Source organism: Nerophis ophidion, linkage group LG15, assembly GCF_033978795.1.
Source record: "Nerophis ophidion isolate RoL-2023_Sa linkage group LG15, RoL_Noph_v1.0, whole genome shotgun sequence".
NCBI classification, from domain to species: Eukaryota; Metazoa; Chordata; class Actinopteri; order Syngnathiformes; family Syngnathidae; genus Nerophis; species Nerophis ophidion.
Window position 1 is genome coordinate 24,572,481 of NC_084625.1, and position 142,500 is coordinate 24,714,980.

The 142,500-nt window shown below is 41.0% G+C and overlaps 6 protein-coding genes and 1 long non-coding RNA gene across 9 annotated transcripts in view; 4 read left to right on the forward strand and 3 right to left on the reverse strand.

Annotated features, from left to right (window-relative positions):
- Positions 1–2,650: 2,650 nt before the first annotated feature.
- fen1 (flap structure-specific endonuclease 1) lies at positions 2,651–18,988 on the reverse strand. Its single transcript, XM_061921903.1, has 12 exons — positions 18,845–18,988; positions 14,329–14,429; positions 14,135–14,237; positions 13,964–14,066; positions 13,786–13,849; positions 11,252–11,361; positions 9,258–9,394; positions 3,579–3,645; positions 3,378–3,509; positions 3,159–3,310; positions 2,971–3,085; positions 2,651–2,853 (listed from the first exon to the last, which is right to left on the reverse strand). Exons 2-12 carry the CDS (start codon positions 14,408–14,410, stop codon positions 2,776–2,778), a joined length of 1,143 nt encoding a protein of 380 aa, XP_061777887.1. The 5' UTR covers positions 14,411–14,429; positions 18,845–18,988; the 3' UTR covers positions 2,651–2,775.
- Positions 18,989–19,026: 38 nt separating this feature from the next.
- On the forward strand, positions 19,027–38,935 carry tm9sf1 (transmembrane 9 superfamily member 1). The gene is made up of 9 exons (XM_061921901.1): positions 19,027–19,445; positions 24,364–24,578; positions 29,208–29,339; positions 33,767–33,889; positions 33,973–34,289; positions 34,933–35,087; positions 35,190–35,375; positions 35,500–35,773; positions 37,048–38,935. Exons 1-9 carry the CDS (start codon positions 19,370–19,372, stop codon positions 37,439–37,441), a joined length of 1,872 nt encoding a protein of 623 aa, XP_061777885.1. The 5' UTR covers positions 19,027–19,369; the 3' UTR covers positions 37,442–38,935.
- Positions 38,936–39,477: 542 nt separating this feature from the next.
- Positions 39,478–46,397, reverse strand: nanog (nanog homeobox). Its single transcript, XM_061921902.1, has 4 exons — positions 45,860–46,397; positions 41,034–41,407; positions 40,846–40,965; positions 39,478–40,643 (listed from the first exon to the last, which is right to left on the reverse strand). Exons 1-4 carry the CDS (start codon positions 46,254–46,256, stop codon positions 40,311–40,313), a joined length of 1,224 nt encoding a protein of 407 aa, XP_061777886.1. The 5' UTR covers positions 46,257–46,397; the 3' UTR covers positions 39,478–40,310.
- Positions 46,398–53,132: 6,735 nt separating this feature from the next.
- Positions 53,133–69,477, forward strand: ipo4 (importin 4). The gene is made up of 30 exons (XM_061921904.1): positions 53,133–53,537; positions 53,704–53,790; positions 54,004–54,083; positions 54,171–54,212; positions 54,364–54,493; positions 54,572–54,751; positions 56,143–56,208; positions 56,287–56,388; positions 56,453–56,536; positions 56,616–56,771; positions 56,851–56,904; positions 57,896–58,005; positions 58,103–58,211; positions 58,299–58,428; positions 58,596–58,709; positions 61,014–61,127; positions 61,195–61,318; positions 61,394–61,505; positions 61,573–61,697; positions 61,771–61,848; positions 62,192–62,249; positions 62,334–62,439; positions 62,534–62,727; positions 62,819–62,863; positions 63,223–63,348; positions 65,339–65,565; positions 65,647–65,779; positions 67,112–67,216; positions 67,323–67,392; positions 68,885–69,477. The coding sequence occupies exons 1-30, from the start codon at positions 53,472–53,474 to the stop codon at positions 69,013–69,015; spliced, it is 3,258 nt and encodes a 1,085-aa protein (XP_061777888.1). The 5' UTR covers positions 53,133–53,471; the 3' UTR covers positions 69,016–69,477.
- A 14,318-nt stretch (positions 69,478–83,795) lies between these two features.
- On the forward strand, positions 83,796–118,127 carry pdcd6 (programmed cell death 6). 2 transcript variants are annotated; one of them, XM_061921905.1, is made up of 6 exons: positions 83,796–84,021; positions 100,013–100,074; positions 112,998–113,042; positions 113,261–113,431; positions 117,160–117,269; positions 117,347–118,127. In XM_061921905.1, the coding sequence occupies exons 1-6, from the start codon at positions 83,939–83,941 to the stop codon at positions 117,443–117,445; spliced, it is 570 nt and encodes a 189-aa protein (XP_061777889.1). In that variant the 5' UTR covers positions 83,796–83,938; the 3' UTR covers positions 117,446–118,127. The 2 variants fall into 2 exon arrangements, with proteins under 2 accessions (XP_061777889.1, XP_061777890.1); XM_061921906.1 differs by having other exon boundaries at positions 113,261–113,419.
- Positions 88,143–90,641, reverse strand: LOC133569843 (uncharacterized). Its single transcript, XR_009809935.1, has 2 exons — positions 90,501–90,641; positions 88,143–90,405 (listed from the first exon to the last, which is right to left on the reverse strand). It is a non-coding gene; the product is annotated as an uncharacterized LOC133569843 (long non-coding RNA).
- Positions 118,128–124,347: 6,220 nt separating the features above from the next.
- Positions 124,348–142,500, forward strand: part of zgc:101569 (uncharacterized protein LOC449822 homolog) — a 48,399-nt gene continuing 30,246 nt past the window's right edge. For both annotated transcript variants that reach the window (XM_061921909.1, XM_061921908.1), the window contains exons 1-3: positions 124,348–124,602; positions 126,991–127,161; positions 138,566–138,663. In XM_061921909.1, coding sequence (XP_061777893.1) covers positions 124,515–124,602; positions 126,991–127,161; positions 138,566–138,663 — 357 coding nt within the window. In that variant the 5' untranslated portion in view covers positions 124,348–124,514. The remainder of the gene's footprint in view (positions 124,603–126,990; positions 127,162–138,565; positions 138,664–142,500) is intronic.

The following is a 142,500-nucleotide window of genomic DNA, read 5'->3' on the forward strand; positions in this document are numbered from 1 at the left end:
AGGCCATATTAAATAATGTGGAAGAGTACGTTAATTATGTGGCAGGTCACATTTAATAACAAGACTCTCCTCACAAAATAAAGTGTCGGACCACTTAAAAGATGTAGCAGGCCATTTTAAATAATGTGTAGGAGTACATTAATTATGTGGCAGACTATGGTAAATGATGTGGCAGGTCACATTTAATAGCAAGACTCTCCTCACAAAATAAAGTATTGGACCACATAAATGACGTGGTCTGCCTGTAAAATAATGTGGCGGGCCACATAAATTATGTAGCAGAGTACATAAATTATGTGGCAGGCCACGTCAAATATTGTGGCTGACAATGTTAAATTATGTGGCAGGCCATTTTCTGATCTTGAATGGGATTGTGCCGAAAATCTTAATTTCCCCTCAGGGATTAATAAAGTATTTCTGATTTGAATAATGTGTGGCTCACCACAAATGGTGTGGCCTGCTCGTAAAATAATGTGGCAGACCACATAACATAACAGGGCAGGCCACATACATGAAATAACATGCTCATAAAATAAAGTAGCGGATCACATAGAAGAATGTAGAATATAAAAGATGTGGCAGGCTACATAGAATAATATTGTGGCCCACATAAATGACCGGACGGGCCACTTAAAATGAAGTGGCGAAACACATAGAACAATGTAGTATATAACAGATGTGGCAAGCTACATAGAATAATGCGGTGGCCCACATAAATAACCGGACGGGCCGCACAAAATAAAGTGGGGTACCACATAAATGAAGGCACCTGTTCGTAAAATAATGTGGCGTCATAAATGACATGGTGGGCCAGTAATGACAAGGCAGGCCAGATCTGGCCCCTGGGCCTTGAGTTTGACACCTGAGTTAGGGTAACAGGACTTGGGGAAACCCCAGACTCACAACAAATGTGAATTTTAATTTCAGAAAATAAACTATTCGAGGTAAGGACTAACACAAATTTGAAAAAAAAATATACAACTATAATAACAAATTAACATAACATTAATTCAAATATATTTAAATTACATATCATGGCAAAGTTTAATATTAGATGGCGGGGACAGGCAACAAATGACATTTTTCCCAGTCTTCAAGAAATATTTGATTTGGAGCAGCTTCTTTCACAGCATCTTGAAAAGGCTTTCAAAACACCGTCATAGCGATGCTGGCGACTGACAAGGTTTGATGTGGTGAAGCCTAATGTTTGTTTTCCCCTCCTCGCAGAATGTTTGCAGAACATTTGCAAACAGCAAGTGAAATATATTTTTATTCAAGAGTGGCGAAGTCCTACCCAATTGACGCTAAGTTCGTTGACAGTGAGCTCAGTGGAAGTTGGTGACATCTGGCAGGTCCAGGTAGGAGAAAAGGAGCGCTTGATTTGCTCACCCTAACGTGTGGGTAATCTTGAACCATTGGAGTGTTTTTTTTTTTTTTACAACGTTTATTTTTACTATTTAGATTTATGATGGCATGATTCTTCATATCAACCCAATAATTATTTGTGATATTTATCATGCACTCCTACTTTTTGGAGTTAAAAAAACATAAAGCAATCAAAACTGCAGCTTTCAATGCAGTTAATAATGCTTGAGTTTATACAATCTGACCATGTACGATTAATAATTCTGAAAATTCAAAGTACGGTATGACAACTTAACCCCATAATGGCAAACAGCAGATGTGAACAATGTAATGGCAACATCAATACTTTAGTAATCTCTTGTCTAAAACCACAATGTAAGAGTTTGTGTGTGCGGCTTTGTCTTCACTTCATTTGTCTTTTTTTTTTTCATAAAATAAGACACTTTTATGACCCTTTATGCATTCTCGGGGTTTGCTGGGGATGTCTCCAAACGCCCAACTTCTCCGTGAATAGGACAAAGATTGCTGTCAAGTTTGGAGATCACCAATTTATGTTGCATTTGTCCTTTGCCAAAAGTTACTCTTCAAACAGGTTTCTTTTGGTATTGTGACTGTCTGTCCGATGCTTAATCAAAACATTCCAGGTTTTGTCTTAATATTATAATCAAATAAAGTGTGCTCTGCTCATCTTCCTCCTACTCCCAGGGTGAGACATTGTAGCCCCAAGCCCACTCATTCCCAAAGGCTATTAGGTTCTGGAGAAGTTATTTGCCTCTCACTCCGCTTGTTTCTTTTTGTAGCAGCGTTAACCTTCTCGTTTGTAATCTGATGTTATTTGAGTATTCAAATAGCTACTTCATAAAATCTTAATGGTCTCTGGACATTTGTTTGTTCCAAAACAATGTCCAATACAATCTCTCCACATAACTACCATTTCTTCATATAATGCATGTAACAGGTATCAACTACGTCGCTTCAATATCAGGGTTTTGCGATAAGTATTCAAATAATAACAAGCTTTGACGGCTATAGGTTTAGTCATGTGGTTTTTAAATATTTTCAAACGAGTCAAAATTGACCAAACCCACAAGTACTGTAATTGAATTTATATTTGATCATGTATTCAAAACACTACCCTGTCTTACTTGTTGGTAGCAGAGAACATATTTTAGTTGACTAAAGCTCTTTGCTGAAAATAAATATAGTACTTGGTCTATAACTTACATTGCTGTATTTGTCAAAACAGCAACACAAAAGTCACCTAAATCTAATAATTTGAATGAAATGATACAAAACTCCTTTAATACTTCTATTCGAAAACAGATTTACATCTCCCTTTAAACATGAGCTAAAAACAAAAAAGTCAAGCGTTGTCATTTTGGGTCGATAAACATCAAGATTCGTTATATTTCATTTGCCTTTTTTAAATTTTCCCCCTGCTCCTCCGGTCTTCATTTTCTTTTTAGCCGATCCTTTCACCTCAGGTTCCTACGTGGGACATGAAAATGATTGAAACATTAGACTGTATAGCAGGAGTTTTATGATTGGGGAAATTAAATTTCAAACTTTTGAATCTCAGAGATTCCAGGAGCCACACTATTTTACCTTCCGCTTGGACGACAGAGACCCGGTGACGGAGAAGAATGAGTCCAGTCGTCCCTGCGTGCTTCCCTGGCGACTCTTCACGATCTTCTTACACCCATTGCGGATCCTGTCCTCGCTGCAAGAAAGCGCCATTATTTCATCAAGACGAGGATCAGACAGTAAGATGACGTAGGACATTTGTGTCGTACCTGAATTGTTTCTCCTCACACATGAACCGCACCAGCCCGTCCTCGTCCGGCTCGTTCCACTTCAGCTCCACTGCGGAACAATCCACCACGTCTGGCTTCAAGAACAGCTCCCTGGCCTCCTTGAAGAGCCAGTCCTCCGGAGCCGGGTGCTTCTACGTGCAGGCAGAAGAACACATCAGACACAAACTATCTTTTTTGGTCCAGGTTCAGCGGGTTTACATTGGAATCGATGTTATCCAAGATCTCCTCGATGCTGCCGTGCTGCTTGATCAGGTCGATGGCTCGCTTGGGGCCGATCCCCTTGATGGTGCCGCAGTAGTCGCAGCCCAGAAGGATACACAGGTCGATAAACTTGAAGGGAAACAAGGTATGAAGAAGGTCTCATAGTGGGAAATTTGGATATATGCCAAAAGACTTTACCTGTTCGTTGGTCAAGTTGATGTCCTGCAGGATGCGAGTGAAGTGAAACTCTTGGACTGGAAGCTTCCTATGAACATTTCATTATTTTCATTGCATTAAATACGATATTGAATTGCTGTTTACCTGAATATAAGACAGCTGAGGCTCAAGAACTGTCATGCATGCTAATATGATAAATAAAAAATTGTATTTGCTTGACTTTAAAAAAGAGGGGTTGTCTTATATTTTGGTTACTATTGTACTTCCACAGCATTAATATTCAATTAAATCCTTTATAAACACCACAATTAATATTTTACACTTTGTCTACATCATGGGTTTTGAACCTCGGTGCCCAACTTTTCCACTACGGAGGGACCCACTCATATAACACTGACTTAGTAACCTTATGCTAATCGCACTCAACAGTTATAGCTAACCTACTTACTGTTTACAACATTCTCAAATAATATGAAACTATTAGTTCATCACAAAGATTATTAATTTATTTAACCATAGGCTAATGTCAGGCTGATTAGAATAGGTACTAAACAAATATACTGCATAAGAAGGAACTTATAAATACCTGACGAAAAATAAATTCAAAATTATCCATCCATCCATCCATCATCTTCCGCTTATCCGAGGTCGGGTCGCGGGGGCAGCAGCCTAAGCAGGGAAGCCCAGACTTCCCTATCTCCAGCCACTTCGTCTAGCTCTTCCCGGGGGATCCCGAGGCGTTCCCAGGCCAGCCGGGAGACATAGTCTTTCCAACGTGTCCTGGGTCTTCCCCGTGGCCTCCTACCAGCTGGACGTGCCCTAAACACATCCCTAGGGAGGCGTTCGGGTGGCATCCTGACCAGATGCCCGAACCACCTCATCTGGCTCCTCTCGATGTGGAGGAGCAGCGGCTTTACGTTGAGCTCCTCCCGGATGGCAGAGCTTCTCACCCTATCTCTAAGGGAGAGCCCCGCCACCCGGCGGAGGAAACTCATTTCGGCCGCTTGTACCCGTGATCTTATCCTTTCAGTCATGACCCAAAGCTCATGACCATAGGTGAGGATGGGAACGTAGATCGACCGGTAAATTGAGAGCTTTGCCTTCCGGCTCAGCTCCTTCTTCACCACAACGGATCGATACAACGTCCGCATTACTGAAGACGCCGCACCGATCCGCCTGTCGATCTCACGATCCACTCTTCCCCCACTCGTGAACAAGACTCCTAGGTACTTGAACTCCTCCACTTGGGGCAGGGTCTCCTCCCCAACCCGGAGATGGCACTCCACCCTTTTCCGGGCGAGAACCATGGACTCGGACTTGGAGGTGCTGATTCTCATTCCGGTCGCTTCACACTCGGCTGCGAACCGATCCAGTGAGAGCTGAAGATCCCGGCCAGATGAAGCCATCAGGACTACATCATCTGCAAAAAGCAGAGACCTAATCCCGTGGCCACCAAACCGGAACCCCTCAACGCCTTGACTGCGCCTAGAAATTCTGTCCATAAAAGTTATGAACAGAATCGGTGACAAAGGACAGCCTTGGCGGAGTCCAACCTTCACTGGAAACGTGTCCGACTTACTGCCAGCAATGCGGACTAAGCTCTGACACTGATCATACAGGGAGCGGACTGCCACAATAAGACATTCCGATACCCCATACTCTCTGAGCACTCCCCACAGGACTTCCCGAGGGACACGGTCGAATGCCTTCTCCAAGTCCACAAAGCACATGTAGACTGGTTGGGCAAACTCCCATGCACCCTCAAGAACCCTGCCGAGAGTATAGAGCTGGTCCACAGTTCCACGACCAGGACGAAAACCACACTGTTCCTCCTGAATCCGAGGTTCGACTATCCGGCGAAGCCTCCTCTCCAGTACACCTGAATAAACCTTACCGGGAAGGCTGAGGAGTGTGATCCCACGATAGTTGGAACACACCCTCCGGTCCCCCTTCTTAAAGAGAGGGACCACCACCCCGGTCTGCCAATCCAGAGGTACCGCCCCCGATGTCCACGCGATGCTGCAGAGTCTTGTCAACCAAGACAGCCCCACAGCATCCAGAGCCTTAAGGAACTCCGGGCGGGTCTCGTCCACCCCCGGGGCCTTGCCGCCGAGGAGCTTTTTAACTACCTCAGCGACCTCAGCCCCAGAAATAGGAGAGTCCACTACAGATTCCCCAGGCACCGCTTCCTCAAAGAAAGACGTGTTGGTGGGATTGAGGAGGTCTTCGAAGTATTCCCTCCACCGATCCACAACATCCGCAGTCGAAGTCAGCAGAACACCATCCGCACCATACACGGTGTTGATAGTGCACTGCTTCCCCTTCCTGAGGCGCCGTATGGTGGTCCAGAATCGCTTCGAAGCCGTCCGGAAGTCGTTTTCCATGGCTTCCCCGAACTCTTCCCATGTCCGAGTTTTTGCCTCCGCGACCGCTAAAGCTGCACACCGCTTGGCCCGTCGGTACCCGTCCACTGCCTCCGGAGTCCTATGAGCCAAAAGAACCCGATAGGACTCCTTCTTCAGCTTGACGGCATCCCTCACTGCTGGTGTCCACCAACGGGTTCTGGGATTACCGCCACGACAGGCACCAACAACCTTGCGGCCACAGCTCCAATCAGCCGCCTCGACAATAGAGGTTCGGAACATGGTCCACTCGGACTCAATGTCCCGCACCTCCCTCGTGACATGTTCAAAGTTCTCCCGGAGGTGTGAATTGAAACTCTCTCTGACAGGAGACTCTGCCAGACGTTCCCAGCAGACCCTCACAATGCGCTTGGGCCTGCCAGGTCTGTCCGGCATCCTCCCCCACCATCGCAGCCAACTCACCACCAGGTGGTGATCGGTAGAAAGCTCCGCCCCTCTCTTCACCCGAGTGTCCAAAACATAAGGCCGCAAATCCGATGACATAACTACAAAGTCGATCATGGAACTGCGGCCTAGGGTGTCCTGGTGCCAAGTGCACATATGGACACCCTTATGTTTGAACATGGTGTTTGTTATCGACAAACTGTGACGAGCACAAAAGTCCAATAACAAAACACCACTCGGGTTTAGATCCGGGCGACCATTCTTCCCAATCACGCCTCTCCAGGTTTCACTGTCGTTGCCAACATGAGCGTTGAAGTCTCCCAGTAGGACAAGGGAATCACCCGGAGGAGCACTTTCCAGTACTCCCTCGAGTGTACCCAAAAAGGGTGGGTACTCTGAACTGCTGTTTGGTGCGTAAGCACAAACAACAGTCAGGACCCGTCCCCCCACCCAAAGGCGAAGGGAAGCTACCCTCTCGTCCACTGGGTTGAACTCAAACGTACAGGCTTTGAGCCGGGGGGCAACCAGAATTGCCACCCCAGCCCGTCGCCTCTCACTGCCGGCAACGCCAGAGTGGAAGAGGGTCCAGTCCCTCTCGAGAGAACTGGTTCCAGAGCCCTTGCTGTGCGTCGAGGTGAGTCCGACTATATCCAGCCGGAACTTCTCTACCTCGCGCACTAGCTCAGGCTCCTTCCCCCCCAGTGAGGTGACGTTCCACGTCCCAAGAGCTAGCTTCTGTAGCCGAGGATCGGACCGCCAAGTGCCCTGCCTTCGGCTGCCGCCCAGCTCACAATGCACCCGACCTCTATGGCCCCTCCTATGAGTGGTGAGCCCATTGGAGGGATGACCCACGTTGCCTCTTCGGGCTGTGCCCGGCCGGGCCCCATGGGAACAGGCCCGACCACCAGGCGCTCGCCATCGTGCCCCAACTCCGGGCCTGGCTCCAGAGCGGGGCCCCGGTGACCCACGTCCGGGCGAGGGAAATCTGGGTTCATTTCGTTGTAATTCCATAGAAGTCTTTGAGCTGCTCTTTGTTTGATCACTCACCTAGGACCTGTTTGTCTTGGGAGACCCTACCAGGGGGCATGAAAGCCCCCAGACAACATAGCTCCTAGGATCATTGGGACACGCAAACTCCTCTACCACGGTAAGGTAGCAGCTCAGAGAGGAGATTCATAATTCAAAATTATGTTGTGTTAAAATTAATTAAATTATTAATGAATGTTTCTTAATTAGACTGTCAATAAAATTAGCATGCAAAAGAAAATACAGCTTCACCACCTTAGTTAAGAAACTTCTCCGACTAGGTCCAGACTTTGTGTAGTTTGATATTGTCATTACTGCCCCAAGTGGTGGAAAGGTGTTTTACAACAAAGTACCGCTGCAGCTGAAATGGACCACAGTTGAGAAACATATTTTTTGTCAGCCCTTTATGTGGCCCATATGGTTATAAAACACTGGCCTACAGTTTGGTGATACCTCGGTTTTCATTAGTAATCTGACTAAGAAGATCAGATCAATTTTTGCTGCAAAAAAAATTTGATAAGAATTAATTTCATATGCAGAAAAAGTCAACTCATTGTATGAACCTTTTGATTTACAAACTAGACCAGATAAAAATATGCTTGGGTGTCCAAACCTTGTCTCAGAGTATCAACGTTTCATCCACCCATTTTGTGCCTGACAGCACATGCATGGCTGCCGGGTTTATCAATCTCCGGTGCTCAGTACAGCAGTGGTGCTGTTTCATACACAGTTGTGTACTTTTAATGAGTTTTTAATCTTTTTAGATTTTTTTTTCTAGTTTTGCGAGTTCAATATGAGTTCAAAGAGAGCAATGGAGAAAGTAATGTGTGGTTTGAAACATTGTCAACATTTCTTCTCCTCTCCCCCTTCTGCCGCATACGAAGAAGATTAAATAAGGTTTTATGCTTATCATTGTAGTGACATGGCTGTTAAAGTTAAGGATTCTGGTCATTTTAAACTGAGTACAACAAAGGGCTATTGACTCTGTAAGTGTGTGTGTGTCTCGGCAGGGCGGCTCCAAATGAGGACAGTTCAGCTCATTGTTGTTTAGGCTTTGTTAATAAATAGAATAATGATGAATCACCCCCTTGTTATATTGGTTTGATATTGTGATCAAAATGCATAAATTATTTCAAAAATATGGAATTTGTTTTTTATGATGAAAAATATACAATGTTTTTTTATTAATGAACCCTGTTTAAGAACCAATTAAGTATGTCAATCGAAGTTCCACTTTAGATATAAATGACGTACTAATCAGTTTTATCTTTACTGAAAACTTTTGTTGGCGAAGAGGGGAAGGGGTGAGGAGATAGCCACCTTTCTACTTTGCTTCAGTAGTGTTTCTCACATCGTTTATTAAAGTGTTGTCGCTTGCAACTTTCTTTAGGCCCATATTTGCGGTCATACTCAAACAAAGCACCGAGGTTGAGGAACTGACGCGTGGGATATTTTTTCTGGTAACTTTCTTCCTCATAATACGTGAGCACAAGGACTAGTTTGTCACACACAATGTTTGGCCTTACGTCAACTGAGACAATACAAAAAACTGTGGCAAACTTTAGGCAAAAATGTGTTCCCAATCCTACAAAAATGGGTTGCACAAAAACCGAGGTTCCACTTGTATTATTTTGAATAGTTAAAAATGTTTTGATCATTTACGATATAGACCCCCCCTACTTTTTCCATTTGTGTGTGTACCGCTACAAATCCTACAAATGTATGTCCTAAATATTCAGAGCACTTGTGTATTCTTCATCCAAAATAGTACATTTACTATACTAGCATTACGATGTAAGTACGATGTTTTGAAAGATTCCACCACCTGAATGTGCTAGCATAAGGAGGATGCGTGTAATGACATTACTTGGCTTCACTGGCAGTGAGGTGTCTCAGCAGAACGTTTGTTCCAAAAGTCAGGCCGTCCATGTCCTCCGTCGCCGTGGCAAAGACCTTGCCCGCTTTAACCAGAGCGGCACAGCTGGCCTCGGCCTCGCACGGAGCCTGCAAACATAAGGTTGTACTATAGCCGAGGGCCCAAAGATCTTATCGATCAGGGATGAGGAGAAAAATCTATTCCCAAACTGGCCGCACTGGTAAAATAATGGCATATTAACTTAAAAATAAGACAACTTCAGATTTTCTTTTTTTTTACTCTGTCCAAAAATAGAACAACCACATTCTGAAAATGTACAAATCTCAAATAATGCTCTTGACAAAATCCTTCAAGTTAGTTGAAAAATCTGAGGGAAAAATGGTGCAGTTTTAAAAACACAATTAACTTAGCCATTAAATGTTAAGTCACAGTCCTTCCTGGGATTGAGCAAAATACAAAATAGATAATAGATAAAAAAAACTCTTCTAGGTATCAAATACCTCATTTGACATGTCCACTTATTAATCCTGTGCTAACTCAACGAACAATTAAGAAACTATTCAAGGGGGTTGAGTTACACAGTGTGGTCACTTTTCTCCTTTTTGACAAAGACATTTTGGGACAATGAGGGTGCCAAAGAACAATGTGTTCAAAGCAGAAAACGTAAAACGGCAGGTTTTACGTTTTATTTATAGTAGGTTGAGGGCGAGGAACTGCAGCCACGTTTTACTGTGTACCTCTTGTTTGGCCCCGGTATAAACCGTTTGCTTTCCTAACAGATATGCTATTGTGACATCCAGTGGACACATTTATAACAACAGTTTCTTTCATTAAAAAAATTCAGCTCATAGCAAACTCATCTCGAGAGCCCTGAGCCGGATTAAACCAGTTTGCGGGCCTGATTGGGCCGGTGGGCTGTATGTTTGACACCCTTGCTTTAGATCATTGATTCACAAAGTGGGGCCCGCGGGCCAAATTTGGCATGTTGTGTCATTTTGTTTGGCCCGAAAAAGGGTGGCCACCAAATGTCATACATATTTATACTGACCTCTTTCATGCAGCACAATCAATATTCAAACAACAACGAACGTAGATTTTAAGGTAAAAAAGTAGCCGCTCGGTCGCCATAATTCTGTGGTGAAAACAACAGTGGTACTGTTTTTTTTTTTTTACTTTCCAGTCATTTTAGAAACTAAAGTTCTGGTGACTGACTGAGCTGCCGGGTTTTTACCATAAAATCTATAGATTGTTTTACAGGCTATTGAGCTGCCATCTATTGAACCTGACAACCTCTACTGCCTTATATATCATATATGGCGGTATGAGGCTAAATTCTTCACTTGTGGTGTTGTATGGTATACATTGCTGTGTTTGGTCCACCAACATTGGCACATTTTCGCATTGACTCTTGGAGGCAAAACGTTTAGGCACCCTGCTCAAGACGCTCTCTGTAAAGACCTACTGCAAAGATTCTAGCCAAAGACCATCTATCTATATAACAGGACCTGGACCAGGACGGTCTATATGACAGGACCTGGACCAGGATGCTGTTTATAAGAACCGAGTGCCAACAATGATAGCCACACAAAAATTCAGATTTACTAAAAGTTTGCGTGTAGTAAAACGTGCAAACATGATAGCACACGCAAAGCTGATCTACTAAATGTGTGCAAAGTGGATTGCGTCTGTTAAGTGTAAGCAGAATAAGCATGATGACATGAATGCGAAGGAAATGATCAAGTGTCTCAGTGGTAAAAGCCTTCTATGCACGCAAAATCATCATTTAAATGAGGCTCTCTGCACCACTTTTCAATTGCGCACACAGTCTTAGTAGATCACACACAACACGCCCACTCATAGTACATGTTATCCTATTTTTTGCACATGCTGGTAGGAATGTGGTATTTGGATCTGAGTAAATCAGGCCCAAAGACAGCTCTGGTGTCTTAAAGGAAAAAGGTGAACGTTGATAAAGCAAAGCCAACCTCAATGTACGGCACTCCCATCAGGGTCAGCAGCTTCTTGCATTCGTCGTTGTGATGCTTGGTGACTTTGACCAGACGCTTTGTGAGTTTGTCAATGTTCTCTTGTTCTCCTATCAACACAAGATTCAATCAATGTTTATTTATACAGCCCTTAATCTCAAATGTCTCAAAAGGCTGCACAAACCACAACAACATCCTCTAACTACATCAGAGCAAGAACCCATTGTTAGTCTTAAAGTAGAATACAGCGTAACCAGCTTATGTTCAGTGTGTTGACATGCTTTTCCTCCGTTTGTGAATGTTTTTATTATGACTTTTCTGAAATGGAGTTATGTGTGTGGTTCTGAGCTGTGATTCAGGGGTTGGTCTTGCAGGGGGGGTGGCTTGCTAGTTAGAGTTAGACCAAGGAGAAGAGTTGGTGAGCTACCTTAAAACGAGGAGCGGGTTTTACTGTTTATGTCTGTTAAGTTTATTTCGAACATACATACAATACAATTACAATGTAATGCGTCACATATTCCCAGTTGTTTCATTACAGCGTGTCCAAAAATGAGCTAAAAGAAGCAGTGCTTATTTAACCCTAGCCCTTGTCATATCATAGCAGTTTTATCCCATTTCTTTGTTCTCTGTTTGTAACAGAACAGTAAATAAATACATAACAAATAAAAAAATATACCATGTGTAAACAAATATTAAAGACATAAATAATCATTTTAAGAAATAGTGGTTTCGTAGACGCTAATCCTGCCTTATTACAATATTTTTCATTGTACATGTCATATGTTGACTAGAACCTTAATAAACATTTCTTACATGCACAAATCTTTATTTCGCCAACAAAAAAAAAATCAATGGGTGTGCTGCCATGCTTTAATTGTGTCACTTATTTTGCACTGAACAGGAAGTCACTGCACATTTTAATGCTGAGTGAAAATAGCGAAGTTAACAATACACCTGGGCCAATAAATTTTGCTGGAAGATATATTGTCCCACAAATTATTACCACTAGAAAATATTGTCAGCATTATTCTAATGCCAATTAAAACACTAATGTGATCATCACACATAATGCAAATAACCTTTTTAAATGCAATATACATTTACTTATCATTGTTTTTTTTTGTCTAAATATAAAATGGACTCTCCATCTCTCAACAAAAATGTAACATCTTGAAGTGAATTCCTCCCCACTACTTGGAAAAACTGGTTTAAGTGGTCTGTTCTGTTTTTTGTTGCTCTTACGTTCCAACAAATTTGCAAGTTCGTCCGTGTTCATGCAGCTCTTTTGGTTTGAAGCCAAAATGTTTCCCACAACAGGACATTTGGCTTTGCAATCATCTTTTTTCATTCATATTGATATTCAGCCCAGGATTAGTTGATGGTATTAGAACGGAACACTGCTCACAGAAATGAACACTTTGGTTTTCAAATGTTATGGTTATGGTATGTTTATTACAAACATGCATACAATTATAATATGATACACCACATATTTATAGTTTCTTATAACAGCATGACCAAAAAGGAGTATGAGGAAGCTGAGTGTATTTAATCCTACCCCTTTTTGTATCACATTTGTTATTACCCATTATGTAACACAACAATGAATAAATAAATAAATCAGTAAATAAACAGACAATGAATAAGTCAATAATTATCAGATACCAATAAATCAAGTTGTCATAAATAAATAGTTAAGTAATTTATGGCTCACATTATGAGCTTAATAAGATTATCATATGTTAATAAGGTGCAATATTTTTATCAGGATTGTTCTTTTTTGTACTTTGTGAACACTTTGAGTTTGAACAGTTTACTAAAGTAGATAATATTATTACTTTGACTTTTTTTTGCTTAATCCATTCCATAATTTAATCCCACATACTGATATGCTAAAGGTCTTAAGTGTTGAAAGTGCGTACAAATGTCTTAAATTAGATTCTCTTTTTGTTGAGATGAATTGCTGTACATCCTTGGCTAGCAGGTTATAGTTTGACTGGTACCCAATCATTTACTTAATGTCGAGGAAAGCGGTTGATGGTGCATGTAGGTATTAACACTAACACTGTGAACCTGTTGGCGACATAAGCGGGATACATTGTGTCAATATTTATGTGAAAATATGAATTTGTAGGGCTTCATGGTGGCAGAGGGGTTAGTGCGTCTGCCTCACAATACGAAGGTCCTGCAGTCCTGGGTTCAAATCCAGGCTCGGGATCTTTCTGTGTGGAGTTTGCATGTTCTCCCCGTGAATGCGTGGGTTCCCTCCGGGTACTCCGGCTTCCTCCCACTTCCAAAGACATGCACCTGGGGATAGGTTGATTGGCAACACTAAATTGGCCCTAGTGTGTGAATGTGAGTGTGAATGTTGTCTGTCTATCTGTGTTGGCCCTGCGATGAGGTGGCGACTTGTCCAGGGTGTACCCCGCCTTACGCCCGATTGTAGCTGAGATAGGCGCAAGCGCCCCCCGCGACCCCAAAAGGGAATAAGCGGTAGGAAATGGATGGATGGATATGAATTTGTATAACTGTACCCATTTCCTGGGCTTGTGCAAGCATCTTCTCAGCTTCGGCTCTCCTCTCCCCTCTCTTCTCCAGCTGAGGCCAAAAAAAAAAGTTAGATCCTTTTTAGCATTGAATAACATTATGATTACTTTGGGTGTCTTTTTTGGTTCCTGCTCACAACAAAAAACAATGGCGCTGCCTACTAACCTCTCCGGACTTCAGCTGGGGAGGTTTTCCGTCAAACACGTAAACAGGCTTAATTCCGTGTTCCAGCATGCGGATTGTCCGGTAGAACATTCCCATGAGGTGGCTGCAAGTTGCAGCACACACACACACAAAAGTGAGAAATGTAAGAGTTGTTGTTATTGGAGGCCATACCTAGTAGTCTCGCCATCCTCGTTCTGCAGCACGTTTCCGTCCTGTCGCACAGCAATCAGGAACTGGTAGATGCACATGGATGCATCAATGGCAATTTTTCTGCCTGGAAGAAAACAATGATGACGCTTGTTAATGCATGGTCTTAATGTTCGTCCTTATGATTAATGTATAGCAATGATGCTTAATAGGTTTACCAAAGTAGTTTTTGATATCTTGCTCTTTTATGGCACCAGGAGCCTGGTCTGCTATCAGCTTGGCAAGTCCGTGAATTCCCATAGTGGACAAATGGAAAGCTCTATAAAACACAATCAATGAATAATTATATGGTTGCTACCATTTTTAACAGTACTGTCAACACTAGTACTACTACTACTGTTTTTGGACGTCAAAAAAGCATTTGATACAGTATATCATTCTGTTCTTCTTACCAAGTTCTCAAAATTCAACTTCTCTCAGAATGCTTCAAGCTGGATTGAATTGTATCTGCATGATCGAAGACAATCTGTATCAATTAACAACTGCAGATCTGACTCTCTTAGACTAACCTCTGGAGTCCCTCAGGAGTCAATAATAGGCCCCTTTTTATTTAGCCTTTATATTAATGATTTGCCCACTGTTTGTCTTGAAGCTGAATGCTTAATGTATGCAGATGACACGGTTTTCTTCCTTCATGGTCACACCAAAGACATTGTTGCTGCTAAACTCACTAAAACAATGTCCTATGTTACTCCCAAAAGGTGTAAAAGAGAGTACATCTCTATCCTTCTTCAAAACCGCACTAAAATAACACCTCCAGGCAGCTACAACCCTAGCCTAACCCCATCCACCCACCACATCCCACCTCGCCGGATTGCAAATAATCAAATGTATATACTTGCTTTATGTTTTCTGAGCTCACTATGTTCACCGCTCGCTGGACATATCCTACGAAGTGAGACCTACACTGTTACAATGTCAATTTCTCAGATTATATAATTGTTGATGACTGAAGTAGGCTGATAGCAACACAACCCCGCCCCTGATTGTAAATAATGTAAATAATTCAATGTATATAGTCTGATGAATAACTTGTGTGATGACTGTACTGTGCTGATATAGTATATATTTGTACAATGAATTGATTAATGTGGACCCCGACCTAAAAAAGTTGAAAAACTTATTTGGGTGTTACCATTTAGTGGTCAATTGTACGGAATGTGTACTGTACTGTGCAATCTACTATTAAAAGTTTCAATCAATCAATCAATCAATCAAAACTTGGTTGCAGGAGTGCAAACGTTTCTAAAACTGTAGGCATGTACGTAACTAAAACAAAAAAAAGTATCATCTGACCCCAACATACACATTAATGGAGAAAGAATACAAATCGTCAGTCAATATACATATCTTGGGTTAATAATAGATTCAGAGTTTTCCTTTAAAGCTCATATCGGCAAATTGTGTAAAATAATCAAGTTTAATCTTGCAAATTTCCGTGCATTTTGAAATGAAATGTCAACTGTAGGTGCAAAATTATATTTGCATGCGATGCTTTTCAGCCACTTTGACTATTGCCTTACCAGCTGGTCTCAGGCTGGTCAGAGTTAAAAAAAATAACAAAAAACATTGGAAATCTTGTCAAGCAATTAAGGTTATGGATACAAAATTCTAGGCACTATCATCACTTTGCCATTCCAAAAAAACACAGTATTTTAAACTGGGACAGTCTTCACACGTTTGCAGACCTAAAACTCACCTATAAAGTACTGCATGAATTGGCTCCAGATCCTCTGGCAGAGTTCATCAGCCAAAGAAACAGCTGTGAGCGTGTTACTCGAGGCTCTGTCGGAGGTAAATGTTATATTCCTCTGCGCAGGAGCACTTTCAGTAAGGTCAGTAAGGAGTGCAAATGTGTGGAACTCAGTAAGTAAATATGATGTACTTGTATAGCTGTAGAACTCAGTAAGCAAATGGGTTGTACTTGTATAACGCTTTTCTATCTTTTTATTTTTATTTTTAAGGAACTCAAAGCGCTTTGACAATATTTCCACATTCACACACTGATGGCGGAAGCTGCCATGCAAGGCGCTAACCAGGACACAATGGACATAGCTAGGATGGTAGAAGGTGGTCATTGAACCAGAAACCCTCAGGTTGCTGGCACAGCCACTCTCCCAACTGCTAAAAAATTTAAAATTCAAATATAGGGACGGCGTGGCGCAGTAGAAGAGTGGCCGTGCAACCCGAGGGTCCCTGGTTTAATCCCCATCTAGTACCAACTTTGTCACGTCCGTTGTGTCCTGAGCAAGACACTTCACCCTTGCTCCTGATGGGTGCTGGTTAGCGCCTTGCATGGCAGCTCCCTCCATCAGTGTGTGAATGTGTGTGTGAATGGGTGAATGTGGAAGTAGTGTCAAAGCGCTTTGAGTACCTTGAAGGTCGAAAAGCGCTATACAAGTACAACCCATTATTATTATTATTATCAACGCCTACAGCTGCGAGTACTAAAAGATGAGCCTGTTTTGGTGCTTTGATAAATGTTTTTTTGTGATGTTGTATTTTATTTTTTAACATATTGTATATGTATTGTGTGCTTTTTTTCTTTTTCCTCTCTCTTTTTTTTCTTTTTCTTTTAAATTGTAATTTTACTGCCTTTATTACATCATGGCCTGGGGACTACAGATGAAAATTAGCCTTCTGGCTTTTTTAAATTGCATTGTCCTCTTTGATATCAACTAATCTAATTTAACAAGACATGCACCTGGGGATAAGTTGATTGGTGTTGTAAGCATTTCACCAATCTCGCGCACTTTGCAAATTATACGTCATTTCCATTGTGCGCAAGCAATTTGCATATCGCAAGACAAGATTTTGTTTGAAAATGGCGCGACCGTGCAAATGGTTGGTTAGAGGATGGCTAAAAAGAATTTGCGGAATTCTGCACAGAAAGCTACATCGAACGGAAGAAGAACAGCAAAACAGTCTCCCAACACTGCGTAGATGGCATCAAGGGTTAGGGTTAGGGTTAGTAGCCTAACTTCCAACACAATCAATATATAGCTGGAAGCAATTTCCAAAATTGCCAACAAGATTGTGCATTATACAAATTGTGCATTATACAACTTGCGCCCATTGATTTGCAAAATATGCACCCACACATTATTCAAATATATAGCTGGAAGCAATTTGCAAAAAGATTGCGCATTATACAAATTTGCAAAATGCGCAATCGCATTTTGCAAATTGCTCACATTGGTATTGTGCCTAAAGAGAGGCAAAACTAAATTGGCCCTAGAGTGTGAAAGTGAGTATGAATGTTGTCTGTCTATTTGTGTTGGCCCTGCGATGAATGGCGACTTGTCCAGGGTGTATCCCGCCTTCCGCCCGATTGTAGCTTAGATAGGCACCAGCACCCCCCGTGACCACAAAGGGAATAATCGGTTGAAAATGGATGGATGGCTACTTTAACAAGTGATAATGGGATGCTAGCTTTCAGGGCGTTCCACTCATAAACACACGTGTGAGGCTTTCCATGTCCCAAAAATGGAGTGAATAATTTGCGTTGATGTCTCATTGCTGGCAGTAAGTCAGACACGTTTCCAGTGAGGGTTGTCCTTTGTCACAGATTCTGTTCATAACTTTTATGGAGAGAATTTCTAGACACAGTCAAGGCGTTGAGGGGTTCCGGTTTGGTGGCCGCGGGATTAGGTCTCTGCTTTTTGCAGATGATGTGGTCCTGATGGCTTCATCTGGCCGGGATCTTCAGCTCTCACTGGATCGGTTCGCAGCCGAGTGTGAAGCGACCGGAATGAGAATCAGCACCTCCAAGTCCGAGTCCATGGTTCTCGCCCGGAAAAGGGTGGAGTGCCATCTCCGGGTTGGGGAGGAGACCCTGCCCCAAGTGGAGGAGTTTAAGTACCTAGGAGTCTTGTTCACGAGTGGGGGAAGAGTGGATCGTGAGATCGACGGGCGGATCGGTGCGGCGTCTTCAGTAATGCGGACGTTGTACCGATCCGTTGTGGTGAAGAAGGAGCTAAGCCGGAAGGCAGAGCTCTCAATTTACCGGTCGATCTACGTTCCCATCCTCACCTATGGTCATGAGCTTTGGGTCATGACCGAAAGGATAAGATCACGGGTACAAGCGGCCGAAATGAGTTCCCTCCGCCGGGTGGCGGGGCTCTCCCTTAGAGATAGAATGAGAAGCTCTGCCATTCGGGAGGAACTCAAAGTAAAACCGCTGCTCCTCCACATCGAGAGGAGGCAGATGAGGTGGTTCGGGCATCTGGTCAGGATGCCACTCGAACGCCTCCCTAGGGAGGTGTTTAGGGCACGCTCAACCGGTAGGAGGCCACAGGGAAGACCCAGGACACCTTGGGAAGACTATGTCTCCCGGCTGGCCTGGGAACGCCTCGGGATCCCCCGGGAAGAGCCAGACGAAGTGGTTTGGGAGAGGGAAGTCTGGGCTTCCCTGCTTAGGCTGCTGCCCCCACGACCTGACCTCGGATAAGCGGAAGATGATGGATGGATGTCTCATCTCATTTATTATATAACACATTTTGCACGCAGAGTTGCGTTCAATTGTACGTAGGGCTAGCTAGCTAACCCGTCGTTCGGCAAACATATCCGTTTAGCACGGAGGAAAAACACGCATCGGCCCCCGCAGCGTGGACACGAATCGACCGCCTCAAAATCATCCAAATAATGAACTTGTATTGTTTACAAAGTACTTACAGTCGCGGCGTCTGCCAAGTGTTGTGCCGCGAGGACTTGCGTCGGTTTCGCGCGGAATGAACTCAAAGGCCTCACTAATCTATCCATCGAGGGATCTACCAGTAAAACGGGCGACGCGTTTTCTATCGATGTTTTAAATTCGATTAAGCAGGGCTTTTTTTCTAGCCAGGATCCTGATTGGTTCGCTGCCTTTTCACGGATATCCGGTCAACACACTAGCCAATATTTGACTCTGGTTCGTTATCGTGCTTGATTTTTTATTTTATTTTGATGGCATATAATTAATACATGCTCATTTATTTGTCCAATGCTCTGTATTGGGACGTGTTATTGGCAATAAGCAAGATGAACGCAACGGAGGCGTGTTGTGTTTCTCCGCCCACCCCGGAAAACTGAGGATATTTTTCTTTTCGAGGTGACGTGGAGTCAATCAAGACATCTCTTTGGTGGATGTTGGTTAACGTACTCAATGCTATAGTTCCTACGACTGTTTAAGACGTGACTTTTGCTCTAAAAAACAAAAGAATGTCGAGAATTCGGATCGAAGTACCGACGCAAAGAGGAGTCGGACGGGGCCTGGAGGAGTCTGACAGAGAAACAGGTTTGTTGGGCGAGCAGCACTCCTCGGTCACACTCAGCGATCTAATATAATAATATGTAATTTCACAACGACAACTATACATAGACGCAGTTGCAAAGCTCCCATTTCGTGTATTTGATTTGCGTTTTTTCACAGTAGGTCCCCTGTCCTCAAAAAGAGCAAATATCAATCAAAGTGTATTTACATAGCCTTAAATCACAAGTGTCTCAAAGGGCTGCACAAGCCACAACGACATCATCAGATCCCACATCAGGGAAAGGAAAAACTCAACCCAATGGGCTATATATATCAATCAATCAATCAATGATTATTTATGTAGCCCTAAATCACTAGTGTCTCAAAGGGCTGCACAAACCACAACACAAACCACAACAACATCCTCGGTAGAGCCCACATAAGAGCAAGGAAAACTCACACCCAGTGGGACGTCGGTGACAATGATGACTATGAGAAACCTTGGAGAGGACCGCATATGTGGGCAACCCCCACCCCCAGGGGAACCGAAAGCAATGGATGTCGAGCAGGTCTAACATGATACTGTGAAAGTTCAATCCATAGTGGATCCAACACAACCGTGAGAGTCCAGTCCAAAGTGGATCCAACACAGCAGAGAGAGTCCCATCCAAAGTGGAGCCAGCAGGAAACCATCCCAAGCGGAGGCGGATCAGCAGCGCAGAGATGACCCAGCCGATACACAGGCGAGCGGTCCACCCTGGGTCCCGGCTCTGGACAAGCGGTCCATCCTGGGTCCCGACTCAGGACAGCCGGCCCCTCATCCATGGCCACCAGACCGGACCCCCTCCAGTGGGACAGAGGAGAAAAAGAAAAGAAAAAGCAGATCAACTGGTCTAAAAAGGGAGTCTATTTAAAGGCTAGAGTATACAAATGAGTTTTAAGGTGAGACTTAAATACTTCTACTGAGGTAGCATCTCCAACTGTTACCGGGAGGGCATTCCAAAGTACTGGAGCCCGAACGGAAAACGCTCTATAGCCCGCAGACTTTTTTTAGGCTCTGGGATTCACTAATAAGCCGGAGTCCTTTGAATGCAGATTTCTTGATGGGACATATGGTACAACACAATCGGCAAGATAGGATGGAGCTAGACCGTGTAGAATTTTATACATAAGTAGTAAAACCTTAAAGTCACATCTTAAGTGCACAGGAAGCCAGTGCAGGCGAGCCAGTATAGGCGTAATATACAGCATATAGCCTTTACAACCCCTGGAATTAAAATATATAATCACCAGTTGGAGGGTGTTCATTCAGTTGTTTAATTTTATAGAAAAAAAAAGATAAGAAAAAACTATAGCCATTTCAAATGACAACTTCCTGGTTTTAAGACACACTAAAATCCATTCATCCATTTTCTACCGCTTGTCCCTTTTGGGGTCGCGGGGGGTCGCTGTAGACTATCTCCGCTGCATTCGGGCGGAAGGTGGTGTCCACCCTGGACAAGTCGCTACATCATTACAGGGCCAACACAGACAGACAACATTCACACTCACATTCACACACTAGGGTCAATTTAGTGTTGCCAATCAACCTATCCCCAGGTGCATGTTTTTGGCGGTGGGAGGAAGCCGGAGGGAACCCACGCAGTCACGGGGAGTACATGCAAACTCCACACAGAAAGATCCCGAGCCCGGGATTGAACCCAGGACTACTCAGGACCTTCGTATTGTGAGGCTGATGCACTTACCCTTCTGCCACTATGCTGCCGACACACTAAAATAAATCAAGAACATATATTGTGATCGTCTGTAACATTTTCTACCACGACCCCGAACGGGACAAGTGGTAGAAAATGGATGGATGTAACGGTTTCATTTTAAGATCAAGATCCACCGCCTCTGGCTTTTATAGCTGTTTGCAGTCTCGGAGGCATGGACTTTTAACAAGGACTCTTCATCAATCTTGCTCCAACTTTCTCTGATTGCTGTTGTCAGATCAGCTTTTCAGGTTGGAGTAATGTCACCGACCAGCCGTTCATCCATCTTCAACTGCTTATCCGGAATTGGGTCGCAGGGACAACAGCTCCAGCAGAGACCCCCACACTTCCCTCTCCAGAGCAACATTAGTAACTTTCTCCTGGGGGACCCCGAAGCTTTCCCAGCCAGAGAGGAGATGTACAGTGACGTCCACATGTATTTGAACACCCTAGAATTTTGCAAGTTCTCCCACTTAGAAATTAGGGAAAGGTCTGAAATGTTAATCATAGATGTATTTCTACTGTTACAGACATAATCTAAAAAGAAAAATCTGGAAATCACATTGTATGAATTTTTTTTTAATGATTTATTTGTATGTTACTGGGGTTCATTAGTATTTGCACACATGAAAACATCAGTGTTAATATTTAGTGCAGAATGCAATTACAGAGGTCAAACAAAGTAGGTTTGCACACACGGCAACATGGATTTTGGCCCACTCCTTCACACAAATCTTCTTTAGATCTGTCAAGTTTCGGGGCTGTGGCCGAGCAACACAAAGTTTCAGCTCCCTCCAAAGATTTTCTATTGGATTTAGATCTGGAGACTGGCAAGGCCACTCCAGAACCCTGATATGCTTGGTATGAAGCCACTCCTTGGTTATCGTGGATGTGTGCTTCATTTTGGAAAGCCCAGCCACGACCCATCTACAATGCTCTGACTGAGGGAAGGAGGTTTTTGGCCAAAATCTCTCAATACATGACCCCGTTCATCCTCTCCTTAATACAGTGCAGTCGTCCTGTCCCTGTGCTGAAAAGCCCCCCAAAAGCATGATGTTTCCCCCTCATGCTTCAGTGTAGGGATGGTGTTCTTGGGATGATACTCATCCTTCTTTTTCCTCCAAACCCTGCGAGTGGAGTTTATACAAAACATTTATATTTTGGTCTCATCTGACCACATGACTTTCTCACATGACTCCTCTGGCTCATTCAGATGGCCATTGGCAAACTTCAGACATGGGCTGACTTTCAAGCAGGGGAACCTTCTGTGCAATGCATGATTTTAAACCACTGATAGTAGCCTTGGAAACAGTGGTCTCTTCAGGTCATTCACCAGCTCCTGCCGTGTAGTTCTGGGCTGATTCCTCAATTATCTTATCATGAGTGATGCCCCACGAGGAGCGATCTTACATGGAGCCCCAGTCTGAGGTAGATTAGCAGTCATGTTTAGCCTCTTCCACGTTGTAACAATTGCTGCAACAGTTGATCTATTCTCACCAAGGTGCGTCTCGTTCTCTACCTGGACTGTACAAACCATCGTTTTCTTGCTGAGAACCATGGCTTCAGTTTTGGAGATGCTGATCTTCATTTCAGCCGCTGAACATTCTGATGCAAACCAATCCAGTGAGAGCTGAGGGTCACAAACCTATGGTGCCATCAGGACCACATCATCTGCAAACTGCAGTGACGCAACCTTAAGCCTCCCGAGACGTATACCCTCTCCGCCATGGTCACGACTCTGCCTAGAAATCTTGTCACCAACCATTTTCTATCATTTTTACCATAGATTTGCAATCGGATTGAGAGCTGGACTATTTGCAGGCCATGACATTGACCTTATGAGTCTTTCTTCGAGAAAAGTTTGTGCATTTCTTGCTCTCTGGCAAGATGCATTTTCATCTTGAAAAATGATGTCATCATCCCCAAACATAGTTTCGATTGATGGATTAAGAAAAGTGTCCAAAATATTAATGAAAACCTGTGCATTTATTGAAGATGTGATGACAGTCATCTTCCCAGTGCCATTACCTGACATGCAGACCCATATCATCAACGGCTGTGGAAATGGGCATGTTTTCTTCAGGCAGTCGTCTTCATAAATCCCATTAAAACGTCTGCAAAAAAAGTTCCAGCATTGTCACCTTGCCCAAATTTTGATTCGGGATTCATCCACTGAATATGACTTTCATCCAATCATCCATAATCCAGAATTGCTTTTCCTTAGCACATTGAACATTGTTTTTTTATGGTATTAATAATAGCTTTTGTTTAGCGTTTCAATTTTCTTTTAAGTGGGTTCTTACAGTTCGGTCACAGACGGTGATTCCAGTTTCCACCTATTTTTTCTTCATTTGTTTTGCTGTGCATTTTTTGGTTTCAAGAAATATCGCTTTAATTTTTCTGTCTTGACACTTTGGCCTACCAGTATGCTTGCCTTTTACAACCTTCCCATGTTGTTTGTACTTTGTTCACATTTGAGACACAGCTGACTGTGAACATAACATATTTTGCAACATTCTTGAAGACGCTAGATAATCCTCTCCTTTCTTGCACCTGACATCTCTCGTATTGGAGCCGTGATTCATGTCACTCCACCTGGTGCAACAGCTCCGAGGTGTGAACAGTTCTTTTTAATCACAGACTAATGAATATTTCAATTTGATGCAGAAGTTATCTTTGGAAATGCACATTTACAGGGTGATTCAAAAATGTTTAAATTCTACTTGGTCTAAAAATAAAACGGTTACTTAATGACAATATACTTTCCTGATTTTCTTCGGGGGTTTTTAAGCCAGAAAGTTGACTTTAAAGGTCTGTAGTTTGGTGTCTTATTATAATATATACTGTAGGTCCCTAAAACAATAGGATCCATGATTATAATGATTAATTTTAAATCAAATTGAAATCCATCCATTCAGTAAACAATGTGTTTGCTTTTATTTACACTTATTTTACATTGACGTCACCTCAGTCACAAAACCACATTCAATTGACATGACAGGTTTCGTCTTACACTGCCAAACTGCTTTTGAGGTATGCTTAGTCATTTTGGTGGAAGTCCTTAACGACACACCCAGTATAAACATAATGAGTGCTGTCGAGGTTTAAAGATATATGCACGTTCATTGACTTGGCATTACAATACATACTGTAATACAGTAAGTGACAGAAGTTCAAAATAACATTTGTAACATTTGCGTTTGCACCAGGCGTTTTTCACCGTGGAAGAAGACACCTGCCTGGGCCCTGCTGGATGACGACGATGAGCCTGCACTGCGTCTTGATCCTGGGCTTCTTCTCAGGCGGTACACTGGGCTACAAGCAGGGGGACAACGTGACCCTGTATGTCAACAAAGTGGGTCCTTATCATAACCCCCAGGAGACGTATCACTACTATACACTGCCTGTTTGCAGGCCGGACAAGGTCAGTCTTTGTCAGAGCAACACATTTGTAGCCATCATTTTACACAAAAATATAAAGATCATTTCAAATTGAGTGTATTAAAGGGTGTGTTTGTAACATTTACACAAATGCCTGGAGGGAGCTAACTTTCCAATGTATTTTACACAGTATAAACCGCCCTTTTACGGCATATCGTACGTAAAGACGTAATTTAAGTAAGTATACGTAACACATGCACACGCATTAGTTTTAGCATTAGTTGTAGGTGTTGTTGGCTAATAATATAAATTGTTGGCTAAAAATATCATTAGTATGTGTGCACGTGCTCCCTGCGCGTAGGTGGTGACGGGACTGGGTGAGTGACCGCCGTAAACATCAATAATTTTATTCTGGCCGGTAAAAAAGATATTACATTAACTTTGCAATTGTGAAAAATATAGAAAGTTGTCAAACAAATCTGTCCTGTTAAACCACTAACATAAGCTAGCCGGTGGTGTTCTTGTTATATTTTTTCCATCCATCCATCCATCATCTTCCGCTTATCCGAGGTCGGGTCGCGGGGGCAGCAGCCTAAGCAGGGAAGCCCAGACTTCCCTATCTCCAGCCACTTCGTCTAGCTCTTCCCGGGGGATCCCGAGGCGTTCCCAGGCCAGCCGGGAGACATAGTCTTTCCAACGTGTCCTGGGTCTTCCCCGTGGCCTCCTACCAGCTGGACGTGCCCTAAACACATCCCTAGGGAGGCGTTCGGGTGGCATCCTGACCAGATGCCCGAACCACCTCATCTGGCTCCTCTCGATGTGGAGGAGCAGCGGCTTTACGTTGAGCTCCTCCCGGATGGCAGAGCTTCTCACCCTATCTCTAAGGGAGAGCCCCGCCACCCGGCGGAGGAAACTCATTTCGGCCGCTTGTACCCGTGATCTTATCCTTTCGGTCATGACCCAAAGCTCATGACCATAGGTGAGGATGGGAACGTAGATCGACCGGTAAATTGAGAGCTTTGCCTTCCGGCTCAGCTCCTTCTTCACCACAACGGATCGATACAACGTCCGCATTACTGAAGACGCCGCACCGATCCGCCTGTCGATCTCACGATCCACTCTTCCCCCACTCGTGAACAAGACTCCTAGGTACTTGAACTCCTCCACTTGGGGCAGGGTCTCCTCCCCAACCCGGAGATGGCACTCCACCCTTTTCCGGGCGAGAACCATGGACTCGGACTTGGAGGTGCTGATTCTCATTCCGGTCGCTTCACACTCGGCTGCGAACCGATCCAGTGAGAGCTGAAGATCCCGGCCAGATGAAGCCATCAGGACTACATCATCGGCAAAAAGCAGAGACCTAATCCCGTGACCACCAAACCGGAACCCCTCAACGCCTTGACTGCGCCTAGAAATTCTGTCCATAAAAGTTATGAACAGAATCGGTGACAAAGGACAGCCTTGGCGGAGTCCAACCTTCACTGGAAACGTGTCCGACTTACTGCCAGCAATGCGGACTAAGCTCTGACACTGATCATACAGGGAGCGGACTGCCACAATAAGACATTCCGATACCCCATACTCTCTGAGCACTCCCCACAGGACTTCCCGAGGGACACGGTCGAATGCCTTCTCCAAGTCCACAAAGCACATGTAGACTGGTTGGGCAAACTCCCATGCACCCTCAAGAACCCTGCCGAGAGTATAGAGCTGGTCCACAGTTCCACGACCAGGAGGAAAACCACACTGTTCCTCCTGAATCCGAGGTTCGACTATCCGGCGAAGCCTCCTCTCCAGTACACCTGAATAAACCTTACCGGGAAGGCTGAGGAGTGTGATCCCACGATAGTTGGAACACACCCTCCGGTCCCCCTTCTTAAAGAGAGGGACCACCACCCCGGTCTGCCAATCCAGAGGTACCGCCCCCGATGTCCACGCGATGCTGCAGAGTCTTGTCAACCAAGACAGCCCCACAGCATCCAGAGCCTTAAGGAACTCCGGGCGGATCTCATCCACCCCCGGGGCGGATCTCATCCACCCCCGGGGCCCTGCCGCCGAGGAGCTTTTTAACTACCTCAGCGACCTCAGCCCCAGAAATAGGAGAGTCCACTACAGATTCCCCAGGCACCGCTTCCTCAAAGAAAGACGTGTTGGTGGGATTGAGGAGGTCTTCGAAGTATTCCCTCCACCGATCCACAACATCCGCAGTCGAAGTCAGCAGAACACCATCCGCACCATACACGGTGTTGATAGTGCACTGCTTCCCCTTCCTGAGGCGCCGTATGGTGGTCCAGAATCGCTTCGAAGCCGTCCGGAAGTCGTTTTCCATGGCTTCCCCGAACTCTTCCCATGTCCGAGTTTTTGCCTCCGCGACCGCTAAAGCTGCACACCGCTTGGCCCGTCGGTACCCGTCCACTGCCTCCGGAGTCCTATGAGCCAAAAGAACCCGATAGGACTCCTTCTTCAGCTTGACGGCATCCCTCACTGCTGGTGTCCACCAACGGGTTCTGGGATTACCGCCACGACAGGCACCAACAACCTTGCGGCCACAGCTCCAATCAGCCGCCTCGACAATAGAGGTTCGGAACATGGTCCACTCAGACTCAAAGTCCCACACCTCCCTCGTGACATGTTCAAAGTTCTCCCGGAGGTGTGAATTGAAACTCTCTCTGACAGGAGACTCTGCCAGACGTTCCCAGCAGACCCTCACAATGCGCTTGGGCCTGCCAGGTCTGTCCGGCATCCTCCCCCACCATCGCAGCCAACTCACCACCAGGTGGTGATCGGTAGAAAGCTCCGCCCCTCTCTTCACCCGAGTGTCCAAAACATAAGGCCGCAAATCCGATGACACAACTACAAAGTCGATCATGGAACTGCGGCCTAGGGTGTCCTGGTGCCAAGTGCACATATGGACACCCTTATGTTTGAACATGGTGTTTGTTATCGACAAACTGTGACGAGCACAAAAGTCCAATAACAAAACACCACTCGGGTTTAGATCCGGGCGACCATTCTTCCCAATCACGCCTCTCCAGGTTTCACTGTCGTTGCCAACATGAGCGTTGAAGTCTCCCAGTAGGACAAGGGAATCACCCGGAGGAGCACTTTCCAGTACTCCCTCGAGTGTACCCAAAAAGAGTGGGTATTCTGAACTGCTGTTTGGTGCGTAAGCACAAACAACAGTCAGGACCCGTCCCCCCACCCGAAGGCGAAGGGAAGCTACCCTCTCGTCCACTGGGTTGAACTCAAACGTACAGGCTTTGAGCCGGGGGGCAACCAGAATTGCCACCCCAGCCCGTCGCCTCTCACTGCCGGCAACGCCAGAGTGGAAGAGGGTCCAGTCCCTCTCGAGAGAACTGGTTCCAGAGCCCTTGCTGTGCGTCGAGGTGAGTCCGACTATATCCAGCCGGAACTTCTCTACCTCGCGCACTAGCTCAGGCTCCTTCCCCCCCAGTGAGGTGACGTTCCACGTCCCAAGAGCTAGCTTCTGTAGCCGAGGATCGGACCGCCAAGTGCCCTGCCTTCGGCTGCCGCCCAGCTCACAATGCACCCGACCTCTATGGCCCCTCCTATGAGTGGTGAGCCCATTGGAGGGATGACCCACGTTGCCTCTTCGGGCTGTGCCCGGCCGGGCCCCATGGGAACAGGCCCGACCACCAGGCGCTCGCCATCGTGCCCCAACTCCGGGCCTGGCTCCAGAGCGGGGCCCCGGTGACCCACGTCCGGGCGAGGGAAATCTGGGTTCATTTCGTTGTAATTCCATAGAAGTCTTTGAGCTGCTCTTTGTCTGATCACTCACCTAGGACCTGTTTGTCTTGGGAGACCCTACCAGGGGGCATGAAAACCCCCAGACAACATAGCTCCTAGGATCATTGGGACACGCAAACTCCTCTACCACGGTAAGGTAGCAGCTCAGAGAGGAGTGTTATATTTTTTGCTTTGCAAAATGTAACTTCGAGGAAGTTGCAAAGGACACCTTTAATTAGACAAAAAGTGGGTAATACCCAATCAATTGGACTTAATCACTTAAAAATGAGTTAATACTTATGTCGTGCTCGTAAGGTTTAATTCTCGAAATTCACACAATGAATACGGCATATTCCAAAATAGTTTTTATTATGATTTTTATTTTATTTACTGCTTATTTTCTGGTTGGAAATACCTTAAAACAATAACAGAAGTCAGTATTTTACCCACAGGACTGGATAATACATTATCTGTAGTGGTGGTTTTCAGGGCAGGTCCAAATTTATTTTTAAAACATAAATGAATGTAAGGAAAACATAGAAACATTTTTTGGAAATATTTAAACGTGTTTTTCGTAGAAATATACTCATATTGGACCATTTTCAGCACAATCACAAACTAAATTCTGGTATATTTTGAAAACATTTTTAAAAATTGAGATTTCAATGTATCATGTAAAGATTTTATGCCAAAAGATTGGGAAAATTGTTGTAATCATGGAATTGTTCATTTTTATTTTTATTTTTGGGAAAAAAGAACACTCTTTTACTGAGTACCTCCAGATAGAGCCTGTGTACTACCATTGGTAATGATATCACAGCTTAAAATATAACAAATTATTTAACTTTTGAATTTTGAAGTATACAATATTAAACAGACTTTTAAACTATTGTTATTTAAAAACAAATGCCTAATTGTCCTCCAGGTGCATCACAAGTCCTTGAGTCTGGGAGAGGTGCTGGATGGCGACAGAATGGCCGAATCGTTGTATCACATTCGCTTCAGAGAAAACGTTGAGATGAAAACCCTTTGCGAGCTCACATTGTCTGAGGAACAGGTATGCTCAGGAACATTTTTCAATGCACTGATTGACTAACTGTTTTTTTCCTTTGCATTAACAAGTACAGTCTGTGTAGTTTTACATGGAGAACATGACAACGACAATCAGTACATTTACATGCACTAAGATGCTAAAAACCCTGCGATGAGGAGGCGACTTGTCCAGAGTGTACACCGCCTTCCGCCCGATTGTAGCTGAGATAGGCACCAGCGACCCCAATGGGAATAAGCGGTAGAAAATGGATGGAAGATGCTAAAACCAATCCACTGCAGGTTAAATACCTCACTTGTAATGTGTACTATGTGTTTTGGGGTCAACGGGTACATAGCTGTACTCACATCAAATCAAAACTTTGTGTTTTGTGCTTTACAGCAGTTTAAAAGGGGGTAACAAGAACACGCGCCCATTGATTGATTTATTGAAACTTTTATTAGTAGATTGCACAGTACAGTACATATTCCGTACAATTGACCACTAAATGGTAACACCCGAATAAGTTTTTCAACTTGTTTAAGTCGGGTCCACGTTATTCAATCAATTCACACTGCATCATTGACAATAACCATTGTCATACTAATGAATACCTCAAAATTACCGCTACTTAATAAAATAATGAAAGAAGTATTTTAATAGATATATAAAATATAAATTAACATTTAAATAGTAAGAATGGTAGTAGCAATAGTAGAAATAAAAAAAAATAACAAAATAAAAATTAAGAACCTAAGAAGAGTTTCCAATGTTCAGTAAAAAGCCCGTAATAAAAGGATGGGCCTTTATCATTTTTCTTTTTAAATATCAACAGTCCTGTTCCACAGGACCCCAGGAAGACTAGTGGGTTGTTGTGGCAACCAGCTAATGGGGATCCTTAATAAAAATAAAATAAATAAATAGTAGCTAAATCTGTTCTGGTATTTGGACCAAGGCTTGATATCGTTAAAGCTGACGCAAGGCCATTAAGACATTTAAAACTAATAACATAACTTTAAAATCGACCCTTAAATGGACAGGGAGCCAATTCAGCAACTTTTAAACTGGTTTAATGTGGTCCTGCCCTCTGGTCCTCATTAACACACGTGCAGGAGAGTTTTGTGCAACCTGTAGATTTATAATATTCTTTTTGGGAAGACCAGAGGGCAGGGCATTACAATAGTCTTGTGTTTTTTTCACCAAGTACCACCTCAGAAAAAACTTGGCTTTCTAAATACCACCATAATGACCGACATTAAAATACAGTACATTAGCGACGTGCTCACAAGTATTCATTAAAAACGAGGCGAGGTATAATTATTATTTGTGGACTCTGTAACAATACACACAGTTTGAACAGTAACACTATCTTTAAATATAGGTATTTCTCGTGCCTAACAACAAGAAGATCCTGGGTTCGATTCCCAGGCTCTGGGTCTTTCTGTGTGGAGTTTGCATGTTCTCCCCGTGACCGCGTGGGTTCTCTACTGGTACTGTGGCTTCCTCCCACCTCCAAAGACATGCTCCTGGGGAAAGGTTAATTGGGAACACTAAATTGGCCCTAGTGTGGGAATGTGAATGTCGTCTATGTGTGGTGGCGATGCATTGGCAACTTGTGCAGGGTGTACCCTCACCCTCCGCCCGAGTGCAGCTGGGATAGGCTTTAGCGCCCCCAAGAGGGATAAGTGGTAGAAAATGGATGAATGGATGGATTACTCTAAAGCCACTGTTTTGTCTTGGTTGAGATGTAGGAAATTCACTGCCCCTCATGACTTCATGTCTAAAACAGTGTTTCTTAAACTTATAGTTGGGCTGCCAGTGCCCCGTATAGGGATGCCAAAAAAGAACTCTTTATCAGCTGTGGTCCGTATGGGCTGATGCAATACTCAGTTGCAATTCAGACATGCTGACGGATGGAATTCTTTTAATGCATTCTAAATATTAAATACCGTAAATGCAATCAAAAGTCTGCTTACAATGGAGCTTATGGGAGCCGCGCAATTCCGCCTTAAAAAACATCCAAACACCTCCATTGAAGTTTTATATACGGTACATGATGTAAATATATATACAATGTAGTAACGGGCACATTTAAAACAACACTTAATGTTTAAGTATTTTGATCATTTTAAGCAAACATAGCATATTTATTTAAAAAACGCATCACAACGTTTGCTTTTTTTTCTCTTCATCAGTGATTTCTGCTCACTGCAGAATTTATGAGAGCCAACAAACATGATAAAACATCACTTACTGTACCAGGTCTGCTTCCATTAGGATGCAGACTGCTAGGATGTTCATATATTCCCATTTGAATGAAGAATGACAATAATCTTCACAAATAAAACAGGGTGGAGCGGGGGGCAAGCGTCTTTTCGTGTCATCTTTGCCAGTTTTGGGTCCTAAATGGCTGTCAAAGTGCACCAACTTGTCGGAATACCTACTCAGACTTCTTCTGTCTAGGTGAAAGGCATGATTTATGATCTACAATAAACTTACAGGGATATAGGGAAGCAGCAGACCACTCGATTATGTGAACATAAGGACAAACTATAAATAGTTTGTCTGTGTTGGCTCTTATAATTACGATTATCACAAATACTTAGTTAATATTCAAGTCAAGAAATGTAAATGGAGTATTGTTGGCACTTTTTGAATGGTCATTTATTAGATTTTATGGGCAAAATAGACATGCTCTCATTGGCTCTGCTTAGAGCAGAGCCAATGAGAGCTGTATAAGTTGGGAAATTGTGTTAGATGTAAATATAAATGGAATACAATTATTTGCTAATCATTTTCAGCCCATATTCAGTTGAATATGCTACAAAGACAAAATATTTAATGTTCAAACTGATAAACTTTTATTTTTGCAAATAGTCATTACCTTTAGAATTTGATGCCAGCCACACGTGACAAAGGAGTTGGGAAAGGTGAAAATAAATACTGATAAAGTTGAGAAATTCTCATCAAACACTTATTTGGAACATCCCACAGGTCGGCAGGCTAATTGGGAACAGGTGGGTGCCATGATTGGGTATAAAAGCGGCTTGCATGAAATGCTAAGTAATTCACAAACAAGGATGGGGCGAGGGTCACCAATTTGAAAGCAAATTGTCGAACAGTTTTAGAACAACATTTCTCACTGAGCTATTGCAAGGAATTTACGGATTATACCATCTACGGTCCGTAAAATCATCAAAAGGTTCAGAGAATCTGGAGAAATCACTGCACGTAAGCGATGATATTACGGACCGTTGATCCCTCAGGCGGTACTGCATCAAAAACAGACATCAGTGTGTAAAGGACATCACCACATGGGCTCAGGAACACTTCAGAAAACCACTGTCAGTAACTACAGTTAGTCGCTACATCTGTAAGTGCAAGTTAAATCTCTGCTGTGCAAAGCAAAACCCATTTATCAACAACACCAAGGAACGCCGCTGGCTTCCCTGGGCCCGAGTTCATCTAATATGGACTGAAGCAAAGTGGAAAGGTGTTTTGTGGTCTGACGAGTCCACATTTCAAATTATGTTTGGAAACTGTGGACGTGGTGTCCCCCGGAACAAAGAGGAAAATAACAATCCGGATTGTTATACGCGCAAAGTTCAAAAGCCAGCATCTGTGATGGTATGGGGGTGTATTAGTACCCAAGGCATGGGTAACTTACACATCTGTGAAGGCACCATAAATTCTGAATGGTCCATACAGGTTTTCAGCAACATAAGTTGTCATTCAAGCAACGTTATCATGGACGCCCCGGCTTATTTCAGCAAGACAATGCCAAGCCACGTGTTACAACAGCGTGGTTTTGTAGTAAAAGAGTGCTGGTACTTTCCTGGCCCGCCTGCAGTCCAGACCTGTCTCCAATCGAAAATGTGTGGCGCATTATGAAGCGAAAAATACGACAGCGGAGACCCCGGACTGTTGAACGACTAAAGCGCTACATAAAATGAAACAAGAATGGGAAAGAATTCCACTTTCAAAGCTTCAACAATTAGTTTCCTCAGTTCCCAAACGTTTATTGAGTGTTGTTTAAAGAAAAGGTGATGTAACACAGTGGTGAACATGCCCTTTCCCAACTACTTTGGCACATGTTGCAGCCATGAAATTTTAAGTTAATTATTATTTGTAAAAAGAAAAAAAAAAAAGTTTATGAGTTTGAACATCAAATATCTTGTCTTTGTAGTGCATTCAACTGAATATAGACTGAAAAGGATTTGCAAATCATTGTATTCTGTTTATATTTACATCTAACACAATTTCCCAACTCATATGGAAAAAGGTTTTGTAATTGATTTGCAAAAATTATTTTTGGACCATTTAGGTGAAGTTGCATAATTTCCCACGGCACACCAGACAATATCTCACAGCACAACAGTGTGCCGCGGCACAGTGGTTAAAAAAAACTGCCTTATATAATTTATGATGTTGAATGTGTATTTTTTTTTTTTAAGGTGGATCAGCTTCACAAGGCCATCGAAGAGCTCTACTACTTTGAATTTGTCCTTGATAAAATTCCAATCTGGGGCTTTTTGGGGTACATCGAGGAGAGTGGCTTCCTGCCTCATAGCCACAAAGTATGACGTGTTTCATGTCCTTCTGAGGGTTCGTGGGAAGATCTTTTCTTTAAAGCGAGCTACCTTGTCGTTCCTCTCATTAGGTCGGCCTATGGACTCACCTTGACTTCAACATCGACTACAATGGCGACTCCATCACGCTCGCCAGTGTCTCCGTAAAGGACGTCAAACCCGTGCCCTTGGAGGAAGGGAGCGGAGGCCTGAAGGTTACCCACACGTACAGCGTGCGCTGGTTCGATTCTCTCCCGCTGAACCCCGAGCACGTCCGAAGCAACTCGTTCTTCCCCAAAACACTGGAGATCCACTGGCTGTCTATCATCAACTCCCTGGTGCTGGTGGTACTGCTGCTGGGCTTCGTCATCATCATCCTCATGAGGGTCCTTAGAAATGACTTTGCCAGGTTGGTCGAAATTTGCCAAGCAGGGAGGTAATGGGTCCCATTTTTATAGTCTTTGATATGACCCGGCGGGGGTTTGAACTCACAACCTACCGATCTCAGGGCGGACACTCTACGTAACTATAGCGTTGCTGGAGGTTGTTTGCTTCAGATGCAGTTAGTAATTATTTGTTCAACTGCGTTGCTTACTGTATACTAGTGGTGTTCCTCAAAGTTCCATCTTAGGTCCACTCTTTTTCATCATTTGGGCTGTTCATCTGGTTGTTCGCGAGTTCAGTTAAAAAATCTTGTGAGGGACTCACATTTTTGCAGCAAATTCTTAAAAACGTGAGTTTTGTCATATAGATGATCTTTGACTAGTTTTTGTGCACAAGGTCCTTAAAAACCGCAGAGTGCTCCTGTAATGCCGACAAAATAAATAGAATAAAATCAAATGTCTACTGTAGAGGAGACTGGTTCTCCGGAATACACAAAATAAGACTAATAGTTAAAGGAGAAGTCCGGATCTCCGGTAGGTCCTTAGATTTCTGTAACTGTGGCCCTCAAAACAGTTTGGTTGAATATCCCTGTGTTTCTGTGTGTATACGCTGTACAATGGTGTATATATATACTATAATGTAACGGTATACATATGATGACATAACAGGTATAATGCGACGGAGGAGGCGGGCTGTGACGACCTAGACCAAGGAGACAACGGCTGGAAGATCATACACACTGACGTCTTCAGGTTTCCTCCTTACAAAAGCCTACTCTGTGCCATTCTCGGAGTGGGAGCTCAGTTCCTTACCCTCGGCACAGGTGGTTATCACTTCTTAACCACACACACATACACACACACACACACACACACACTCTATGATCAGTCACCAGATACAGGCGTGTCCTGCTTCCGTGTTACAGGAATCATCGTAATGGCACTCATGGGGATGTTCAAAGTTCACCACCATGGCGCCATCAACTCGGCGGCCATCGTCTTGTACGCCCTGACAAGCTGTGTGTCGGGCTATGTGTCGTGTAGGTTTTACACGCAGATGAACGGCAAGCGGTGGGTGTGGAACATCGTCCTCGCCTCATCTCTCTTCTCAGGTAAAAATAATCATCTTTGATAGTAATAAAATCTTTGTATGATAATTTATTCATTTTAATCACTGCAGTGATAGTGATACTGTAGTTTTGCGAATGGCTGAACTGGGACATCTTCATCCCTCAGCTCCTCTGTTCCTCACCTGGAGCGTGGTCAACTCCATCCACTGGTGTAGCGGCTCCACTCAGGCCCTGCCGGCCACCACCGTGCTTCTCCTGCTGGGCGCCTGGGTGCTGGTGGGGTTCCCCCTTACCGTCATCGGCGGCATCGTGGGCAAGAACCGAGCAGGCGGCTTCCAGGCCCCTTGCCGCACGCGCAACATCCGCCGCCAGATCCCCACCCAGCCTTGGTACAAACACACGGTCGTGCACATGGCCATCGGGGGCTTCCTCCCGTTCAGGTGAGATCCATGCTTACCTGCCTGTTAGAGATGCGCGGTTTGCGGTCACATCCGCGGAGTCCGCGGATAAACCGGGGGTCGGGCGGGTGACATGATGAAAAAATAGGCTTTAAATAGATTCGGGCAGGTGGCGGTTGAACCAGTCGGAAATATTTAATATACATAGTTCAGGGATCGGAAACCTTAACCACTCAAAGGGCCATTTTGACCCGTGTCACAAAGTAAAGAAGATAATAGGAGCTGCAAACATTCTTGTGAATATCTGCTGGCGGTCACCCAGATAACAATAATAAGGGCGTACTATGAAGCCTTTGACGCCTTCTACAACATGTACAAACTGCTTGCCAGTCCAGCAGCATGTTGTATGCAGCTTCCGCAGACACACGCACACGACTGCAAGGCATACTGGGAAACACAGAGTACACTGATGGTTGTGATATAAACAACTTTAACACTCTTACTAAAATGCGCCACAATGTGAAGTCACACCAAACAAGAATGACAAACACATTTCGGGAGAACATCCTCACAGTAACACAACATAAACGCAACACAACAAATACCCAGAATATGTTGCATCCATGACTCTTCCTGACTATATTATACACCCCGCTAGCACCAGCTTGCGTCGGTAAGCTGGGCGGGGTTGGGGGCGCGGCGGTGTAAAATATAGTCAGGAAGAGTCATGGATGCAAAGGATTCCGGGTATTTGTTGTGTTGCGTTTATGTTGTGTTACTGTGAGGATGTTTTCCCGAAATGTGTTTGTCATTTTGTTTGGTGTGGCTTCACAGTGTGGCGCATATTAGTAAGAGTGTTAAAGTTGTTTATATCACAACCATCAGTGTACTCTGTATCACCCAGTATGCCTTTCAATCTTGTACGTGTATCTGCGGAAGCTGCATACAACATGTTACTGGACTGGCAAGCAGTTTGTACATGTTGTAGAAGGCATCAAAGGCAATGGCTTCATAGCACGCCCTTATTCTCGTTAACTGGATGAGTACCAGCAAATATTTGCGAGAATGGTTGTGGCTCCCATTGTCTTCTTTACTCTGTGAAACGGGTCAAAATAGCTCTTTAAGTGGTAAAGATTGCCAACCCTTGACATATAACAACGGGCGGTTGCGGTTTTGATAAAATGTTGGTTCGGGTGAATGGCGGGTGGATGACGACTCTAGTGATGCGGTTGCGGATAATATGATTGCCTATCCGCGCATCTCTACTGCCTGTCGTTTTTCCCCGGTAAATGGCAACATTTCTTGTTTATTTTCAGTGCCATCTCCGTGGAGCTGTACTACATCTTCACCACCGTCTGGGGCAGAGAGCACTACACGCTCTACGGCATTCTGCTGTGCGTCTTCGTCATCCTCCTCTCGGTGGGGGCGTGCATCTCCGTGGCGCTCACCTACTTCCTGCTCTCCGGCGAGGACTACCGGTGGTGGTGGCGGAGTGTGCTGAGCACCGGCTCCACGGGCCTCTTCATCTTCGTCTACTCCATCTTTTACTACACGAACAGGTCGTCCATGAGCGGGCTGGTGCAGAGCACGGAGTTCTTCGGCTACTCCCTGCTCACGGCGCTGGTCTTCTCGCTCATGCTGGGCAGCGTGTCCTTCTGGGCCTCGCTGGCTTTTATTCGCTACATCTACCGCAGCCTCAAGATGGACTAGGTGTGCTGGAGGTTATTTTGGAGTAATGGGAGGAGAACATGGGGCCCCCCATGGTGGAAGCTGGTACAGCATAACGGGATATTACAGTAGATACGGAAAGTATTCAGACCCCTTAAAAATGTTTCAATCTTCAGCTATTTTCTAAAATCAAAAATGTTAATTTTATTTTGTATTTATGTACACTCAGCACCCCATCTTGACAAAAACAGAAATGTAGATATTTTTGCAAATGTATTCAAAAACTCAAAAATCACTTGTAGGTAAGTATTCAGACCCTTTGCTCAATACTATTTTTTTTTAATGCAATGCCACAAGCTTGGCACACCTATCTTTGGGCAGTTTTGACCGTTTCTCTTTGCAGCACTTCTCATGTTCCATCAGGTTGGATGGGAACTGTAGGTTTTCATCCAGGATAACTATATCGCTGCATTCATCTTTCCCGACTAGTTTCCCAATTCCTGCCACTAAAAACCATCCCCACAGCATGATGCTGCCACCACCATGCTTCATTGTAGGGATGGTATTGGCCTGGTGATGAGCGAAGCCTGGTTTCCTCCAAACATGATGTCTAGCATTTACGCCAAAGACTTCAGTCTTTGTTTCATCAGACCAGATCATTTCGTTTCTCATGGTCTGAGAGTTTTTCAGGTGTATTTTGGCAAACTTTATCTAAGAAATGGCTTCTGTCAGGCCACTATACCATACAGGCCTGGTTGGTGGTTTGCTGCAGAGATGGCTGTTTTTCTGGAGGGTTCTACTCTCTCCATAAAGGAATAATATAGCTCTGACAGAGTGACCATCGGATTCTTGGTCACCTCCCTGACTAGACTAAAATGAATGCACCAATGTACATCATGGATGAAAAGCAACAAGTCCCAGACAATCTGATTGAGTTCAAGAAGTGCTGCAAAGAGGAATGGTCAAAACTGCCCAAAATAGGTGTGCCAAGTTTGTGGCATCATATTCAAAAAGAATACATCAACAAAGTATTGAGCAAAGGGTCTGAATACTTACATAAATGTGATTTTTCAGTTTTTGATTTTTAATAAATTAGCAAAAATATCTACATTTCTTTGTTTTGTCAAGATGGGGTGCGGAGTGTACATTAATGATAAATAAAATTGACTTTTTTGATTTTTGCAAATAGCTGCAATGAAACAAAGAGTGAAACATTTAAAGGGGTCTAACTACTTGTACCCACTGTATAAAGGGATAAGCCCCATCAGGAGTGAACCTTCTGTGTTTGGTTCTTTTTACACTTGTCAGCATCTGTCTTGTGATAAGCGAATGAGATTAGATGCCTTGTAGAGGTGACGGGAGCAATATTTACTGTGATGTAAATACCATCCATTTTCTACCGCTTATTCCCTTTGGGGTCGCTGGTGCCTATCTCAGCTACAATCGGGCGGAAGGCAGTGTATACCCTGGACAAGTCGCCACCTCATCGCAGGGCCGTGATGTAAATATTTTTTTCAATAAAATATTTAGTAATAACTGGCCTTGGTGGCTTATTTGGCTGCCAATCTGTCACGATAGACTCTTAGCTAGGGCTGCACTATTAATTGACATTGAGGTTTTAGTTTGCGCGATGTGTAATAGTAGAATTGACAGAACACTGAGCCCTCTTCAGTCATTCACAATCTTTGTCTGAGCGGGGCGCCAGCTATACAAAGGAAGTACATACAGTCAACCTCCCTACTCAAGACTTGCCAGTGAGAAATGCCGCAATGTTAGGAGAAAAAAAATATGATTACAAAGCCATATGCCCCGTTGTGGGAATATTTCAGCTTCAAGTTGGATGGGCAATATGAGCCCATCAACACGGACAAACAAGCAAGAATGACAACGATGGTTAACAATTTGACAATGAGAAGTCTATATTTTAAATGGTTTCTTGCATTAACATATATTAAATTATACTCACTGTATAGTGTTCATCAATTTTTTCTTCAGTTAAAGCACCTAATGTAGACACACCCTCTGTCTGTCTGCACAAAACCAAATATTTCTTTGAGGCATTTTCATACCAGAACATTGAATGACAGTTTAAAAGTAACATGCCTTCCTTCACTGGTTTATGCATTTAATGAATAAAATATAAAAATCACAAATTGAACCACAATGGCAATTTTGGAGAAGAAAATCGCAAATAGGTTTTTGTCAAAATCGTGCAGCTTTACTTTTAGGATAAGGAACTTCGATTGCTTATAATTGAAACCACAATTTTTTGGGCATTTGCACGTCTGGTTTTGTTTAAAAAAAAAAAAAAAAAAAATCAGTTCTTTGACTCCCATGGTTGTGATCTGTTTGAAAGAAACATCCTTCTGATCTTCTTCATGGTAAAACTTTTAAAAGAGTATCAAGACAAAAAGCCAGTTCTTGCTTCACAGTGGTTTTCTCACATTGAGTGGTATAAAAAAACACTCATCTAATAGCAAAGTTTACATTTTTGTGCAGCTCCAAAAGCTAAGATATTTTTTAAAAATCTGCATCAAAGCCATAACATAAAAAAAAAAAAAGGCACTGACATCAGGTTTTAAACTTTTTTTCCCCGCAAATGTCACCAGTATTATATTTACAAAGTTAAAACTACCAAAAGATAGACAAGCCATTGTACATGTTGCTGTTTTTATAGAAAAGTGTGTGGACATAATCTGTCCCCTTTAAAAATAAAAATAAAAAAATGCTGTATTACAAAGCATAAAAGGACACACTAACCTGTACTAAGTAGTTGTGTAAAGAAAACATGGTGGTGCAAAAAAAAAAAAAAAAGTAATCGAACAATGTACACCCACCCTGAAAAAAAAAAAGAATCTAATTACAGTTAGAATTTTTACATGACCATGTAAACAGTGCCTCCTCTTGGCAGTTATGTACAGTGACTATTTAAAATTATTCTGTTGGTAACAGGGTCTACTCCATCTTTGACCTCAAAGTGGTTGTCAGGCTCAACATTAACGCTCGAGTGGAAACCGTTGGGGTTGTATTCGTATTGGTTGACGCTCGGAGGCATGGACCAGGCCGGGGGCATGGCAGCTTGGCCGGGCATCCAGGGGGGGTAACCTGCACCACCTCCGTTGGTGCTGCCCATGGAGGCCAGATAGAAGGACAAATTCTGGGGGGTGGTCGTCTTAAAGGCTGTGTCCACCATGGGGTGAGTGTAGCGCTCCTTCACAGGTGGTCTTTGGCTCTCAGGTGGGTACTGGAAGGCAAGAGAAGAAGTAGAAGTCAGATTAATATTTATGTCTTCTTTCTTGTTTAAATGTTACGTCTCGCCTTTAAGGTCTGAACCAAACTATAGTTAGACCTCCATTATGGACGTGTTGTTTTTTGTCCAAGCCATTGCTTCTCTGTTATGAGCAAACAGGAAATTAGACAGGACAACTGCTAATAAATGTGCTTACAGGTGGACCGTGGTTGACTAAAGCGGAGCGGCGACCCTTGTTGGCATAACGTTCTGACACCCAGCTGTCCTTCTGGTGCCTCCTCAGCTTCATGCGTCTGTTTTGGAACCAAGTCTTCACCTGTTCAAGCGAGAAGAATATAAAATGAGACAGTTCTTTTGTAGTCCCAATACATGCACACCTCTCACCTGTTTGTAAGTAAGCTCTGTCAGCTCAGCCAGGGTCTTCATCTCGGCCGGGGTGAGGTATCTCTGCACGCTGAAGCGCTGGACCAAAGCGTTCATCTGGCTTTCCGAAAAGGCCGCGCGCACCTTGCATTTGGGCTTCTCGCTGGGAGTGCCTCCTTTCTTCGGGGTGGCTAAGGGAACTTGTACGGGGAAGGTGTCACAACTCGGATTACCAATGTTGGTGTAAGACGATGGCTCCCCCATGAGCGAACTGGAAACATCTCCGGCGTCCGGACTCCCGCTGTCTGCCTCGTCGCTGAGTTCTTTCTTTGCCCATTTGGTGGGGTCTGCCTGCGGGAGACTTCCCTCTCGGTTGCAACCGAAACTCCATGAATCTGAAAGTTAGGATACCATAACATATAATGATTCTTACAATGCTATTGCAGCTATTAAAATCACAAAATCCATAAACACTTTATAGGGCTTAATTGGCCCTAATATGCAAAACCAACTTTTCCTACCTGTTGTACCTCTTTTGTGTATTTGGGATCACCATGGGTCATGAAAATGTGAACTAAAACCATGGAGGCATGGCGGAGATATCTTGCCTTCTTCCAAACTTGTTACAAAAATGAGCCGTTTGGAATTTCAGACTTTAGTGGGATATTTTGCCTTAAGTTACCTCAGCAAATATCTCCATGTATGCAATGGACAGTCAGAAAGCGGCTTGAAGATGTCTGTAAATCATAGTCCATGCACCGTTTTGACCAAAGCGCCACTATTACATGTTATGTAGACAAGAAAGTTATTGAAACGCAGGAGTTTAAAAAAAAGTTGTAAAATGATCCCTTTAAGTGGATGTATATGAAATCGGTAAGTAAACCTTACATTTCATTTCAAATTCTTGGATAGACTATTCCACTTATAAGTGATTCTTGATTAAACAATTGTTGCAATATGATAAAATCTTAAAGCAGGTTACAAATGTTCTTCTTGGCTGTTGACTATGATATACATGTAGCTAGTAAGCGTGTGGGTGGCCTAAAACTTTTTTTTTTATAGTTTTATATCTTTTCAATATTTTTATTTAAAAGTTAACTGATTTTTAAATTACAATTAAAGAACAATAAATTAAATTTGAATTAAAAATAATATGTTTTTTCATTGAATCTTGAACATTTTTAACTGCTTTACAATCGGTAAGAATAAGAATTTGCTATGGATGTGAATCTAATTTTTGAGCACCCCTAATATGAGACATGTACAGCTTTCAGAGAAATGTGTTAATCAAAACCAGGGATGCTACAAACAAATCGATTGTTGCTTCAATTAATCGTTTAATTTATTTTTTAAAAATTCAGAAAATTAGTGCCCGACAAAATACGTGGACAGTTTTAGACACATTTTTCTTCTTATAAATGCACTTAACATTGAAATGGCACTTTTAAAATGCGTGCATTGATTTAGAAAAATAAATAAATGCTGCAATAGAGCGTGCATGAGAGTCGTGGTGTGCAGCGGAAATGGCGGATATTTTTTTATTTAATATTTTAATTAATGCACACATGTTGAAAGTGCAACTACAGTGAGTATGCGGAAAAAGGAAAAAAATATGTTTACGGCAAGCTGAAACATCTAACATACATAAAATATTTATATACTATGACCGCTTATATAATTAATCTAACTGATTAGTGTATTAGTGACTATTAAATTATATGATAGTTGCGGCCCTAATCAAAACGACTGTAAGGATGATTAAAAATATACGATGCCTAGAGATAGGCTAAAGCACACCCCCGCGAACTCGAAAGGGACAAGCAGTAGAAAATGGATTGATGGATGGATAACCGAGTCTAAACTAGTCATAAAAATGTCAGTCAAATATTGTATATGTCAGGGGTCGCCAACCTTTTTGAAACCAAAAGCTACTTCTAGGGTACTGATTAATGCGAAGGGCTACCAGTTTGATACACACTTAAATAAATTGCCAGAAATAACCAATTTGCTCAATTAACCTACCTTTAATGATTAAATATATATATATATATATATATATATATAAAACGGGTATTTCTGTCTGTCATTCCTTGATACCGAATTACATGTCAAACTACTTCCTTAATGACCACCATAACCACAACACCAGGGGGAGCTCCACAAACCACGTTAAACCCAGATTCCGATATAACAAAGGTCTTAACTCATTCTCTTTCTATGCCACTTCAATGTGGAATGCACTCCCAACAGGTATAAAAGTAAGTGCATCTCTATCCTCTTTCAAAACCGCTCTAAAACAACACCTCCAGGCAACTTCAACACTTTACTAATACCCTCCTCCATTCACATCCCATCTCCCCGGATTATAAATAACTCAAATGTACTTCTAATGTATATACTCGTTCTTATGCTATCTGAACTCACTATGTTTTCTGCTGGCTGTACATATCCTACTAAATAAGACACACTGTTTCAATGTCCACATTCCTCTGTTGATGCAATTGTTGATGACTGAAGTTCTGATATCAACCAAAGCTCCTCATCCCACCCCCCGTATTGTAAATAATGTAAATAATTCAATGTACATACTATGATGATTAACTTGTGTGAAGACTGTATTATGTTGATAGTATATATTTGTACCATGAATTGATTAACGTGGACCCCGACTTAAACAAGTTGAAAACTTATTCTGGTGTTACCATTTAGTTGTCAATTGTACGGAATATGTACTGAACTGTGCAATCTACTAATAAAAGTATCAATCAATCAAAAAAAAAAGTCGTACATTTTTTTTCCTTTTACGTAAGGCTTTTTGTAGAGAATAAATGATGAAAAAAACACTTAATTGAACGGTTTAAAAGAGGAGAAAACAGGAAAAAAATTAAAAATAAATTTTGAAACATAGTTTATCTTCAAATTCAACTCTTTAAAATTCAAAATTCAACTGAATAAAAGAAGAGAAAAACTAGCTAATTTGAATCTTTTTGAAAAAATTAAAAACAGAATTTATGAAACATCATTAGTAATTTTTCCTGATTAAGATTCATTTTAGAATTTTGATGACATGTTTTAAAAAAGTTAAAATCCAATCAGCATTTTGTTAGGGTGCCCATTACGTCGATCGCGATCGACTGGTCGATCTCGGAGTGTGTGTCAGTCGATCTCAAGCCAGGCATTAAAAACGATACATAAAAATGAGCAATCATCAATCATACCAAGACTTCACTTTCGTCAGTTGTTTGACATTCTCGGCACCCGAGGATCTTGTGAGATGACGCTGGCTGCTGCGAGCTCATATTTAAGAAAAAAATCACTAACAGGGCGGACGCAGAGAAACACATTTTATTTCTAGAGACTCCGTACTTACTGTCAAAACTCTAAAGACCGACTGCACAGTTCCTGTCTTCACCATAAAAGACCTGCTTCATCCTGCCTGTGCTAACAAAATAAGAGTCTCAGAAAGCTAGCGTGCACAAGCTAGCAAGCTACGGAATTTGATGCCAATGTATTTCTCCCCCGCCCTCAGCGACCGCTTTTTCACTCGCTTGCCCACCCGCACACTCACCTGCTGCCAGACATTAAAGGGCCACACACATATGCTACTCGTTTAAAAACGAGTATGCAAGTTGGACAAATGAGATGCCAAATCCAACCACTTTCATGTGGTATTGGACAGAAAGGAGGACTTTTTTTTCCCTCCATTTGAAAATGCGGACGTTATCAGCACCACTGTCTAATTCCAATCAATGCAAGTCATCAGAATCAAATACACCAACTTATATTCTTGTCTTCATGAAAGAATCTATGTGTGTTAAACATGCTTGTATTATCATTAAACACCATTAACTTGTTAACAAAAATGTCTCTTTCATAAATAAATAAATATAAATTATAAATAGGAATGAGGTAGATCTCCTCGACTTGGTCAATTGAAAAGTAGCTCGCCTGCAGAAAAAGTGTTAGCGCCCCTGGTTTAAGCTATATTTCTAAGAAAGACAAATCATTATTTCTTCTAGATTTTCCAGAACAAAAATGTTAAAAGAAATTCAAAAGACTTTAAAATAAGATTTAAATTTGATTCTAAAGATTTTCTAGATTTAACAGAATAATTTTTTTGAATTTTAATCATAAGTTTGAAGAAATATTTCACAAATATTCTTCGTTAAAAAAACAGAAGCTAAAATGAAGAATTCAATTATAATGTATTTATTACTCTTTACAATAAAAAAATTAATTTACTTGAACATTAATTTAAATGTTCAGGAAAGAAGAGGAAGGAATTTAAAAGGTAAAAAGGTATATGTGTTTAAAAATCCTAAAATCATTTTTAAGGTTGTATTTTTTCTAAAAAATTGCCTTTCTGAAAGTTATAAGAACCAAAGTAAAAAAGATAAATGCATTTATTTAAACAAGTTTAGACCATGTCTTTAAAATATTTTCTTGGATTTTCAAATTCTATGAGTTTTGTCTCTTAGAATTAAAAATGTTGAGCAGAGCGAGACCAGCTTGCTAGTAAATAAATACAATTTAAAAAATAGAGGCAGCTCACTGATAAGTGCTGCTATTTGAGCTATTTTTAGAACAGGCCAGGGGGCGACTCATCTGGTCCTTACGGGCTACCTGGTGCCCGCGGGCACCGCGTGGGTGACACCTGGTCTATGCTATGTTGAATGCCACTGCACTGCTGCAGTTCCACATCACGTCGATAGATGTCGTCCACGGTCCAGTTTAGAGAAGTTCCCCAAAAAGCTCCGCCAAATAACACTAAAATGTACAATCCTTGTTGTCAAACCTGTGAAAACGCCAGTTGAGTGTCGGTGCGAGCCGCAGCTGTGCTAACATACCCGGCGATGCGTGAGCTTCTGAGTCACTGGTGGAGTCGCTCCCCGCCCTCCTGCCCTCCTCCACCGGCGTATCACACGCAGCTCGGTGGGGTCCAGCCAGGAGGAGGCGGCTCGCTTGGCTTTCCCCGAAGTAGACGACCGCGGAGCTCTGGTAGTGGCAATGGCCGTTGGCGACGTGTTGCTCCGGACTGTGAGGCGGAGACTCTTCGCGGGCCCTGGCACCTGCGGCGTAGTAGACCTGCGTCATCCCGGGGGAAAAGTTGGTGTATTCGGCGGGGGCGGCGTCGCTCCAGCCGGGGTGGTTCTGTTCGGGTCCGGGCTGGTAGACGAGGCCGTAGGCATAAGCGTGGAAGGACGGGTTGTAATTGTAGCTTCTCTGTGTTTTCCAGTCTGCCATTTTTTCTTAGTTCAATTTTTAAAAGAATGTTTAAAAAGTTTAAATATCTCAAATCCCCGACCCAGCTTGCAAGGCCAAACCACTTTCGTAAATCGCGCCACCTTGTTGGCTGCTGGTTTTAAGGAGGTGCCTCGGTGGTGGACAGGTGTGGAGGCGGGTGTTGAAATTCCAACCAATCAGCTGCCTTCATCTTTCACGGACGCTCTCTCATTGGCTCACCCCTTCACAAGGTAAAGTAGTTCAACATGAAACTGATCTAACACTTTACAGTCACATACTATGTTTGTAATTTATAATCTCGAGATCTTTTAAAAAAAAATCAAAGATAATAAGACAATTACATATTTAATTCTAAAAATAAATTCAATTTTACCTGCTTATTCTCCATCCATCCATTTCCTACCGCTTATTCCCTTTTGGGGTCGCGGGGGGCACTGGTGCTTATCTCAGCTACAATCGGGCGGAAGGCGGAGTAAACCCTGGACAAATCGCCACCTCATCGCAGGGCCAACACAGATAGACAGACAACATTCACACACTAGGGCCAATTTAGTGTTGCCAATCAACCTATCCCCAGGTGCATGTCTTTGGAAGTGGGAGGAAGCCGGAGTACCCGGAGGGAACCCACGCATTCAAATTATATATAAAAAATAATAATTACATACACATTATGTTATAATTCAGGCAGCACGGTGGAAGAGGGGTTTGTGCGTCTGCCTCACAATACGAAGGTCCTGAGTTGTCCTGGGTTCAATCCCGGGCTCGGGATCTTTCTGTGTGGAGTTGTCATGTTCTCCCCGTTCCCTCCGGGTACTCTGGCTTACTCCCACCTCCAAAGACATGCACCTGAGGATAGGTTGATTGGCAACACTGACTTGGCCCTGGTGTGTGAATGTGAGTGTGAATGTTGTCTGTCTGTGTTGGCCCTGCGATGATGTAACGACTTGTCCAGGGTGTACGCCGCCTTCCGCCCGATTGTAGCTGAGATAGGCACCAGCGCCCCCCGCAACCCCAAAGGGAATAAGCGGTAGAAAATGGATGGGTTATAATTCATTAGAAATGTTTCTGACTGTTTTTCCTTTTCAATTACATTTTACACTACACCTAATTCTTAAAATGACTTTATTGCAGTGGTTTCACAAAATTATACAATGTTGTGCTTCTGTTTTTTTTTTTAATAAACAATAATTACAGCAAATAACATTTTTAAAAATAAATAAATGAAGAGAAAACTTTTATACATAAAGGGAGGAATACATAAAAGTGAAAATAATAATAATTTAGAAGAAACAATCAATCAGTTCGCAGCTCAATGTGAAGCGACTGGGATGAGAATCAGCACCTCCGAGACCGAGTCCATTGTTCTCGCTGAGGCAAGGGTGGAGTGCCATCTCCGAGTTGGGGAAAATATCTTACCCCATGTGGAGGAGTTCAAGTACCTGGGAGTCTTGTTCACGAGTGGGGGAAGAGTGGATTGTGAGATCGACAGGCGGATCGGCGCGGTGACTTCAGTAATGCGGACGCTGTATCGATCCGTTATGGTGAAGAAGGAGCTGAGCCGGAAGGCAAAGCTCTCAATTTACCGGTCTAGCTACGTTCCCATCCTCATCTATGATCATGAGCTTTGGGTTATGACCGAAAGGACAAGATCACGGGTACAAGCGGCCAAAATGAGTTTCCTCTGCACGGTGACAGGGCTCTCCCTTAGAGATAGGGTGAAAAGCTCTGTCATCCAGGAGGAGCTAAAAGGAAAGCCGCTGCTCCTCCACATCGAGAAGAGCCAGATGAGGTGGTTGCCACCCGAACGCCTGCCTATGGAGGCCACGGGGAAGACACGTTGGGAAGACTATGTCTCCCGGCTGGCCTGGGAACGCCTCGGGAGAGGGAAGTCTGGGCTTCTCTGATTAGGCTGCTGCTCCCGCGACCCAACCTCGGATAAGCAGAAGAAAATGGATGGATGGATAGAAGAAACAAACTCTCATCTCGACATACATCCATACATAAAGAAAACCATTTGTAAGGTATGTAATGTCATGCTCATTACTTCATTAATAAGTTATGTAAGTGGGAATGTTGTCTGTCTATCTGTGTTGGCCCTGTGATAAGTGGAGACTTGTCCAGGGTGTACTTCGCCTTCCGCCCAAATGCAGCTGAGACCCCCGAGACCCCAAAAAAGGACAAGCAGTAGAAAATGGATGGGATGGAAGTAGAGATGGCGAGAATTTTCTTTAGCAATTGGGCAGATTATTTTGCTGATTCTCAGTAATATATACCATGTTTTATTGCACAATACATAAGATGAAAATAAAACATGATTTTTAGGCCTACACTCTGTTTTGCGATGTTTTGAGGTGGACAACTGACCTTTGACCTCCTCCACAGCAAAAAAAAGTATTTTGGTCTGTTAAGATACGCTTTCAAGTTCTTTATGATTCAAGATACATAATTTTTCCCCTCAAATACCAGCTGTAGCGCCTTCAAATATCCCTAAAGACACTACAGTAATACTCTGATTTGAGAACCAGTGCAATCGATGATCAATTTGATGAAATGTCTGGTTTATGTTCTTTTCCCACCTAGAAATTGTATTTCCTAGAGCTTTTAATGTATGCATTTTAAGTGTGTGAGCTCCTTTACTGTTGTTGTCTAAGTAGAAATAGCAGTTCTAAGCATCTTTCCTTTTCATGAGTCAGTTCAACACAAATAACACCGCCCCACTTTGAACTTGTTGACACAAAGTGCAAATGAAGATAGACCTCATTTGCACTTCCTTTTCTTAAAGATGATTTAGATTAGGCGGTACGTTTCCATCAAAGTTGATGTTTGTGTTGCTCTTGGCTTGGTGCTATTGACGTGGTAATGATTCATTTAGAGGTGACGTGATGAGCCTGATGGCCCCATCAGCGTTTTAGAATCTGTGACTAGACAGAATGTGTTTGTGTGTGATTGACATTAGCATTGTAATGTGCTCAGAAGAGTCCTTTGTCTCAAACCATCTTGAAGTTTTTAAAAGATTGCATTTTCTGCTACTTCTAACTTTACTAATTCAAGCAAGAAACGTATAAGAACATGCTCAATGGTTTGGTTTAAAATATTTGGAACAACACTGCATCATACTAACAAAGTTTTGTTTTGATGACTTAAATCAGTTTTCATTGTGTTTTTTTTATAATTTAAATTCTCTGGGATTTTAGGGCATGGGACCATTTGGGTATCATACAATACATTTTAACAATAAACAAAAAACTAACACAGGAGGATCAAAGCAGTCTTTTTATGAAATTAAAGTCAAAATAGAAACCAGTTGTAAAATTAGATGAGGAAAAAAAAGAAAACTATGTTATTTTCTAAAAAGTATTATGATAAACAAACAAAAAAAAGTAATATGATTCCAGTTGTTTGAATAAGGTTGGGAAAACATTAGGACATTGTGGGAATAAAGTTCAAATTTAATGGGAATAAAGTCATGATATTATGAAAAAACACAAGTTTAAATGTTTGGCAAAAGCAACTGCAACTAAAATAAATAAAACATTTTTTTATGAGAAATGATAATAAGAGAAAAAAGTCCCATATTATGTAATATTATGAGAGAATTATGTAATTTTGAACGTCCATCCATCCATTTTCTACCGCTTGTCCCGTTTGGGGTCTTGCGGGTTCGCTGGATCCTATCTCAGCTATAAAGTTTAAATATATAAAGCACTTAAATAATATTATGTGAAACTAACTGGCTTGTAATGTTTCAATGTTTTTATGTTTGTTTTCATTGTGTTTTTTTTAGGATTTAAATTCTCAGGGATGTCCAAAGTTCAGCAGACAGCCATTTGAGGATCATTGTAACAATGCAATTAAAATAGAAAGCTTAATAAAAGGGAACTCACCAGTAATTTCATAAGAATGAAGTCGTAATGTTAACAAAAAAAAGTTGAAATCTTAAGAGAAAACATATTGTCATAAAGTCATAACTTTCTGAGGAAATTAATGTCATTTTGGAAGTATAAATATCCATCGATCAGTTTTCTACTGCTTGTACTTCTTGGGGTATACCAATAAGTTGTTTGGTAGCTAATATCATGAGTAACAAATACAACAAAATAATACATTTGTACTCTTTTGATTATTATGGTTGAGAAGAAGTAAGGATATTTTGGGAAAACAATCCAAGTAGTATGGGAAAAAATAATATCATGATAAAAACATTTTTCACATATTGCATTTTGAAAAAACAACCAAAAAATGGAAAAAAACAACAGTATTTTTTTTTAATAAGAAAAGACTCACAATAATAAGGGAAACAAGTTTAAATGTTATGACTTAAAAGTTTGCAAAGGTACAACCGTAATATTATGAGGAAAACATTTAATTTTAAAAGTATATAGTTAAAATACTAAAGGAATAACATAATATAATATAAGAAACAAACAAACAGAGAATAACCCGACTACAAATAATAAAGTTGCATTTTTTGCTTTAAATAGGCTGGGGAAAAGTCAAAGTCTGCCATTTAACTTATATCACAAAATTGAGATACAGGCAGTTTATTCTTGAAAATAGAAATACTGTATAATTTCTCAGTATTTCTACATGATTTACAAAGTCCTTTGATTTTTCTGTAGGCCCTCAGTGGAAACTTCTTTAGACACTCTGATTTACCTTCTGCTTTTTTGTGTGCAAAACATGAGACTCCCTCCACTTTAAAAAATAACTTTTAGAACATTTTAAAAACATTTGCTATTTTTACTTTCTCGATTAGATCTTAGCTGTGTACCTTTTTATCATACTTGAGTAAAATTTCTGCACGCTTTGCTTTTACATGAGTAGAATGTCTTAGCACTCTTTCACATAAACACTTGATTGATTGATTCAAACTTTTATTAGTAGATTGCACAGTACAGTAAATATTCCGTACAATTGACCACTAAATAGTAACACGTTTTTCAACTTGTTTAAGTCAGGGTCCACATAAATCAATTCATGGTAAAACACATAAATATTATAAATCATGATGATATGGTTGACAAAACTTTGTATTCAGAGGAATAAAAAAAAAAAGTGCATACATAATTAAAATCTGATGAAAATGTAAAATTGTTTTTTTATTATTATTGAAAAACAAACAGCTTCACGGTGGAAGAGGGGTCAATGCGTCTGCCTCACAATACGAAGGTCCTGAGTAGTCCTGGGTTCAATCCCAGGCCCGGGATCTTTCTGTGTGGAGTTTGCATGTTCTCCCCGTGAATGCGAGGGGTTCCCTTCGGGTACTCCGGCTTCCTCCCACTTCCAAAGTCATGCACCTGGGGATAGGTTGATTGGCAACACTAAATTGGCCCTAGTGTGTGAATGTGAGTGTGAATGTTGTCTGTCTATCTGTGTTGGCCCTGCGATGAGGTGGCGACTTGTCCAGGGTGTGCCCCGCCTTCCACCCCATTGTAGCTGAGGTAGGCACCAGTGCCCCCCGCGACCCCAAAAGGGAATAAGCGGTAGGAAATGGATGGATGGGAAAAACAAACATACATTTCTAATGCACACAAAAGTCAAGGCACTATCAACATCAGCGAAACATTTAAAGGAAATAAAACAAAAGCAAATACAGATAGAGTATTAAATCCATAAATTTTATTTTTTTATTTTATTTTTTTGTCATGAAAAAGGGAGGTTTTTTGGGTTGGTGCAGTGTATTTTGTGTTTTTTATGTTGATTTAATAAAAAACCCCAAAACAAAAAATAAAATAAAATAATATATATATATATATATATATATATATATATATATATATATATATATATATATATATATATATATATATATATATATATATATATATATATATATATATATATATATATATATATATATATATATATATATATATATATATATATATATATATATATATATATATATATATATATATATATATATATATATATATATATATATATATATATATATATATATATATATATATATATATATATATATATATATATATATATATATACTGTATATATATATGTAGGGCTTCACGGTGGCAGAGGGGTTAGTGCGTCTGCCTCACAATACAAAGGTCCTGCAGTCCTGGGTTCAAATCCAGGCTCGGGATCTTTCTGTGTGGAGTTTGCATGTTCTCCCCGTGAATGCGTGGGTGTATCCCGCCTTCCGCCCGATTGTAACTGAGATAGGCGCCAGCGCCCCCCGCAACCCCAAAAGGGAATAAGCGGTAGAAAATGGATGGATGGATATATATATATTATTATTATTTTATTTTTTTTTCCTTTTTTAAATGAATGAAAAATTCTTCTGCGGCCCTGTACCAATTGAGCGTGGTTGGGGACCACTGTTTTAATCCATCCATTCGTTTGTATCGCACCTGTTCAAGAAGTTGCAATAATGGTCAAAAGTATTTTATTTATTATTGGTTACCTTCAGAATAACAATGTTATCAAAAAGAATAAGAGATGCACGCATTTAGTTGTTGTAATCAGGGAAAGTCCAAATAAAAGAGGAGGCGTAAAAATCTCTTGTCAGAGCGTGGGACGACACTGTACAAGGGTACAGGTCTACGCATTTCTCCTCATTGAGCTAAATAGAATCCAGTCTCTGTTTAATTCTTTGCTTCTTGTCTGTTTAATGGATGTCATCAGTGTTTGATCCTGACAGTTGTATTCAGTGTTAAAAATACTATACGGCTCTCACGGAAATACATTTCAAAATATTTGACTTTCATGGCTCTCTCAGCCAAAAAGGTTCCCGACCCCTGCGCTAAGATTCGGTTAATAATGTCAAAGAAACAAAGATTAAATAGAGAAGCGGTTCATAGTGTTGTACATAGAACTCCAAGCCAGCTGGGGGCGCTGTTTAGTTCTATGCGTGTAACAAAGCCTCCTGTTCCTTTAACGCCGCTCACGTTGCACTGCAGGCTGGGTCTCTCCTGCATGCTGTCTGTCAGCTGAGGCTAAAGCTTTGCAAACATCGCTTCCTAACTTGTCAAACTCACCTTTTCAACACCACCAATTCATTGAAATCCGCCTAACAACGAACTAAGTAACAGCCAAGTGATATAAACCCATCGTTTCCTTTGATAGCTTGTAGCTACTGGAGACTCGCCTCTCTGTGAGCCACACCAAGAGAACATAACTTAAGTATATTCAGTTATATTATAAATATTTTTTGCTTTTTGGGGGTATTCAACCCAACCTTCAGTCTTGACAATGACAGAAGAACTTGAGCAGATCCTCCTCCAAATGACACAGCCTGACAACGCCGTTATTCAGCAGGTAAGACATAAAAGTCTTACTTTTACAAATGGCTAACATAAGATAGCTTCATACATATATACATACACACACATATGTATATATATATACATACATACATATATACACATACATATGTATGCTCTCCTTTATATGCATTGATCTGTGTTGTTTACACTCTTTTTAGGCCACAATCCAGCTGAAGCATGCCTTTAAAGACCCAGGCATCATCCCTGCCCTTTGTGCTGTCATGAGTGGCTCCCAAAACACTCAGGTATGTGCTGGAAAGTAATTATAACCAGTGGCACTTATGTGCCATGTCCAAAATATGCCTCTCATAATCATGAATTGATTAACGTGGACCCCGACTTAAGTTGAAAAACGTATGTGTTACCATTTAGTGGTCAATTGTACGGAATATGTTCTGTACTGTGCAATCTACTAATAAAAGTCTCAATCAATCAATCAACCAATTTGCCTCTCCCAGGTCCGTCAGTCGGCTGCGGTGATGCTGAGGCTGAGAGTGAAGAAACGGTGGATAAAGATAAGCCCAGCTGACAGAGAAAGGTCCGCTGTTTAGATGATGATGTCGCTGGAAAGACTTGTTGATTTTAAGGCGAGTTGGTGACACATTTGTCTACTTTCTCTATGCAGCCTCAAGGTGGTGGTGTTGCAGGCGTTCATGCAAGAGACAGAGTAAGCTATACCAAACATTTCATATACAGGAATGGACACTTCATTGGGTTGACTTGCACCCACAAAATGATCACACTTCCCTTTCAGTATTATTGTGACAAAAGCATAAAATCGTTGATTGTCATTTAACTTTTAATGTTTTGTGTTGCAGACACACAGTGCAGCACTCGCTGTCTCAATTGTGCGCGGTCATGGTCAAACACGAGACGCCCGACAGCTGGCCCGCCCTGCTGGAGCTCCTCAATAAATCTACCAAGAGTGTTGACCCGCATGACAGACAGGTTAAGCACCATTCTGACAAAACCTCTAAATACACATGGTTCGGGTACAAGACAAAAACACCTCTCCCCCGCATGCAGGTCGGACTCCTGCTTCTTAACAAGGTGATCGAGTCCAACCCTGAGCCTTTCCAGCCTCACTACTGCCAGCTGTTGAAGCTCTTCAGCACCGTGCTGAAGGACCACAACAATCCCACTGCCCTCTACTACTGCATCCTCACCCTCACCGCCATAACGACCTACACGGGCACAGAACACATGGTGAGACTATGTTGTATTTTTAGTACACAACATTACATCTAAATTTGTATTGGGATTGAAATTATTGTGTATGGTGAACTTAATTTTTAATTTTTTTTTTCTAAATAATTTTACAGTAAGAGAAGAAAAATGATTGTCCTTATTTTTGGATTAATGTATGATATTTTTTCTTAGAGTTTGTGAAACTGCAATTTAGGTTATTTACTTGTCTTCCCTAAAATAAGATAAGTCAAATTATATTTGTATTAATTTTATCGGATCTCAATCTGAGTTGATATAATTTTCTAAATTTATTTCAATGTTATTCTTATTGTTTTTAATTAATTTAATACAAATTTGTGATGAAGACTGAATAATGCACTATCACAAATTTTTAAATATTTATTGCTATTACTAAAATGGAATAAAACGTACTATTGTAATTTGATTTAATATATAGTTTACTTCATTTTAGTTTCTATTGTATTTTAGTTTTATCAAATATTCATTTATCTGTAAAATAAAATTAAACAAATTCAATATATTACAATCAAATTTTTATTTGAATATAATTTTGTTTCACTTTTTTAAATTTTATATTAATGTCGATTTTTAATTAAATAAAAATTGGAATGAAGACTGAATAAAAGCATAATCAGAATTCAAAAACATTAACTTGTCTTTAACTAAATAGAATACAACAAACTGCTATAGTTCAATATAAATTGTATTTTATTTTACTCCAGTTCTTAATTTTATGTAAATTGTATTTTATTTTTAAAATAAATTTAAATTTGTTATGACTGACTAATAGCATTATCAGAATTCAAAAATAGTTGTCATTATTAAAATATATTCAATTTATCCAAATTTTATTTTAATTTAATTATATTTCTTTTTTTTTTCCATTTAATTTTAACTTTAAAAAAAATGTTTTGGATGAAGACTCAATATTAGCATAGTTTCTAAAATATTGTTTTTATGTATTATAAAATTAAAATAAATGTGATAAAGTGAAAGTTAAAGTACCAATTATTGTCACACACATACTAGATGTGGCGAAATTATTCTCTGCATTTGACCCATCACCCTTGATCAATTCTGGGAGGTGAGGGGAAAGAAAGACTATAGCCATTTTAAAAAAAAAAATGCAACTTTGGAACAAGAGAGCAATCTTTTTTCTTTGAAACTCAATTTATTGGCTTAATCCGCTATTATTTTCCGTCTGCTTGAAATTTTGTTAATTTTAGTAATGCATAATAACTTGACTGCAACTTAGATGCCCTGTTTATGTACAACATATGTTTCAAACAACAGCTCTATAACACATTTTTCATACAGCTCTTGTGTATGATTATCATTAGAATAATGTTTGTGGTTATAAATAATAAATGCAATTTGCTTTTTTTCAGAACCAAATGCGCGCCATCATCCCCAGTGTGATCGAAGCTCTAAAACATCTCATTAAAGCCGATCAGGTATAGCCGTTAATGCTCTGTGTGTCTATTTATTGACGTTTCTTTACCACGGCCATGCTGTGTCCTGCATTCCCTTAGAGCCAAGCCAGCGACGCCATGGAGGTGTTCAACGAGCTGATGGAGAGCGAGGTGTCCATCATTGTGCCTCACGTTGCCGACGTGGTTGGCTTCTGCTTAGAAGTAAGCACTTTGTCTTCATTTGCAGGAATTTGAGGCTTAACTTTGAATGTGTTTTCCTTGCTAGGTGGGCAGTGACCCCACACTGACTGACTCCCTGCGAGTTAAAGCTCTCTCTTGCATTTCCTTCCTCATCAAGTTAAAGAGCAAGGTTTGGTCAGACGTCAACTGCAACGATGCTTATATGAATTTGTTAAAAAAGATTTTGGGTATATTTTTCTTCACTGTAGGCGGTGCTGAAGCAGAAACTGCTGCTTCCAATTCTGCAGGTCATCTTCCCCATTTTGACTGCAGCGCCACCGCCTGGAGAGGAGGACCCGGAAGATGCGGAAGATGAAGATGGAGACGGCACAGACAATGACAGTCCCAAACATTGTGCTGCTCAGGTTTGAAAAGTGTATGTGTTGCTACCAAGTCTATTTTAATAAAACATATTAATGCTTTCATTTGTTTGTCAATTCATAGATTATTGACACTATGGCGCTCCGTATGCCTCCAGAGAAGCTCTTCCAACATCTGGTATGTGATTTTGAATACATTTCTGATGTCTTCATTAGAGCAGAATAAAATATGCATTTTTCTCTAAAAAAGAATCCGAACATTTTTGGTTGTCTTTATTTTTGGGATTTCGGAGTTTAAACAGGCAAATCAACAGGACATTGCACTTTTTCTCTTATACATTTGAGATTTTCGCCTGCTTTATTGCTGAAATGTCAGAGCAAAAGAATGGTTGTTATATGTGGCTTTGAGAAGTTTATACATGCAAACCAACAGACTGACAGCACCTTTTCTTTTTTTTATGTTGAAAAAGATTATCCGTCTTATATTTAGGGTCTAAAAAGTAATTGCATTGCCAAGACAGTGACATTTCTCTTATATATTTATCATTATTGTCAGCTCCTAGCTGTAATTTTAGAGGAAAATAAGTGTCCCTATATATTTGGCTTTTAGAGATTTATACATGCACAGGCCAAGACAGTGACTTTTCTCTTATATAACTTGAATTTTCTCTGCTCTTTGCTGTAATTAAACAGGCTGTTATTTTGCAGAAACACCAACTTTTATTTTTTTATACTTGTCATTTCCTCATGTTCTTTGCTGTAATTTTACACAAAAAGTGTGGCTGTCTTATATTTGGGGTCTAGAAGTTTATACCTGCTGACCAGAAGGTCACTGTTGTAGCTAGACAATTAAATGGTAAATGGGTATAGCACTTTACTATCTTCAAGCTACTCAAAGGGCTTTGATGGTATTACCACATTCACCCATTCACACACTGACGATGTGAGCGGACATGTAAGGCCCTAACCATGACTCATTAGGAGCAAGGGGGAAGTGTCATGCTCAAGGACACAATGGACGTGACTTTAATGGCGAAAGCCGGGGATCTAACCATGCAGGAACTCTCAGGTTACTGGCACGGCCGCTCTGCTTTTCTGTGTGCTCTTTGCTGTATCTTATGAGAAAATTAGTAGCTGTCTTGTTTGATGCTAACTTGTTTCATTCATAGATGCCACTGACTCAGACCTGCTTTGCCAGTGATGATCCCTATCAGAGGAAGGGGGGCCTCATGTGTCTCGCTGTGCTGGCTGAAGGATGTGCAGATCATATACGCACCAAGTAGGACTATTTCTCTTAAATATAAGTTTATGAGGGATGGTATATTAAACATGATGTGAATGCATGTACTTGTGTGTTAATATCAATGCTATTGCAGGATGCTGTCGTCAGTGCTGCAGACAGTTTGCCAAAGTCTTTCTGATAATAATCAGGTGGTGCGCAGCGCCGCCCTCTTTGCCTTGGGACAGTTCTCTGAACATTTACAGGTGATGCCTTTTAATTTAGAGCACCGTTAACTTTTTTTTAAAAAGTTTTAATATGTTAGTGTTTTAACATGTTTCTGTTTTTATCAGCCAGAGGTTAGTAAATATTGTGAAGAGTTGATGCCTTTGCTGCTGGGCTACCTTTCCTCCTTGAACCAGGCCAAAGTTGGCCATGTCACTAAGGCTTTTTACGCGCTGGAGAACTTTTTGGAGAACTTGGGTAAGCTAGAAAAAAAACTTTCCACCATGTTGATCAACCTATTAACTTTCATATATGCCAATTTGGGAGTAAAGTGCTGAGAATTTGAAAGAGGGGCTCTTAGATTTAGGAAATTATTTTATGAAAATATATACAGTATTTACTTTTTTTGTGTGTGCGTGAACCAGGAGCAGAAATTGAACCCTACCTTCCCACACTGATGGACACGATGTTGTCTGCCCTCAACAGCTCGGACAGCTTGAAAATCAAAGAGCTCACTGTGTCTGCCATTGGCGCCATAGGTGAGTTTACTGAATAAAATACAAAAACTTTGAAGGCAGAGTTTTTCCATTCATCCATTTCTACCGCTTTTCCCTTACTGGGTTGAGGGAGGAGCTTGAGCCTATCCCAGCTGCACATGGGCAGAAGCTGGGGTACACCCTGGACATGCAAAAATAAAATCACATTGTGGCACATATACTGTAAAATACTGCCCAATATTGTACAGCAGGAATAAGGGATTATTTAGAAACGTTTTATTATGTAAAAAAACAAAAATAAAAACTCTAAAACCAATCCAATATGCTTTGAAGTTCCAGAAAAAAATAACATCCACATTTCAAGCTTTTGTCCATACATTAAAAGGGAACTGGAATTTTTTTTAATGTTGCCTATTGTTCACAATCATTATGAAAGACTTGACGACAGTTTTTTTTTTTGCATACAAAATATTAAATAAATGCAATCAAAATTCTGTTTACAGTGGAGCCTATGGGAGCTGTACAGGTCTGCCAACAAAGCCCTTAAAAAACGTCCAAACACCTCCATTATGGTTCTATATACATGTTGTAAATGTATATGTAATGTAGTAACGGGCACATTTAATATAACATTTAAAATTTACGAATTTTGATCATTTTAAAGTTGTGCAGCGCATCAAATTGAAAACGCATCACAATGTTTGCTTTTTTTTCTTCACTGATTATCACTCACTGCAGACTTTATGAGAGCCAACAAACATAATAAAACATAATTTACTGTTCAATAACTGCTGTCATTATGAGGCCGACTGCTACAATGTTAAGATTTTCCCCTTGAGACGATGAATGACTCATAAGCCACACAAAGAAAAGGGAAGGGAGACCAAGCGTCTTCACGCGTCGTCCTCATCAGTTTTGGGTCCTAAATAGCTGTCAAAAGTGTACCAACTTGTCGGAATACCTACTCCGACTTCTTCTGTGCAGGTGAGAGGCATGATTTAGATAGATAGTACTTTATTGATTCCTTTATGATCTACAATAAACTTAAAGAAAGCAAGGAAGTGAGGAAACAGCAGACCACTCGATGATGTAAACATAGGGAGACCTGGAAGTGATCACGGGGCCGCTATAGTTTTTCTGCCTTAATTCTTATAATAACATCACTATTGCTTAGTTAATATTCAAGTCATAAAATGTAAATTGAGTATGTTTTGTGCTTTTTGAATAGTTATTTCTTAGATTGTTGTGGAATAGTGCAGCTCTCATTGGCTCTGCTGTAAGCAAACTTTTATTTACTATTATTTAATATTTAGAATGCAATAAACAAAAATCCATCCGTTGTCATGTCTTTCATAATGATTGTGAACGATAGGCAAAATTCCCAAAAAAGTGCAGTTCCCCTTTCGGCCTTTTTGCGTTTTTTCCCCAGGTTAGCTTTTTAATTTTTTAAATTTTTAGAATTAACCAAAGATTGGCAGTGGGTCACAACTGACCGGCATGCAGTTTGATGATGATTATGAAGCTAAGTATTTTGTATTTGAAACTTTTTTACCATAATTTCCTGACTTTAGAGCACACCTAATTTATAAGTCATGCCCACTTAATTTTTGGCCAAATTTGTGGACATATAGGCCAGACATGTCTATAGGCTGCAGGTGTACACATTTAAACGTTTAATATTTACACAGGCGCTTGTGTTCATTCACAAATTTAACAAAATATAGAAAATTTAATATGACAGTGTCTGTAACACGGCATACAGTCTTTTTCATTCTCATCCTCCCCTTCCTATGTTCTGAAACCCACAGGAATGCATTATAAATGTGGCGGTGAGTGATGCATGGTATTATGTCATAGGGTAATTTGCATAGTAGGTATTGACCCGTGCATGTAATTTTTACGGACTTTATAGGGGACAAAAAGTGGGCAAAATAGTGACAAACGGGGGTGGGCAGCAGCAGCTGCTTGTTGAGAAGAGAGAGACTCTCTTCCATGTTGAACTCTCCAATACCCAGAAAAAGTCGCTGGATTTTTCACCAGTCGCTTTTTGGGAAAAACAGAATAGTCGCTGAATATAAGATAAGCTAAGTTGGGAGTACTGATTCCTCCTGCAATGTTTTTTTATGCTCTGGCAGACCAGGTGCTTATAATGTGTGTTTAGAAGCAGAGTTACTTCTGTACAGAGTTGTAACAACAAGCTACATTAAGAATCCATCCCATTAAATGTGTCTACAAGTGAGGGTAAACCAGTAGTAAAATAATTGGTAGCGGGCTACTAAAAATTAACGAATGTATGGGGAACACTAAAGCTCTTTGGTGTTCACCTAGCATTTTGTTTCTCACCAGCCAATGCTGCCAAGGAGCTGCTGGTTCCTTACTTCCCTCCAGTGATTGAAAGCCTAAAGGGCTTCCTGACCACCACCACAGAGGAAATGAGGGCTCTGCAAACCCAATCTTTGGGTAGGTGGACTCCACAATAGCGGTATTCAGTTTTTATTTGCATTTAATAGTATTTTGTTGTTTGTAGACACTCTCTCTGTGCTTGCACGGACCATTGGCAAAGATGTCTTCAGCCCTCTTGCTGCTGAGTGCGTTCAACTGGGCCTGAAACTCACAGACTCTATAGATGACCCCGACCTAAGACGCTGCACGTACGTTAATGTTGTTGCTTAACACCCTCTCCCAGTTTCAGACATTGGATATAATAGACTTCTTGTCTCCATCAGGTACAGTCTGTATTCAGCTGTGTCTACAGTCAGCCCTGAGTGTCTAACTCCTCACCTCCCTCCCATTACAACCATCATGCTACTTGCCCTTAAGTCCAATGAAGGCATCACAGTATGAAGCGTCCAACATAATAAATGTTGAAAAAGCTGAATCTGAGATTACGGTTTGCTGTTTGCAGGCACACATCGGGGAGGACAAGACGTTTGTCCTGCTGGACGACGACGATGACGACGATGCCAAGGAAGAGGAAAAAGAAGAATTTCTGGAAGAGGAGCCCGAGACGGATATCCACGATGTTGCAGGGTACATATTGAACAAAAGTCCTAAAAAATGTATAAAATATCAACAGTTGCTCAGTCTTCTTTTTATGTGCCAGGTTCAGTGTGGAGAACGCCTTCATTGACGAGAAAGAGGATGCCTGTGATGCGCTGGGAGAGCTTGCCTTCAACACCGGGTATGATGTTTAAACTATAGCACTGACAACAGAAATGCAATGTACTGCATTTTGGAATAGAATAGAATAGAAAGTACTTTATTGTTCCCTGGGGGAAATTCAGATGTCTAATGTCCTAAAAGACTAATATACACCATACATCAATTAATTATTATCCTTTATTTTTTCAGGAAGTTATTTCACTGACATTGAAAGTATTATTGAAAAAGAATATGCATGTTTTACCCAAAATTATCGCTTTTATAGATATGCTTGAATTTATCAATCTCCAACCTCGACTGCATACCTAAATGCCACATCTCTAGTTTTGATTTTTAATTAATGTTGAGGTTTTCCTTTTAAGTCTTGTTTTCCAGCCCTTCCTGGAGTCGAGCTTTCAGCAAGTTTTCGAGTTAAGAGACGTAAGTGGCAAATGCAGTGTCACCTCTTACTTTTGTTAACTTGAACTATTCATTCATGCTTTTAAAAATACCTATCTTGTCCAGTATCCACATGAGGATGTTCGCCGAGCAGCGTTTGGGGCCCTGGGCCAGTTCTGCAGAGCACAGCACAAAGTGTGGAAAGAGAATCCCAGTGAATTTAACCAACAAGGTACCACATGTGCATACTACTCATACCGTAAACCATAAAGATAAAAAAAAGGGCCAAGAAAGCGAGTATTTAAAAATCACATCCTTTTATCAAGCTTTACTGAAGATGCTAGATGTGGTGCTGCCATGCTTCTTGGAGACGGTGCGCTCAGAGCCCGAGCGCCAAGTTGTGATGGCAATCCTGGAAACTATGAATGCTGTCCTAAAGTCCTGTAAGGAGGAGGCTTTCAAGGACCCCACGCGCCTCAAGGAGATCAGCCATGTTATCCGCGATGTACTTAAGAAGAAGGTGAGGAGAAGACTGCCATCAGTAAATTACACAAGATAAAGTTATTGTGCTGCAATGTCAATTGTAAATATTATTTTTCATCTCTGTACAGACAGCATGTCAGGACAGTGATGATGCTGATGATGAAGAGCAACAGGTTGACCACATATCAACTAATAACATTTAACACAATGATTCTCAAACTTTTTTCACCAATTACCACCTCAGAAAACACTTTGTTCTCCAAGTACCACCATAATGACCAACATTGAAACCCAGGAGTGTAGTAGGCCTAAGTATTCATTAAAAATAAAGCAAAGTGTTTTTTCGCCACTGTAACATTACACACTGTTTGAACAGTAACACTGTTTGAATATTTAATTAAGTGATTATTTGTCGTACCACTAGATGGAGCCCGTACAAAACTTTAAGGATCACTGATTTAACCTTTTAGTATCATCTAACGTAACACTTCCTGCTGATGTGACTAATCTGTTCATGTGCTATCTGGCTCAGGCGGAGTACGACGCCATGCTCCAAGAGTTTGCGGGTGAAGGCATCCCCTTACTAGCCGCCTACGTGCCGGCGGACAGCTTCGCTCCTTTCCTCAATGACTTGCTGCCTCTCATCATGATCAAAACTGTGAGTCTGGACTGACTTTTTTTTTTGTAATGCCAACACAGAAAGGTAAGGGGATGGCAAAGAGGAAAACTGTGAAAATAACTATTGAATCAGAATTGCAACATTTGGCTACTTAAAGGGGAACATTATCACCAGACCTATGTAAACGTCAATATATACCTAGATGTTGCAGAAAAAAGACCATATGTTTTTTTAACCGATTTCCGAACTCTAAAAGGGTGAATTTGGCGATTTAAACGCCTTTCAATTGTTCGCCTGTCGGAGCGATGACCTTTCACCTGTGACGTCACAACATGAAGCAATCCGCCATTTTCTCAATCTTATTACACGCACCAAGTCAAATCAGCTCTGTTATTTTCCATTTTTTCGACTGTTTTCCCGTACCTTGGAGACATCATGCCTCGTCGGTGTGTTGTCGGAGGGTGTAACAACACCAACAGAGACAGATTCAAGTTGTACCAGAGGTCAAAAGATGCGAAAGTCCCTCGTTTGTTCTGCACACTTTACCGACGACAGCTATGCTACGACAGAGATGGCAAGAATGTGTGGATATCCTGCGACACTCAAAGCAGATGCATTTCCAACGATAAAGTCAACGAAATCACAAAGGTGAGTTTTGTTGATGTTATTGACTTATGTGGAGTGCGCTAATCAGACATATTTGGTCACGGCATGACTGCAAGCTAATCGATTGAAGATGTTATTTAGACTAGCTGTATGTACATATAGTATCATTATGCCTCATTTGTAGCTATATTTGCATCCAGCCTTTCCCTCCACCCAAATTTAATGCCAAACAAACACATAGCAATCGTTGGTTAGAAGGCGATCGCCGAATTCGTCCGCGCTTCCTGCCGTGCCGCTGTCTGTCGTGATATGGCTCAAAAGCTTCTGTTTCTTCTTTAATTTCGTTTTGGCTACCTGCCTCCACACTCCAACCATCTGTTTCAATACATGCGTAATCTGTTGAAGCGCTTATGGCGCTGAAATCCGAGTCTGAATCCGAGCTAATATCGCTATACCTTTCTGTGCTATCCGCCATGTTTGTTTCTGTGTGGTCACGCTGTGACGTCACAGGATAATGGACGGGGGGATATAACAACGGTTAAATCAAGCACTCTTAAGCCGTTTTTCGGGATATTGCGTGATGGGTAAAATTTTGAGAAAAACTTAAAAAAATAAAGTAAGCCACTGGGAACTGATTTTTATTGGTTTTAACCCTTCAGAAATTGTGATAATGTTCCCCTTTAATGCTAGGGAATGGTACTGAATTTGGTACTTGTATGGTTTCCAGCCGAAGTTTGTCGGTACGAGCGGGAAACGATTAATGTAGAGTCAAACAATGCTGCATTTAAATATCTTTTGCTACCCGTGATGTCACGTCCATTTGCAAACTCGGCAGCCGCTCAAGCACCTGGCCGGTAAACAAGCAAACATGCTGAAGATTAACATCAACTGTTTTACATGGTGATTTTAACACCTCCCCATTTGCTAACTACAAATAAGATTCACATTACAATCCAAAAGCTTGTGTGTAATATGTACAATATTTAAAGTATTAACACTTTATAGGGCTTAACAAAGGACAATACTGGCACAGTCAACATAAGGGCAAAGACTACTTCCTGGCCAAGGCAACACGCCATAAACTATATACTACTGTTATCTCATACCTTGGAATTCCAACTACATGTAAAGACTTCTATGTATAATATTATAGTATTTGCAAATAAATATATATATATATATATATATATATATATATATATATATATATATATATATATATATATATATATATATGCCCTTTAAACACATTTAAACACACCCAAAAATATAGAATATTTGTATTGATTCCCAGGTCAATTCAAATGTGAAAGTTACCCATCCCTACTCAATACAATATAATAAATCAATATTTAATTACATTTTCAAATCAATTTTACTTCTAATGTAAATTTTATATACACTTTTTGTTTGTTCTTCAAAGAAAGTATCATGTACCGTGGCAGAAAAGTCCTTCTCTATCGGCACACTTGGGGAAATTCTTCAGGCTCTTATCAGCTCTCCTGGAGGTCAAGGACTGGCTGGCAGACTCTCCAAAAGACTTCTCCCAGTCTTTGTAGCCGGAGTGAAGGACGGCGATGCAGAGGTCCGCAACAACAGCGTGTTCGGACTGGGATGTCTTGCCCAAGCAGGTGGTCCTACCCTCATCCCGTATCCTTTTTATGATTGGTGGATGGTTAGCTGCAATGTTATGTCCTCTGAAAGTGTCTTCCTTAGTGGAGTCTTCCTCAGGGATTACCCCATGATGCTGTCGGTCTTTTCCAACCTGCTGTCCAAAGAGTCCGACCGCAGGGTGATCGACAACTTGTGTGCTGCCCTTTGCAGGATGATCCTCAGCAACATAGACATAGTCCCGCTGGAGCAGGTGACGTTGCATCCCACGCATAGCCTCTAGACTGGAGCAACTACTATTTTTACAATATAATATTTATATAAAATTTGACTTGCGTGTTTGCAGTACAAAATATATTTGTGGGGCTTAAGCTCCAAGACCCTCTGGAAATGGCAAAAAAATGCCAATTTGCAAATGCAAATTTTGTATTCTCTAAATCCTATGTTATTTATCAGTTTTATTAAATGCTTTTAACAAACAACTACAGGCATACAGTATTGCAGTACAGTAGTAACTCAACTTATGAGCGTAATTAGTTTTGTGACAGAGCTCTTAACTCAAAACACTTGTATATTAGTCTCCCAATGAAAAACAAAACGGCACTGGACAGCCTTAAAAAACTGTAGTTTTAACAGATAACATGCCTTTTAAAAGCAAAACAACCTTTTAAATAAATATCGTATAAAAACTATACAATAAAATGTACTACAAACAACTACAGTTGTTTAAGGAAAAAAATGTGTTAATGTACAGCACATATCTTGGAGAGTAGACTTCTACGGTATCTCCTTTCAGCTGCTTCTGCGTCAAACACACCATCAGCAGCTTCTCCACATTTTAATGAATACATGCCTGCCATTTAGATATTATTTTAACATTCTTGGCTGGCATTAGACTCATTCTGCTTTGGTATGGAGCATATTAGCAGAGGTATGGTTCGAATGGCTTCACCAAGTTGGCTCCACGCTCGGTCATATTTTTGATGATTTCTTTCTTTAATTCAATAAGTATCATCCACTTTTTTTCCAGCACTGTCCTTAACACTCACTTTCTTCCTTCCCATGGTTGGAAAAACAAAGTTATGTCGCTCTCAAGCTATAAACTAATGCTAGCTAGTAAGACCAGACTACAACTAACAGCGGGAAATGCTTTTAACTAAAGGTCTTGCTTGCAACTTGTACATAACAATTAGCCAGTAGACGGCTCTCAAAACACTCAAGTTGAGGTTAATACAGCTATTGTGGTAAGTATTGAGGGAATTATATGTGAAACAACTCCCTCTGCTGGATGACTGCAGCACTTTTATCATCCACCGTCAAACCTATTTAGAATTTAAAGCAGAGAAAATAAATCTGCTAGTATGTGGAAGAGCAAATGCCAAACAATAGGCGAGGATCCACTGTTGGTCCTTAAAAACATATGAGCAATTTATGATGGTATTTAGACTGTAATAGCCAATGTGTTTATAAAGTAAGAATAACCATAAATTGATAATTCCAGCTCTCCTAGTCCCCCTATCTCTGTTCTCGACTTACCTGACTCCCAGTTTTAAATATTAAAATTCTACTCTGTCTTCTCTGACAGGTTGTCCCAGCTCTGGTGGCTCGTCTTCCTCTGAAAGAGGACTTGGAAGAGAACCAGACGGTGTATAGCTGCCTGGCCTTGCTGTACTCACACAGTCCTGCTCTGGTAGCACATGCTCACTTTTTTTGCTCCGAACGCTTATTTATTGGGCAAAAAGGCCATTAACTAGCTGTAGTTTGGGCATGAATACCTAATCTTTGGTTCCTTCCAGATGGTGACGCTAATGAAACCAATAATCAGCTCAACCTGTCACGTGCTCGGCAACAAAGAGGTTGATGAAGGTAAACGTTGCAGCTGCGTTTGCATGGAGAGACATTTGTGTCTATTTATGCTACCAAACAAAAAACATTCAAAGCCACAAAAACAAGTTGTAACCCCAAAAATATTTTTGCAACCATTTTTTTCTTTTTTGAAAATATTTTTTTAAATAACAAATCCTGTTATTTTGGTTCCAAATTATTTTTTTGTTGGATTACAAATCAACTTCAATCTTGGGAGGAGGGGGCCATTTATTGAATGTTTTATTGCCCCTGATTTCCACAGGAGGTATCACTTCCATGTTGCATAATCGCCGCGGACCGGCAGCGCCATCTGCTGTCCGTTCTGTTACGGCACTGCTGTTGTGTTATAGCTCTGCCATGCACCGAAATAGCACAGACTTTTACGAGATCTTGTGAATCTGGCATAATCATGTGATAAAATAAACATTGAAGTAAACGCCGGAGAACGTCTTGAGCATTGCCATCCCTTAATATCTACAGGCAGGCGGGTCTGTGGCCACCTTGACTTGACTACTGAAAACGACAACAGTTTTCCATTGCAGGACAACGACTTTATTTTTTTTGTAGTTAACAACGACACAAAAGTAACATTAATGATTATGATTATGTTAATGATTCTTTAATTTTGGACCTTCAGAATCAGCAATTTGATCAACAAGGTGAAATTACCTCTGAAAACCAGTGACAAGTTTACTTCATGTCCGTCCTCGCCCACTAGGACATTTAAAAGTGTAAAATACGATCCACCTTGAAGACGGACTATTTTGTTTTTAAAGTAACTGATAAGATGTGTTTTGCGTGTGTGCATGACTTCCTATCCCACACAAGCAGATTTTAGCTGAATTGATCCGCCGTGTTGCGGCGAAGAGAACAAGTAGAAGCTCTGCGTATATTTAACGCATGGATCCGGAGGCCGCGGAAATGGACACATTGCCTTGGAATAAAATCGGAAAGAGTCTGCCGGCATTACACAGTGCAGCCAAGACGCGTCCTGTGGAATCGGGTTACAAGTCTTTTTATTTTTCAGTGTCCAAGAATGAACATATTGGCGAGACTGTTTGCTATTTCCACCTTTAACACATTTATAGGGAAAATACAAAAGATTAGCAGTGGGTGATACTGGCCAATAAAAAGGTTTCGTAACGTTTTGTTTCAAAGAGCCACCGTCCAAGAGATGGAAGTTGAGTCATAACCATTATAAGGGTTTGTAACCAAAAAAGGATTCGCAGACAAAAAAAACATAGATTTGCAACCCACAAAAAAGGATTTGCAACCCTCAATAAGAGATTTGAAGTCCCAAAACTTTAGTTTTTTGTTTTTTTTCATGTCCAATTTTTAGTGATTTCGAATCCAATATTTTAGTTGTTAAAACATATTTTGGTTGCAATTCAATGTTGTTTGGTTGCATAAAAAGACACCATTCTCTCTAAACTTTTGACGCTCTATGGATGCATTCAAAGCTTTCTCAACTCTGGCTCTGTTTATCGGGTAGATACGCAGCGAATGCTGGCAGCGTTTTTGAAGCAAATCGCTCAGCAGCACGCAGCGGACTTCCAAGGAGCTGCGACGTCTCTTCCACCAGAGCAGCAGGCTCATCTCAGCGCGGTCATTGGTAGCTCTTAATTCCTACAGCAAAAGTTAACATTTTCAGTTCCATTTTATACCAGCGGAAGAACCTCCCCCCCAAGTATAGAGTATAACTTGACAACAGAAGTTTGTGCCACTAATGTATTTGTTTTATTACGATAAGCATTACCTCTAAACTGTCACATCAGCCACCACATTTATGAAAAATTATTTAATCACCTCTGTAAGTGCTATTTAACTACCAAACTACATTTTCTATAAGGAATGCAATACCCAAATTTTGGGCAAGTTTGCTTTTTATTACATTATATTCTAGTAAATACAGAAGGCTTGGATATGAATTATGTCACAACATCTCAGATCTTTAGTTCAGTGTTAAGGGTCGGATGAGAAAAGAAGCCTCTTCAGTCATAGTGACATATTATGATGTAGATGTCTGAATTAAACCCAACACCCTGTGTTCCAATTAGTAACATGAATAAACACACATTTTCTCAACTTGTTTGATGGTGTTTTGATTGGAAATGGAAGAGGATTGCCTCAAGCTGTGACCATACTTGAGCTTCTGTGTTTCCAGGGTGAAATAGCAATTACCAGTAGAAGCCGTGGTGTGACATCTGACACCATTATTAGACTCATTGTTAGACAAAATGGTATCTAAATAAGGGCAAGTTCCGATTGTCAACAACATGGAGATGTCCCTCTGAAGCTTCTCATGCACAGTCTTGCAAGAAGCCTCCATCTCTGAAAGAAAGTGTGGTTCTTCCTTTAGTTTCTTAATCCCTCGATACCTCACTTACTCAGCCTGCACCCACCTCTGCAGGGCTGATGATTAATAATTTAGCTCCTTTGATGGTTAGTGTGAAGTCCTTGCAGCAGTTATGAGCATGTGTCACATAGGCTACATTCACACTTGTGGTTTAGTAAACAACAAAATAAGATACTTGGGTACACTTTATACTGGTATTTTTTCCATGGACCAGATTTGAAAAAAATATATACACAAAAGGGGATCTATCATGGAAAACCAACTATTCTTTCCTGTTACCTTTTCTGTGTATTTGGGTTTTGCATAAGTCCTGGAAATGTGAAATCAAACATTGGAGGCATGGCAGAGATATTTATAAAACAATCTTGCCTTCCATCATACTTCCTCTAAAAGAGCCGTTAGGAATTTGCCTAACCTGGGACGTTTTTCCAACTGGTGGCGTTAGTGGATACCTCCATATATGGTCAAGTTTTACCCAAAGAGCTTTGTCCGAGTCCATTGTTGTAGTCAATACGTTCTTCCTTTTTCTCTATCCCCTTGCTGTGGGAAAGATTGGCTCGTACTTTTATCTGTCAGTAGACAATGTTCGGAAGCGCTAAAAACGGGAAGAAAACGCTGTCGAAGTGGAGGCACCTACCACAAAATGGTGCATCCTCAAGAGACAGTCAGAAAGCGGCTTAAAGGTGGTCTGTAAACCAATCTATGTAAGATTTCGACCAAAGAACCACCATTAAATGTTATGTAGACCACAAGGAAGTGTTTTAAATATAGAAAAAAAAATCGTATGACCCCTTAGGACCAAGTGTCCTAAGTGTGTCCTGCGGACCATTTGCGACCCAATTTTTATTTTAGAAATGGGAGCCATACATCAAAAAGCCACAATGAAAATCAATTTTGTAAAGCTCTTTAACCCATTTTGTCTTTCAGTCATATTCCATTGTATTTTAGCCATCATTTTGTTGTCACTCAATTATACATGTGTTTTTCATGCAATCTTAAAAAATGTAAATGTCCGATTATTTCATAGGTTCTGGTCGCTATTTGATAATGCACGAAAAACCAAACAGGACATAAAAGTCCATCCATCCATCCATCTTCTTCCGCTTATCCGAGGTCGGGTCGCGGGGGCAACAGCCTAAGCACGGAAACCCAGACTTCCCTCTCCCCAGCCACTTCGTCTAGCTCTTCCCGGGGGATCCCGAGGCGTTCCCAGGCCAGCCGGGAGACATAGTCTTCCCAACGTGTCCTGGGTCTTCCCCGTGGCCTCCTACCGGTTGGACGTTCCCTAAACACCTCCCTAGGGAGGCGTTCGGGGGGCATCCTGACCAGATGCCCGAACCACCTCATCTGGCTCCTCTCGATGTCGAGGAGCAGCGGCTTTACTTTGAGTCCCTCCCGGATGGCAGAGCTGCTCACCCTATCTCTAAGGGAGAGCCCCGCCACACGGCGGAGGAAACTAATTTCGGCCGCTTGTACCCGTGATCTTATCCTTTCGGTCATGACCCAAAGCTCATGACCATAGGTGAGGATGGGAACGTAGATCGACCGGTAAATTGAGAGCTTTGCCTTCCGGCTAAGCTGCTTCTTCACCACAACGGATCGGTACAACGTCCGCATTACTGAAGACGCCGCACCGATTCGCCTGTCGATCTCACGATCCACTCTTCCCTCACTCGTGAACAAGACTCCTAGGTACTTGAACTCCTCCACTTGGGGTAGGGTCTCCTCCCCAACCCGGAGATGGCACTCCACCCTTTTCCGGGCGAAAACCATGGACTCGGACTTGGAGGTGCTGATTCTCATTCCGGTCGCTTCACACTCGGCTGCAAACTGATCCAGTGAGAGCTGAAGATCCCGGTCAGATGAAGCCATCAGGACCACATCATCTGCAAAAAGCAGAGACCTAATCCTGCGGTCACCAAACCGGAGCCCCTCAACGCCTTGACTGCGCCTAGAAATTCTGTCCATAAAAGTTATGAACAGAATCGGTGACAAAGGACAGCCTTGGCGGAGTCCAACCCTCACTGGAAATGTGTTCGACTTACTGCCGGCAATGCGGACCAAGCTCTGGCACTGATCGTACAGGGAGCGGACCGCCACAATAAGACAGTCCGATACCCCATACTCTCTGAGCACTCCCCACAGGACTTCCCGAGGGACACGGTCGAATGCCTTCTCCAAGTCCACAAAGCACATGTAGACTGGTTGGGCAAACTCCCATGCACCCTCAAGAACCCTGCGGAGAGTATAGAGCTGGTCCACAGTTCCATGACCAGGACGAAAACCACACTGTTCCTCCTGAATCCGAGGTTCGACTATCCGGCGTAGCTTCCTCTCCAGTGCACCTGAATAAACCTTACCAGGAAGGCTGAGGAGTGTGATCCCACGATAGTTGGAACACACCCTCCGTCCCCCTTCTTAAAGAGAGGAACCACCACCCCGGTCTGCCAATCCAGAGGTACCGCCCCCGATGTCCACGCGATGCTGCAGAGTCTTGTCAACCAAGACAGCCCCACAGCATCCAGAGCCTTAAGGAACTCCGGGCGGGTCTCGTCCACCCCCGGGGCCTTGCCACCGAGGAGCTTTTTAACTACCTCAGCGACCTCAGCCCCAGAAATAGGAGAGTCCACCACAGATTCCCCAGGCACTGCTTCCTCATAGGAAGACGTGTTGGTGGGATTGAGGAGGTCTTCGAAGTATTCCTTCCACCTATCCACAACATCCGCAGTTGAGGTCAGCAGAACACCATCCGCACCATACACGGTGTTGATAGTGCACTGCTTCCCCTTCCTGAGGCGGCGGACGGTGGTCCAGAATCGCTTCAAAGCCGTCCGGAAGTCATTTTCCATGGCTTCCCCGAACTCCTCCCATGTCTGAGTTTTTGCCTCAGCGACCGCTGAAGCCGCACACCGCTTGGCCTGTCGGTACCTGTCCACTGCCTCCGGAGTCCTATGAGCCAAAAGGACCCGATAGGACTCCTTCTTCAGCTTGACAGCATCCCTCACCGCTGGTGTCCACCAAAGGGTTTTAGGATTGCCGCCCCGACAGGCACCAACTACCCTGCGGCCACAGCTCCGATCAGCCGCCTCGACAAAAGAGGTGCGGAACATGGTCCACTCGGACTCAATGTCCAGCACCTCCCTCGTGACATGTTCGAAGTTCTTCCGGAGATGGGAATTGAAACTTTCTCTGACAGGAGACTCTGTCAGACGTTCCCAGCAGACCCTCACAATGCGTTTGGGCCTCCCAGGTCGGTCCGGCATCCTCCCCCACCATCGCAGCCAACTCACAACCAGGTGGTGATCGGTAGAAATTTCCGCCCCTCTCTTCACCCGAGTGTCCAAAACATAAGGCCGCTAATCCGATGACACAACTACAAAGTCGATCATGGAACTGCGGCCTAGGGTGTCCTGGTGCCAAGTGCACATATGGACACCCTTATGTTTGAATATGGTGTTTGTTATGGACAATCCGTGACTAGCACAAAAGTCCAATAACAAAACACCACTCGGGTTCAGATCCGGGCGGCCATTCTTCCCAATCACGCCTCTCCAGGTTTCACTGTCATTGCCAACATGAGCGTTGAAGTCCCCCAGTAGGACAAGGGAATCACCCGGGTGAGCACTTTCCAGTATCCCTCGAGTGTACCCAAAAAGGGTGGGTACTCTGAACTGCTGTTTGGTGCGTAAGCACAAACAACAGTCAGGACCCGTCCCCCCACCCGAAGGCGGAGGGAGGCTACCCTTTCGTCCACCGGGTTGAACTCCAACGTGCAGGCTTTAAGCCGGGGGGCAACCAGAATTGCCACCCCAGCCCGTCGCCTCTCACTGTAGGCAACGCCAGAGTGGAAGAGGGTCCAGTCCCTCTCGAGAGAAGTGGTTCCAGAGCCCTTGCTGTGCGTCGAAGTGAGTCCGACTATATCCAGCCGGAACTTCTCCACTTCGCGCACTAGCTCAGGCTCTTTCCCCCCCAGTGAGGTGACGTTCCACGTCCCAAGAGCTAGCTTCTGTAGCCGAGGATCGGACCACCAAGTGCCCTGCCTTCGGCTTCCGCCCAGCTCACATTGCACCCGACCTCTATGGCCCCTGCTATGGGTGGTGAGCCCATTGGAGGGGTGACCCACGTTACCTCTTCGGGCTGTGCCCGGCCGGGCCCCATGGGTACAGGCCCGGCCACCAGGCGCTCGCCATCGTGCCCCGGGCCTGGCTCCAGAGGGGGGCCCCGGTGACCCGCGTCCGGGCGAGGGAAATCTGGGTCCATGTTTTCTCTTCTTCATAGAGGTCTTCGAGCTGCTCTTTGTCTGATCCCTCACCTAGAACCTGTTTGCCTTGGTAGACCCTACCAGGGGGCATAAAGCTCCCGGACAACTTAGCTCCTAGGATCATTGGGAAACGCAAACTCCTCTACCACGATACGGTGGCAGCTCAGAGAGGAGACATAAAAGTCCTTCATTTTTCAAAGTGTATACAAACATTTTCGATTCATATTTTTTACTTATTCTGCTTGAATCTCTAAATCATCTTGAGCCCAAAACAAAATGACTCAACATATTGTGTGTTTTTATGTTAAACCTCTTAGATGCCCTTTGATCAAATGATGTCACAGTCAATTACTATACATTTGCATAACATTGGTTACTTTTTACTAATTTAAATGTGTGATATTCTGATCAAAAAGGTTAAAAAATATATATACATATATATATATATATATATATATATATATATATATATATATATATATATATATATATATATATATATATAGTGTGTGTGTATATATATATATATATATATATATGTGTGTGTATACATATATATATGTGTGTGTGTGTATGTATGAATATATCTATACACACACACATACATATCCAAATTCTATATATATATATATATATATATATATATATATATATCCATCCATCCATTTCCTACCGCTTATTCCCTTTGGGGTTGCGGGGGGCGCTGGAGCCTATCCCAGCTACAATCGGGCGGAAGGCGGCGTACACCCTGGACAAGTCGGCACCTCATCGCAGGGCTAAGATATATATATATATATATATACACACAGGGCTTCACGGTGGCAGAGGGGTTAGTGCGTCTGCCTCACAATACGAAGGTCCTGCAGTCCTGGGTTCAAATCCAGGCTCTGGATCTTTCTGTGTGGAGTTTGCATGTTCTCCCCGTGAATGTGTGGGTTCCCTGCGGGTACTCCGGCTTCCTCCCACTTCCAAAGACATGCACCTGGGGATAGGTTGATTGGCAACACTAAATTGGCCCTAGTGTGTGAATGTTGTCTGTCTATCTGTGTTGGCTCTGCGATGAGGTGGCGACTTGTCCAGGGTGTACCCCGCCTTCCGCCCGATTGTAGCTGAGATAGGCGCCAGCGCCCCCCGCGACCCCAAAAGGGAATAAGCGGTAGAAAATGGATGGATATATATACACAAACATTTTTTTACGACTTTCAAAAATTTGATGACTTTTATGTCCTGTTTGTATTTTTTTTTTCTTTCTAAAAACCACACATTATCTATTCAAAAAATATTTTCAAAGGGATGGCGTGGCCCAGTGGAAGAATGGCCGTGCGCAACCCAGGGTCCCTGGTTCAATCCCCACCTAGTACCAACCTCGTCACGTCCGTTGTGTCCTGAGCAAGACACTTCACCCTTGCTCCTGATGGGTGCTGGTTAGCGCCTTGCATGGCAGTTCCCTCCATCAGTGTGTGAATGTGTGTGTGAATGGGTAAATGTGGAATTAGTGTCAAAGCGCTTTGAGTACTTTGAAGGTAGAAAAACGCTATTCAAGTACAACCCATTTATCATTTATTAAAGCCAAGCAGAACATACAAGTCAAGTTTTTAAAGGGCAATATTTTAGGATAATTTTTTTAACTCATTTTTCTCAATGAATTTGACAAATTAATAAAATTTGATGTCCCCAGTGGGTTAAATACAGTGGGTACGGAAAGTATTCAGATCCCTTTTAAATGTTTCACTCGTGGCGCAGTGGAAGAGTGGCCGTGCGCAACCCGAGGGTCACTGGTTCAAATCCCACCTAGAACCAACCTCGTCACGTCTGTTGTGTCCTGAGCAAGACACTTCACCCTTGCTCCTGATGGGTGCTGGTTGGCGCCTTGCATGGCAGCTCCCTCCATCAGTGTGTGAATGTGTGTGTGAATGGGTAAATGTGGAAGTAGTGTCAAAGCGCTTTGAGTACCTTGAAGGTAGAAAAGCGCTATACAAGTACAACCCATTTATTATTTATTTATTTATTATTTGCAATGTTTCATTGCAGCTGTTTGCTAAAATCTAAAAAGTTCATTTTGGTTATTTTTAAGTTTGCTGCTCACTGCTCCCCTCACCTCCCAGGGGGTGTACATGAGAATGGGTAAAATGCAGAGGACAAATTTCATCTCACCCAGTGTGTGTGTGACAATCGTTGGGACTTTAACGAATAATTTGGTGATTTAACCCCCAATACCAACTTTTGATGCTAAGTGCCAAACAGGGAGGCAATGAGTCCCATTTTTTGTCGTCTTTGGTATGACTCGGCTAATGTACGCTCAAGACCCCATCTAGACAGAAAAAAAATGTCAACATTTTTGCAAATGTATTAATGGACAAAAACTAAAATATCACATGCAGATAGGTATTTCGACCCTTTGCTTAATACTTTTTGATGCACCTTTGGCAGCATTTACAGCCTCAAGTCTTTTTCAATATGATGCCACAAGTTTGACACAAATAATTTTTGGGCAGTATAGCACATTCCTTTTTGCAGCTCCTGTCAATCTCTATCAGGTTGGATGTACATTGCTACATTCACTTTAGTCTAGTTAGGGAAGTAACCATGAATACATGCGATTTTTGAGTTTTTCCAATTCTCATACATTTGCAAAATTTATGCATTTGTTTTTTGTTTTTTGTGGTCAGTGTACATTAACAAGAAATTAAATGAACTTTTTTTGATTTTAATTAAACCGATTGAAAAATGTAAAGGCGTCTGAATACTTTTCCGTACCCACTGTAGGCCTGGTCATAGTCTGGTGTATAGCCTTTTTACAAAAACAGAAAAGAAACATATCAAAGTGGCTCGTAAACATTAAACAAGGACTTGGTTGGGCAGTTTTCATGACATTTCACGTGAAGTAACAGCGTAACTCCAATATTCCAACTCCAAATGTATGCTGGTTTGAATACAAATACTGAACAAAAATATAAACGCAACACTTTTGTTTTTGCTCCTAGTTTTCATGAGTCGTACTCAAACGATGTAAAACTTTTACTGTATACACAAAATACCTTTTCCTCTCAAATATTGTTAAAAAATCGGTTTAAAATATGTGTTAGTGAGCATTTTTTCTTTGCCAAGATAATCCATGCCACATCACAGGGAGAAGGCCACTTTATTGGGGTCTTAATTGGGTTTAAAAAAAACAGTCAGTATCTGGTGTGACCACCATTTGCCTCACACAGTGCAACACATTTACTTCACATGAAGTTGATCAGGTTATTAAATGTAGCCTGTGAAATGTTAATCTACTCTTCTTCAATGGCTGTGCCAAGTTTCTGACTATTGGCAGGACCTGGAACACGTTGTCGTATACGCCGATGCACAGCATCCCAAACATGCTTAATGGGTCGCATGTCCAGTGAGTATGCTGGCCATGCAAGAATTGGGATGTTTTTAGCTTCCAGGAATTGTGTACAGATCCTTGCAACATGGGCCTGTGCATTGTCATGCTGCAACATGAGGTGATGGTCTGGGGTAAATGGCACAACAATGGGCCACAGGATCTCGTCACGGTATCTTTGTGCATTAAAAATGCCATCAATAAAATGCACTTGCGTTCGTTGTCCTAACATAAACTTGCTCATACCATAACCCCACATCCATCATGGGTCACTCAATTCTCAACATTGACATCAGCAAACCGCTCTCCCACACGACGCCACACACGCTCTCTGTCATCTGCCCTGAAAAGTGAAATCAAGGATTCGTCCATTTACCTCCAACGTGCTAGACTCCCATTGAATGTGAGCATTTGTCCACTAAAGTCGATTATAGGGACAAACTGCAGTCAGATCGAGATCCCGATGAGGAGGACGAGCATGGAGATGAGCATCCCTGAGACGGTTTCTCACAGTGTGTGCGGAAATTATTTGAAAATTCTATGCAAACCACTTGCTGCAGTAGCTGTCCGGGTGGCTGGTTTCCGACAATCATGGATGTGCAGGCCCTGGGCGGGTGTGAGGACACGTGGTCTGCGGTTGTGAGGCCGGTTGGATGTACTGCCAAATTCTCTGAAATGCCTTTGGAGACTGCTTATAATAGAGAAATTAACATTCAATTCACTGTCAACAGCTCTGTTAAACATTCTTGCAGTAAGCATGTCAACTGCACACTCCCTCAAAACGTTCACATTTTATTGTGGGCAGCCTAAGGCACACCTGTGCAATAATCATGCTGTTTAATCAGCATTTTGATATGCCACACCTGTTGAGGTGGGATGGATTATCTCGGCAAAGAAGAAATGCTCACTAAAACAGATTAAGACAGTTTTTGTGAACAATATTTGAGAAGAATAGGTACATGGTGTATATAGTAAAAGTTTTACATATTTGAGTTCAACTCATGAAAAATGGGAGCAAAAAAAAAAGTGTTGCGCTTATATTTTTGTTTCAATGCAAGTTATGTTGAAAGAATATTTTCCCTCTTTTGGCAGAATAGAATGCCCAAGAATTGGCCTTCATTCTGCTAGCCAGGATGAGCTCATCCCGTTTGGTTATCTATGTAGTCACATTAATATATTATTTAATTTAATTTAGTGATTTCATGAAGTACAAGCCTGAAGGGAGAGTGGAGGAGAATATGTGTGCTCATCACACACGTTAACTTTCAGTTTTTTTACCTGTCAAGGCGAACCAACCGAGGTGTATTAGAGACTGGCAACCATTTTAGAGATTCATTTGACCTTTAAGTAGCTTGGCTCTCTCTCTTCGTGCTGGTTTTACTATTAAAGGTAATGTCAAAGTACCAATGATTGTCACATACACACGCTAGGTGTGTTGAAATTTGGCCTCTGCATTTGACCAATCCCCTTGGTCACCCCCTGGGAGGTGAGGGGAGCAGTGAGCAACAGCGGTGGTCACGCCCGGAAATAATTTTGGGTGATTTAACCCCCAATTCCAACCCTTGATACCGAGTGCCAAGCAGGGAGGTAATGGGTCCCATTTTTACAGTCTTTGGTATGACTTGGCCGGGGTTTGAACTTACAACCTACCGATATCAGGGCGGACACTCTAACCATTAGGCCACTGAGTTGTTTTTTTACTTCTGTTTTGTAGAATTAATTGTTAAACTTCAATTCTAGTCACTTCATTTTAGACAGCCTTAGAACTAAAGTATATGGGTGAACTCTCCCCTTAAAGCTGGGGTCCTAGAATATGGATATCTTTATATCCGGCTGTATTTACTTGTTCACATTTTTAAAATACTGTCCACAATACACTTTTAAGAGCACTTATTTGCACACACACTTCCGGTTTTATGGTTTTATAATAAGATGATGACAGTAAAGCGTGATTTATAGCAAAATTTTGTTACGCTTTCAACCGGTTAATCATTATCAAGGACGGAAAAGTAATTCCTTTGATGTAAAGCCTTTTTATTCCAGCGCAATAGACCCTCCAAACTAGCACATTCTATGAGCAGATAATAAATCCCATCACTGGAAAAGCACAGTGATGTAGATTGTGTCACGTTTTGTATTGTACTTTCACATTTCTTTGGCTTTGCATGCAGGATTGTACTAAAACTACTCATCTGATTTCAATGGATTTTCCGGATGCGATCAGAGATGGACCACGGTAGAATCTATTAAACTCTCATGCTGATCCAGATAAAGATGCAGCAGGCAGATACATATCTTTTTGAACATACGGTATTCCCCCCATGCAATGTTGAATAATGTTATGTAATGCATGAATCTACAATTGAGGTATTACATAATACCCATATATTTGAGGTTATACAAATTGCTGCTGACTGATTAAAACGTGTGTCCCAGTTTTGTCTTTTACCTGTAGTTAGCTCATATTCTTTGCCGTGAGATTTGAAATGCTGAAGTGACTTGTGTGATTTCATTGAAGGTGTTAATTACTGTAGTAGTAATTACACCTCATTTCCTTACAAGTCATACTGTACGACGTAACGGCAAAACTACAGCTACAGACAATCCCCTTACAATCTGTTAAATGTGGAGTTGGTGAGCAAATGTGTCTGCATAGTTCAAGTATTTTGACTTCAGGCCAACTTATTTGAATTACAAAGCAGATATGGAACGTCTCAAGGCATGTGAGTCAGCCTGGCACGCTGGTGGTGTTGTGTTGATGCCACCATATTGAAAACATATCTGTATATCGAAACCTCTCTCACACGTCTTAATTTCTAATATTTTCATCCTCTCGTGTCGCAAAATATCACAAAATACAAATGTTGGTGAGCCGCTATTCTCCATTCGACTAATGGACCGAATGGAATTATTTTGAACTTTCTATTAGGTTGACAGCATCCTGATCGGTAATCAGCTGGATGCAATCTAAGGTGTCATGATGAAATTTAGGACCATGTATATGGAGAGAACCATTTAATCAGGAGGCTTTCATCAGTTCTGGGCCTGAAATTGTAGGCTTTTAGCAGAATATATGTGAATTCTACATCATACAGCCGCCCCTGATCATTTGCTTGTTGTGTTTAGTGCAGTTTATTTTGTATATTCCAAAAATATAACACCTCAGACGCTGTTTTGTCTGTCCTTTTAAGTTGCCGGTATTGGCTTTGAAAGAGATATGCTTGTCCTACTATGCAAATATTGGTCTACAAACACCCTGAAAGAGGCACAATGGGGTATGATATCACCAGAAGTGACACAACAAAGCATGAACATCCTTTAAAAGTGGTTTTAGTTATGCTACAACATTACACAATGATTTCTGCCTAAACGGGCTGCAGAAGACATTGTTACGAGAAGTGTATATATGTTCAGAAGTTGTTCTATTATTGTTATTTCAAAAACATGTGAAAATAAGTTTGGTGATAGACTACTTTTAACCCCTGAAAAATGCTGGCTGTATATATGTTTGCTGTCTAAACGGTCTTCAGAAACTCAGTCAAAATAATGAGATACATTTAGATGTTTATGCAATGTTTGTTGCCTAAAAGGGCTTCAAAATAAGTCATATTAATTCTAATTCAAAATAATGTGAGAGAAATTTGGGGGCTGTACCCTCCTGAACTCACTCTGTATTGATGTTTGATGCTGAAACAGGCTGCAAAAGAAGTCATAACAGAAAGTAAAAGCACAAATTATAAAGCTAATGTTAAATAACTACAGTGATGTTTGGTGTTGAACTAATATTACCCCCCCCCCCCCCCCCCCACACACGCACACAATTACAAAGTTTGTTAATGTAATGTTGCTGCCTAAATGGGCTGCAAAATAGATCATAGTGGGAAGTAAAAATACTAACGCTGAGGTAAATTACAAATCACTACATGGGAGGTTTGGTGTTGAACTTTTATTAACCACCCCCAAATTACAAGGATTATTTATGCATGTTTGCTACAAGAGTTGGGAATGTAAAGTTTGCTGCTTAAATGGGCTGCAGAAGACGTTCTAACGGGGTGTAAATACCTATCCATAATTAATCCATCCATCCATTTTCTACCGCTTGTCCCTCTCCGGGTTGCGGGGGAGTGCAGGAGTCTATCCCAGCTGCACTTGGTCGGAAGGCAGGGTACACCCTGGACAAGTCGCCACCTCATCGCAGGGCCAACACAGATAGACAGACAACATTCACACTCACATTCACACACTAGGGCCAATTTAGTGTTGCCAATCAACCTATCCCCAGGTGCATGTTTTTGGAGGTAGGAGGAAGCCACGCAGTCACGGAGAGAACATGTAGAAAGACCCGAAACCGGGGGTCGAACCCATGACCTTCGTATTGTGAGGCACACGCACTAACCTCTGTTCCACCGTTTTTCCCTCTATTGTGATTGTGCTGAATATATTAATTTCCCTTTCAGGATTATGAAAGTATTTCTGATTCTGATTCTGATTCATAATTGGTTCTATTTTATTTAAAAAATAATGTGAGAAAAGCTTGTTGTTGTACCATGCTTGTTAATTTAATTGTTGCTTAAACGGGCTGCAGAAGAAGTAATAACCGGATATCAAACTACGTTTCACCCAATGGTTGCCTGAATAGTAGGGGTGTGTGAAAAAATCGATTCGAATACGGATCGAATCGATTCTCTTTTTTCTTTTAAATTGATTTATTATTATTATTTTTAATCAATCCAACAAACCACTACACAGCAATACCATAACAATGCAATCAAATTCCAAAACCAGACCTGACCCAGCAACACTCAGAACTGCAATAAACAGAGCAATTGAAAGGAGACACAAACACGACACAGAAGAAACCAAAAGCAGTGAAACAAAAATGAATAATATCAACAACAGTATCAATATTAGTGATAATAGCAGCATAGCAGTGATTAAAAATCCCTCATTGACATTATCATTAAACATTTATAAAAAAAAAAAAAGAACAATAGTGTCACAGTGGCTTACACTTGCATCGCATCTCATAAGCTTGACAACACACTGTGTCCAATGTTTTCAGAAAGATAAAATAAGTCATATTTTTGGTTCGTTTAATAGTTCAAACAAATTTACATTATTGCAATCAGTTGATAAAACATTGTCCTTTACAATTATAAAATATATTTTTTACAAAAATCTACTACTCTGCTAGCATGTCAGCAGACTGGGGTAGATCCTGCTGAAATCCTATGTATTGAATGAATACAGAATAGTTTTGAATCGTAAAAATATCGTTTTTGAATCGAGAATCGCGTTGAATCGAAAAAATCGATATATAATCGAATCGCGACCCCAAGATTCGATATCGAATTGAATAGTGGGAGACCCAAAGATTCGCAGCCCTACTGAATAGGCTGCAAAATAAATTACAGACATTGAGAGACAGATGTAAAGAGACTCCAGTCACGAGTACAGTCTACAATAACACCAGAAAAGATACTTGGTTTGTGGAGTCCTTTTGCTGGAAACTTGAATAATTCTCAACAAATGATGTTGTACAATAATGCAACTTTTAGGATGGTGTCATGTTGACCACGCCCCCATGGCCACAATTATATCGGCAATCTGGGGGAAACCCTGCACTGTTTTATCATCCATCCATTCATCCATCCATCCATCCATTTACTTCCGCTTATTCCCTTTTGGGGTCGCGGGGGTTGCTGGCGCCTATCTCAGCTACAATCGGGGGGAAGATGGGGTACACCCTGGACACGTCGCCATCTCATCCCAGGGCCAACACAGACAGACAACATTCACACTCACATACACACACTAGGGCCAATTTAGTGTTGCCAATCAACCTATCCCCAGGTGCATGTCTTTGGAGGTGGGAGGAAGCCGGAGTACCCGCAGGGAACCCACACATTCACGGGGAGGACATGCAAACAGTGCTTAGTAAAAACCCAATTTCAAACATCAACAAAGGTGCACACAGGATTTCAGTAACAAGATAAAAAAAAGAAAACAGGAGATGGTGCTGCATGCTTTGAATGGGAAAAAGTAAGACCATCGTGGACATATTGAAAAAAACATTTATAAAAAAATGTTTGAATGCATTTAATGCTAAGTTGGACTGTGTTGCTTTCTTGGTAGCGTTTATCGAGGTGACTTTTCTAAAATGTTTTAAAAACTATTATCCCACAGCAAATTCCATCCATACTCATTCAATACTGTCAAACATGTGTAAATTAACACAAACAATTCTCAGTATTTTAAAAAGCTTTCATCTTGAGAAATGTGTTTGTATCAACTGTGTTATTAGTTATTCCCTTGTTTGTCAACAAAGCCGTCATAAAGACGGACTAATCTTTTCCAGCTTCTATTTTAACGCAGCCCCGACTGAGGGAAATGTGACGTCACGCCGCCGCTATAGGAAGTGGTGACTGATTGGCCACGCCCCTGCGGGCTAAGGAGGACCCAAGGAAAGCAGTCAACGTGAGAGAGACGACAGATTTGAAGCTTGGCCGCCTGGAAGAAGCGTCAGCGGAGACATTTTTTCCCTTTTATTCCCTTTAAGATGGCATATCACAGTCCGTACAGAGCCCCGCCGCACATCAACACTCCTCCGGACCAGGGTTTTCTGTGGAATATCTTCCAACGGTAAGTACAGGGGCGCTCTGTCATTGCGGGCGGCTAGCGCTCATTTAAACCTGGGTGTGTGTATTTAAGCTGTATTGTTACGCACTAACTAGGTTTTCCAAGTTCTATATTAGCTCAAACGTTATTATAGACACCCATAAGCTAAACGGAAAGTGGGTTTTTCTAGAAGTACAGTTTTGTACTGCATAGCGTGTGATACGTCACTCTCAGGTACTACCCTTAGTCTGGTGCTACATTTCGCTATTTGTGACACTCATAAGTAAATGGTAAACAGCGCTTGTCTACCTTTTTAAGGAACTCAAAGCGCTTGGACACTATTTCCACATTCACCCATTCACACACACATTCACACACTGATGGCGGGAGCTGCCATGCAAGGGGTTAACCAGGACCCATCAGGAGCAAGGGTGAAGTGTCTTGCTCAAGGGCACAACGGACGTGACTAGGATGGTAGAAGGTGGGGATTGAACCAGGAACCCTCAGGTTGCTGGCATAGCCACTCTCCCAACTGTGCCATGCCGTCCCACATGCTGAATAAGACATGTCCCATAAGGTCACATTCTACTGTACAGTACAGTACCTTAGTAGGGTGCTAAATTCCACTATTAGTGACACTCATAAACTCACATTCTACTGTAGTACAGTACCTTTGTAGGGTGCTACATTCCACTATTAGTGACACTCTCAGGTCACATTCTACTGTAGTACTGTAGCTTTGTATGGTGCTAAATTCCACTATTAGTGACACTCATAAGGTCACATTATACTGTAGTACAGTAACTTAGTAGGGTGCTACATTCCACTATTAGTGACACTCTCAGGTCACATTCTACTGTAGTACAGTACCTTAGTAGGGTGCTAAATTCCACTGTTAGTGGCACTCATAAGGTCACATTCTACCGTAGTACAGTCCCTTAGGAGGGAACTAAATTTCACTATTAGTGACAATCGTAATCTCACATTCTACTGTAGTACTGTAGCTTTGTATGGTGCTAAATTCCACTATTAGTGACACTCATAAGTTCACATTATACTGTAGAACAGTAACTTAGTAGGGTGCTAAATTCCACTATTACTGACACTCATAAGGTCACATTATACTGTAGTACAGTACCTTAGTAGGGCGCTAAATTCCACTATTGCTGACACTCATAAGGTCACATTCTACTGTAGTACAGTAACTTAGTAGGGTGCTAAATTCCTCTATTACTGACACTCATAAGGTCACATTATACTGTAGTACAGTACCTTAGTAGGGTGCTAAATTCCACTATTACTGACACTCATAAGGTCACATTCTACTGTAGTACAGTACCTTAGGGGGAGCTAAAATTCACTATTAATGACACTCAGGTCACATTCTACTGTAATGCAGTACATAAGTATGGTGCTAAATTCCACTATTAGTGACACTCATTAGGTCACATTAAATGATAAATGGGTTGTACTTGTATAGCGCTTTTCTACCTTCAAGGTACTCAAAGCGCTTTGACATTACTTCCACATTTACCCATTCACACACACATTCACACACTGATGGAGGGAGCTGCCATGCAAGGCGCCAACCAGCACCCAGCTAAATTCCACTATTGCTGACACTCATAAGGTCACATTCTACTGTAGTACAGTAACTTAGTAGGGTGCTAAATTCCTCTATTACTGACACTCATAAGTTCACATTCTACTGTAGTACAGTTTTTTAGTATGGTGCTAAATTCCAATATTAGTGACACTCATAAGGTCACATTCTGCCGTTGCAGAGTACGTTAATATGGTGTACATTCCACTATTAGTGACACTCATAAGGTCACATTCTACTGTAGTACAGTACCTTAGTAGGGCGCTAAATTCCACTATTAGTGACACTCATAAGATCACATTCTACTGTAATACAGTTCCTTAGAAGGGTGCTACATTCCACTATTACTGACACTCATATGGTCACATTCTACAGTAGCAGAGTATGTTAATATGGTGTACATTCCACTATTAGTGACATTCATAAAGTCACATTCTACTTTAGTACAGTACATTAGTAGGGTGCTAAGTTCCACTATTAATGACACTCTCATGTCACATTCTACTGTAGTACAGTACCTTACTTAGTAGGGCGCTACATTCCACTATTAATGACACTCTCAGGTCACATTCTACTGTTGTACAGTATCTTAGTAGGCTGCTAAATTCCACTATTAGTGACACTCAAAAGGTCACATTCTACTGAAGTTAAGTGAATTATATTTATATAGCGCTTTTTCTCTAGTGACTCAAAGCGCTTTACAAAGTGAAACCCAATATCTAATTTTTACATTTAAACCAGTGTGGGTGGCACTGGGAGCAAGTGGGTAAAGTGTCTTGCCCAAGGACACAATGGCAGTGACTAGGATGGCAGAAGTGGGGATCGAACCTGCAACCCTCAAGTTGCTGGCACGGCTGCTCTACCAACCAAGCTATACCGCCCCATTACATTCTACTGTAATACAGTGCCTTAGTATGGTGCTAATGTCCACTACTAGTGACACTCATAAGGTCACATTCTACTGTAGTACAGTACCTTAGTAGGGTGCTTCATTCCACTATTAGGAACACACTCAGGTCACATAATACTGTAGTACAGTACCTTAGTATGGTGCTAAATTCCATTATTAGTGACACTCATAAGGTCACATTCTACTGTAGTACAGTATCTTAGGAGGGAGCTAAATTTCACTATTAGTGACAATCAATAGCTCACATTCTCCTCTAGTACAGTACCTTAGTTGGGTGCTACATTCCACTAATAATGACACTCTCAGGTCCCATTCTATTGTAGTACAGTACCTTAGTATGGTGCTAAATTCCACTCTAGTGACACTCATAAGATCATATTCTACTGTAGTACAGTACGTTAGTATGGTGCTAAATTCCACTATTAGTGACACTCATAAGGTCACATTCTACTGTAGAACAGTACCTTAGTCGGGAGCTTCATTCCACTATTACTGACACTAAACGAGCCTGACAGCTTGTCAACATGGTGGCACTTTTCAAACAAACACAGGAGTCATTGGAAGGTTTTGCCAAGGGGGTATTTCTCAGCAGTAAATATGCTGTGGAGCTCCAAAAACGCAATTCCCTGAAATTATACATTTATCAAGCTGAGTTTGTCCTACTATATAGTTTTACGTAATACTGCAGATTTTATCCCACTGCTTTGTTGCATTGGAATGCTGCAGAAGGCATTACAAACCACTATTTATGTGTGGTGCAAAGACACCATTCAAAACCACTTTTAATGTGCTGCTGGTTGCGATATATTTGTAGACGAGGATAGGGTCAATCAACAGCCTGTGAAGGACTTCCGAGTTCAGAGCAGACTTCAGTTTTAAAACTTGAGAATAACTAATGTTTTTAAAGTTGAGTAGCTATAGTCTTTTAGATGATTTTTCACTCACATTTTTGCAGTAGATTCTTCAAAGCAGTAGACCACTCCTGTCATATCAAGGATCTTTGACTGGTGTTTTTGCATTCGGTCCTTAAATACAGCAGACCACTTCTGCCGTATTGAGGATCTTTGACTAGCATTTTTTGCAGTAGGTTGAAACAGCAGAGCACTCCTGTCGTATAGCTCTAGGGTCTGTGACTCATGTTTTTTCAGTAATATAGAGGATCTTTGAGCAGCATTTTTGCAGTAGGTCCTTCAAAACAGCAGAGTACTTTGACCAACATTTTTGCAGTAAGTCCTTTGAAACAGCAGAGGACTCCTGTCACAAAGTTTTAGGTCTTTGACTAGCGTTTTTGCAGTAGGTCCTGAAAGGAGGGTGGCAAGTACCATCTCAGCAAATACAGTAGTGTAGTAGTCCTAAGTATTCATTAAAAACAAACAAGTATATTAAATATTATGGCCACTGTAACATTACACACAGTTTGAACAGTAACAATGTGCTTGAATATAAGAAAATTAAACACTGTACTTTAATTGAGTGATTCAGTGACGTACCACTAGAAAGAGCCCGCGCACCACTGGTAGTACACATACCACAGTAGCGTTTTTGCAATAAGTCCGTAGGAACAGCAAAGCAATCCTGCCTATCATGATTCTAATATGTTTAAAATGATTAAAATAAAATGTGGTGGACAAATGAACACAGTAGTATTTTATTTCCATAGACATCAGACAAGGCGGGACGGCATGAGACGAGAAGGAATATCACTGGAGGCTGCAGGCAGCATTTACTAGGATGCCACCAGATATTCGATCGTCAATCTGTGACGTCACAAATTGGCCACAGTTTAAAAAAAAAAGATGAGAGAATAGACTTTATGCTTTGGGATTGTTTTAACACGTGTATCCCTCATCTTAATAATGTTTATAAGTCAGAAAATAAATAAATCTTCATAGGTCCCTTCCCAGGGAGAGCAGACATTGTACAGCGAGTGATTGTTTTATTATATTCATAGTTTATATATCTTGTTCAGCACACAATACTGCTGCATGACTAGTGTTTCACTAAAGCTAGATCTCTTTAGCACATAGCTGCAGGGAGCACGGTGACATGGGTTAGTGAGTGTGCCTCAGAATAAGAAGGTCCTGTGTTCAATCCCCGGGCTCGGTGTCTTTCTATGTGGAGTTTGCATGTTCTCCCCATGACTGCGTGGGTTCCCTCCGGGTACTCTGCTTTCTCCCCTCCTCCAAAGACATGCATCTGGGGATAGGCTGACTGGCAACACTAAATTGGCCCTAGATTGTGAATGTTGTCTATCTGTGTTGGCCCTGCGGTGAGGTGGAGACTTGTCAACGGAGTACCGCGCCTTCCGCCAGAATGCAGCTGGGACAAGCTCCAGCACCCCTGCGATCCCGAAAAGGACAAGCGGTAGAAAATGAATGGATAGAAAAAATATTTTTTAATGACATATTTGACTTTGATCTATGTGTGGAGCAATTGCATCATTTACATAACAATGGTGATAAAATGGGTGGTTCACACCTCAGTTAATCTAGCCATTTTACTGTCTCTTGGTGCTTTTAGTGTTAAAATGAGCAAAATACATACATTTTACATGTTTTTATACATATCTATATGCCTGTTATTACATTACATATATACTTATATTTGTATATAAAACAATTTAGAGTTTTGGATGTTTTTTTAGAGCGCTTCATCGGTGGAATAGAACAACTCCGATTGGCTCCATTGTTAGCTGACTTTTGCTAATTTTTATTTACGAGTTAAAATGCATAAAAAAGGAAACCATGTGTTCTTGTCCTACACATGCACTCTCAATGATAGACCAAATACAAAAAAGTGCAGTTCCCTTTTAATAAAACAGCAGGACCCTGTTATGATAGACAAAATAAAACAAAGTGCAGTTCCCATTTAATAAAACAACAGAGCCCTATTACTATATATAGGATCTTTGACTAGTGTAAAAGTGCTTCTGTTTTTGTATGTGGTAACTTTATTTTTGACCATCTGGTGAGGTAAAAATATGAAGATGTTGCAGACTGAGCTTTGCATAGACATTATATACCAAATAAGAATAATAGTGAAAGGAGGTTCTGGTTCTTACGGAAAATGTTGGCACCAGAAAAATGAACTTGAATATGATTACTTCATATGTAGACTTATGAAGTCATCATGGAAACACAGTATTAGACATGTGGCACACAACATGACTCACACTCACATGAAGCACGTTGCCTCGTCTGCTACTGAGGAGCTCTGCTGAGCTGTGCTGGAATTCCCTCGGTCATGTGATCAGTCAGTAGAGCAGAGTTGAGGTGGGAGGGCTCCTGTGTCACGCATGCACACACAATGACTCACCGTGCAAACTTACATATATTTTGGCTCTAGCTCTAAGAAGATGCACTTTTGACTTGTCATAATGTTTCCATGACCTGTCACTAAATGAGTCATCATGGAACTGTCTGAAAAAGTGCCTTTCACAGGTTAGTTTTGCAGCTGGTCAAGTTTCTAGGTATATGCTGATCAAGAGACGTGGACGCTGCTTCTCCATGATGCAGTATGTTCCGTTCTCAGTTCCAGGGTTATCATCATACTTTCACAAATCATTTGTAGATGCTCACGGTCTGGTTCTTTTTCAGTGTGAAAAAAGGAAACCCAGATGGTTGCCTGTCAATGCTTCAGGCCAGAGTGGTTTTAATGATGTCCTCCATTTTGGGCTCACAGTAAAAAAAAAAAAGGCTTTAGGAAAAAATATCAGGAATCGTACCACACAGACACACTTTTGAATTTGTTAGTCGCTGTTTGGTCAAAGCTGAGCAGTCGACGGTGAGCGGCAACAGCCTCACCGCGACAAACCTCTCCTTTATGGAAAGGCTCTGGAAGTTGTTTTTCTACCCAAGGACTGTGTTTGCTTTAGCTGGGCGGGGTGGATGTAAAACTGTAAGTCACACAACACAAGTGGAGCAGAGCATGTTAGAAAAAAAAAAAGTCATGAATTCGTAGTTGCAAGCAGACATAAAGCGACACACCTACCAGTGGAAAGTCAACGCTGGGCTGCTATGGAAGTTTCCCGGTTCCTGGTCCTCCACCAGTTTTTTTTCTGAGCGCTATGTTGACACGTTGCTACGGAACAACTGAATCACATTAGATATAGGCTGCCTTTCATAATTGTTGTGCCTGTTGTGTGTTTCTGACCTGCTAATGATTTAGTGGTCATAAGACGATGACACACTGAGAGATCTTGGTATGCAGGTCAAGCATAAGTGAAAAAAACAATAAAATAAATACTATGAACTAGTATAATTTTGTCTAATTTAAATACATTTAGAAAAATTTTGTCTTTATTTTACGCCTTATTTCTCTTTATATTTATATCTATTGTACCTACACATGTGTCTGAATAGAAGACATTCAGACAAGTTGCAGGTATTTTTAAGGCAAAAAAAAACAAGATACATTTTCAAACCATCCATCCATCCATTTTCTACCGCTTATTCCCTTTCGGGGTCGCGGGGGGGCGCTGGCGCCTATCTCAGCTACAAACCAACAGGTTAAAAAAACTTAAATTGAGATTTTTCTTTAGCTGCATTTGTAGTCAAATAATTAGTTTATAAATTTTTGGGAAAGTCATACCTAAAACATGTCTTAATTGCTTTTATTCTGACACATTTGTAATTTAATTAATGAATTAATTTGTTTGCAAATGTTTAGAAAGATTACATCCATCCATCCATCATCTTCCGCTTATCCGAGGTCGGGTCGCGGGGGCAACAACCTAAGCAGGGAAACCCAGACTTCCCTCTCCCCAGCCACTTCGTCTAGCTCTTCCCGGGGGATCCCGAGGCGTTCCCAGGCCAGCCGGGAGACATAGTCTTCCCAACGTGTCCTGGGTCTTCCCCGTGGCCTCCTACCGGTTGGACGTTCCCTAAACACCTCCCTAGGGAGGCATTCGGGGGGCATCCTGACCAGATGCCCGAACCACCTCATCTGGCTCCTCTCGATGTGGAGGAGCAGCGGCTTTACTTTGAGTTCCTCCCGGATGGCAGAGCTGCTCACCCTATCTCTAAGGAAGATGTGTTGGTGGGATTGAGGAGGTCTTCGAAGTATTCCTTCCACCTATCCACAACATCCGCAGTTGAGGTCAGCAGAACACCATCCGCACCATACACGGTGTTGATAGTGCACTGCTTCCCCTTCCTGAGGCGGCGGACGGTGGTCCAGAATCGCTTCGAAGCCGTCCGGAAGTCGTTTTCCATGGCTTCCCCGAACTCCTCCCATGTCCGAGTTTTTGCCTCCGCGACCGCTGAAGCTGCACACCTTTTGGCCTGTCGGTACCTGTCCACTGCCTCCGGAGTCCTATGAGCCAAAAGGACCCGATAGGACTCCTTCTTCAGCTTGACGGCATCCCTCACCGCTGGTGTCCACCAAGGGGTTTTAGGATTTCCGCCCAGACAGGCACCAACTTCCTTGCGGCCACAGCTCCGATCTGCCGCCTCGACAAAAGAGGTGCGGAACATGGTCCACTCGGACTCAATGTCCAGCACCTCCCTCGTGACATGTTCAAAGTTCTTCCGGAGGTGGGAATTGAAACTTTGTCTGACAGGAGACTCTGCCAGACGTTCCCAGCAGACCCTCACAATGTGTTTGGGCCTGCCAGGTCTGTCCGGCATCCTCCCCCACCATCGCAGCCAACTCCCCACCATGTGGTGATCGGTAGAAAGCTCCGCCCTTCTCTTCACCCGAGTGTCCAAAACATAAGGCCGCAAATCCGATGACACAACTACAAAGTCGATCATGGAACTGCAGCCTAGGGTGTCCTGGTGCCAAGTGCACATATGGACACCCTTATGCTTGAAAATGGTGTTTGTTATGGACAAACTGTGACGAGCACAAAAGTCCAATAACAAAACACCACTCGGGTTCAGATCCGGGCGGCCATTCTTCCCAATCACGCCTCTCCAGGTTTCACTGTCGTTGCCAACTTGAGCGTTGAATTCTCCCAGTAGGACAAGGGAATCACCCGGGGGAAAACTTTCCAGTACTCCCTCGAGTGTTCCCAAAAAGGGTGGGTACTCTGAACTGCTGTTTGGTGCGTAAGCACAAACAACAGTCAGGACCCGTCCCCCCACCCGAAGGCGGAGGGAGGCTACCCTTTCGTCCACCGGGTTGAACTCCAACGTACAGGCTTTGAGCCGGGGAGAAACAAGAATTGCCACCCCAGCCCGTCGCCTCTCACTGCCGGCAACGCCAGAGTGGAAGAGGGTCCAATCCCTCTCGAGAGTAGTGGTTCCAGAGCCCTTGCTGTGCGTCGAAGTGAGTCCGACTGTATCCAGCCGGAATTTCTCGACTTCGCGCACTAACTCAGGCTCTTTCACCCCCAGTGAGGTGACGTTCCACGTCCCAATAGCTAGCTTCTGTAGCCGAGGATCGGACCGCCAAGTGCCCTGCCTTCGGCTGCCGCTCAGCTCACATTGCACCCGACCTCTATGGCCCCTGCTATGGGTGGTGAGCCCATTGGAGGGGTGACCCACGTTGCCTCTTCGGGCTGTGCCCGGCCGGGCCCCATGGGAACAGGCCCGGCCACCAGGCGCTCGCCATCGTGCCCCGGGCCTGGCTCCAGAGGGGGGCCCCGGTGACCCGCGTCCGGGCGAGGGAAATCTGGGTACATGCTTTTTCTTCTTCATAAAGGTCTTCGAGCTGCTCTTTGTCTGATCCCTCACCTAGAACCTGTTTGCCTTGGGAGACCCTACCAGGGGGCTTTATGCCCCCGGACAACATAGCTCCTAGGATCATTGGGACACGCAAACTCCTCTACCACGATAAGGTTGCAGCTCAGAGAGGAGAGAAAGATTACATTGCACAATATAAAAATATAAATATAAATTGGGCTCACAGTAAAAAAAAAGGCTTTAGGAAAGATTACATTGCACAATATAAATATAAATTTGGCAGATGATAAAGCTTTTGATACTATCGTCATATCGTAATAATGCATGTATTATAATAATAATAATAATAATAATAACAGGTTGATCGGCAACACTATTTTGGCCCTTGTGTGTGAATATGAGTCTATCTGTGTTGGACATGCAATGAGGTGGTGACTTGTCCAGGGTGTACCCCACCTTCCGCCCTTGTGCAGCTGGGATAGGCTCCAGCACCCCCCACCCCCACCCCGAAAGGGAAAAAGCGTTAGAAAATGGATGAATGGATAATGCACATCCCAGTGGTGTCCCACAACTTTGATGGCAGCAAGCGAACAAAGTCATCCTCAACGCAATGTGGCATCCTCGCTCGCAAGCTAGTGGCTAATGTCCCTGCACAGTGCAAACCCACTTCTGAATCACTAGTCATCGCCTCCATGGCGGCAAATACACTCTTTCTTACAAATCATTATTGCTGGAGGACAAAGAATGGTTAAACATGTTAGATGATACAATAAGCCATACTAACTGCTATTCTAGAGTGCTTGGATGTAAACAGGAGTGGGCAGCTCAATACAAATATTGACAGTACAGTACAGGAGTGGGCAAACTTTTCGGCTCGGGCCACATTGGCTTTTAAAATTTGACAGATGGGCCGAGCGAACACATGATGCATTTCAAAGCATATCGTATCTGTTGGAACTAAGAGTAGACTTCCCAAACAAGGAATATATATCTATTTTCAACAATATCATATCGGAACCTCAAAGAAACCCCAAAATGGGATTAAACTGTTAACACTTAATATTTTTTTCAGTGGGAGCAGTGTTGATCATCCTTTTTTTGCCAAAGCGTGGAAGTCTAGTATCAGTTTTATTGTGGCAATCCTCAAAACAGATCTTTGCCTTATTTTTTTTGTAATATGTAGAGAGCCCGGAAATAAAAAGACCAACGGGCCGGATGTGGCCCCTGGGCCGTAGTTTTCCTATCACTGGTATAGTAGTATACATAGTATTGTATATAAGTAAAATATTAGTATATGGCCAATACCTCAGTGAATAGGTCAATATTTTTTCTTGTCACAAAATAGTTTTTTTGTCGTTTTTGTTTACAAACTCAGGAAATACGTCACTGGGCACAGGAGGACTTTAAGGGCACAGTCTAATGGGTTTAAATCAAAGCAAAGAGTAGGAAATAATTTTAATATTTAGTGATCAAAATTGAATAACTTATTCATCTTGAATATTTGAAGTATTATTGTTTAGTGATCAAAATTGAATAACTTATTCATCTTGAATATTTGAAGCAACAGCAATAGTCATCTCAGGCCATTCAATCGATCGCAACTGTACTTGCTTGGTTTGTCTTGAAAGACGTTTTGCCGTTCATCCGAGTAGGCTTCATCAGTGTGCTCGTAGACTTAGATTGGTCAGATCTAGTCCAGCAGCTGGTGCTAATACCGCAAATATTTATACTCCAAAAAAACGGGAGTGTATGACTGGGCAAGGATGGTTTCTCCCCATCGTAGTGAGAAAAACAACTGTTGTAACGCAAATGAGAAATCCTAACCGTCAAAGCCAACGACAGTCGTTGAAGTGTAATTTCCCCTCGTTAGCATTGAGGTATTGTGTGGGTGAACGATTGTTGTAGATCGACTACTACCAGTCCAAAATAGTTGGAATCCCCTGCGTAAGCATTCCATTCAGTTGCAAACAAATGGCGCAAATGGCGTTTAACTCCTGTTATTTGTTGGAGGCTAAATTGCAGTCTTTTAGGAATAGTTGAAAGGACGGTGTTACAGTGGGGCAAAAAAGTATTTAGTCAGCCACCGATTGTGCAAGTTCTGCCACTTAAAATGATGACAGAGGTCTGTAATTTCCATCATAGGTACACTTCAACTGTGAGAGACAGAATGTGACAAAAAATCCAGGAACTCTCATTGTAGGAATTTTAAAGAATTTATTTGTAAATTATGGTGGAAGTATTTGGTCAACCATTCAAAGCTTTCACTGATGGAAGGAGGTTTTAGCTCAAAATCTCACGATACATGGCCCCATTCATTCTTTCCTTAACACGGATCAATCGTCCTGTCCCCTTAGCAGAAAAACAGCCCCAAAGCATGATGTTTCCACCCCCATGCTTCACAGTAGGTTTGGTGTTCTTGGGATGCAACTCAGTATTCTTATTCCTCCAAACACGACAAGTTGGTTTTATAACAAAATTGATACATGGATTGATACAGCAGAAGATTGGGAGAATGTCCTGTGGTCAGATAAAACCAAAATAGAACTTTTTGAGCCAAAACCTCCTTTCATTTGTGAGAGCTTTGAATTGTTGACCAAATACTTATTTTCCACCATAATTTACAAATACATTCTTAAAAATTCCTACAATGTGAGTTCCTGGATTTTTTTTCACATTCTGTCTCTCACAGTTGAAGTACACTATGATGAAAATTACAAACCTCTGTCATCATTTTAAGTGGGAGAACTTGCACAATCAGTGGCTGACTAAATACTTTTTTGCCTTACTGTATATGTGAGACACAGGTGGTGTTGCAGACAACCACCTCTGTTCAGTGATGGTTTTTCAACCTCTTTCATACCATCTGTCCTTCCTGTCAAGAATCTGTACATTTTTGTTCTCAAAGGAGTGCTGTTTCTCCCTGAGGAGCAGGTAGACAGCCGAGTCTTGGCCTGAAGAATTTGCCCGTCTATGCTGTGCCATGAGTCGGCTTAGTGGTTGTTTTGTTTCCCCAATATATGAATCATTGCAATCATCATTATACTGGACAGCAGGGTTTCCCGCAGCGCTTTGTTGTTAAGGCGGCCGTCTTAACATCAAAGTGCCACCACCTAAACTAAGGTCTTAAAGGCCTACTGAAATTAGATTTTTTTATTTAAACGGGGATAGCAGGTCCATTCTATGTGTCATACTTGATAATTTCGCGATGATGCCATATTTTTGCTGAAAGGATTTAGTAGAGAAAATCGACAATAAAGTTCGCAACTTTTGGTCGCTCTTAAAAAAGCCCTGCCTTTCCCGGAAGTAGTGCGCGTGACGTCACAGATTGTCGGACTCCTCACATCCACCCATTGATTACAATCAAGGACGCCAGCAGCGCGAGCGATTCTGACGGAGAAAGCGACAATTTCCCCATTAATTGGAGCAAGGATGAAAGATTTGTGTTTGACGATATTGATAGCGGCAGACTAGAAAAAAAAAAAGCGACAGCTCCGGGCGACTTCAGTGTGAGCGTTTCAGATGTAATTAGACACATGTACAAGGATAATTCTGGAAGATGCCTTATCTGCTTATTGTTTTAATAGTGTTTTAGTGAGATTTTAAAGATTGTAAAGTAAAGATTGTAAAGATACCTCGAGTTCGGATGGCTGCGTTGAACACACTGTGTCTCAGAGAGACGCCGAGGAGCCAAACTCACAGCTGCTGCAGAACGACGAATAATCCACGGATGTCTTCGGTAAGATATATATCACAATTTCCCCATCCAAAAACATGCTGATTGACGTAGAGAAAACATGTTCGCTTGACCGCTCTGCTTTCACAACAAACAAAGAAACGCCGGCTGGGTCTCGGTGCTAAAGAAAGCTGCAATCCACCGCTTTCCACCAACAGCATTGTTCTTTATAGTCTCCATTATTAAATGTACAAAGTGCAAAAGATTCAGCAACACAGATGTCCAAAATACAGTATAATTATGCGGTTAAAGCAGACGACTTTTAGCTGTGTGTGTGCGCAGCGCTAATATTTCCTCACAGTGCGTGACATCACGCGTATACGTCATAATTCCGCGGCGTTTTCATCAAGAAACTCCCGGGAAATTTAAAATTGCAATTTAGTAAACTAAAAAGGCCGTATTGGCATGTGTTGCAATGTTATAATTTAATCATTGACTGCGTGGTCGGTAGTAGTGGGTTTCAGTAGGCCTTTAACAAGCTGCTCTGCTTAGTTCTGCCTCTGTCAGTATGTCTTTGCAGCACCCAGCATTGTCCCACCCACAGAACCATCTGATTGGTTACACGCAGAGCGGTAACAGCCAATCAGCAGTGCGTAGTCAGAGCACATGTAACAGCCAATCAGCAGTGCGTATTCAGAGCGCATGGAATCAGTGCTCAAGCAAGCAGAGGAGAGACGGTGGGTTGAGCAGAAAGGTGTTTAGCAGGTGAGCATAATGCAGCGGACTCTCCCCAAATTATAATAAACACTTCCAAGTCAACTACTAGTAACATCACTATGAGCCCATTGACGTTCTAGAAACATAAGCGGCAGGTCAGCTCAGCTCGCTCGCAGTCCTTGAGGTGAAGGCTAATTAGCTTTTAGCGTAACGTTAGCTAATTTTTTTCGTGCGTGTTACGGACAACAAAGCCCTGTCTGTCTGAGAGAAAGATACGCATTATTGACCTACAGCTAACAACTTAAGTTTTTTTTACCTTTTTCTGTGTTGATTGAGCTGTGTTGAAGCAGCAAAAAAAGACATTATGTTAAATGAAGAGTTTCCTGAGGCTGTCTCTGATAGTTGATATAATAATGTAACTGCATCATAAAGCCTACATGAACTATTTTGTGTTCAGGGATGAATAATCTCCTATTGCTATTGTACTTTTTTTTTCAACTATAGTTACATTTATCATTAGTAATGTAGCAGCTTAGTTTTAAATGACAGGGTCCCTGCTATCACATGTTGATAAAAATATAACATTTACATAATAAAACTCAACTACAGGCTTCCCAAATGCTGTAATAAATTAAGCATGATGAGTTGAGCAAATGTCAGCATGTGGCCCCGCTTATAACTCTTTTTTTTCCAAACGCTTATTGCAAACGCTTACTTACAGTAAGTCATTAATTTGACTTTGTAAGTCATTATTTTGACTTGGTAAGCCATGATTTTGTGATTATTTTGACTTTTTAAATTACTAAGTCATAATAATTATGTACATAGTATCTCAGGTAACTAGGACTGTTTTGTTTTTACTTTACAGAAAAAATATCAAGATATACCGTATTTCCTTGAATTGCCGTAGGGCATATAGTATGCGCCTGCCTTGAATTACTGCCGGGTCACACTAGCTTCCCAAAATAATTAGCGCATGCTTAGTATTACCGCCTGGTCAAACTCGTGACGTCACGAGTGACACTTCCCCTGTCATTATTTTCAAAATAGAGGAGGCTGATTTCAATACCGGTAATTTGAAATCGCAAAAAGGGAAGAAGATTAAGAGCTATTCAGTATGATTTAAGGTTTAAGCTTACATTAAACTCAAATTTTTACTGCATACCTTTGGTAAGTAGCGCATGCTTACTTTTATCGCGTGCCTTTGGTAAGCGCAGGAGTGAGAAGAGGTTTTAAGTTAATGAGCGCCCCAGCGGCAATTCAAGGAAATACGGTATATCGTATTATCGCCATTTAGAAAATGGAGCGGAAAACACAACCAAAAGTTTTACTATTCACTCAACGAAGCCGGCATACTTCACCGCAATCTGTAGTCTATTGCGCCCCACGCTGTAGTGGAAGTGACGGTGGAGACGTGAGGGCGACAGGCCGAGTTACACCGATCCTTACACCCACCCCCCTTCTTCCCCGCCCCCTCCCCCTGGAGAGTCACCACCTAAACGAACACATTTTGTGGGGGAAACATTGGGATAGCATACACCAGATTTTTTTTTGTGGGTGTGGGTTGTCCGGTCTTTGAGGATGTACCATTCTCTGTCTCAGGGTGTTGCCTGGTTTGAATTGTACTGGGATGTTGTGTTGGTTAAAAATTCTTCTAAATTCTCAGTTAGACATCTGCTCCCAGTGCCACCCACACTGGTTTAAATGTAACTTAGATATCGGGTGTCACTATGTAAAGCGCTTTGAGTCACTTGAGAAAAGCGCTATATAAATATTCACTTCACTTCACTTCACCTAATACATATGGAATGACAATATTTTCTCCGTTCCGCTGCACACTCCGCCTCCTGGCCGCCATCTTGGGTAGGACCACGATTTGTCCTATCCTGCTGTCAGCCCGTCGGCTCCGCCTCTCCACAGTTCTCCATCGCCAAACTCAAGCCGGGCTTCAGTCCGGTTGAGACTACCCCCCCGCCCCCTTTTTTTTGGGGGGGGGGGGGGGGGGGGGGGAGCGGGAAAAAATAAAAAAAATTATATATATATATATATATATTTATATATATATTAGGCCATATCGCTTGTTTGAATAGAAGAAACTGAACACATGATTTAAAAATGGTATAAAATAAAACAATATGGTGCATTGTGGTTGTCAGACAGCACAAATGAAAAAACAAGTCAACTGTATAGTGAAATGTGATGACCCAAAAGTAGCATAGTCACCTTTAACTGCTGAGGTTTTTTTTTCAGTTCACTTTGAATTCTTATCAATAAATAAACACACACACACCTAGCGTGTATTCTTTAGGTGAGCTGGTGTGCATTGTGAATAGCGCTCCCTTTATCCTCTGCTGCGGACCATCAAACAGTGACACGTGCGCCCAGGAGGATACCATTTCAATCTGTTGCCCTCTGCAATTTGTCTTGTGGAGTGTGAAGTTGTTCATGCAGGCGATATCTAATCTGTGTTCTCCCCATCTCTGCAGGGTCGACAAGGACCGCAGTGGTGTGATATCAGACTCTGAGCTCCAGCAAGCCTTATCGAATGGTATGCATGTTTTATTTTTCCCCCCGTTTCTCCCCTTCTTGGCCACTCTTTTACAGCAAAAAATAATTTTCACTCAGATTTTGTCGGGGGTGGAAATTTATTTAATTATCTCTACCCAAACAACACTGGATAATGCATCACTTATCTGTGAAGCCGAAAAAAGAAAATCAATACACTCAAATGTATTGCATCTTTTAATTTTCTGCATCAATAGCATTTGTTTAAGTCTCTTCTTATTACACCCACCACTGATTCACGTAAACAAAGAATGGCTTCAAATTGTTAGGGTAATCACATGTACACACACTGGTCACAACATTAAGTACACGTGCACAAGCAAATATCAAAAGAGCTGCAGCTTGCTTTGTTGCCTGATGACTCTGTAATTAAAACAAGATGTCCGTCCCCATGAGAAAAAATCTCCTGGCTTCTTTCCACTTCAGAGGGGGAAATAAAAGTGTAGAAGCGAGCCACAGCGGCTTTAAAAGAAGAAGCTGTTATCAGGCTGGGCTTTGGGTCCGGCTCTGCATACTGATTTTGTGCGTACACTGAGTGCATGAGGATTTTACTCATGCATTGATTCCACGCGTCATTATGTTCTATAATACATCCGCTTATGAAGTCCATATTTAAAAACAAAAATATAACACTAAGACGGCAAAGTTGTAATTACATGAGGATGAATCAGTGATGACTGTGAGGACAAAAGTCAGACGAAAGGAGCAAAAAGTTACTTTTCCTCTCAAAAATCAATTATATTAGTGTTTCCTACAGGACTGTTGTCTATCTGTGGCAGTTGTTTGCTGGGCAGATCACCCCTCGAATGTAATTACTAATACTATTCCATTTCTGACCTTTCCTAAAAGTTTTATCAAAATCTTTTGAGTTATGTTGCTAACTAACAAACAAGCAAACACCAGCAAATGTCCTGGCAGAAGTAATTAATGGAAGAAATACATTAATTTTTTTTTAAATGCTGTACATTACACTACAGTACATGTATTATAGGTTATTATACTGCAGTGTTAGGGGTAACAGTGTTGCTACCTAGCTAACCTTTGCTCGTAATGAGTAATCTAATCTATTACCTTTACGCATGTTACAACGCCGTTACTGATACATTTGATCAGGGATCTTCGATAATATCGGACGGCTGATATTATCGGCCGATAAATGCTTTAAAATGTAACATTGGAAATTATCAGTATCTGTTTCATAATTATTGGTATTGGTTTCTAAAAGTAAAATTTATGACTTTTTAAAACGCTGCTGTGTACACAGACGTAGGGAGAGGTACAGAGTGGCAATAAACCTTAATGGCACTTCCTTTGAGTGCCGTCCTAGTCACATAATATCAACGGCTTTTCACGTTCACAAGTTAATGCAATGCATACTTGTTCAACAGCCATACAGGTCACATTAAGGGTGGCCGTATAAAGAACTTTAACACTGTTACAAATATGCGCCACAATGTGAACTCACACCAAACAAGAATGACAAACACATTTCGGGAGAACATCCGCACTGACAACATAAACACAACAGAACAAATACCCAGAATCCATTGCAGCACGCTACAATATACACCCCCCGCTACCCCATACTCCCTCACCTCAACCCTGCCCACTTAAACTTCCTTCATGCTCTCTCAGGGAGAACATGTCCCAAATTCCAAGCTGCTGTTTTGAGGCATGTTAAAAAAAATAATGCACTTTGTGACTTCTATGATAAACAGAGCATTGCCATGTTGGCATTTTTTTTCCATAACTTGAGTTGGTTTATTTTGGAAAACCTTGTTACATTGTTTAATGTCTCCAGCGGGGCATCACAACAAAATTAGGCACAATAATGTGTCAATTCCATGACTGTATATATCGGTATTGGTTGATATCGGTATCAGTAATTAAGAGTTGGACAATATCGGAATATCAGATATCTGTAAAAAGCCATTATCGGACATCTCTACATTTGATGTAACCTGGCATGCTACTTTTAATGTGGTTGTATGTCAACAAGACAATATCAATTAATCAATCAATCAATGTTTACTTATATAGCCCTAAATCACTAGTGTCTCAAAGGGCTGCACAGACTACCACGACATCCTCGGTAGGCCCACATAAGGGCAATAATGACAATAATGACCCAGTGGGACGTCGGTGACAATGATGACTATGAGAACCTTGGAGAGGAGGAAAGCAATAGATGTCGAGCGGGTCTAACATGATATTGTGAGAGTACAATCCATAATGGATCCAACACAGTCGCGAGAGTCCAGTCCAAAGCGGATCCAACACAGCAGCGAGAGTCCCGTTCACAGCGGAGCAAGCAGGAAACCATCCCAAGCGGAGGCGGATCAGCAGCGCAGAGATGTCCCCAGCCGACACACAGGCAAGCAGTACATGGCCACCGGATCGGACCGGACCCCCTCCACAAGGGAGAGTGGGACATAGAAGAAAAAGAAAAGAAACGGCAGATCAACTGGTCTAAAAAGGGAGTCTATTTAAAAGCTAGAGTATACAAATGAGTTTTAAGGTGAGACTTAAATGCTTCTACTGAGGTGGCATCTCGAACTGTTACCGGGAGGGCATTCCAGAGTACTGGAACCCGAAATGAAAAAGCTCTATAGCCCGCAGACTTTTTTTGGGCTTTGGGAATCACTAATAAGCCGGAGTCCTTTGAACGCAGAAATCGCAGATTTCTTGCCGGGACATACAGTACAATACAATCGGCAAGATAGGATGGAGCTAGACCGTGTAGTATTTTATACGTAAGTAGTAAAACCTTAAAGTCACATCTTAAGTGCACAGGAAGCCAGTGCAGGTGAGCCAGTACAGGCGTAATGTGATCAAACTTTCTTGTTCTTGTCAAAAGTCTAGCAGCCGCATTTTGTACCAACTGTAATCTTTTAATGCCAGACATGGGGAGACCCGAAAATAATACGTTACAGTAGTCGAGGCGAGACGTAACAAACGCATGGATAATGATCTCAGTGTCTTTAGTGGACAGAATGGAGCGAATTTTAGCGATATTACGGAGATGAAAGAAGGCCGTTTTAGTAACGCTTTTAATGTGTGCCTCAAAGGAGAGAGTTGGGTCGAAGATAATACCCAGATTCTTTACCGTGTCGCCTTGTTTAATTGTTTGGTTGTCAAATGTTAGAGTTGTATTATTAAATAGAGGTCGGTGTCTGGCAGGACCGATAATCAGCATTTCCGTTTTTTTGGCGTTGAGGTTGCAAAAAGTTAGCGGACATCCATTGTTTAATTTCATTAAGACACGCCTCCAGCTGACTACAATCCGGCGTGTTGGTCAGCTTTAGGGGCATGTAGAGTTGGGTGTCATCAGCATAACAGTGAAAGCTAACACCGTATTTTCGTATGATGTCACCTAGCGGCAGCATGTAGATGCTGAAGAGTGCAGGGCCAAGGACCGAACCCTGGGGAACTCCACACGTTACCTTAACGTAGTCCGAGGTCACATTGTTATGGGAGACACACTGCATCCTATCAGTAAGATAGGAGTTAAACCAAGACAGGGCTAAGTCTGACATACCAATTTGTGTTTTGATACGTTCTAATAAAATATTATGATCGACAGTATCGAAAGCAGCGCTAAGATCGAGGAGCAGCAACATAGATGACTCATCAGAATCCATCGTTAGCAATAGATCATTAGTCATTTTTGCGAGGGCTGTCTCCGTGGAGTGATTTGCCCTGAAACCGGATTGAAAGGTTTCACATAGATTGTTAGACGCTAAGTGTTCATTTAACTGCTCCGCAACAATTTTTTCGAGGATTTTTGAAATAATGGGAAGGTGAGACACCGGTTGGTAGTTTACCATGAGGTCAGGATCGAGGTTAGGTCTTTTAAGAAGAGGATGAATAACCGCTTTTTTGAATGCTAGGGGAACAGTGCCCGAAGAAAGTGATAAGTTTATAATATTTAGCACTGATGGACCTAATAATACAAAGAGCTCCTTGATCAGTTTCCCAGGAAGAGGGTCAAGTAAACATGTTGTTTGTTTTATTCCATTTACACGTTGTAACAATTCCTCTAATGTTATTTCCTCAAAACGAGAGAAACTATTTTGGAGGGCAGTTTCCGCCGTATATACCATCGTATCAGTGTTAATAGAACCCCGTTGTAGCTGGGACGCATTGTCTTTAATCTCCTTTCTAATGACTTCAATTTTCTTACTAAAGAATTGCATAAAGTCATCAGCTGAGTGGGTGGAGCTACTGGAAGGAGTCCCTTGTTGGGTTAGCGATGCTACCGTACTAAACAAAAATTTAGGATCGTTTTTATTACGGTGGATGAGATTTGAGTAATATTTAGCTTTAGCTAAGGTAAGCATGCGTTTATAAGTTATTAAACCATCACTCCATGCTTGATGGTGCACCTCAAGTTTAGTCGTGCGCCATTTGCGTTCCAGCTTTCTACATAATAATTTCTGAGCTCTAGTTTCTTCTGTAAACCACGGGGTGCGCTTTTTTGGAGCCTTTTTTAACTTTAGCGGTGCTATGTTTTCTATGGTTTCGCGCAGGACGTCGTTAAAGTTGTTAGTGAGGTTATCAATAGAGCCCACATATTTAGGGAATGGTCCCATTACCGAGGGCAGTAGGTCAGCAAGAGTTGTCGTTGTGGCCGTATTAATGTTGCGGCTGCTATAGCAGTTATTATTATTATTAGTTTGACGAACATGCGTCTGAACCTCGAATTTTATAAGGTAATGATCAGACAATACTTTAGTATACGGGAGTATCGTAACTTTGGAAACGGTGATACCCCTGACAAGCACTAGGTCTATCGTATTACCGTTGCGATGTGTGGGTTCATTTATTATTTGTGTGAGACCACAGCTATCAATTATAGTCTGGAGCGCTACGCACGGTGGGTCCGATGGGGTATTCATATGGATATTAAAGTCCCCCATTATGATTATATTATCGGCGTGTGTCACTAGATCAGCAACGAACTCTGAGAATTCATTGATAAAGTCCGAACAGGGCCCTGGGGGGCGGTAGATAACAGCCAGGTGTAGAGGGAGCGGTGTGACAGACCTCATAGTAAGCACCTCAAACGATTTATATTTATTATTTATGTTAGGACTAAGGTTAAAGTTTTCGTTGTATATTAGTGCGACCCCCCGACCCCTTTTAAGCGGACGGGCAATATGCGCATGTGTAAAGTTAGGAGGACATGCCTCATTTAGCGCAAAAAAGTCGTTTGGTTTAAGCCAGGTTTCGCTGAGACCGATGACGTTAAGATTGTTGTCTCTGATAATATCATTAACTAACAGCGTTTTGGGAGACAATGATTTTATTTTTAAAAAACCTATATTATAGGTAGTGGGCTGTTTTAGGGAATTTTTGATCAAATTATCCTTATCAAATTATCCGTAGTAGCAATATTAATAATATTGTGTTTATTATGCCCAGTGCATTTAGTATAATTACGACCATATCTAGGAATTGATACGACGGGAATTTTCCGATTTTTTGATTGTTGCTTTGATAAACTGCACGCATCAGAAGCACAGCAAGTTTAATGCACAAAATAACTTTTTACTAATGGAAGCAAAAACCAACACCACATTAAAATGAAATTGATACCAAATAGGAAGAAGCAACATCACACAGCAAACACACAACATTGAAGTACACAAACACACTTTCACACTCCTTCTACTACAAGGGAATACCCCCCGCGAGGGCGGGGGGCGGGGGTAATAGGATGACAGGGGATACGTTTTCATAACATGGTCACTACTGCCTACTTTGTCTTGTTATATTCTTATTTTACTGTTATATTGTTATTCCCATTGTTTTTATTCTTTTTGTAATATTTCTCTATTTTGTTTCCATTTAAACCCCCATTATTTATTTTTTACTTTTTTCTTTAAATTGATCTCAACTCTGTACACTGCTGCTGGAATTTCAATTTTCCTGAAGGAACTCTCCTGAAGGAATCAATAAAGTACTATCTATCTATCTATCTATCTACATAACAACAATTCAAAGAAGTGACACGCTTGCAATCCTACAATACATTGTGTGTGTACAACAAGACTGCAGCCATCAAAGCATATTTTGTGTCTTTATTAACTAACGCTGCTAATACAATCCAGTAAAAACATTCAACAGAGCTGCTGGTCACTGCTGGCACACTGCCACTGCTAAACTAGCAAACACAGCTGAGCTAAACGCTGCTCTGTCTGAGCGCGCCGTTCCTGACATCACAGGGCACCTGGCAACAAGTACCTCCTTTAAAAGGCACACACACGCACGCGGCTCTGATGAAACGTCTCTCAACTAAATGCTTAGGCCAGTAATTTGAATTTTTTGCATTAATGCATTAATTACGTTCCCTTGAAATTGATTACATTTATTGAAGAGTAATTCCCTTATTAATTAAATTACTTGTTTAGGGAAGTAATGAGTACATGTAGATGATTACTTTTTGAACATTGTACTGCAGTACTTCCTTACTGTGTTGCCTGTGCTTTCGTTTTCTGAACAATGCACCGCGTGATGGCGTTATTGATAGATCCAATATTTGAGCAAGATTGGTTGACAAACATGTTTAGCAGGGGCCACCCAACTAATAACCCATAGGTCGCTGAGCATAACATTTTGAGAGTATCTGTATAACGTTTATGCTAGCACGTTTTCTAAAACATTTTTACCACAACCCACATTTACAAATTCATAACATCTTTAGTTTTGTAACAAGGCAACAGGTTTTTTTGTTCTTTTTATGTAGCATTAATAACCTTTGAGTATGTGCCATCTTAGCTTGTGATCAGCAGGTTGCACAGTCCTGTTTGGACCAGTTGATTAGATTCACTGTGATATGACGCAGAGTTGGCAGGGCTGAACACACTAATGCACAAGATCCTGACGTCTGTCTATGGCGTTGCTCTCAGTCGTCAGTCCTGTTGTTTCTTCTCACCGTCAAAACGCTCATCTCAGAGAACAGGGTGAGATAATGCCTCTCTACTTATTGGGACTTTGCGAGCATCATCTTGCTCCTCCATTCATTTTTTGCATTCAGCTTTCTTTTTTGCGATTCTCTCATTCCGGGATGTTTTCAATTGCCCTGGCCCAGTTTCTGTCTCGTCAGATATAATAATAATAATTGTCTCGTTTGGTGCCTGAAGCATTGTGCCATTTCTTATTAGAAGTGCAATGTTTCAAGCTACTTGCAAAAGTGACGACATCCTTCCTATTTTGAACACTCATTCTCAAGGGACAATACTAAATACATTTGTTAGAGTAGTCTGTGTAGAGCTTGTCATTTAAATTTACTATCCACTGAAAATAAGTCAGCCGTTTATTGCCATTGATTGATTGATTGATTGATACTTTTATTAGTAGATTGTACAGTACATATTCCGTACAATTGACCACTAAATGGTAACACCCGAATAAGTTTTTCAACTTGTTTAAGTCAGGGTCCACGTTAATCAATTCATGGTATTCTTACGAGCTATCCATACCAGAGGTCTTCAACAGGTTTTCCCACACATTTAAATGTCCTTAAATACATGTTAACTTTGATCCAACACACTCGTGTAGTTTATAAGTGGCAGCGAAATGACTACCCTACTCACTAAACAAATAAATAATTGTATTATTTAGAGATGGCCGTTAATATGTGACTGTTAATATTATCGGCATACAAATGCTTTAAATGTAATATCGGAAATTATCGGTACCTGTTTCAAAAAGTACAATTTACGACTTTTAAAACGCCGCTGTGCACACGGACGTAGGGTGAAGTACAGAGTGCCAATAAACTTTAAAGGCACTGCCTTTGTGCGCCAGCCCAGTCACATAATATTTACGGCTTTTCACACACACAAGTGAATGCGATGCATACTTGGTCAACAACCATACAGGTCACACTGAGGGTGGCCGTATAAAGTTGCAAATATGTGCCACACTGTGAACCCACACCAAACAAGAATGACAAACACATTCCGGGAGAACAGCCGCACAGTAACACAACATAAACACAACAGAACAAATACCCAGAACCCCTTGCAGCACTAACTCTACAATATACAACACCTACCTCCTACCCCCCATCTCAACTCCACCCCCTCAACCTGCCCACCTCAACCTCCACATGCTCTCTCAGGGAGAGAATGTCCCAAATTCCCAGCTTCTGTTTTGAGTCATGTTAAAAAAAAAAAAAAGGCACTTTGTGACTTCAATAATAAATGTGGCGGTGCCATGTCGGCATTTTTTTCCATAACTTGAGTTGATTTATTTTGTAAAACCTTGTTACATTGTTTAGTGCATCCAGCGGGGCATCACAACAAAAGTAGGCATAATAATGTGTTAATTCCACGACTGTATATATCGGTATCGTATTGGTAGCGATCAGGTCACTAGTTTCCAGTTAGCAATTAGCATACTAGTCGCCCACTATCTATTAGCACACTAGTTGCCAGCTAGCGATTAGCGCACACGTTGTCGGCTAGCGATTCACAGGCTGGCTGTCACCTACCTATTGCTAGAGCAATATTGTAGCATTTAAATATCTTAGTATTAAAGACTAACAAGGTACCTTTATGGCCAGTTTAATTTACGACACAATTTCATACAGTTGAGGGGTCCCCACTCCATCTCTCCATCAGTTTGGGTGTCCTTAGCCTGGGAAACATTGAAGACCCCTGATTTAGACAATAATGATTGTGTGTTGTCAGATTTTCAGTGTACAGTGGTAACTCAACATATTAATATTTTGAATTACGAGCTATGTCTCAGCTTTTTGTTAGGGTTTAAGCTGCAAGCGTTGTTTGAGTTACAACCACAGCACCTTAAGTCTGCGTCACATGAAGCCGCAATCAACCTCCGCAGCTAAAAATCTCCAAAGGACGGACATTTGTCCCTTAAATTATGGAGAAGCTGCCGATACTGTGTTTGACGTGTTTTAGTTTGTTCTGTCTAATCCTTACTCTACAAATGATACGATCGAGCATTACCTTTTGTACACTACCACAGTTTGCAGTCACCTCTGATGTGCGTGTGCAACATAACTAATAATACTTTATATCATTATATGACGGACAAGCAGCCTACAGGAGACATCTACAAAAACCTTACTTGTTTGTTTTACATTTATTGTTTTTCAAACAGGGCTTCACGGTGGCAGAGGGGTTAGTGCGTCTGCCTCACAATACGAAGTTCCTGCAGTCCTGGGTTCAAATCCAGGCTCGGGATCTTTCTGTGTGGAGTTTTCATGTTCTCCCCGTGAATGCGTGGGTTCCCTCCGGGTACTCCGGCTTCCTCCCACTTCCAAAGACATGCACCTGGGGATAGGTTGATTGACAACACTAAATTGGCCCTAGTGTGTGAATGTGAGTGTGAATGTTGTCTGTCTATCTGTGTTGGCCCTGCGATGAGGTGGCGACTTGTCCAGGGTGTACCCCGCCTTCCGCCCGATTGTAGCTGAGATAGGCGCCAGCGCCCCCCGCGACCCCGTAAGGGCCAAGCGGTAGAAAATGGATGGATGTTTTTCAAACAATATTTCTTATTTAAAAGTTTTTTTTACCTTTTTAAAGGCATGTTACTTGTTAAATTGTACTGTTTTGAGTATTTTGAGTTACACGCTTGGTTGTGTAAGTTGAGGTTCCACAGTAAAGTAACTCTATACTTCTAGTCAAGATGTACACTGACTACTCTAAAGTACATCCAATATTGTGCCTAAGATGATTAAGGTAGTGCACACAGTGCATTGTGTACCCACCATCTATTTATTCAATAAAGATGACCTTTTGTTTTCCGGCATCCCAAGTATAGACATCACATGAGCGAGCGTTCCTGCTCCACCGCTCGCCTGCCCTTCCAGATTAATGCTACCTTTTTGAGTTATTTATTTGAGCAGCAAAGCGGTAATAGCCATGGAAATTGCTGACATGATGGAGAGAGCTAGAAGGTGGGAGTCAAGGAGCTTGGTTTTGCCTTTTGTACCACACACTTCTACATGTGTAGCTGAAGGGGTAGCACTGTTGTGTTGATACAATCTTGTTTTAATGAAGAAAATACTAGGACACATATAAAAGATACAAGAGATACAAAGTCTTTTTGGCAGAACTCCTGCTTGTAATGCATGTCATAATTGTTTGTGAGTACCTTTCACACTGAACGCAGCATAATACCAACATCTAGCCTAAAATATCAAATACTTGTCAAGTCAGATGTTAATAGCTGTTTACTTTCTGCTGTAACGTGCTTACATCTACACTTCTTACATTTTACATAGGGCTGGGCGATTTGGCCTTTTATTAATATCTTGATATTTTTAGGCCATGTCACGATACACGATATATATCTCGATATTTTGCCTTAGCCTTGAATGAACACTTGATGCATATAATCACAGCAATATGATGATTCTATGTGTCTACATTAAAACATTCTTGTTCATACTGCGATAATAATTGCTCATTTTAAACTTTCATGCAGAGAGGGAAATCACAACTAACTCAATTGATCAAAACTGTATTTATTAATCAGTTATTAAGCAGTGGCACAAACATTCATGTCATTTCCAAAACAGAAAGTGCAAGATTGTCAGAGACATTTTAAAATAAGTTATGAGTGCACTTTAGTGCATGATGTCACTAAGATGACATATCAAAACAACACTAAATTAAAGTGCACTTTTTATACAGAACACCACTACAATAGTTTAAAACAAATAGAGTGCACTTTTATGCATGATGTCACGCAAGATATTTCTATAAGTGTCAAATAAAAATGAGCTGCGTAATAGGAAATCAAATATTGAATGTCCTTCACTATGTGGTAGGTTACTGCGGACATTATCTCCTTCTGTTGTTGACTAGGTTTTTCATATGGTGTTGATCTGGAAATAGTTGCTTCGGCATTTTGTTGTGTGGCACCGAACGGAGATGTTGACATGCGGAGTTTCAAGCACTCTTCATTCTCTAGCGGGTGACTTTTCAAATGATGCTACATTAGCAGTGGTGCTACTTTTTGTAGCAACGCTTTTCCCGCATAAATGTTCAACATCTTCACGCTAGAAGCCAAACCACCGCCAGACGATGGACACCGTGCTGTTTTTCTTGGGAATTAATTATTCCTTCATTTGTTACCACATTCGCACATTATCTTTCTAGTATTACCAACTGCACCGCACCGTTAGCATCACAGCTAACGTTACCACGTCGCTACCTATCTGCTCCGCGGGAGTGTGTGACGTTGCACACGTGACGTATGTAAGAAGGTGCGCTTGTGTTAAGTCTCTCTGAGAAGGAGAGACAAGAACGAGTGAGACGGGCCTTTAGTGTAATGCCCGCAGCTAAAAGCAATTGCGTGAGAATGTATACTCGAATACCACGATATAGTCATTTTCTATATCGCACCGAGACAAACCCGCGATATATCGATATATCGCCCAGCCTTAATTTTACTAAACACTTATTTCGTCTTTTGTTTCACGCCATCTTAGTGATTAGCTCAAACATTAGCGTGCTTGCTCTAGGCTTTCTCTCTGTGTGTAACTTGTTTAGCCTTAACCTAATATTTGTTAATGATACTTGATAATGATATTTGAAATATTAAGAAATGCAGTTTATTTGCCATGATTGTGATTATTATTAACTTAGGTAGCGGCTCCATACTGTGTATGGAGACTCATAGTAGGAGTCCTTCACCTCGTTATATGCAAATATAATGACAATAAAGTCTATTCTATTCTATTCTATAATTAGCTGCTAGCTTGTCAACCAGCAGACAAAAATGAATATAATTTTAGCATTGATACCGACTATCGCCATTGAATAAACGTCAATGGCGATTTAATACTTATTCGTTTGCATGTTCTCCCCGTGACTGCGTGGGTTCCCTCTGGGTACTTCAGCTTCCTCCCACCTCCAAAGACATGCACCTGGGGATTGGTTGATTGGCAACACTAAATTGGCCCTAGTGTGTGATTGTGAGTGTGAATGTTGTCTGTCTATCTGTGTTGGCCCTGACATGAGGTGGCGAATTGTCCAGGGTGTACCCCGCCTTCCACCCGAATGCAGCTGAGATAGGCTGAGATAGGTTCCAGCAACCCCCACCCCCTGCGGGCTTGAAAGGGACAAGCGGTAGAAAATGGATGAATGGATGAACATCGATACTTAGGCCGAAAATGTTTCAACAGCTTTGTGAGGTGTATAGCATCACATGTTCTTGTTTTTGTTTTGTATCTGGTGTGTTTGTATAAGAAGCTTACCTAGCACATATACATGTTTATATACCGTATATGTACGAATATATAAGATGTGCGTTTGTGTTTGTGTGTGTGCGCCTGTGTGTGTACACTGCAGTCACTTCAGCCTGTTTTTCCTCCAGCCTTGCCGCCCTCTCTCTCTCTCTCTCTCTCTCTCTCTCTCTCTCTCTCTCTCCACCCCCCCCCCCCCCCCCACCATACGCAGTGAGAGAGCTCAGTGTGCACCACAGTGAGAGTATTGTGGCGCTCAAGCATCACAACTGCACAAACACGCCACCACGTTTTTTTTTCCTGCAGCTAGAATCAGTCATGAGAAGCATTAGTGTGGCAGCCTTGGCTCCTTGCGTTTCTGTCTGTGCTGCGGCCCTGATGGACGCTAATGAAGTAAGAAGTACTGGAGCGAAGAAGTAGGACATGATCAAGTACAGGAAATGCCAACAAAAAGACAATCACAAACACTGAAGGCTACTCTTGAACTAATGTACACAAAAGGGTGAAACTTAGGCGATATGTGTTGCCTTTATTTTCCTAACAAATAGATCTCCTGCTATTAACCCTCCATATGCCGTATTTACCAATGGGGCATTATTTTACAATAGGGTATGTGTTTTGTGTTTTTTTCAAGTCAGCAGTCAATTCATTTATTGACTTTGTATTCTACTGTTTCTCAGGCACATGGACGCCGTTCAACCCAGTGACCGTACGTTCCATAATATGTAAGTTACTACTGACACGGCAGATTCCTTTTTACACTAACCTTGACTGTGTGACCGTCTGATTGCCCTGGCTACTGGATAAACATTGCGGCCCAAGCCATTGGGAGTAAATTCAATGTAATTGAATGCGAAAACACTTGAATGGATGAATAACTTCTTTTCAGACATGTTGCATTTCATACATTACTTGAATTATACCTTCTCTGCTCGTCCTCCAGCCATGTTTGACAGGGAGAATAAGAGCGGAGTCAACTTCAACGAGTTTGCCGGCGTGTGGAAGTACATTACCGACTGGCAGAACATCTTCAGGACGTACGACCGGGACAACTCGGGCTTCATCGACAAGACAGAGCTCAGACAGGCGCTGACTGGATTTGGTGAGCAACAAAGTATGCTTTGGTATTTTGTCTTTATTTGTGTGGTGGAGGGCTCCTACTTTGCTGTGACACAGACTTTTCCATGAACCGAGAAGGTATTGATGATGCTGCTTAGTTTTCATTGACACTCCCTCTGCGCCCTAAATCCTTGATTTATACTATTACTTTTACTATTTAATACTTTTTTATACATTATACCATTTTTTTTCCACCAAGGGCCAAATACAGACAAATGTATGTATGTGGAGACCACTTTGATATGTTTGGTACATTAAAGATGCAGGCTCTTACATGCAAGCTACCTGAAAAAAGCTTTGCGTTATAACTTGCAAAGTTAGTGTAAAAACAAAAACAAAAAAACAGTGAAGTTGGCATGTTGTGTAAATCGTAAATAAAAACAGAATACAATGATTTGAAAATCCTTTTCAACTTATATTCAATTGAATACACTGCAAAGACAAGATACCTAACGTTTGAACTGGTAAACTTTATTTTTTGCAAATATTAGCTCATTAGGATTTTGATGCCTATGGAAAAAAAAAGATGGCACAAGTGGCAAAAAAGATTGAGAAAGTTGAGGAATGCTCATCAAACACTTAGTTGGAACATCCCACAGGTGAACAGGCTAATTGGGAAAAGGTGGGTGCCATGATTGGGTATAAAAGCTGCTTCCATGAAAAGCTCAGTCATTCACAAACAAGGATGAGGCGAGCGTCACCACTTTGTGAACAAATGCGTGAGCAAATTGTTGAACAGTTTAAGAACAACATTTCTCAACGAGCTATTGCAAGGAATTCAGGGATTTCACCATCTCAAAAATAACATCAAAAGGTTCAGAGAATCTGGAGAAATCACTGCACGTCAGCGGCAAGGCCAAAAACCAACATTGAATGCCCGTGATCTTCAGACGATACTGCATCAAAAAATGACACCACTTTGTAAAGGATATCACCACTTGGGCTCAGGAACACTTCACAAAACCACTGTCAATAACTATAGTTAGTTGCTACATATGTAAGTGCAAGTTAAAACTCTACTATGCAAAGCAAACGCATTTATCAACAACACCCAGAAACGCTGTCGGCTTTGCTAGGCCCGAGCTCATCTAAGATGAACTGAGGCAAAGCTCAAAAGCCAGCATCTGTGATGGTATGGGGGTGTATTAGTGCCCAAGACATGGGTAACTTACACATCTGTGAAGGCACCACTAATGCTGAAAGGTACATACAGGTTTTGGAGCAACATACGTTGCCATCCAAGCAACGTCTTTTTCATGGATGCCCCTGCTTATTTCAGCAAGACAATGCCAAGCCACATTCTGCACGTGTTACAACAGCGTGGCTTTGTAGTAAGAGTACAGGTACCAAACTGGCCTCCCTGTAGTCCAGACCTGTCTTCCGTTGAAAATGTGCGGTGTATTATGAAGCGTAAAATACGACAAAAGAGACATCAAGCAAGAATGAAAAATAATTCCATCTGAATTGTTTAAAAAATTGCTCTCCTCAGTTCCCAAACATTTATTGAGTGTTGTTAAAAGCAAAGGTAATGTAACAGAGTGGTAAAAATGCCTCTGTGCCAACCTTTTTGCAATGTGTTGCAGCTATTAATCTAAGAGGATTTTTTGCAAAAAAAATGTTGTTTCTTAGTTCAAACATTAAATATCTGGTCTTTGCAGTTTATTCAATTGAATATAAGTGAAAAATGATTTGCAAATCGTTGTATTCTGTTTTTATCTACAATTTACACAACGTGCCAATTTCACTGGTTTTGGGTTTTGTATAAACTAATGACATATATCATTAATAATTAGAGATGGTACTTTTACAAGTACCTAGTAATTTCGCAGGTATTATAGAATATCGATCATGTAAAATCAAACAGTCCATATATTTCGATGCCTTTGTTGTGGCGCTGGTTCAAACACTTGGCTGGGAAACAATTACTCAACAACACTCAGAGTGTACTCAGCCAAACTGCTTATAGGTAAAGTTGCATTTTTCCATGTCCATGCCAAAAAAGCGGGTATCCCTGATAAAAAAAAAAGCTTGAACATACATTAAGGCTCCATTTTTCCAAAATGCCCTATCTTGGAAAAATGTGCCATAAACATGCTATTGATTAGCATTAGCGATTTTACATGGCGATTTCAACACCTCCAAAATTAGGTAATAAAACTACAACCAAGATGCAAGTTACAACCAAACAGCTGGTGTATAATAAGTGCAATACTTTCAGTATAAACACTTTGTCTAGCTCAACTTAATGGCAAAAAAAAACTTCCTGGCTAGGCAACACAGAGTAGCCTAAATACTACTGCCATCTAATGTGTTGGAATTGTAACTGCATGAAAAATCTACTATGTTGTACTTGTAAATGGGACTCAGAAGTCTTAAGAATTCAAGATATAACAACTGGACAGCATAGTTATTGTTGTTTGCTCACTGTTGGGATTTTATTATTAAACAAATTACCATTTTTTAACTCATGAACACACACAAAAGTACCGAAAACTGGTACCGGGATTTGGTACTGTATTGGTATATTGTGAAACTTACCCATCCTTATTAATAATTATATATATTTTTTTCAATATGCCCATGGCCAATAAACAAAACATGTGCACTCTCCGCATTGTACAATAATTCAGTATTTATTTATATTCAATATTTGTATTTCATTTCCTATTTATTTACACATTCTTTTATCAATCTATTTGCAAATGTTTTTATTTAAATTTTTCAACATTTTTTTTTCTTTAATTTTGTTCCCCCATTACGACACGTTTTATTCTGTTTCTCTCCCTAAGAGACAAGGGTAAGAATTTGAACACAGTAAGTAAACAAACAATCTGTAATTGCTGCTAAAGTGTAGGATTAAATAAACTCTGCTTCTTCCTACTCTTTGTTGGACTTCTTAGCTTTGTTTTGGAATGGACACAGTTAGTGTAATATCTTATACATCTCATTAATCATTGTGGGTTTTTTTATTACTCCAATATTCTTAGGTCAAAAAAGTGAGCTGAACTTTTTAATTTATACAATGTTTTGTTATGTATGTATAGTTTTTGGTTGATTTATTTACAATTCTTTGAATCATTTTATTGACAGATTTATTTTCACTTTTTAACACTTTTTGCTTTTATTATCCTTTTTTCCCATCACTACATAATGCTTCACTTTCATTCCCCCTTTAAGAAAATGCTAAAATGTTAACCATAGGAAATGAACTAACTAACAGTAATTGCTGACACATGAAGAAAGGGTAGGATTAGATGCATGTTATAATTGACAAACTTGTTGTAATATCTATAATATATCACACTGTATTCTTTTTGCTGATGGACACTGAAAATGAGCTTCACTATTCTGCATTATACAGTATTTCGCTATGTATTTATGTATATTTAATATTTTAATTGTATTCTCTATTTAAGGTTTTTAAATTTTTTAAATATAGCTTTATTTATTTATTTTTTCTCATTTTCGCTCATCACTGCATATGCCATCTAGCCATTGCTGCACATTGTTTATTTATTTTCCTTCCTATAAGAAAATGTAAAAATTTTACACAGGAACTATCAGTAATTCCTGACACATGTTGAAAGGGTAAGATTTAAGAAGGCTCAACTTCTTCCTACTCCTTTTTTGGACATGTTAAATAGTGCAAAAGAGTAATAAAGGCGTGATGATTTTAAGCTTGTTTGAAAAATATTGCTAAACGTACTTTTTTGTCACGTGCAGGCTATCGTCTATCGGATCAGTTCTATGGTACACTCATCGAGAAGTTTGATCGACAGAGGAAAGGACAGGTGGCCTTCGATGACTTCATCCAATGCTGTATCGTCCTGCAGGTAACTTCTTTTCAATGCATCAAAACAGCAAAATATTCCAGCATTTACATTTAATAACTCACTTTTCTCTTCCGCAGAGGTTAACTGATGTTTTCAGGCGGTACGACACAGACCAGGATGGCTGGATCCAGGTTTCCTATGAACAGTATCTGTCTATGGTCTTCAATATAGTATAACGCACACAAGACAAGCAGCACAGAGGAGCACAACTGGACACAACTGTGCCAAAAATGGCGGCACTTCCTGGACGTCTGCCATGGTGGACACTACAAGACTTTTTTTTTTTTTAACATCACAAAAATTTGATACAAAAGAGAAAATATTCATATGTTTTTTTTGTTTGTCATATGTTTTTTTCTGCATGTATTTCTTTCGTTGATGTATTTAAAAAAAAAAAAAAAAGTAAAGAAGAAATCTTGTAGTGTTTTATTTGATGACCAATCTGATATATGTCTGTATGGAAGTCTCCAGTTTAGGAATTATTATTGACACTGTCTTATTGTCTGTTGTTGTCATTTAAATGTCTTAACTTTTATTACTACGGTTTAAAAAATATAATGCATATGCATTGCATGTATGTCAGGGTTTTTTTTGCCCCACATGTTCTAGCATGCTCTCTCTTCTGTTTGTTTAAAGCCATGTTTACAAATACTGTGAAAGCAGTCAGCCCTCTACTTAAAAAATAACTAACATGCCAGTTTACATGCCATATTTGTACAAACCTTTTTTTTAACAGCAAACATACCGTTGTTCAAGGATGCACATTTTAGTATTGCTTATATTTTGTGCATGATGCCTTAATAAGAGGTGTAAAAACAACACTCAAGTAAAATCTTTTATTAAAAATGACAAAACGAGTGTGTAGGTGTGTAGTTATTCCTAACAGACACAAATGAATCTCGGCTCAATGGTGCCCTCTGTTGTTTGCTTGTCCCTACCACTGCAATGCGCCATTAATGTGCACCCGGAACCTTGTCTTCGGTAGTCATTATCACAGGATGTAATATTTTACACACAGCTACAGTTTTAGTTTAATCATCGATATGGGGTGGAGCATGGGTGTCCAAAGTGCGGCCCGGGGGCCATTTTAGGCCCGCAGGTAATTTTTTAACGGCGCCACGGCCCAGTTCAAAAATACAATTAAAAAAAAAAAATTTAAAACATAAAAAGTGTAATGAAAGAGCAAACAGGTGAAATGTAACAAGAACATATTGTAATGTTTACTCTAATAACACAAAGCTGCTGTGCAGGCTGTTTATTTCTTTAAAACATAATAATTAATCAAAATCTATGCCATTATGAATTATTGACCAATTCAAGGCTCCCAAAAAAAATCCTAATAAATATTCTACTTTCAGATATTTTTGGGGGGAAATTTTGCATATTTTGTGTTTCCCCATATATAAACAATACAACGTATAATTGACGGATACATCTGAAGGTGATCTCGAGATTATTGTGTTAAAAGTAAACAGTGTTGTATTGTAAGGTAGCATGAAAGAGAGAGCCGGACAACGACGTGCAGTGGTTACTTCCTTTACTCAGAACTCTTCTTTGTTGGTACATACAACAGGTAGTCTGTATTTTCTACACGCTACTGCCACCTGTCGGAATGATATGTAACTACACTTAGTATGACTATACCACATATCCCTCTTTTTAAGAACAGCATTCCTGCAATAAACCATATTTTGAATGAGCAATTCAAGTAAACAGTACTGACTTGTAAACCATTAGACCACTAACTAAAATGGTCTTTCAAAGCATATGAAATAATGTTAGGGATATTGCATATAAACTGCATGGAGTCACTGCATGGGGAGTGGCACGGTATGTTAGAAGGAAATCAGTGACAAAGGGCTTCCAGGGTTCACCCTCAATGTCAGCTGTTTGGAGACAGTCTTTAAACACCCTGTTCCACCTCTCGACCTCTCCGTTGCTCTGAGGATAGTAGTCAGAACTGCGGCGGTGTGTTATGCCTTGGGCCGCTAAGTAAGCCTCAAACTCAGCAGATACAAAGGAGGAGCCGTTGTCAGTGACTAGCTCGAGGGGGTTACCCTCACGGCTGAAGACGGTGGACAGGAAGGTTATGACGGTACTGGATGTTACATCTGATGTGAAGGCCACTTCTGGCCATTTGCTATAATAGTCCACTAAAGTGATAGCAAAGCGGCAGTCAGGAGGAGCAGAGTGAAATGGACCCACTATGTCCATAGCGAGTTTTTCCCCAGGCAGCATTGGGAAAGGCAACAGGTTGCAAAGGAGCAGCACGTGTCTTTGCTGTTTTGTCATGTTGGGAGCAGGTGGCACACGACTTGATGGCAGTCTCAACATCAGAGTCCATTCCAGGCCACCAGTAGAGTTCTCTCAGTCTCTGTTTGGTTCTGACTATATCTTGGTGAGCATTGTGAGCCAGGTGTATAAGTTGTGACTGAAGAGCTGAGGGAATCACCACACGGTAAGTGCCACGTACCAGGTAGCCATCCAGCTCAGCCAACTCAGTACGTACACGGTAATAAGGTAAGAGGGCTGAGTCCAGGCCCTTAGGAGTGTGTGGCCACCGTTCGCGAATGTGCTTGGTGACCTGCTGTAAAACAGGACAGTCTGTGTAGGCAGTGCGTAACTGGTCAGCTGTAAGAGAGGTAAGGTCAACAGTCACTAGCGCTATAGTGTCTTCCTCCAACTCCAGTTGGTCAAGGACAGGCAGGGGTAGGCGTGACAGACAGTCCGCTACAACATTGTCACGGCCAGGTTTGTATTCCACGCTGTAGTTAAACCACATGAGGCGGGCAGACCACCTCGCTATCCTCATGCCTGCTCTTCCGAAGCCTTTTGTGGATAGGAGAGTTGTCAGAGGGCTGTGATCCGTGCGCAGGGTGAAGTGTCTCCCCCACAGGTAAGTACGCCATCGCTCAGCTGCCCACACACAGGCTAGAGCCTCTTTTTCAATGATGGAGTAGTTTCGTTCACTGGGAGTAAGGGCTCTGGATGCAAAAGCAACAGTCAATTCGGCGTCCCTGTGCATTTGTGTAAGCACGGCGCCTATGCCGTAGTCACAGGCATCTGTAGTGACTAGTGTTGGGAGAGTGGGGTCGAACAGCGCAAGTGCCGGCTTGAAGCAATCAGTTCTTTGAGTCGGGTAAAAGCCTGTTGTGCAGTATCAGACCATTGGAACAGTGCGTCCCCTCTCAGGAGAGCACGGAGAGGCTCCACCACAGAAGAACTTGGAATACCACCCGGTGAGGCCCAGGAAGGATTGAAGGGCGGTAGCATCCTCAGGAGCAGGAGCTTTCACAATAGCAGCAACTTGGTCTGGGTTAGGGCGGATACCAGAAGCAGAAACAACATGCCCTAAATAGAACAGTTCGGTTAATCTGAAAAGACACTTATCCATATTCAGTTTCAGGCCACTGCTGTGTAGGCGGTGCAGCACAGCCTTTAGCCTTCTGTCATGCAGCTCTGGGGTGTTGGCATACACTACAATGTCATTTAAGTAACACTGTACACCATCCAGGCCAAACAGGATCTGCGACATCATTCGCTGGAATGCACTAGGAGCCGAGGCAAGACCGAATGGAACCTTTGTAAAGCGAAAAAGTCCATCATGTGTGATAAAGCTGGTAAGGTCTCTGCTCTCAGGGTGGAGTGGTACCTGATGATATGCGTTTTCGAGGTCAATGGATGAGAACATGCGTGCTCCTCGCAGCTCATGGAACACCTCCTCGATGTGTAGCAAGGGGTGGCTATCAATGACCACTGCCTTGTTAGGCTCATGGAGATCAGCACATATTCTGAGCCGGCCGGACTTCCGTTTCACTACCACAATGGGTGAAACCCACGGTGAGGAGTCGATGCGTTCAATCACTACATCTTTCTCCAACCTCTGCAGCTCCTCTGAAACTTGCTCACGTACAGCGAAGGGTAGACGGCGTAGCTTCATCTGCACAGGCTGCACATCAGGTCTCACCTTGACTTTATGGATGAAGCCTTTAACTGTACATGTACTCTCTGTACTGACAGCTGGCTCCATGTTAACAGCAGTGTAGTGCACTTGAACAGTAGCATTTGTAGTATGTGGTATTTTACTGGTAGTCACTTTACCATCTGATATACGTAAACGCAGTGCATTGAAAAGGTCCATGCCCAATATGGGTGTACCCGCTGGCACTACATGAATGCGTGTAGACGCACTATTCGCCTCGTAGGTCACCTTTAGTTCCAAACAACCAAGTACTTGTATTGGTTTCTGTGTGTAAGTGGTAAGTCTCTTTTCGGGCTTTGAAAGAGTCACATGACTGAAGTACTTTCTGTACACGTGCTCAGGGAGGATGGAAACGCCGGATCCAGTATCTACTATTAAATTAGCAGTGATTGTGGGACCGCTGCACACCTCCAGGGAGACGTAGCACATCAGCTTATTACACTGGGTCACATCAGTCTTATTAATTTGTAGCACTGTAACAGTATCAACATTCACTGTGGATGTAGTTGACACTTCCCCCACGTTATGGGATGCAGACTTGCCTTTACAGACTTTAGCATAATGTCCTTTTGTATTACATTGACTGCATGTAACTGATCTTGCTGGGCACTTGGGGTCGTTAGCTAGGTGGTTTATTGTACCACACCGGTAGCAACTCTTACCAGCAGCAACCACGTTGGAAGGAGGGCGGGAAGCGGAGAATGAAGGTCTCTGTGGACGTCTGTGTCGCCCACCGCGTGACGTAGACCCCCCACGCACCATGCCGACTTCTGCTGGTACCTCGTGGTGTGTAGTTAGCATCGCTTTAGCTCCAGCTACAGCATGTTCGATTTGACATGAAATTGTAATGGCTTCCTCCAAAGTCAGATTGTCCTCAAGCAGTAAACGTTCTCTTATCCTAGCATTGTTCGTTTTTTCAACAATCTGGTCCCTCATCATGTCTTCAGCAAGGGCGCCGAACTCACACGTAGCAACGAGCTCACGCAGAGAAGCTGCAAACTCAGTAGTAGACTCACCGGTCCTCTGAGATCTCTGTCGGAACTTGTTTCTCTCCGCCACGACGTTTAACTTCGGTACAAAGTACTTTTTTAATGCTTTTAGAGCATCTTCATAAGAGTCACTATCAACTGGCAGTGTGCAAAAAATACGTTGTGCCTCCGTACCGACCGTGTGTATTAGCAAGGCGCGCTTCCTTTTATCTTCCATCTTGTCGGCGAGAGCTAAGACGTAGTTGTCAAACATCCGTATCCACGTATCAAAGTGGACGGTAGGCACACCCGGGCTGTGTAAGAATGCCGGAGGTGGCGAAATACCGAGCAAGGCCATTATTTACTTTATCCTCGTCGCCAATATGTTGTATTGTAAGGTAGCATGAAGGAGAGAGCCGGACAACGACGTGCAGGAAGTTCGAGCTCAGAGTAATTTATGATTTAAAGAAAAGGAGTGGGATTAAATAAGTGTATACTTCTTCTCACTCCTTTTCAAATATGTAAAAAAAAAAAAAAAAAAAAGTCGAATGCTCATTTGTTTTTTTTGTTTTTTTTATTCTCCATTGTTTTCATTTTGTTATAATAGTCGTTAAGGCTATAGCACTGTATTGGATCATGCTTGCTCTTGTTTGTTTTTTTTTTTTTTGTGCATATTTGTAATAAAAATATATCAATCAATCAATTAGTGTTTACTTCCTTTACTCAGAACTCTTCTTCGTTGGTACATACAACAGGTAGTCTGTAATTCTACACGCTACTGCCACCTATCGGAATGATATGTAACTACACTTAGTATGACTATACCACAAACAGTAAAAAAAAAAAAAATAGAATTTATGTTTTAAAACACTTCAATGAGTAGGACCATTTTTGATCCCAATAATTTTAATTATTGTTTTTAAGTGTCATTGCTCCAAAAAAAAAAAAATCAATGGTGTTATGAGTAATTGACCTTTTAAGGCTCCAATTCGTATATAATCTCAAATATTCCACTTAAAAATTTTATTGGGTGAAAATATTGCATATTTTGTGTTTTTTCCATAAAAAACGGGTTTTTTTTTTGACAAAAAGAGCAAACAACTTAAATCTTTAAAAATGTTATATTGACAGAATGACCTAATGTTGATCTAGAGCAGTGGTTCTCAAATAGGGGTACGCATATGCCAAGGGGTACGTGAGATTTTTAAAAAAATATTCTAAAAACAGCAACAATTCAAAAATACTTAATGAATATATTTATTAAATAATACTTCAACAACATATGAATGTAAGTTCATAAACTGCGAAAAGAAATGCAACAATGCAATATTCAGTGTTGACAGCTAGATTTTGTGTGGACATGTTCCATAAATATTGATGTTAAAGATTTCTTTTTTTTGTGAATAAATATTTAGAATTAAGTTCATGAATCCAGATGGATCTCTATTGCAATCCCCAAAGAGGGCACTTTAAGTTGATGATTACTTCTATGTGTAGAAATCCTTATTTATAATTTAATCACTTGTTTATTTTTCAACAAGTTTTTAGTTATTTTTATATCTTTTTTTCCCAAGTAGTTCAAGAAAGACCACTACACATGAGCAATATTTTGGACTGTTATACAATTCAATAAATCAGAAACTGATGACATAGTGCTGCATTTTACTTATATATCTCTTTTTTTCAACCAAAAATGCTTTGCTCTAATTAGGGGGTACTTGAATTAAAAAAAAAATCACAGGGGGTACATCACTGAAAAAATGTTGACAACCACTGATCTAGAGGTTTTATAACTTGAAAAATAATACAAATAATCATACTGAATAATTACACATTTTTTTATATTTTTTGGACCAAAATCCTATGGGGACTGAGTGGAGGCCTAAATGTATATTTTTTTATACATATATTGTATTGGTTTTTAAAATAAAAAAATTATCAAAATGGCCCCCACTTGCTTTGATTTTTCACTGTGTGGCCCTCAGTGGAAAAAGTTTGGACACCCCTGGGGTAGAGTAAGGCGACATGAATGATGTTTTTTTTTTTTTTTTAAATGTATAAAAAATTTTTCAGACGATTTCTGGATTGACGACAAACCATGGTGCTAAGAACCTGGGAACCTTATGTTTAGTTTTCATTTCCAGAGGGAAGTAATAATGTGTTGCACACAAACAGCTGAAGTTTATTTAGTTTAATCATCCACATGTGAGACGCTTAATCAACACGAAGGACGTTTTTCTTATTCATTTAAAAATACATTTAAATTTGTGTTTGTTTTTCTTGACTTCAACAACAATGTATCTTCCATTTTTTCGAACTTTTTCTGGAGTAACAGCAAAGACACATTTGGCGTCAGTAAGGTCCTTCTGCGCCTCTAAACAAGGTAACAATGATAGTATGTATTTACTGTCAGGGCTAAAATACGACAAAACGTCACCGAATTTCCAACACTCAACATAGATAAATACTTGCAAATACAGTGACTATATGCTGTCAAAACACAGGAACTGTAGTGACGTTGAGTTTTGGTATAGTTCCGTTATTCATTTTCTTAGTCACTGGTGTTGAACTTGTATGGGGGTTAAAAGCTCCAAAGCTAAATGGAACGCAGCCATTGCTTCATCGCGGCTATAAGTTATTTTTTGATAGGCGTGTTGCTACCCTCTGCAGTCTATTTCTTGTAAATACAATTTATTTAACTGTATTCAACCCTTTTTCGATTACGCTTGCAGTTCCTGGTACACCAGCACCTCCAAAACTCTCAAATATAGACTCCAAACATCCCAAAATAAGCTTGCCCGGTTACTTGTAGACCTCCACCCCACATCACACAGCACTCCAACCCACTTCTCCAAAGTGGGCTGGCTCAGGATGGAGGACAGAGTAAAACAACTTTCACTGAGCCTAGTCTATAAAATCCGCTACACCTCCCTGATACCGAAGTACATGTCAAACTACTTCTTTAACATAAATGACCCCCATAACCACAACACCAGGGGGAGCTCCACAAACCACGTTAAACCCAGATTCCAATCTAACAAAGGTCTTAACTCATTCTCTTTCTATGCCACATCAATGTGGAATGCACTCCCAACAGGTATAAAAGTAAGTGCATCGCTATATTCCTTCAAAACCGCTCTAAAACAACACCTCCAGGCAACTTCAACCCTTTACTAATACCCTCCTCCATTCACATCCCATCTACCCGGATTATAAATAACCTAATGTAAATAATCAAATGTACTTCTAATGTATTTACTTGTTCTTATGCTATCTGAACTCACTATGTTCTCTGCTGGCTGTACATATCCTACTAAGTAAGACCTACACTGTTTCAAAGTCCATTTCTCTGTTGATGCAATTGTTGATGACTGAAGTACTGATATCAACCAAAGCTCATCATCCCACCCCCGGATTGTAAATAATGAAAATAATTCAATGTATATGCTATGATGAATAACCTGTGTGATGACTGTAATATGCTGATACTATATATTTGCACCATGAATTGATTAACGTGGACCCCGACTTAAACAAGTTGAAAAACTTATTCAGGTGTTACCATTTAGTGGTCAATTGTACAGAATATGTAATGAACTGTGCAATCTACTAATAAAAGTATCAATCAATCAATCAATCAATCAAAGGGTGTCAAACTAATTTTAGATCGGGGGCCACATGGTCGCGGGGGGCGATGGTGCCTATCTCTGCTACAATCGGGTGGGAGGCGGGGTACACCCTGGACAAGTTGCCACCTCATTGCAGGGCCAACACAGATAGACAACATTCACACTCACATTCACACACGGGCCAATTTTTTAGTGTTGCCAATCAACCTATCCCCAGGTGCATGTCTTTGCAAGTGGGAGGAAGCCGTAGTACCCGGAGGGAACCCACGCATTCACGGGGAGGACATGCAAACTCCACACAGAAAGATCCCGAGCCCGGGATTGAACCCTGACTACTCAGGACCTTTGTATTGTGAGGGAGACGCGCTAACCCCTACGCCAGATTTTTTATATGGCGCTTTTCTATTATTAGAGAAGTGAGAACCCATCATTCATTCACACCCGGTGGTGGTAAGCTGCATTTGTAGCCACAGCTGACATGGGGTGGACTGACTGAAGCGAGGCTGCCAGCTTGAGCCTACAGCCCCTCCGACCACCATCTATCATTCATTCATCATTCATTCACCAGTGTGAGCGGCACCGGGGGCTAGGGTGAAGTGTCAAGAGGCGGGGAGCGAACCTGCAACCCTCAGGTTTCTGGCACGGCCGCTCTATCCACTACGCCATACTGCCCCTACATTTTGCGGTAATAGCATTTTATCTTTATTTGTCGTTATTTATATTTTATGAATACATTATGTGGTAATGTTCATCAGTCAACTCATTGGTGTTAATTTTCATTCTATCAAGCAAAAAAATTAAAACAAAATCAAGTTACAGTATGTTATTTATGTAGTTTGATCATTTTCCTCGACTGATGTACTAACATCATGTGGTTTATTTTGTACATATGTAGCATCATCTACAAAGATGCAAATAATTACTATTGCGACATCCAGTGGACACATTTACAACAGCTGTTTCTTTCATTAAAACATTTTCTGGTTAATTTTTATACTGAACAAACTCATCTTGCGGGCCGAATAAAACCTGTTCGCGCACCCCTGCTGTAACCTAAAAATGTATCCTTGATATTTAGCACATTAAGAGGATTTACATCCGTCTTTGTGTGGTTTTAATTTCCTCTCATTGCCTGTCATTAGGTGAGGAGCAGGTCGTGGTCTCCGAGCGAAGGGCTTCTGTGGTAAGCATGGCAATAAACCGCCCTGAGGTGCGTAATGCGGTCAACCAGGAGACAGCGAAGCGTCTGCTGGAGGAGCTGGAGGCCTTTGAGCAAGATCCAACCTTGAATGTGGCTGTCCTGCACGGGATCGGTAAGAGTTATATTGGTGTTAGTCAGAGGTGGGTAGAGTAGCCAGAAATTGTACTCAAGTAAGAGTACTGTTACTTTAGAGTTTTATTACTCAAGTATGGGCAAAAAATTATGTTAGTATCTTCTTTTAAATATTTGGGATTTTTAATTGATGACCATTTGAGTTTTAAGGAGCACATTCAGTATGTTGTAAAATAACTGAAACTTTTACTGGGATTTTATTATAGAAACAAGTCTTGCTTTTCTCTTACTGTGAAAGAGAAATTGGTGGAAACAACCTTTTTATCTGTTATTGACTATGGAGATGTGTTGTACATGAATGCTACTTCTAGTTGTCTCCACAAGCTGGATAGTTTTTACCACGGGGCACTGAGATTCATCACCAACTGCGCTCCCCTTACTCACCATTGTGTCTTATACTCAATGGTTAACTGGACATCTTTATGTGCTCGACGCCTCAATCATTGGTATGTTTTCATCTACAAAACCATTCTTTGTATCACTCCATCTTATCTATTTTGTCTTTTAACAAAAAAACAAGGAAGTCATAATCTGCGTTCAATGAATGTTCTTCAATTTTTCATCCTCAAAGTAAGAACTGAACTGGGCAAGAAAGCATTTAGGTTTTCAGCACCGAAGGCTTGGAATAACCTACAATCGAATATTCAACTTCAAACCAGTGTTACATTGAATGAGTTTAAAGCTTCTGTGAAAGGATTGCAGTCTACCTTGTCTGTATGCACATGTGTCATATGGGCAAATTTTAATGTTGTAAATGTGATGTTTTATGTGTAGTTTACTGTTTTTATTGTAACCTTGCTGCTGCCCTCTTGGCCAGGTCTCCCTTGGAAAAGAGATCTTTGATCTTAATGGGATTATTACCTAGTTAAATAAAGGCAAAATAGAATAAAAGTAAAAGTAAGGAGTAGTCACCCAAATATATACTTGAGTGAAAGTAAAAAGTATGTTGTGAAAAAACTACTTAAGTACTGAGTAACTGATGAGTAACATGTTCGTTTAATGATGACGGCAACAAATAATGCACAGAAACATAAAAATAGCAATGAACCAATGCAGAGCCAGGAATATCTCTTAAGCAACTAAAACAATAATATATTAAATAATAATACATTAAAATTAAATAAATTAAGGAAAATTGAGCCACAATAACTTAACATCACCATAGACTCAGTAGGCAGAGATTACAAAGGAAAAGAACAAGTTAAAGCGGTAGAAAATGGATGGATGGAAGAACAAGTTAGCCTTTACACCAGGGGTCACCAACCTTTTTGAAACCAAGAGCTACTTCTTGGGTACTGATTAATTCGAAGGGCTACCAGTTTGATACACACTTAAATAAATTGCCAAAAATAGCCAATTTGCTCGATTTACCTTTAATATATATATATATATATATATATATATATATATATTTGGGTATTTATGTCTGTCATTCCGTCGTACATTTTTTTTCTTTTTACGGAAGGTTTTTTGTAGAGACTAAATGATGAAAAAAACACTTAATTGAACGGTTTAAAAGAGGAGGAAACAGGAAAAAAATTAAAATACAATTTTGAAACATAGTTTATCTTCAATTTCGACTCTTTAAAATTCAAAATTCACCCGAAAAAAAGAAAATTATTTCGAATCTTTTTGAAAAAATTAAAAAAAGAATTCATGGAACATCATTAGTAATTTTTCCTGATTAAGATTAATTTTATAATTTTGATGACATGTTCTAAATAGGTTAAAATACAATCGGCCCTTTGTTAGAATATATAACAATTTGGACCAAGCTATATTTCTGACAAAGACAAATTATTATTTCTTCTAGATTTTCCAGAACAAAAATTTTAAAAGAAATTCAAAAGACTATGAAATAACATTTAAATGTGATTCTAAATATTTTCTAGATTTGCCAGAATAATATTTTTGAATTTTAATCATAATAAGTTTGAAGAAATATTTCAGAAATATTCTTCGTCGAAAAAACAGAAGCTAAAATGAAGAATTAAATTAAAATGTATATATTATTCTTTACAATAAAAACAATAAATTTACTTGAACATCGATTGAAATTGTCAGGAAAGAAGAGAAAGGAATTTAAAAGGTAAAAAGGTAAATGTGTTTAAAAATCCGGAAATCAAGGTTGTATTTATTCTCTAAAATTGTCTTTCTGAAAGTTATAAGAAGCAAAGGAAAAAAATAAATGACTTTATTTAAACAAGTGAAGACGAAGTCTTTAAAATATTTTCTTGGATTTTCAAATTCTATTTGAGTTTTGTCTCTCTTAGAATTAAAAATGTTGAGCAAAGCGAGACCAGCTTGCTAGTAAATAAATAAAATTAAAAAAATAGAGGCAGCTCTCTGGTAAGTGCTGCTATTTGAGCTACTCTTAGAACAGGCCAGCGGGCCACTCACCTGGTCCTTACGGGCTACCTGGTGCCCACGGGCACCGTGTTGGTGACCCCGGATTTACGCAAACCATAAACTCTGATAGGTTTGGGCTGCACCTGGGAACACACTGTGCACCTCTAATTTGTGTTTGTATGCATGCGTGTATGTGTGTGCTACTGTGCGTGTGTCTGTGTCTCTGTCCGTCTGTCTATGAGGCTGCAGTGCGTTCATAAATGTCCCCACACGATGTACATTTGACAGTGATTCATAGCAGGGAAGCTAACATCAACCTACGGTGACAGACAAAATAACTATTAACGTTACCGCGATGTGCTTCCTTAAATTTGACTTTTGAGTTCATGTAAGCTGAAATGTCCACTTGATTGGGGGGACACATATGACAACGCATGACATAACTGTTTTTTTGGTTGTCTGAAGCGTGGACATCGATTTTATGTGAGGCCAGGGGTGTTTGCGTTCGTTGTTGTCTCTGCCATTGTTGTTGTTGTTTGCCGCTGAAACTTTATGTGCAGTTAATCATGTGACCGCCTGGCTCTGTTTAATTGGTGAAATGGAGTCAAACGTCACCAGTGACTGCATTTGATTGGTGAAACGCAGGCATGCGATAGATCCTACTTTGAAGGTCTGTCTGACAAACCAAAACAAACAAAGCGTGCATTAACAGATCGATAAAAATCAGTAGCGTGTAGTGAGCTGTATGTAGATAAATGGAGCGGAGTAAAAGTAGCGTTTCTTCTCTATAAATATACTCAAGAAAAAGCAAAAGTATGTTGCATTAAAACTACTCTTAGAAGTACAATTTATCCCAAAAGTTACTCAAGTAAATGTAACGGAGTAAATGTAGTGCGTTACTACCCACCTCTGTTGTTAGTGGTGTACCGTTACCGCTCATCGATGAGTGAGATCGTCCGATACCGATCTCATATATTAACTGTAATTTAAAAGTATATTCTTGGTGAGTGCTATTGATAGTGTGACAATATCAACACAATTTACTAAGAACCTATTTCTTGTCGTTTCAAGCTATCCTAGCGATTAGCATGCCTTCCTGTCTGCTCTTGTTTTTACTCTGTGTACCATGTTTAGCCTTGTCCTCAGTCCTCCAGTGATAATGTCACCTGTAAGTAATTTTGTTTATTTGCCGCATCCTATGTGACGATTATGAATTTATAAGAGTGGCTATGCATCGTTTATGGACAAACACAGTTAGCTGCTTTCTGCCTTGTCAGCCAGGGGACCAAAAATAAAATATCAGCTGCAGGTGATTAGCATTAATCGGCATTAGAAGATAATCCATAACCAATGACGTGCGGTGAACTAAACACAGGTGAGGCATACGTACATACTTTTTTTCTTTTCTTTTTTTAACCTAAATTCATATGTGCCGCTCTAGTCATTGCTGATTTAGGTTGCACATTAGAGTTACAGGAGAAAAAAAGGGAGTTATTCGCTTTCATAAAAACGTTACCATAGACCGGGTGGCACAGTGGTAGAGTGGCCGTGCGCAACCCGAGGGTCCCTGGTTCAATGCCCACCTAGTACCAACCTCGTCACGTCTGTTGTGTCCTGAGCAGGACATTTTACCCTTGCTCCCGATGGGTGCTGGTTAGCGCCTTGCATGGTAGCTCCCTCCATCAGTGTGTGAGTTTGTGTGTGAATGGGTAAATGTGGAAGTAGTGTCAAAGCGCATTGAGTACCTTGAAGGTAGAAAAGCGCTATACAACCCATTTATCATTTATTTATATTATGATTTGATAAATGGGTCCAAAAAGTATTTGATATAGTTGTTATTAAATAGTTTTTGGTCCCATTTGCTTTTAACAAAATAAATCAAGTATTGTGAGTGTATCTTACCTTTCTGTATTTGTATCTGAAGCAGCAATAGCTATCCTCCATGAAAACGTACTTTGTATGATCGCATTCATTTTGTCCTAAAGTTCAGTTTAGAGAAGTATTTACACCTGGATACGGTATATAATCCTCTATTTTGGCACAAACATTCATTTAATTCAATTTCATTCCAAGAAATTAAACAGTATTTTTGCATCTGACAAAATACACCCACAAACGCTGGCTTACTCTAATAAAAATACCATGTTTGTTATAAATACAGTTAAAAAAAAAAAAAGAAAATAAAAAAATGCTGGCTTCTGCTGGAGAGACCTGTGTCTGCTAGCTTGTGCGCCCCCACTTCTCCCAGTGTGGTGAGTCAGAGTACTGCTGAGGCATTGAACTGCAAGTTGACAATGCAGCAAGTACCTCTGCCCCCTACCTTGAGGCAGAGGTACTTGCTGCCTCATGACGTGCCTTTTCCCCGTAGCAACAAGCATGCGCCCCCTCGCACGCACACGCCCAATGCACACTGTTTAGCCGTGAAGGCACCGCCTGTGTCTGCCTCACTTCTCGTCTGCTGCATTGTTTTGATCAGGAAAGATGGAATTTCCACGATTTTGACCATGAAAATCATGAAAAGATACAGGAACCACACCAAAATCACATAGAAAACATAAACCAAAAGAGAATTATTAAAACTTATTTTATTTTATTACTTCATTTTGGAACATCTCATGGTTAAGCCACCTATTGGCAGGTGAGGCACTGCCTCAGTTGCCTCCCCTGACAGCACGTCACTGCCTATAACAATCCTAATGTGTCCCTTTTTAGTTTGTCCTCCTTTTCTCCAGTAGAGGCGCCAGACCTCACAGACTTATCATTTATCATAAAAAAAACTGTAATTGATAAGAAGAGGGTGTCCAATTGATTTGGCTGGTGTGTGAGTGACTGGAAGAAAAGCTTTAGTTTACTTGGAGAGGAAGTCGCTCGGTGTGTAATTATCTAGTCTCCAAATGTAAGTAAGACAATCCTTTCAGACTTTTTCAAAGGGCGGCAGACTGTTTTCTATTCAGGTCAATAAGCTATTTTGTAGAAAAAATTATAAAATTTAATACATATTTTTATATTAGAAAAATGATTTAAACCATTTTTTGTCGTATTTTCCTATTAAACATGTTAATTATTGAAGATTACTAGGCCCACCGTTTACAACATTAAACTGTATTTTTTTTTAATACACTAAAGTTTAAATTCAATACTTTATTATTATTTGTGACTAATACTAAAAGATGACATGATAAAAGGTTTGTATTAATACGTTCAATGTAATTTAAGTTATATTTTTGATGTCATATAGTTAAGTCTAAGAACTTTACAGTAGTCTCTCGACATATCGCATTTCGAAGTTTGTGGCTTGACTGTTTTGCATATTTTTTTAACGTATATTCTACAGATTTTTGGGCAAGTTAAGCATTAGCATAAATGACTAAATGAAAAACAAATATGAATATCACACAAATACTCGCCACCAGATGAGACTAAACCAATCTGAGCGCGCTGTTTAGTATGATGGCCACTGATTGGCTTAAGGCAGCTTTGCTGTTTTTGATTAAATATGTGCACGTCTCATAATGGTAAGAAACATATTTAGAAGGTCGTAAACAGGTTTTTATGCTATGCTTTAGCTATACAAATATTACATTTATACTAAATAGTTCCTACTTTGTGGAAATTAATTTGCCATGGTTAAGCCCGTAACCAATTAACTGCTCTAAACAAGAGTAAATTTACAATATTTAACTTTGTATTTATTCAATGTTGCCATCTCCGTTGCATAGAAAAAGTAAAACAAATATATAAATGTAAAAAAAGTATGAATATATACTAGGGCTGTCAAAGTTAATGCGATAACACGTTCACTATAAGTTTCAACAACCGCACACATTTTGTTAATGGCCGATTAACGCAAACACTTCCTTTTTGACCCTCAAGCCGTTCCGTAGTGATAAGCAAGTAAGATGACATAAAAGCTGAACAGAAATTACATTTTCGACGGTTGGCAGGATGTCTGTCGCAAAATGACTTTTTTTTATTGCAAACAGTTGATTCAACATCAAAACCTGTCAAACGTTCTCAAACTAATCACACACTTTTCCGGCTTCAAAATAAAAGTGCTGGTTTAACGACTTTAAAGGGGAACATTATCACAATTTCAAAAGGGTTAAAAACAATAAAAATCAGTTCCCAGTGGCTTGTTTTATTTTTTGAAGTTTTTTTCAAAATTTTACCGGTCTCGGAATATCCCTAAATAAAGCTCTAAAGTGCCTTATTTTCGCTCTCTGCGAAGACACTGGCCATTTCCCTGGGACGTCACACAGTGCTGCCAATGTAAACAAACAATGGGAATACCACAGCAAGATATAGTGTCATTGGCTCGGATTCAAACTCTAATTTCAGCGATTTAAGCGATTCAACAGATTACGCATGTATTTAAACAGATGGTTGGAGTATGAAAATATTAAAGAAGAAACTGAAGCTATTGAGCGAATAGCTATTGACGCTATTCATAGCCATAGCATGGCCGAATAGCTGCGTTAGCATCGCCGGTAAAATGTGCGGACCAAACGATCAGGACTTTCGCATCTTTTGACAGTGGAGAAACTTAAATCCGTCGATTGGTAAGTGTTTTTTTCGCATTAAATGTGGGTGGGAGGAAACGTAATATAGTTGCAAATGCATCTACAGGTTATCCATACATCTCTGTACCATGTCTGCTTTAGCACCGCCGGTAAATAGCATGTTAGTATCGATTAGCGTAGCATGTTAGCATCGATTAGCTGGCAGTCAACATCAACAAAACTCACCTTTGTGATTTCGTTGACTATCGTTGCAAATGCATCTGCAGGTTATCCATACATCTCTGTGCCATGTCTGCCTTAGCATCGCCGGTAAAATGTGGAGAAACTCCAGCACATTCAATGGGGGTCTGGCGGCAGACACTTTGGCATCTTCGGGCCAGTGGTGCAACTTGAAACCCTCCCTGTTAGTGTTGTCACACCCTCCGACAACACACCGTCGAGGCATGATGTCTCCAAGGTTCCAAAAAATAGTCAAAAAAACGGAAAATAACAGAGCTGAGACCCGGTGTTTGTAATGTGTTGAAAATGAAAAGGGCGGGTGTGTTACCTCAGCGACGTCACATTCTGACGTCATCGCTTCCAGCGCGATTAACAGAAAGGCGTTTAATTCGCCAAAATTCACCCATTTAGAGTTCGGAAATCGGTTTAAAAAATAGATGGTCTTTTTTCTGCACCATCAAGGTATATATTGACGCTTACATAGGTCTGGTGATAATGTTCCCCTTTAAAGCTTTCTCCATAATGTAGGGGCTTCATATTAGCCGCCACACCTAAATAAAGTAATATCATTTATTGTAGCATCCAGAAGAAAACAAAATCCGACGCTCTCTTTAGTTTTTATGGCCAATTTTATGCTATCAGTGGACCAATTTCCAACAAGTATTTCCTAATTTAAAATAAATAAATAAATGATAAATAAATGATAAATGGTTTATACTTGTACAACGCTTTTCTACCTTCAAGGTACTCAAAGCGCTTTGACACTACTTCCACATTTACCCATTCACACACACATTAACACACTGATGGAGGGAGCTGCCATGCAAGGCGCTAACCAGCACCCATCAGGAGCAAGGGTGCAGTGTCTTGCTCAGGACACAACGGACGTGACGAGGTTGGTACTAGGTGGGGATAGAACTAGGGACCCTCGGGTTGCGCACGGCTATTCTCCCACTGTGCCACACCGTCCCTTAAAATAAATAAATAACTCAAAGTACACTGTACAATAAGCAGCAACAATTTGAAAACAAAACAAAACGTTATGACGTAAGAAAAATATATTTTAATACTAAATAACAGATTTGTTTTAAATGTATATTCATATGTTTTGGTTTTTTAAAGAATACATGCATCATAGAAAATCATGCGATGACATATCGACCACGCCCTAAACAGGGGTGTCACTAGACCTAATACTGTACTGGGGCACACCTGGGGCACAAATAATTCATGTGAGTGTGCAAAGCACGCAAGCAAAAACATTTTTAGCACTTATTTATCATAAAAAGTACATAAATAGTGCTTTAAACTATGAAATCATATCAGATTATGTTGTATGGATCTTTGATTAACCACCTGAAATTAACTAATGCATTTGACCTACTTGTGCAATTTTTTACTCCAGACTTCTAAACTGCTACTGGTAAAAGCAAAAAGGAAGAGCAATGAATCTTTTTGAAATATATATTGCAGTAATCATCTGCAAATTTAACATCTACAAAAGTAAAACAAAAAATAAAGCACCCCTACATCTCTGGGTTCTTTTATATTATTTAATTTCCATTAATGGCAATGTGGCTAATCCTATTTCAGATACACAAAACTATAAAATATACACAAAATAAAAAAGCCACAGTAGTAGAATAAATGATCAACTGTTGTGTGTCTGTTCAGGGAATCATTTTCTGAGAAGTAATTTGTCTCGTTTTCATTTTTGCAAAGTGGTCAATCACTCTGGACAGACATGGAATTATTACAGTAACTGTTATACAGTTGACCAGTGGTTCCCAACTGGTGGGTCGTGACATACAAGTGGATTGATTGTGTGTCATTTTCAGTGAGTCGCAGTCAGATGAGTGCATGAAAAAAAAAAGTTTTGGGAGAAAAAAATCTAATTGTGGCAACAAGACTAGATATTTTTAGCCATTTTTCTAGTGACTATTAGTGAGTATTTTAGCAAAAGGCAAACCGACTAACAAGTTGGAGGAGGACTCAGGACAGACATGGAAATATATTTTAAAAAAATCTAAATGGGGCAACAAAACCCAATATTTTCAGCCATCTTTCTGAAAACAAATACAGAAATGTTACTATTTTTTCTGGAAACAAAACCAGATGCTTTAGCTGTAGCCATTTTTCTGGTGACAAAACAAGATTATTTTAGTCAAAGTCACACCGATTAACAAGACAAGTCTACTGTGCTATTTTTCTGTGAAATAAACTTGAATGATTTAAAAATTTGGCTCACGACTTGATATGGAAAAATGTTTTTCTTCCTGAAGATAAACCATTTGAGAAGCACTCAACTCACATGCTTACTCCAAATCATCATTGATGCAGAGGTCCTGAGCAGAACCAGCAGACAGACAATAACCAACATTGTTTCATGTTCATTGGAAATTCTCCCGACAGCTCGTACAGCAAATGAATATATTTGTCTTGATACAAGGAATAACGTTTGCTAACTTAGCATCAACTTAAGACAATGATGTTGCCTGGCTAGCTAGGACTTCACTTACATCTTTCATTCCTCGCTGCTTGTTCCCTGCTCCCTGCTGTGGGCAAATAACTTTCTGATATCCATCTAGGAGTTACAGTCTGAGTCAAATCCAAATCATAATAATATAATTAACAAATTGTTGTTGGCTAACGTTACCTACCTGAGCAGTGATTCACATCCCCTCTCTCTCTCTCTCTCTCTCTCTCTCTCTCTCTCTCTCTCTCTCTCTCTCTCTCTCAACTGAAGTCTTGATCCACATGTGAATAAATCACCATATTAATTAGCCTTGTGCTCATTGTTACGTGGAGTGAATACAGTAGCAATCAATTACCATACTAAGTAGTATGTGCGCTGTTGTCTATGTTATGTAGACTTAAAACGCTGAAGCGTTTTTTTTTTATTGGTGAAATTTTTACTCAGGCACTGCAGATCAACACTGGGGCACGTGCCCCAGTGAAATCTGGCCCTAAACACGCCCCCACCACCACAGGTATTTTGGCAATTTAGTGGAAGTCCTGACATTAACAAAATAAGAATGTCTTGCATTATGATCATGCTTTGTCAAATGTTTTGTGATGTTGTTCTGTGATACTAGCACCTAAAGTAATGCTAGTACATCATAAAATTATTATGTCCGAGTCCTCAATTACAGAATGATTGGCAGACTCAATATTACATTGTATTAGTTAAAAGAGAAGGTTAAACATTGTCTTGCAGCAATATGAAGCCACCCCCCCTGAAAATTATCTATCTAGGGTACACTTGTTAATGATAGAATTATACTTACCTGCGATTATCACGATTAATTTTGAGTTAAGTATGAACACAGTGCGATTAATCGCAATTTAATATTTTAATCGTTTGACAGTCCTAATATATACATAAGACATATTTATAATCATTTTTTTAAGTAAATACATTTGTTTTTCTCTCCTATGCAATTGCTTGTTTCAGCTTACAGATGTCGCTGCAATAAAGAGTGGTGCATGAAAACACACACACTCTTGTGAAGTGGCCTGCACTGTATCAGCTGCACAGAGCCAGGTTCATGTCACGCTTCTTAATACCTCTGAAAATAATCATCACATCCACCAAACGCCTGAGTGGAAATAATGCCTTCAACCTGGATCAACTGTCTGCACCAAAGTGGCCTCTTGAGCAAGCCGAGAGAACAATTAGCTACTTTGACATCATGGTTCAACACTCAGCAGGATGTCAGTCTGCAGAATAGAGTTGGTCTTTGGTATTGTGATGGGGTTTTAATGTTCCTTATTTAAGCAGCACCACTGACTTTTGTGTTGATTAGCAGCCTGTCTGTGTTATAAGATGACAAGCATGGAGACTCTTCTGGGTTCACAACATAAGGAATCCATTTTGTTCAAATTAGCACCAATAGTTTTCTCTGCCCATTTTTTTTTTTTTTAAAGAAAGAAGAATAATCGCTTTCTCCAGGTATTCCGCTACATACTTGTGGTGTTTAGGGGGAGGGGGGGTCTCAGATTTCTGCGGCTGTTTGCGGTCAGGTCCAATCTAGATGTCAAGGCAGCTGTGTCGCTACAGTTAAACTCTAATCTACTTGTGATGTTTTTACACAACCTTGTACACACACCAAGTGTAATCGCGTGCCAAAAAAAGTTCCAGCTTTTGAATCGGACAGCTATATTTCAAAAAATTAATTCATGATTTAGCAATATTTTTATTACCCGCCCACCATTAAGTCACTCAGACAGAATTTCAATTGGATTTGTGTCGGACTTGGCATCTGCCATTGTTTGTAATTGTGTTGTCTCCTACAGGAGGGAACTTCTGCGCTGGTTATGATCTAAAGGAGCTGGCCAATCACACAGCCACGCTCAAATTGGAGCAAGATGTCACCAAGGCTCCTGGGCCAATGGTGAGTGCTTGGGAGGAGATGCTTTATAAGCACTAAATCAAGAACCCCCCACACTTTCTGTACAGTACACTGTTTTTTATTTCCAACTTCAGACCTCTTTTTATGTCATGCTATGTCCTGGGACAACAATTTCAGCTTCCTAAAAACGTCAATAATAATATAAATATTTGTTTCCACTTTAAGCAAGGCAATATATATATAAATGATAAATGGGTTGTACTTGTATAGCGCTTTTTCACCTTCAAGGTACTCTAAGCCATTTGACACTACTTCCACATTTACCCATTCACACACACATTCACACACTGATGGAGGGAGCTGCCATGCAAGGCACTAACCAGCACCCATCAGGAGCAAGGGTGAAGTGTCTTGCTCAGGACACAACGGACGTGACTAGGTGGGGCTTGAACCAGGGACCCTCGGGTTGCACACGGCTACTCTGCCACTGCGCCACGCCGTCCATATATATATATATATATATATATATATATATATATATATATATATATATATATATATATATATATATATATATATATATATATATATATATATATATATATATATATATATATATATATATATATATATATATATATATTTACTTCATATGTGCAGCTCTAGTTATTTTTGATTTAGGTTGCACATTAGAGTTACAGGAAAAAAAGGGAGTTATTCGCTTTCATAAAAACGTTATCATAATGATATTGTGATATGATAAATGGGTTCAAAAAATATTTTATAAAGTTGTTATTAAATACTTTTTGGTCCCATTTGCTTTTAACAAAATAAATCAAGTACTGTGAGTGTATCTTACCTTTCTGTATTTGTATCTGAAGCAACAATAGCTATCCCCCATGAAAACGTACTTTGTATGATCGCATTCATTTTGTCTTAAAGTCCAGTTTAGAAAAGTATTTAATCTTGGATACAGTATATAATCCTCTATATTGGCAGAAACATTCATTTAATTCAATTCCATTCCAAGAAATTAAACAATATTTTTGCATCTGACAAAAAACACCCACAAACGCTGGCTTACTCTAATAAAAATGCCATGTTTGTTATAAATACAGTTAAAAAAAAAAAGAAAAGAAAAAATGCTGGCTTCCGCTGGAGAGACCTGTGTCTGCTAGATTGAGCGCCCCCACTTCTCCCAGTGTGGCGAGTCAGAGTATTGCTGAGGCATTGAACTGCAAGTTGACAATATATCGCCCCCTACCTAGAGGCAGAGGTACTTGCTGCCTCAAGACCTGCCTTTTCCAGGAGGCAATTATGGCGTCACATTAGTGCCAAAAATCCAAGCGCATAAAAACTGTTATCGCGCGCTGATTCTCCACTTGCACGTGCGCGACACCCTTTTGCGCGCGTGTGGTGCCTTTGTGTGCGGCGCCTTTTTGCGTGCGGCGCCTTTTTGCGTGCGCGCGATGCCTTTTGTCCGCCGTCTCGGTCTCTGCGCTCTCTGTGTATTCCTGGCATCTCTCCTCGCGCTGTCATGTTTGTTTTGGCACTTTTTTGGGCGGGTATGCTTGGACGGCCCCTTCTTTCTGATTGGCCCTGAGCATTTTTCATATGACCAATCAGAAGCATAGCAGGGCGGGTCGTCTTACCTCAGGCAGCTGGTCCCACCCAGTACATAGATGTCAAGGAACATGTACTATTTAAATAACCATAACTTGCTCAATTTTCAACTAATTTCCAAACGGTTTGATTTGTTATAAATGTCAGAGTATTGTATGTATATTTATATAGTACATGTACCATTGACATCAATAAAATGATGGGGAACAGCTGTCCAAGGTAAGATGGCCGCTACGCTGGAGAAACATTGAGTATTTATTCATATCTATGATGAAAGGTCCATGGCAGTTCCCTGGGATTAAAAAGAAAGGAAATTACGTTTTCATGGGGCTATCATGGCTGAACAAGTAAGTCTTACACTATTATCTCTCAGATTTAATTTGCCTAATGTATGGAGTTAGCTTTTTTTGTTGTTTTTTTAAATACATATTTTTAACTCTGCCATCTGTACTGATCTGGGCTGATATCTAATTTTTCCTAGTTTGAGTTGTTTGCAGAAACGTAAATACTTTTTATAGTAATATTAAAACCATATTCATTAATTGTTGTGATAACCTGTCATTCATTATTCTACAGAAATAGTAATTGCAATCATAACATCAATAACTAGGCCCATATGTTAATCATGTGGTCCTGATATGAAGTACGCATAGATAAGTGGGTTCAGGTAGACTGGTGTAAACTTAAAGTAAATAGAGGAAAGAAAATTAATAGTCCCACATTGTGGCATACATTCAATATTTACATATACCCTTACAATCACTCCAAACCAGTTCAATACTGTAAATAACTGTGTACCTCAACTTACCTCTTTTTCAGCCGACATTTTTTTTATCCACTTCTTCCTCTGTAAATCTTGATACATATTGACGATGACCCGCCCTGCTATACTTCTGATTGGCCCTGAGCATTTTTCGCCTCACCAATCAGAAAGGACCGTTTAAGCATACCCGCCCCCAAAGTGGCAAAACAAAGACGGAGCGCGCGCACATGGGCACCGCGCTCACGCAAAAAGGCACCGCGCGCGCGCACAAAGGCACCACACGCGTGTGGCATGCAGCTATACTTGAACTGCATACAGGAATTCCTTTGTTCCTTTGTTTTGAAGAAGTTGATGACTTGCTGCTCAAGCGTGTGCAGTTCAAACAATAAATATCTTGTTTTTGCAGTTGATTCAGTTGAATATAAGTTTAAAAGGATTTGCAAATCATTGGGATAGGTCGATTGTTAACACTAAATTGGTCCTAATGTGTGAATGTTGTCTGTCTGTGTTGGACCTGTGATGAGGTAGCGACTTGTCCAGGGTGTATCCCGCCTACCGCCCGAATGCAGCTGAGATAGGCTCCAGCACCCCCCCGCGACTCCGAAAGGGACAAGCGGTAAAAAATGAATGGATGAATGTATTCGTTTTTTTTCCCCCCGGATTACAGTGTGGTGACTTCACTACTGGTTTTGTGTGTGTGTATATGTGCTTGCGTGTGTGTATGTATGTATGTATATATATATACTGTATATATATATATATATATATATATATATATATATATATATATATATATATATATATATATATACATGTATATATATAATGTATGTATGTAGCATGTGTATAAATATGTGTGTGTTCTTGTACTTCTACCCTTCTTGACACATCAACAATGAAAAGTACCTACCATATGAGGACTGGTGAACAAGGTAAGACCGAAATCATGGTCCCAATATGGAAAACCATTGCATCTAATAGAGAATGTCTCATTTGCACCCCTGGTGGTGAAATCTATCAAAATTAGGGTGGTCCCCAAAAGGAGGGATTTTTCAAATTGACTGTGTCAGTTTTAAAAGTGCTCCCCCTCTGAACAACATATATAATAAGTGTGTGTAAGAAATTGAAATCCACCCCTTTTGACCAAAACTTTAAAAAAAATAAAAAAAATGATGGAGACATACTGTAATTATTTGTAGTAAATAATGATTATTAAAAAAACAATTACAAACACAAAATAAAAAGGTTAATTAAAAGCTTACCTTTTTTATATTTGCATAGTATGTACAAACCCCGTTTCCATAAGAGTTGGGAAATTGTGTTAGATGTAAATATAAACGGGATACAATGATTTGCAAATAATTTTCAACCCATATTCAGTTGAATATGCTACAAAGACAACATATTTGATGTTCAAACTGATAATCATAATAATCATTATCTTTAGAATTTGATGCCAGCAACATGTGACAAAGAAGTTGGGAAAGGTGGCA

Coding starts and splice junctions, on each gene's coding strand:
- fen1 (XM_061921903.1), bottom strand. CDS start 14,410: ATGGGAATTCACGGACTTGCCAAGCTGATAGCAGACCAGGCTCCTGGT. Junction 14,067..14,134: donor GAGGATGGCGAGACTACTAG/GTATGGCCTCCA, acceptor TGCAACTTGCAG/CCACCTCATGGGAATGTTCT. Junction 3,510..3,578: donor TCAACTTGACCAACGAACAG/GTAAAGTCTTTT, acceptor TTTCCCTTCAAG/TTTATCGACCTGTGTATCCT.
- tm9sf1 (XM_061921901.1), top strand. CDS start 19,370: ATGTCGAGAATTCGGATCGAAGTACCGACGCAAAGAGGAGTCGGACGG. Junction 19,446..24,363: donor GGAGTCTGACAGAGAAACAG/GTTTGTTGGGCG, acceptor CGTTTGCACCAG/GCGTTTTTCACCGTGGAAGA. Junction 35,088..35,189: donor GTTCCTTACCCTCGGCACAG/GTGGTTATCACT, acceptor TCCGTGTTACAG/GAATCATCGTAATGGCACTC.
- nanog (XM_061921902.1), bottom strand. CDS start 46,256: ATGGCAGACTGGAAAACACAGAGAAGCTACAATTACAACCCGTCCTTC. Junction 41,408..45,859: donor AGAAGCTCACGCATCGCCGG/GTATGTTAGCAC, acceptor CCTAACTTTCAG/ATTCATGGAGTTTCGGTTGC. Junction 40,644..40,845: donor TAGTCAACCACGGTCCACCT/GTAAGCACATTT, acceptor CTTGCCTTCCAG/TACCCACCTGAGAGCCAAAG.
- ipo4 (XM_061921904.1), top strand. CDS start 53,472: ATGACAGAAGAACTTGAGCAGATCCTCCTCCAAATGACACAGCCTGAC. Junction 53,538..53,703: donor ACAACGCCGTTATTCAGCAG/GTAAGACATAAA, acceptor CACTCTTTTTAG/GCCACAATCCAGCTGAAGCA. Junction 54,752..56,142: donor ACACGGGCACAGAACACATG/GTGAGACTATGT, acceptor GCTTTTTTTCAG/AACCAAATGCGCGCCATCAT.
- pdcd6 (XM_061921905.1), top strand. CDS start 83,939: ATGGCATATCACAGTCCGTACAGAGCCCCGCCGCACATCAACACTCCT. Junction 84,022..100,012: donor CTGTGGAATATCTTCCAACG/GTAAGTACAGGG, acceptor CCATCTCTGCAG/GGTCGACAAGGACCGCAGTG. Junction 117,270..117,346: donor AATGCTGTATCGTCCTGCAG/GTAACTTCTTTT, acceptor TCTCTTCCGCAG/AGGTTAACTGATGTTTTCAG.